A 115,350-nucleotide genomic window follows, 5' to 3' on the forward strand; every position below is an offset into this window, starting at 1 on the left:
TCCTGGCTTTGTTCACTGCTGTGGCTGATTTCACAATTGGAGGCTATAATTACGAAGCAAACACAGAGACACGTCCAAATGATTTCCTGCTCAAATGAGCATCGAGACATTGGTATTCATTTCCTGTTCACAGCCCTGATCCAGTGGTGAAAATTCCACAATCTCATGGCAGGGCTGAGTCTTTGCATAAGACTTCCCCACAACGCGGTGTTTATTTTATCATCCCCAAAGGGGTGATGGGCTGAATCAACCCCGTCTGACTGTGAGCCACTCGCTCCCGAACTGAGCCAGATATATTACGATGAGCCACCACTGCTTATTAAGTTCTCCAGCAATAACCTTGTGGATATTTCAAAATGTCCAACATGGCCACAATTTTTCAAGTGACTAATTATTGTGTGTGTGCTTAACGTTATTGAATTTATTACAAAATGAAATAAGTACGTGTAAAGCAAATAAATGTGTGTTTTTTTGTGTACGGTCCGTGGTGTGGTTTTATGGAATTTCCCATACTGGCTCAAGGCCATGAAAGGAGATTACGTTTAAAAGTTGTACATTGCATGCCCGTTGTTTCAACTGCCAAGCCACGAGATGTTCACGTCCATTGTACAAACGATGACACCACGACCGCATCCTCCCTGCACGCAGAGCCGCATTATCCAATTGGCCAAAGTAGACGTTGTGCCTAGGGCTTACGAAAACCAAAAGGTCCTATGACAAAAAAAATTACCATGTTTTTCGTTGTTGTTGTTGTTTGTATGATGAAAAAAATGTAACCAATATATATTCTCGAATAAATATGTATATATAGCAACGATTAGGCACAGTGTACAGTGAGGGAAAAAAGTATTTGATCCCCTGCTGATTTTGTACGTTTGCCCACTGACAAAGAAATGATCAGTCTATAATTATAATGGTAGGTTTATTTGAATAGTGAGAGACAGAATAACAACAACAAAATCCAGAAAAACGCATGTCAAAAAATGTTATAAATTGATTTGTATTTTAATGAGGGAATTAAGTATTTGACCCGCTCTTTTCTTTGTCAGTGGGCAAACGTACAAAATCAGCAGGGGATCAAATGCTTTTTTTCCCTCACTGTATATACAACGAGGCAGAGTCATGTCAATGTCAATCGTTTTTTTTTTTCACAAGGTGAGAGAAATGAACACCGGGTATGGACTTTTCGAGATTTGTTTTCATTGCAAAATTCGCAATAGCATCTTCAAATGGTGTTGTTTTTCGCACAACGTATCAGTAACGACATCTATCCAGTGGATGGACGAAGTACAACGTGAAGCAAGCGGAGTTGACAGCGGCGGTAGTAGATGTAGTAACATGGGGCAGCAGTACAAACTATAAAAAGTATCACTGAAGGCCTACGAAACAGAAGTGCCTAGGGCCTACAAGAACTTTCATCTGGCCCTGGTTGCACGACATAGCAACTCTCACAAACATTTGGTGGGGGGAAAACAACCGTAAACAGCACTGAAACCTTCTGATCAGTCCAAGAAAAATAACCACATTTGAGAATAGGTTTTCCCCTTTTTTCTGGCAACAAAACAGGTGTTAAGATGTTAAAACACCAAACTGAAACCTTTTACAAGGAATCATGTCTGCATTAACCGCAATATCGTGGTAACAATGCAAACAAAAAAACATACTCTGATAGTATATGCATTGTCTTTAAAACTGATTGGTCCACACCAGAGACAGCTTTCTTTTGAGCCTAGTCTCAAAACGGTGTTAGACCAGAGGACGCCAATGCATATATTATCAGAGTATGTTTTTTTTGCATTCTGACCACAAGTATTGTGGTTAATGCAGACATGATTCCTTGTAAAACGTTTCATTTTGGTGTTTTAACATCTTAACACCTGTTTTGTTGCTAGAAAAAAAGGAAAAAATCCTATTCTCATATTTTGGTACCGGCAAAGGAGGACCCATGATATGACCACATTTCTCCAGAATTTCACGTGAACTCCCAGCGCATCATCTTTCGAATGTGATGAGCATTCACAAGTCAGACCTGTTGATAATTCACCACAGCACGCAAGTATTAGTTTGTTGTTGTATTCCAACCTGTTGACATCAAGCCCCTGAGGCAAGCACACTCGCTAAAACAGTGTACAACTCGGGTAAGTGTATATATATAGATAAATAGTGTTTGCGAGGAGGCATTTTTGCACTTTTGTGTGTGTGTCAGGAAAGCTTAATTTTATCTGGCTTCCCTGCGTGACATATATTACACAGATTATAGCAATACATCATTGCATCCTTTGTACATAATCCTCTTATGGAGAAAAAAATTGGGAGTTAATTGTCAACGGTTTGCTGACAATTCGTCTCCTTCTGTGAATTGCGAGCGGGGTAATGCACACATTGTCTGCCAAAAGGTCACAATAATGTATTATTATATTTTGAAGACAACAATACAAAAAAATCAAGTTAATTTTGTCCCTCAAATAATTACATCGCGCATCAAAGTTTCCCCCCCCCAAATCATTGATCTGCTGTAGCAAACCGTTGACAATTAACTCCCAATTATGTTTTTTTCTAAATTGAAAATTCTCCAAAATCCTCATTGCTTGGCACGGAGAGCATTAATTACACTGTCACAATTTCTTTTGTTCCTGACCAGGACATTGATATTTTGAAATTTACCTATTTTCCAGAACATTCCAGATAGATTCAGTGCTGAGTAAAGTTGGAGTAATTTCTCGAACATTCTAGAATAATATAAATAGTAGTATATATACAGGGGCCTTAAGCCCACCAGTTCAGTTCAGTTCCAGCTGCCTGATTGAATACATATCTGCATTTTTCTGAGATGGCATCAAGAGGCTGCAAGCATCCGGCACACGCATTTTGCTATGTCTGCGGCAAATTTATCAAGATCAGAGCGAAAAAGTACTCTGTGGAAGCATCTGCGTGAGGCCTACAAGGCATATTTCGGCATGTCGGTATCAAGACAAACCCTGGGCACCTCATTTCACCTGTGAGCAATGCAAAAACAACTCTGGAAAGTAAGATGGACAATTGTTGCTCGGAATTTTATGTTATCAAATTTGTTTTTTTTATGTATTGGAAAACGTTTTAATTTTAAAATGTTTTACAAATTTAAATTTTATTGAAAAAATATACCATATATGAAAAATGTTGCGAGAATCTCTGACACATTAGTCATGGGTGAAATAAATGTATTTTTGTAGGATGGTACAGTGGGGACAAGAGAGCCATGAAGTTTGCTATCCCAAGAATTTGGCAGGAACCCACTGACCACTCAAGCAACTGCTACTTCTGCATGGTGGACCCTTCAAAACGTCAGGGTGGCAAGAATGCACCTGCTATCACCTTTCTTCATCCATCGCCCCGGTGCCACACTGCCATGAGCTCCCCGTACCCACTCCTCCGGAGAGAGAGCAGCCGTCTTTAGACGAGAGCAGCAAGTCAGAGAGCGAGGAAGACGTTGTAGATCCAGATGACAATTTCCGAGGTCGAGCTGAGGAGAGAAACCCATACTACCCCAACCAAAAAGACCTCAACGACTTGATCAGAGATCTTGGTCTCGCCAAGTCCAATGCCGAGCTTTTGACGTCTAGGCTCAAGCAGTGGCACTTATTGGATGAAAGTGTGCAAGTCGCAGATCAGAGGAAGCGTCACCAACCTTTTTGCAGCTTCTTCACCCGTCAAGATGGGCTCTGCTTCTACCACAATGTGACCAGTCTGTTCGAGGCAATCGGAATCGCCTATAACCAGAATGCGTGGCGCCTCTTCATTGACAGCTCATCCAGGAGCCTCAAAGCCGTGCTGCTCCATAATGGTAACAAGTACCCATCTCTACCCCTGGCCTCACTCGGTGCACCTCAAAGATGATTACAACAGCATCATGACCTTGCTGGACACCTTGAAGTATGATGAGTACGGCTGGGAGGTCATCGGAGACTTCAAAATGGTGGCATTCCTGATGGGTCTCCAAAGCGGTTTTACCAAGTTTCCCTGCTAGCTTTGCCTTTGGGATAGCAGGGACACCAAGGCGCACTACCACAGGCGGGACTGGCCACAGTGGACTGAGTTATCTGTGGGGAGTAACAACGTCAAGTGGGAGCCACTGGTAGACCCCTAGAAGGTGCTGATGCTACCACTGTACATCAAATTGGGCCTTATTAAACAATTTGTCAGAGCTGTAGATAAGGAGTCGGCAGCCTTCCTGTACCTTCAAGACTCCTTCCCTAAGCTGTCTGAGGCGTAGGCCAAAGCCGGTGTCTTCGTCAGAACACAGATAAAGAAGATCCTGGAGTGCAATTAATTCCCCAAGAAGCTCACTAGTAAGGAGAAAGCAGCTTGGGACAGCTTTGTCGTGAACTTATGGACGCAATTTCGCTCGTTTTCTCATTGAAAATCGGTAAATTTCCAAATATCACTGTCCTGGTCACAAAAGCAAAGTTTGTGGGGAATAAAAGCCTTTTTCTATACTTTTTAGACATAGGCAATTACGAAATAACACCTATTTCCCAGGAACAAAAATTGTGTTACATAGTATTATTTGCCATTATATCTGAATCGTACATCGGGCGCCGTGAAATTTCTCGCGTTATGTAAGTGCCATTTGCTTTGTTGTTTCAACAGCCTGGACGGTGCCGATGTGTCTGGGACGCAATTGGTCTGAGTGTTTTCTCTCTCTCTCTCCCATTACACTCATCATAACCGTGTTCGGCGCAAGAAGAAGCACACTTGATTTGTACACCATTGGAACCTCATTTGCCAGTAAAAATATGATAATTGGTTTATTACCCTTCTATCTGGCAACAAAACTGACACCTTTTACAAGGAGTCATGTTTGCATAGACCACAATACCTGCAGTCATAATGCAAGCAAAAAACATAACTCTGATAATGTATGCACTGTCCTTGAAGTTGATTGGTCCACACCCGAGACAGCTTTCCTTAGAGCCTAGTCTCACATGGGTTGGACCAGATGACGCCAAAAGGCGCGTGATTTGTACACTTGATCGGCAATAGCGATGGTATACCCCCAACCTTACTACAAACTTCCCTCTTGCCCCTCTCTTCAACCCAATCAACATTTTTGCATGAGTTTAGAGTTCATTCAATCTGGAAACGATCACATTTTACGCCAAAATGTGCGCGTCACTTCTCAGCGTGTGTGTGTTTTTAAATCCTTTATATTAAGTTCGCTTGCTTGCTTACGACCGTGCAAATCTTTCGGTCGTTTTTTAACCCACTTCCCGTGATCCAATCGAGCTGACATTTTCCACACAGACTCGTTGTGCGTGACAATTAATGTTCGTGAAAATTTTTTTCCAAAATTTTACACTTTTTAGGACAAAAATATTATATTAAACTACCAATTGCTTAATGGTGCAATGCAATCATTTGACCCATAGGTGGCAGCCATCTCAAGCCAGAGGACGAGAGGACTCTAGCCGCCACGCATATAAAGGATTTATAGTGAAAAACTTTGTTTTTACGGGTTATACTTTTTTAATTTACGAATGAACTCAACGCTTCAAGATACGCCAAACAATGGATGTTTTCACGTGACGCTGACACAAATGGGCCGTGCATTTGCGATGCATTTGGGACCGGCTGCTGTTGGTGCAGTCACGAGGCGACGATTTAACCCCCCCCCCCTCCCCCGGACACATCTGCACATTTGTTAAGATACGCACACGGGTAGGTGCACGCAATCGCCAAGCTAATGGTTGGCCTTTCATCTGTTGGACATTGGTCATTGTGAAAATGTCATACGAAAAAAAAGTAAACGCTTGCAATCGCGCCTCCGTGAGTCTGTCATTGTTCTTATCGCTACGAGCCCGTGTCTTGTGACTCGTCCACATGAGCACGTAATCGTCCGGTGGGAAAGTGGTGCATCGTGCGATGCGGACACTTTTTTTTTGTTGAGTAAAAGTTTCTGGTAAATTGCGTGACCGACCGGCGAGGTGGCTCCCGGCGCTGCAGGGACTAGCTCGCAATCGGAAAGTCGTGGGTTCAAATCCTATTCCTGGGTCTTGCGGTAAAGTCGCGTAGATAGGTTGTAAGAAAATACCAAAAAATAACAACAATTTTTGACCCAATAGTATGAATTCCTGCAGTCGCGAAAGCTTTAAGTCAGTTCAAATCCTGTTTTTTCTCAGCACCCCACCCCCTTCACCCCATGCCACCCTCCCCGATCATAGGAATTTGGACATTTAATTTGTCCCCGTATCCAAGGGCATTTTGTATGACGTTTAAAAAAATCAAAGTGCGCCCTTGCTCACACGAGTAATGAAGCGGACCGTGTCGTTATTGGTGACCCAAACTCGACGGAGGTAAAGTGACGCATTGCTTGTGGCAGAAGCCAACGTTTCAAAAGAGGACAACCGCCGTTCAGCTCCCCGATGCGTACATTTCAAGCGTGCTCTGTATGCCCTTTCTATTCAACGGTATATGTTTCGTGTTATCTTTATTTCTGACACACGTGCGTACACTGCTGATACAAGCAAAATTATATTTAAAGCTTTCGTGACCGCAGGGATTCATATCCATGGTTCCTTCGGTAAAGTCACGTAGAAGGGAAAAACAATAAAATAAAATAATAAAAATAAAACAACAGCAAGAACATTTTCTTGCTGTGGTTTTCCCACCTGATGATGATTGCTTGTGTTGCAATCGAAACGTCTTCTTGGTTCTTTCGGTAAAGTCACGTAGAAGGTAAATAATAAAATAATAAAAAATTTTACATAATAAAATACAATTCTCACGACGTTTCGGCATCTGAGAAAATCACGATCATTATTTTGTCAAAATTAATTGAGCGGACACGAAGTTGAATAGAGCATCATGAGACCTCCTTTGCTTTCAAGTTCAACCGTTCTGCACCTGTGTGTGTGTGTGAGGCATGTCGGGGGGATGTTCCAATTATCTCTTCCATGAGCTTGGGTTTCCCTCTGACTCGGAGGGCTCTAGCAGCTGGGCGCGTTCCCTTACCTGGGGTCACAAGGTGGAGGATGCCCAGTCAGGCGGATAAGTCACCAGGCGGATCTACAGCTGCACGAGGCAGGCAGATGGCAGACGATGCCCAAACATCAGTGGCTGTACACTGCAGCACAACGCCAGTGGAGCAATCCTCATACAGATTGGGTAATATCAAAATGTAAACGCCATTCGTTAATTTCGCTCTGACTTTCAAAGGGAATACATATAATAGGTAACGTTATGGACAAGGGCCCCTTCTTCAGAGCAAATATAACAGACTAGCCTTTTGCCCGTCCAAGGACAGGCAGTAAATTTGAAACTTGCAAGCGAAAAGCAGAGCGCGACGTGATATTCACTGCATCAATTCGTGTGTGATTTGTAAGGGCGCGGTGACACAGACCTATTTCATGTAAAGGTTATAATCCCTTGTTCGTCATGACGTCCTTTTTACATTGATGTCTCAACAGCGTTACGGAGATCGCGTGACGTGAGGGTTCTCTGCCTTTGTAGTGAGAGTTGTGAGTTGACGCCGAGGAGAAGGGAGTAGGCGCCTCACCCCCCCATGTGGAGTGACGTCAGCCACTAATTAATATTAATGGTGGGGGGGGGGGGGTCCATTTGGAAGATGTCACCTGTTCATTATTATTAATGAGGGGGGCTGTTCGATGTGGAGTGACGTCACCTGTTCATCGCGACAACTAAATGATGACCGGCCTCTTTAAGCCCACGGTCTAAACGACGCCAGAAAAGTGTTGTACCTCCTGAAGCCCACAGAATCTGAAGACAAAGAAGAAACAAACTATAAATCATCTATTCATATAATAAAATACTAACAAAAATAACCAGTATGCAACTATATAACAATTCAAGTTGATATCAGAGGTAGAAATTAATTATTGGCAAACGTTTTGGTAACCTTTGTAATAGTTACAGCTGCAACCAGCACTCCTATGGACTCATGGGCCGATGTACTTTGCAGTAAATGAATCAACCCATATTTACTATGGGAAAGATATGTTTCGATATACAATAGCGATGTATATGACTGTAATAGAACAGTAATATACAGGGTGTTTGAAAAAGATGGACCCGATCTGAAATCGCTATATCTCTGCAACCACGAACCGCCCATGAATGAAACTCTTACCACTTGAAAGGGCGGGGCATAGAGAGGGCGGGGCATAGAGAGGGCGGGGCATAGAGAGGGCGGGGCATAGAGAGGGCGGGGCATAGAGAGGGCGGGGCATAGAGAGGGCGGGCATAGAGGGGGCGGGGCATAGAGAGGGCGGGGCATAGAGAGGGCGGGGCATAGAGAGAGGGCGGGCATAGAGGGGGCGGGGCATAGAGGGGGCGGGGCATAAAGTTTCAAATGATTACTGCTCGATGCCTCTCCCAGCGCACAAACAGCTCCTAGCCTCAGTCATTCGCAAGACGGTGACCCCTCAACACAAGGGGCGTTTTGCGTTCGGCAGTTTAGCAAGACTGAATCCGTAATTGCGGCGCAGCGTGCGTTTCAACGGCGTTTTGGCATTGATCCGCCGATGTCAAAAAGCATTCGTCGTTGGTAGCGACAATTTGAGTAAACAGGCTGTTGATGTAAGGGGAAGAGCACAGGGCGACGACGCACCTCAGAGGAAAACGTGAGAAGAGAGGCGTTTGGGACGAATTCAACTATCGTATCGATGTTGTCCGTACAGCAGGTGGATGGCACACAGAGCATTTATAAAATGGTTAGTGAAACTTGACAACTCATTAAACCGTTTGGAACTTTTCGTGTAATTGTAACATGTTACCATCGTGAAATATACTGCTTCGAAATTGGGTCTATATTTTTCAAACACCCTGTACATTACAATTCGCCATATCGCAGGCAATGGCATGAGCATTCGCGTGTATTACATTCTCTTGCACGTGTCGTGACGGATACTGCAAGATCCACCCATGTCCGCCCAGAGCTCGCCGAGCTGTTTTGGCTTCCGGTTGACAAACACACGATAAGGTCGCACTCATTAACACACAAAGTGATTGCCACGAATACACCACAATACCTTGGGGGCCGTCCATAAATGACGTCACGCACCTAGGGGGGGAAGTCAGACTTTTGTGACGAGGGGGTGGGGGGCTTGAGAAATGTGACGTCACATCAAAACGCGCAACTTTAAATAAATATAGACAACACGTTCTACGTAATTAAATATACTTTTTAATAAATGTTTTCTCCTACAACATCAGTGCAGCGCCACATTAAATACGCACTACAATGACAATAGTTTAAAGCGATTTGAAGCATTTTTTTCTTTTAAAAATGGAAATATGGTTTTGGGGAGGGGGGGGCAGAGCTTTGTGACGTCATATTTGAGGGGGGGGGGGGGGGTCTGACTTTTTGTGACGCCGTGTGACGAAGGGGGGGGGGGGGGTACAAAAATGGTCCAAAATCGCGTGACGTCATTTATGGACGGCCCCTTGCTGAACCCAAGGAGCATGAACCACCACGCGAACTCCGCTAATCCTCGCAGCGGCTTTTTGACCAGCCATCAACATCGCACGCTTTGAGATGCGTTTCTGTGGCCATCTGAATGCTCTTCCTTCGGATTTTTAGGAAGCCACCGGAGCTAAGCACTCTTAAATCGAGACTGAAAACTCGAAATTTCCTAAGCATGAAAAACGAGAAGAGGTTTGACCATTTTTGGCAAAAAAAAACAGGTGTTAAGATGTTCAAACAACGAGTAGAAACCTTTTTCAAGGAATCTAACTCGCATTAACCGCACGGACTTGTGGTGAACATGCAACCAAGACATGCTCTGATAATATAGTGCATTGTCTTTGAAACTGATTGGCCGACACCAGAGACAGCTTTCTTCATGGCCTAGTCTCACTACCAGTGTCAGACCAGAGAACGTCAAAAAGCGAATAGTTTAAAAACAATGCACGTATCAGAGTGAAGAGCTCTGGGTAAGCAGCTGTATCTATCATGGGACCTTATTTTCCAGTATCAAAGTATGAAAAATAATCATAGGTGTTACCCTTTCTGGCAATAAAACAGTTAACATGTTCAAACACCAAATAGAGAGATGATCAGCAGGAAGGGCCAATGAGCTGCTAGGATCTAAATCATGGTTATTTCACAAATTGGATTTTAACTTGTAACCACCTTCTGACTTGATTCCATTGCTCGAACAATCACACCACCTGGCCATATACAATTAATATTTCGATATTGGTAAAACAAAATACTACCAAAAGTTAACATTTTATATCAATCCACTCACAATCGGTAACATTAAGAAAGTCAAGAAAGCGGATAACAATGACAAAGACATACCTAAGCATACCCGTTGTTAGTACAATATCTCAAAAACACGTGGAGTCCCACTCGAGCAAGGAGTGCAAATTATGGTCAATATGGGAGCATATACAATACAATGAATAACATTTGAGATCGTTCCATATTCAGTTTTTTTATGTTTCAGGCTACAAAGTTTGGACATATGGCAATCACAGCATCCGTTTCCACTTAAGTTGAACATGACAGGAAAGCCTCTCAAACTTCCAAATTATTCCATCCCACCCCAAAGACAGACACCCCATATAGCCTCAACAGACTGTTCGGGCAAGTGCTGTGAGCGAGCACCTATGAAGGACGGCACGGCACACGAGGGGGTGGGTGGCCAGCACCACGCCCGGCCGCCTTTGTCTCCCTAGTGGCAACGTTTACACACCACACAAGGTGGCTGAGTCGATCTAGGGAAGGACCAGGATCGGTGTTGACCGTGAGCGGGAATCGAACTCGGCTCGCCGGGTTTGTAGCGCAGCGCGCTAACCCCATCACACGTCTCTCGCGGCGAAGCAAAAAACCTGAAGACATGTCATACGTTGTGTCAACAGTGAAGGTTTAATAATGGCTTCAAGCCTGCAAACGGAATGCCCAAAGGCAATATCTGCAATTGAAGAGGTCACATTCATCCTTATCAGACGAAACTTTATTTTCAGTCTTTATATCTACAGAGAGAAAAAACATAAGATGCTAAATGAAGGTCATGTTCAATTAGTTCCTTACATCCTACACCGGGAAGATTCAGCCATTGCATGCAAGCCTACATTTAGATATGGCACGGAGTAGTTTTACAACATTACAGCTTCTTACATCCATACGTTGAGAAAGAAGATTGGGGGTGTACTTTCAATGGAATTGGAAATGCATTTGCTTTGTTTCCACATGGGAAGGTAGGGATGTGCATGGTGTACACAGCATCACACATCAATGAACGAGTAGCTGTTTTAATTGAATGATGAATCCAGCCAACGAAAGCAAATACACTTAAGGGGCCGAATTCTGCTTTCGATGCAACATTTCATGAGAACAAATAAACTTGGGCCAAATATTAATTTTACCCAGCAAAGTGACATTGACAAGCACACAAACTGTCCCTTCTTGAGCAAAGCCGGAAAGTTGCATGCAGCACTTGATGTATGTAGTATCCAACTAAAAACAGCATGACCACGCCGAATGAAAAAAAAACATAGGCTCCCGAAAATACAAGCAGATTGTTGAAAAGGTATTTTTTTTAAGTTGGGCTATTTCCAGTGGAGTTATTGGATGAGCAAAAATAACTAGAAAGTTTTACACTGAATGTGAAGACATAACACTTGTTTCGTAACATTAGCAGAACCTCGGCCTCCAACCCTACAACATCCAAGGGTTCGTGTTATTTTTCTTCAGAAATTATATTGACATAGAGTGATGAGGTCAATGTGTTGGCTAGGGTGTAAGGTTGTGAGCCAGTGAGATTTTTCTTTTACGGAGTATCACTGAAAGTTGGACGAAACAAGCAGTTGATGATACAGCACTTGTTTCAGCACAAAGTGTTTTTTTCCTGCTGAGAAACTGAAAAGAGAAAGCTTTAAAAAAGCAGCAATGCGTTTGCCTTCCACGAAAACTAAGAGGTTGTTTGGGTTAGATCGCGTAAATGTCGTTAAAACCCGCCACCACCCGACACGGCCAACTAGTAAGGGTTGTCACACAAAGATAATGTGGCCAATTCGTCACTAGTACAGCACACCGGTGTGTTGGAGAGCCAAGCCACAACATTAACAAAAAAAACTCTATTATGGATGATATTGGTCGTGAAAGCCTATGTGTTAAACTCAATATATAACTCCGGAAATTCTCAGTTATGCCATGAACTTGTCGTATTAACCATGTAAAGCACGAACCCCAAGCACATTTGTCAAGACACCATCACTTGGGAGAAAGTTTGAAGCAAGTGTTTATTGTAAAAGTTCTACGATTTCCAAAACAAAAGCTGACTTTTTATCCTGAAAACGTATCTATTATCATTTTAATTAAGTGGAAATAATAGAAAATTAATGCATGCACAACAAAGCACCATCAAATCTCAATACACCACTTTCAACCAATCACTTTCAGAGACCCAATCGTAAAAATAAAAAAAACTATATAAAACTCTACTCTTTCAATCACAAAGGTGTATGCGTGTTTAAGTTATGTTGCCTCATTTCTTTACAAATACATAATAAATAACCTCGTGTTACTATTCTAGTAATACTCGAATGCAACAGCAGAACCAAATAAAGCTAAACTTAATGTATACTCGCCGCCCATCCTCCAGCCTCTTCAGAGGAACACGTGACCTCAAGCAATTACAATGCAGCCAATCATACAATGACCAGTTGCGATTATGGAGGGGTAACCCCGAGATGACCGAGTGCATCACTTTAAAAATAAGGTTACCACTTGGGTCTTCTCAGGATGCGTATTCGGATTGGTACCCGCGCGTTGGCCGGGATGACGTCCGACGTTTCGCTCCACGTGCCAGGAGCTTCTCTCGCAATAGCATTACTTTTTGCCCTCTGCTATGTGCGTCGCGTTCATTCGGAAAAAAACTTGCGCGCTCACAAATCCCCCACCCCCGTGTGCAAAACAAACAAAAAAATCAACGGTCGGGCATAGAGCGACGGGGACATGGACAATCGTTACGTGGGGGCGGCACGTGATGACAAACGTGGCGGTGCGACGTTTAGTCCGACGCGTGGATTTTAAAATGGGACTCCCCCCCCCCCTCCCTCCCTTCTTGGGCGAGCGCGGCCTATGAAGAGGACGTGCCCGAACCAACAAGACGCCATATTCTGGTGCACGTGCCGTCTTCCTAGAAGAAGATCTGCTTGGCGTCGCTGGGAGCTTGCTCCATGGGGCAGTAAGGACATTTAAGCCTGTTGGAAGAAAAGGGGGGGAAAAACACGAAATGAGGTCAAATAACCATCAAATAAACATGAGCATCTGCATGGATTGTTTGTATCAAGGACACGGTAATACTTGTGGTTTTGCAAGTACAATGGTTGCATGAATGCTGTATAAAAAAAAAATTCATCCTACGTGATTTTAATATGAAAATAAATTTTTGTTCAGATTATTCGCATTGAGGCAGGGTAAATATGTGCTCCCTCTGTACCTTACAGCCATGTCTAAAACAAAACCAGCACATCCACACAAAAAAAATTACCTGAAAAGTTTCATTCACGAGCCGCATATACGACAGCCACAGCTTGACTATTAGGGAATGGATACGGCACAAATGATCACTGAAATAATGCTAAGGAGTATTCCCACCGCACTTCATTATTTCCCCCTTCATACAACTTCGCACCAGGTTATGCACGACTAGCTTTACTACCCGGCTCCGCCCGGGACTTGGTTTCACCACGCCCGGCCGCCTTTGTCTCCCCAGTGGCGATGTTTACACACCACACCAGTTACTCGTTTGAGGCTGAGTCGACCTAGGGAGGGGTGGGGCTGGGTGGGGAGGGGCTGGTCACCCCGTGGTGCCCTTATAAAACTCAACGTTTAACTTACTCACGCCGGCTTGTGCCCGCCCTCACAGTCGGGCATATTTGCGGAATACACCACGCCGCCGTTGACCCTGGCCATTGACCGAGCAACCCAACGTTCCTACCAGCTCCCTCCGCAGGAATGTGTTAGCCCTATCCTACTCAGAGGCATGCCCATGCACTGGCCACAGTCTCTCATGCAGAGGACCCACTCGCTGACCAGTACCTCTCCACCAGGCTCCCTGCTGACTTTCAAAGCCAGCCATTTCTATGGAAGCTGTTCCCTAGGCAACATGTTTGCAGGGTGACAATTGGTCCTAGTTAACACCAGCAATATTTTTTTTCTTTTGCAACGCACAAGTGCTTTAGGGTACGGGGTTTAAATGTTGCAGTTTACATCGGTGCAATGTCCATTGGTCAAAATGTAGATTTGTATAAACAGATTATTTGGCGATGCTGCACAGTGAACTGGTGCCACAAGCACAGTGAGACTTCCGAGATTTTGGGATTCGCGTAAGTTTGTTCAAATTGGCACACACACATACAAGGGAATACTGAAACACATGTAGAGATAACCCTAATTGCCAAGTTGAACTAAACTAAGTACCAAACCCATATTATTTGAACGGGTTTCCTTCATGCAGTTAATGGTCATTATATGCTGAAAAGGCCACGTAAACACTAGACTTGTGACAAGCCACTGATGAAGGAAAACCGTTTACGAACCCGACACAACATAGAGAGGTGGAGATCTTCGACTGTTCCACTCGATATAATCAGGTTCTCACTTGTGGCTATTTCGTACTCTGAGCACCGTCACCAATGGCTGCTCAAAAACCCCGTCGACTAATTTTGATTCCACCTCATTGAGACGTATTAGATTGTAAATGGCACAATTGTATAACTGCGCATTGCAAAGACAGACAGCAAAACCAACAGTCAATTTAAGGAGGAGAAAAAGCAGTTGAACTTCCAAAGCAATTCCGGGAAACGCGTTGCATAACTCGACTGCCTGGCTTAGGGAAAGCACATTTTGTTGAACTTTCGATTGGAACGCAATTGGCGATTTACCACATTAGCCATCTCCTTGCTAAATGAGAGGGTGCTTGTCTTGAAACACCACATCGCTAACGGTCAGGTGGCACGGCGGGGGGAGGGATTGGCTGATAACCCCCACACATCTCAATCCAATTACACATTACAACTTGTACCAGCCCCTGCCGGCATCACCATGGCTATACGCATCGCTACCCAAGCAACGGTGGTTGTAAACCGAGTTGCCTATCGTACGCTGTTATAATGGATGTAACCTATAAAAAATTTTCTTTTACCAGTGAAACCGCATTGGGCTATGTAGCTTTTTTCATAAGCGACCTGGCCACAAATGAAAACTCAATGAAGTGGCTTATCACGTGAGAATTTATAGCAGGAGACAAATCCTCTGAGTGCATGTTGATTCTCAATGTGGAGGGAGAAATCAAAGGACCCGGAGAAAAATTAACGCGACCACGGGGATAATATGAAAACTCCAATAATACAGCAGGGATCAGGGTCTGGATCGCACTCACGACCTCCTGTATACCAGGCGAGGTAGTTAACATCTCGCCACCACGGCGCCCCTTGTAGGTGATACAAGTTCCCCAGTTGCTAAGGCTGCTGTGACAATGCCATGGATCGTTGCGAACGCAGATCCTCCAGACTCCGATTACTTGTTCCCCGGCTCGAGCACACACTTGTTTCCGTTGACGAGCTTGTTGAGGGCGTCTCGCGAGATGACGTGGCCGCACACGAGGCGCATCGGGGGGTTCGATTCCGTCGTCTGCTGTCGGAGGATTGGGCAGGCGAACACCGAGTGGTACCAGCAGCCCTTGCCCAGATCGATTTCAATCTACAGACGAACACACACAAACACATAGACCCCCCGCTATAGCCTTAATAGACTGTTGGGGCATGTGCTGTTAAGCGAGCAGCACATATGAAGGCCAGCACATCACACAAGGGGGCGGGTGGCCAGCACCACGCCCGGCCGCCTTTTGTCTCCAGTGGCAACATTTACACATTGTATCAGGTACTCATTTAAGGCTAAGTGGACCTAGGGGAGGCCCAGAACCGGTTCAGATAATCGTCACTGGTGTTGACAGTGAGCATGAATCGAGCTCGGATCGCCGGGTTCATAGCGTAGCGCGCTCACCGTTGCACAACGGCCCCCCACACTACAAAGAACCACAAGTCAAAATTCTCCACCATATACACTTAAACTTGATGAGAACATATCACATTGATAGACTGCATTTTCTACATTCAAGACTATGATCATCACGAAAATTAACAAACGGATAGACCGTTGGGCCAAGGGGAGGTAAAACTAAGAGGCAATGGAGCTAATTGAGAGAACCGATAGGTAAAACAAATGCGTCGAGGCGTGGTTTTAACAACACTGGGCTAGGCACGCCACAGACGGGGAGCAGCACAACACTGGGCGAGGCACTCCAGAGGCAGGCAGCAGCAGCAGCACAACACTGGGGTAGGCACTGCACAGTTGGGGTAGAGCAGCACAAAAGATTGCATTAACACCATTATGTGGAGAAGCCACATCCAGTGGGTGACCTGTGCTGATAGGTGAGCACATGAGGCTGGCATGACACTTGACCTGGCGACGGTGTGACCAGCACCGTGTTCGGCCAGCTCACGGCATGTATACATCTTGCCAAGGACACATTTAAAACGGAGTGGTTTTAGGGGAAGGCTTTGGCCAGGTTTAAAAGCTACTCACCACTGATGTACCTGGCTGGGAATTGATACCAGGACACTGACATTTACAGCACAGTGCACCAACCACTGTGCCACAATTCCTTATACACAGACTATTTATATATTAAAAATATATATTGGTTTTGGCACAGATGGTGTTTAACGTGAAGCTTATAAAAAAAAAATCTGTAAATTAATGTTTATTAACCAGCATGGACAATAGTGTGTTATATGAAGAATGCCTGACTTAAATCAATGGTGACTTGAAGGACTTTTCAATTAAAGCTCCCAATGTATTACAAAGTGTTAGAGGATTGAAATACAGCATCTATTTTACAAGGCAGACATAACAACAAGATGAATGCAAGATTAACTTTTGCACTGTTAAACATTTTAACGGGTGATAAGAGTACGCAACGGTGTTACCGAATTACTTAATCTTGTAAATTACATACCAAGGGTGTTAACTTCTGCAACATATGTGTTAAGAAAATCATACAACACTGGCAGTCAGATATGACAGTTAATGTGTTGTCAATTGGCTTAGCGACAAGCATGCTAACTAACTGGAACATCTCACATACATTAAGAAGTATAGCAGAGTTCCAAACAACTCTGGAACTGGTCTCTTCACATTAACACCACTTAATGCTTTTCACTGCTTTGACATCACACAATTCACATACAATTCATAATACTGCTTGGACTGACATTAGAAGACCACCAGACCAGTAATGGTCAGGTTTCAATCAAATTTCACGTGCACTGCTGAAAACAATATCCTTATTGTGGGGCAGTAATGGAGGTGTCAAAAGTGTCAATGTATCGACGCTTTCTTAATCCAACCAGATTGTACAGTGGACTGGGTGAAGTCAGAAATTTTTGGCGAGTTTAAGCGCCCCCTGGCGAACACAGTGGACAAACACAGCATTTTAAAAAAATATTAATTAGACCGGGGGTGGCAAAACCTCAGCTTCGTGTCTCACGGCGGCGAGATGTTAACTACACCTCGCCACAGAATTCTAACTTCTCATTTAAAAACTCTACGGCCGACTGGCCGGCTAGCAAGCAAGCGTGAGCGGCGAACTGGCCGTGCTGGAGAACGCTGTTGTAAAGTCATCGTGCGTCTTGTGACTCAACGCCAAATAAAGATGCTGGCATACGGCTAATCGGGTCAGGAAGTTTGGTCACCCATCACTTTGACTCAGGGGGCTTTGACTAATATATTTTTAGCAAGGATCCAATTACACGAACAAATAATTGAGGGCAAAGTTAAAGTTTTTTTGGGAAAAAAAAATATATTTAATAATACCGATCAAAATGTAAGTGAATAAATGATCACTTGTGCTGATTAGATATTTAGTGATACCATATTCTCAGGATTATGGAACTTTTTTCCTTGTAGGTTAGATCAATAGTTGAAGGGCGTGTGTTATCTGGTGGGAGTGTGCGCGTGCGATCAGAATTCCATTAAAAAACATGTGGGGCGGGTAATGCATTTTACTTTCTGCAGTGTCACACGATGTAATGGGAAGTTAACAGGTTAGGGCAATTATAGCTTTGCAACAGAGTAAAAACCAAATGCATGTGCACAATGTAAGATGAAAAACCCTTACCTATTAAACTAAAACAGACTCCTAAAACAAGTATAACCCGTAAAAACAAAGTTTTTCACTAGAGTCCTCTCGTCATCTGGCTTGAGATGGCTGCCACCTATGGGTCAGATGATTGCATTGCACCATTAAGCAAATGGTAATTAAATATAATATTTTTGTCCTAAAGTGTAAAATTTTGGAAAAAAATTTCACGAACATTAATTGTCACGCACAACGAGTCTGTGTGGAAAATGTCAGCTCGATTGGATCACGGGAAGTGGGTTAAAAAACGACCGAAAGATTTGCACGGTCGTAAGCAAGCAAGCGAACTTAATATAAAGGATTTAAAAAGGGCAGTGCCTCTTTTTTTTTTAAATAGGCAAGGGGTTAGCAGCCCTGAATCAGCGGAGTAAATTTCCACATTCCGACGGTGGAAGCCCAAGTGTCTGCACAGGATGTGTACATTATCAGAACGGAATCGGAAGTAAAAGGTCATACGTGGGAGGGCGTGTGGCACAGTTTGGTGCCAGCTATCATAAAGTGCGGTCGTGTTGCCACAGTTCTCTGCAGTGAGTACAATGTATTCAAAAACAGCAGCGCTTTGCGTCTCTAAAGAAAATTAATAACTGCTTGCATGCTCCGAGATTCAGCGGCAAACAGGACCCACCCTGCAACTTGCAGACGTCTCAGAACGGGAAATGATTAATATGTTTCGATTTAAAGCTTTCGTGACTGCAGGGATTCATCTTCTTGGTTCTTTCGGTAAAGTCACGTAAGCAGCCGTCCTCAGGCGAAGAATTCGCCTGAGGACGGCTGCTTGCGTTGTGGCCGAAACGTCGTGAGAATTGTTTTATTATGTTTTATTTTTATTATTTTATTACTTCCCTTCTACGTGACTTTACCGAAAGAACCAAGAAGATTAATATGTTCTTACTGAAGTGTACTTCAATTAACATCAATCAAAGCCACCAGACTCTGACAACATTGAAACTGCAATCAAGCTTCTATCAAATCTGGCGCAGACTAATATTCGCACACAATCTGCACCAGCGTCACGAAACACCAAGATGAAAACTGAGAAATGATGATAGAGGTTGGATGAACTCCCTGCGAGTGGGTAAACCCTACTGTCCGCATGCCTGTGCAGTGAGAAACAACTGACCGACTCCTCGCACGTATGACGCACGCAGTCCTAACATGCCCCCTACCGGCAGTTCATCCTTTTGATTCCATACGCCCGTGCACTGCCTCTGCTCGATCACCGCCTTGATGTTGATGAGGGACGGCAGGGCAATGCAGCCAGCGGAAAAACTGCAAGGGAGCAAATAAACAACATTCAATGGTGGAAAGCAAAGCAATCTCCGTTAACACAATATTTATTGATATTTTATTTACCGACCGTCATTTCGGAGTTCCGTCACACGCATTTGCAAAAGGGACCCAAGGGAACTGTCGATACGGAAGAGTGTAGGTTGTTTATAATACAGCCATTGGTGATTTTCTAATTTTGAAATGTGGCCAAAGCTATTGTTGGCACAAAGAAGCCACTTTTTTCAAATGCTAGGACACTTTTAATTGGCACTGTATGTGCGGTGAACTTTTCGCACCGTATGTAGCCAACCGTGCTAATTGACAACGTTACTGCAGGGAGCACCATTGGCTAATATTTTGTAGACATTAAGATGCAGGCTGCAACAATGGAAAGGTTGATCCAGTTGTGGGTGCATAATCACAGTGCTATCCTATTTCATTTTTCATTTAATCTCACATTGTAATTCACCTGTTACATATTTCACTTAAATGAGCAATGGAGTGGTGCTGACCTCTGAAAAAATAAGAATAGGTTTTACCCTTTCTGGCAATAAAACAGGTGGGTAAGATGTTCAAACACCAAACAGAAACTTTTAACAAGGAATCAAGTTCGCATTAACCACACGCACTTGTGGTGAACATGCAAACCAACATGCTTTGATAATAAATGCATTGTCTTTGAAACTGATGGGCCTACACCAGATTACCTTCTTTAGGGCCTAGTCTCACCAGTGTCAGACCAGAGAACGCCAATAGGAGAAGTACAAAGACAATGCACTATCAGAGCATTTAAAACTCGGGGTGAGCAGCTACAAAATGGGACTTTTTTTCCAGTATCAAAGTATGAAAAAATAAGAAGAGTTTTACCCTTTCCGGCAAAGCACTGGATTTGTTACAAGTGCACCACTACACACCACTACGCGATGGCATTATAGTTAGTGCTTCACATGCAATCACAAGGTTGCATGTTCAATCCCAATAAGTGGATAACAGTGGAAGTTCCACCAACTAAGAACCGCCAATGGAGGAACACATTCAACGTTCATTTGACCGGACTATTCTTGTTCCAGAGCTAAATGCCAATGTCGAGGTCTGCTAGCTACGAGAGTGATTCAGGATAGGGTTTACAACAAACGTTCAGTTTCAGTTGCGTAGTCACAATCACACTCCTGATAAGACCATTATGAATTGCCAATGTCTATGCTAATAGACACAAACCACATTCTTCACGGGAGTAGTGCAACATTCAGGGGTGTTAACTGTACCTGACACTGAGCGGCGACTCAACAGATAGCCCGAGCAGAGCACAGGCATCGCGGGTGAACAGGTCGCAGATCTCCGCCCACTGATTTGTGTCCAGCAGGTGAGTGTAGGGCGAATGCTCGATGCCCTGGCGCAGGTACATGAGGCTGCCCATGAGCACCTGGATATCTGCAAGCAAATAGGAAGATGAAAGAACTTTCTCGAGACAATTCAACTTTGCTCTTAACACAACACCTTCAACAAATCAGTAACGCAAAGGGCACCGATACCAAAGCACAACGAGCCGCTGCGTATGGGTGGACCATTCCTTGCAATGCATTGAAACCGAGTACAGTATCTGATCCCCACCACAGCGATGTGGAATATGCAGCAATGGCTCATGAATGCCTACACAGATGTGTACAACCCTATTCACATGTTATATAGTCCAGCAGTCCCCAACCTTTTTGGCACCAGGGACCAGTTTCGTGAAAGACAATTTTTTTACGGACCGGGGGGGGGGGTTCATCATTGGGTCTTTCCCCCTTTTCAAAGAAGCTCTCCAGCGACGTTTGTTTTTTACTCATTTTAGCTACTAGGGGTTAGCAGCTTGTGGGCTTACCAACACCGTGACTGAGACGAGTGTGCAGTGCGGGAAAGAGGCGCGGACGGAAGTGGTGAATAATAAAATAATGGGGGCGGGCCACGCGCGGACTCACCACTCTCACCTCCTGCTGCTGTGCGGCCCGGTTCCTAATAGGCCACGGACCGGTACCGGTCCGCGGCCCAGGGGTTGGGGACCCCTGTTATATACAATACTATTTGAACTAATATAAAGATCAAGGCGCAGCCCTGGAATGTCTGCAGCCCTGAAATTACTACTCACACCCCTGCTGGTAGGCAGGTTTCCACTAGACAGAGATTTAGATTCGAACAAGAGAAGACCTAGAGCCAGTTCAGATATTCATCACTGATGTTGGTCATCGCCATGAATAGAATCGAGATTGCCAGGTTGAATACCGCAGTGAGTCTACTGCTACGCTATCACTCACCAACAACAACAACCGTCGTTCACCACGAAGTGTTGGTGATGTCACGACGGCGCTTGTGCACTTTGAGGCCACGTAAAGTGTCGAGGCTCGCTGGCAGGTCACGGAACAGACCCAGGTGCCATGGGTTGACCCAACTGAGATGACCGACAGATATACAAACTGTGCTCCCCCACTGTGCCAACACTCTGCGTTTTGGCTGCCCGGCGCTCCGCTCACCACATGTACACGCAAACACACATACCTTTTTGGTGCTGGCTGGCAAAGGGCTGAAAATTGCGTGCGTACTCCAATGCCTCCCGCTGCTTGGTTCCACCGCCCGACAGCAGTTGGATGAAGTAGAGACGATGTAGCTTGAACTCCAGAGAGCTGTTCTGCGCAAGCAAGCGCTCGCGGTTCGACACAGCCCATCTGGTGAAAAAATACTAAAGTTAACCCTTTCTCCCGTTCCAATAACGTATGTGTGTGTCATCAGTTGCTCTTCCCATTCCGTTCTGATGATGTATACGTACGTCACAAACCAGAAGAAAATAAAAAAATTACTTTATCGGTGCCGAGGCTCACACAAGGCCATGCGGGAGGGCGTGGCAGTTTGGTGCCAGCTATTGTAGATTGCGGTCGTGTCGCTACATTTTCTATGGTGAGTACAATGTCTTTAAAAACAACAGCGCTATGCATCTCTAAATAAAATTAACGCTGAACGCCTTGTGCGTTCCGAGATTCAGCGGTGAGCGGAACACCCACCTAGAAACTTGTAGTTGTCTCAGTATGGGAAAGGGTTAATAAGAACATATGAACGTCCTGAAATTTAAGTGAGGTGTGGCGAGTGATTCAGCAGATGGCCTGGGTTGGAGCACTAAGCCTCATTCAAAGCCTAGGTATATCCACGAGAGGTGTCGCAGGATATTTTGTATGCCAGGTTTTGATATGGCATCTGTTACCTATAATGGGACAAAGAAAGTCTATTTTTTATGCTGGACTGCATTCAGTTTATTCCAGCTCTTGTATTTCCCGTCTCAAGAAAGCAGTGGGGGGGTTTATGCTCATCTCTATTAGCGGTTCTAAAGGGTAAATTATATCTTTCCATGAAATGGATCTAACTTTTAAATTGGATGAAGACAAGATTTCAGTTGCGCTATTCAATGCTTATTTGTTGAGACGGAAGGCTTGGTTGGCCTCTTGTTCCATCACATTTATGGATTTTCTCTGGGCCTCTCCTGATAACGTGGGTTTTGGTGTCTGCAGCACTCGGGGATGAGTGTGGAGGTTATCATTTACCCCACCATCTGAGAGGTCTCCATTTTTTACGTCCGTCTTTTTCTCCCCATTTACATCACGGTTGTCACTTTGTCGTATAAGGCTCGTTAAAATTCCATGGCATTTAAGTGCTAATGACATACAAATTCTTACTGAAGATCCCATTAGTAACTTTAGCACATGAGGGTTATTTTATATCTATGCTCTGTGATATGTAAAAAAAGTTTATATCAACTTTTCCACATGTGCCTTTTTGGGGTAAATGGAAACTTTGAATTTATATTTTGATAAAAAGTATTCAAACCTTTCTCCAAATGCTCCTCCTGCTGATTATTTTTTTTAAGCCTAAAACTAAACTGGTAGTCAATCCACTCAGCATATTCACAAAACAATTGTTACAAGGACTTATTAGTATTTCATTTTTTTACGCAGCTTATAAGATAAAAAAAAATCTGAGTCTACTAAGCTCTTAGGTACAACACTGTAAAGCTTTAACAACCTTAAGTGTTTAGTTGGCATCGTCTCTTACATTATCTGCAAGCGATTCCTGTTACTCAAGATCCAGCCATTAATCTGTCTAAAGCCGGCATATAAATAGATATGTTATGCAAATATGTATTTAGAGTACTGTAGTTACCAATTCGGCCATGACATAAATTCACAATGGCCTACCACCACAAAGTGATCTCACATCTTCAGGAAACTTTTCTTACTGTTAAATAATCGGCCACAGAACATATACAACTCAACAAGGGCTATGAATAAGATCACTCAAACAACACGTAGCTCCTATGTTCTAGGTCCCTGCCTAGGCTGTGTGCCACTAGTTGTGTGATGGAAGTGACGCTTCTTGGAAAGAGAAAACATAACTTTTCAATGTGAAAATAGGCATTTCAGCCACACCACCATTGTGCTCTAGTGATATTACCAGGGTATGTATACATGTTGAATTTCTTTTGCACCATTCGTAGCCAACCGTGATAATTAATCAGAGGTGCAGGGAAGAACAAAAAAACTAAACACAAACAGCATATCTGAAATTAGTTTTCAATCTAGATTTAAAAATGCATAGCTACAGTACATGATAATATCGGAAGAGCATTCCAGCGCATCTGAAAGCGCGCGATGCAGTGGCCGTCCATGTTCGGGGGCTAGCACGAGTACGTTACCAATATTATTCGTGAAGGGGAAGGAGGGGGATGGACGTCCAAAGGGGCATCAGAGGCCACGCTTTATTCCAGACAAATCAATTTGCCATCACTGCACCCCACAACCATAGTGATGCGTACAAGTTGCCTCGAAAGTAACCCCGACATGCTGGAGTCCCCGTCATATCCCTTCACAGGGTAGGAGCTCGTTGCCTACAGCCAGCATGATTAGTTGATCAATGACTATAAATTATCATTGTCACGGATATTGTCAATACATACGCCAGGGCAGGTCGAAGGTCGTGCATCTTCAGGGCCTCCAGGATCCTATTGAGCTCAATAAATGGCTCCTTCTGGTTCTGGTCAAGAGGTAGCCCAGCTTCCTACTCACACACAAGCACACACAAGCATCCGCACATTGTTTACAAGTGCTTAATTTCGACGCGACGTCTCATAGGCAATATTGTCAAAACACGATTGTGCAATCACTGTACAAGAACACACATTCGACAATGTTTACTAAACTTTTATACATTGCTTATGAAATACCATGTTATTTATAACATACCACAATCCTGTATATACTCATTATCATGAGCCATGGTCAATACACTGCTGGATGAAGGTTGGAAATACTGCCCTGTCTCAAGTATGGTCAAAGGTGTAAGGTCAGCTCGTCACTGTTCCAAGGTTAATTAAAAAAAAAGAATACCGCTTTAGTATATTTCGGAGAATTGGTCATCCTGTCAAAAGACTGGCCAACACCCACAAGAATGTGAACTTCCCACCAGGGGCGACAGAAATTAGAGTCACTACATTGCTCACAATTAGGGAGACGCTTTGCCTGAAATAGAGCATTGTATTCCTATACGCCAAGTACACGTGAGCGCAATGTACAAATACGCATTCTTACAAACACATGAGGCAAGGGAATGAACGCCACAAAAATGCACACATGATCAAGTGATGCGCACGCAAGACTACGCTGGTGATTTTCGAGCCACGAGAGCTTTCATGTTAGCCATGAAGACTTGTACATAAGACTTACACATATACACAATGATGTGGAAAGGCAGTTGTTGCCATATGACAGGAAATCCCACATTCTCGTGGTGCGGGCCAGTCCACTGACAAGATGACCACTGCTGACCATACAGAGCGGCGCTCTTCACAGATTTCAGCAAAACGTCCCCAAGTCGTTGCAACATGTTGGCGGCATTGAGATGCATACGAAATGGCTTAATCAGAGCGACTCGTACATGCACTTGACACACTGCTCACATCTGAAGCCCTCTTGTTGTGGCAAGCAGCAGACCTTGACACTGGCATTCATCTCCTGAATGCCAATGAATTTGAACTGCTCACTTACCCAGTCTAGCTAGGGTGAATGTGCAGCCCTGAAAAACGGATTTCTCAGCATTCCCCGCCCCCAACATCCTCACCAACCCGCACCATAACCATCGTGGTGAAGTACAATTGAGTATCCCCCCACAGCCCCACAAGGTGGGTGTGGGGAGGCCCTCATCCTGCAGTGGACTGATAAGACAGGGTGAACATGTCCATGTTGGGTAACTGTTACACAAGTATATGGGCACACAGCTTGGGACTAACGTCTTGGGATTTGGGAGAAGAGAGAAAGAGAGAACACGACATGCCTTACCTGACAGAGCTGCTCGCCAACATCCAGCATGCCCTGCCTGAACAGGTGCTCCACGATCACATCGTTGAGGAGTTGCTGTCTCTCGGGCGTGCTGAACACCCCATCCACCGCCACGCTGCTGATGTCGGGTTCAAAATTCTACAAGGGCGGCATTGACCAGGAAATGTTCACGCTCCAATGACCCCCAAACGACCAAGGGACTAGCTAGGAGACGGCGTTCGAATGACGCGTCTCACAAAGCACTCAAAACTATTGAGTGCACACGGTGATCTAATTCTTGTATGCAACAGTCGTGTGTTCGGGCATTAATAGTTGAACACTTTTAGAAGGATATGAATACAGAGGTGGCTGTCTGAGCACTTTGAATATTAAAACGCAAAGAGTTAAAATGCAAACAGGTTAAAGAGGATTAGATATCATTGTTATCACCACTGTGCCACTGCTACAAGCCCGGGTACACAGTTTGCTTCCTGACCATGGCTAATATCACTAACGAGTTATATCGTCAGCGAGTGATATCCGAGCCAGTCCTGGGCATCCCCCTCAATTAAGTAACTCGCACTGATGAGCGTGGTGTATAGTCAAATAACCCCCACGGTTGTTATGGTATGGGGAAGGCCTTCATTCCACAGTGGACTGATAAAGGGCAGTACATAATAATTATACAAAGAAATGAGAGGCAATTAATACATGGATATTTCATGTTATTTTGAAGGCAAACTGTATAATTGACCTACAAAACTGGACCACAAGGAGTTTATTTTACAAATGTCTCATAGGGCGTTTAATGACCATTTGGAGCATATGACACATCTAGACAGTTCGTGGGTTTACTGAACATTTATAGGATTTGATGTATCAACTCCATGCAAAGCCGACTCACAGAAATATATATATCCACCATTACAGGATTCAGCCCATCGGACTTATTGTGTTCAACCACCATATTGCAGGTATGGGTCAAACACTTATATGTCCGCTTCTTTCCTCACACTGCTTGTCTTTGTAATTCCCTCCCATCTCTCCGTTCCCAAGTTAACTATTATCTATTACACGTGCTGGGCCTTTGGGCTTGTGCTCAGCAACTATGATTTAAAAAAAACACAGCATTACACGAGTAGACAAAACAAATTCTCGGAAAAGAAAAAGTCAACTAAACGTGCTGCGGTGTATTAAAGTAAACTTGACATGCCATTTCACAGCTTGCGCTGGACACGAATTAAACCCAATCATAAGCTTACCCTGTCAATGGCTTTCCCCACTTTGGAGACACTGCCGTGGATGTCCTTGTGATCGGACGCCAGCTTCTGCACCGTGTCACGGATCTTCTTGCAGCAGTGGGACAGCACCAGGGCATGGGTGGCACTCAGCTCCGCCTCATCGCCCACTTTCACAAAGAGGGGGAGAAACGTGGACAACCAGTCAGACCACTTTGCACATAGTGCTGTACAATGCTCGGGGAAAAAAAAGTCAATGTATGAACACAATTAAATATTCTTGGTCTAAGAAGCTCAAACGGACTGTGATGTCAGTATAACAGGCGGCAAATAAACCGAAAACCACTTGTCGCCACAGATCAACAACATACTTCAAGATTGTATATTATCATAATACTGTACTGACCAGTTTAACATATGAGGCTTCAGAAAAATGTATGTGATTAGTGATGGTGAAGTTAATTGGCGTCCTCTGGTCTAACACCATCTGAGACAAAGAAAGCTGTCTCTGGTGTAGACCAATCAGTTTCAAGGACAATGCATATATTCAGTGTTTTTTTTTGCACTTTGACCACAATCATTGTGGTTAATGCAGACATGATTCCTTGTGGAAGGTTTCAGTTTGGTGTTTTAACACGACTGCCACTTCAATAAGCTGATGCTGGCAATACCATCACTTTCAGTAAAAAGATACTTTCATAGGAGGTATGTATACTTGTGAACAAAAAAATTGCACAGGACTACATTTGAATCCACTGAACAAGATCAAGGTCCTCTCCATCACCACGTACCAGTTGCACCACAACACGCACAATCCCCAAAGAGAAGCAAAACCGCACTTGCCAAATACGTAACATATGCTCGTATACAAAAAGCACACACAGCTGTAACCTGTATGCAACGCATTACAGTAATAATGAACATTCCTTACACCAAGCACGTGCACAATAAGCGGCAGAAATATACGACTCCACTGCCTTTGTGCCAGGACCATGCTAAACAAAAAACCCTCCTCACTAATGCACTCCCTTGACATGTTTATAACTTATGGAAAATTTAAGAAAACCTACAATAGCTACAGTTGTCACTCGAATGGAAAGAACAATTATGGCTGACGTTGGATTATTTATTTGGCAATGAGTAAATATATTTTCCATTGTGACAAGTCACAATGTCTATTCGCTCCATGAAGCCAATGGTTTAAGTTTATCTTATTTGATGCATGTGTAGTGACTGTAATTGTCACTGTGTGGTGCCCGGGCTTACGAAACCACGGCGGATAATGTGTTGTCATTATGTGCCGCCCGGTTACGGGGTGTAGTACCAGTCCTAGTGGGGCTTGGGTGAGCGCTGGTCAGCGTGGAGGCACCGCGAGCAGTGTGCAGTGCGGGCTCCCGGTGTGGGAACGAGAGTGAGCGTCAGCCAGCCAGGGTTAAGTTGGGGCATGATATGCTGGTTGACCTGCCAACACGTGACCGGATGATATTGGAGGGGGGCCACTGACGGACGGGGGCCGCTGGGCGGTCACGTGGTCTAAAAGAGCTCTCGGGAACCTTCGAGAAAGAGCTCGAGAGATCCGGAAGGTGGGCGGGGTGAAGGGCGGAGCCAGCCCCAGCCCAGGGGGAAATAACAGGGGTCCCGTGAGGAGCACGAGGTTCGTCGTGTGCCGGTGTCAAGAAGATCCACGTTGGGGAGAAGAAGCCTCTAGCCACTTGGTCCGGGACCCAGCTTGTGGTCTGGGCCGGGATAGCGAACCGTGTCTAGTTCTGCCATAGCGTGGTTAGATGGGCATTCGAGACCCAAGTGGAGATTGTGTAATGTTGTGTTTAGTTGCAGAATAAATAGTGTTGCTCACAAGATAACGTCTGCGAGACAGTTGGACTCACTACACATGGATGACGCTTTATCCAGTTGTCCGGCTATGTTACAGGGGAGATCCATGATGTGCGAGCACAGCAACAACAAAACAAAAACAGTAAGATTGCAGAGAATGAGTATCGGGTCCTTTAGGAATACTGCACACTAAATAATATATTTAATTATCGTAAACGAAAGATATGAAAGTCAAAAACAGTGCAAGTGTAAAATCCAAAAGTTAGGGACTGGTGCAGGTAAGCTCTATATTATAGTCTAAGTGACAACCACATGCAAATCAAACATGTGGGAGCAAGAGGCGCCAGAAGAAGTGAGGTACAGGTGCAAGTATGCTCCGTTTTATTTTAATATGGAAGGAGGGAACCAAGCTGTAAAAGAGCGGCACGAGTATTCCAGAGACGTGGAGCAGCAACACGGAAATATTTTTTTAATCAAAGTTTTAGCACATTTAAATTTGTGGAAATAAGGAGGCACTTCTGAGGCTACAGGAGGGAGTTGGAAGAAACTGGTGGATTTGTTTAAGAGGACCCTTTAAGGGTGAAGCTAGCACAGTGATGGTCCGCATATCCAGGGGGGACAGATTTGAATTAATGTACGTATGTATGCTGAACTTCTTTTGGTTAATGGTATAATAGAATGAGACGTTTTAAGGCAAATTTAGGAGCTAGGTGGTAGATGGTGTCTGAATAATAAAATATTGCCAGGATGGTGCTATTTATACAAAATCGAGGTAGAATAAAGCATTTGTTATCTTGTTTAGCCATGTGGATAATGTGGATCTTAAAATACAGTTTCGAGTCCAGAATGTCTAGATCTTTAAATGTGTCAACTTGCTCAAAAGGGATCAAATCCCAAGCAACAAAATTAAGAGATTGGGAGATAGGTTTGGGGAAGCCAGATAATAACATAACTTTGGACGTTTTAGCGTTGAGGAACAATCTTATGGCTTATGGCTGTGTCCATCTCAGCTGGCAGCCTTGAGCCTGTGGTTGTTAATTCCACATGCGCATGGCCGGTGACCAATCGCTTCACACAACATCCACCGTTGCCATCCCTCAATGTATTACTTACTTTGATCGACTGTCTATTGATGACAAGCTCCGTAAACAACTGCCCATGAATTTGACAACAAAAAGTCTACATGACTCTTACGTTTCAACACCTGGGGCTAACAATGCCAAAACTGACATCCCTACACTTACTGTGTGCTTTTAAGAGTGAATGTTCAGTGCACACAAGCCCGTTTGAAAATTAAAAAAAAATATTCGGTGGTGCCGAGTTGGCAGTGGTGCACAAGCCCAATTAACAAAAAAAATCGTGCACTTTAATAACAATGCCTTAAAAGGAAAATTCATAATTAAGCGTAAAGTAATTTAGGGCAAAGGCACACAAAACGCCACAAAATGTATGTTTCTTTTTAAGGCAGTGTTATTGATTAAAGAGTTTCCCAACAAAAATACGCGTAGGGTCTGTAATTCAGTAACATATCTAAAAAAAGCCATTGTTTATTAAATAAAGTCAACATGGGTGGGGGGAATGTCTCGACGTGTCGGAGACGTGGATTGAAGCTTTGCAAATGAGTAGGGAGAAGAAAAAAAGCACCCTTTAAGACTACAGCGTGAGATGCTATCACATTACAGAAAAAACCCATATTGAAATTATTTGTATAGACATTTAAACACTGCGTATGGGATGGCATCGCCTTGTCGAAACAGCGATCACTGCTGTAGAATAGTAATTTACAATTGACCCCAGGTTTGGTTCTGATGCTACATTCTAGCACATTAATGACATTGCGGTGACGCCACTCCCATATGCAGTAATTCTAAAGGTGTGTACAATAAGTTAAATCTCGTTCTATGTCATAGCATCCCGCACGGCAATTTAGTTTTATCCTTCTCATTAGGTAAGCTTAAAACCGTCTCAAGACATTGACATGACGTCCCACCCACCCCAGCTGCGTGTCAACAATACTTTTTTTTTCTCCTGTGTTGACTCTTTCTTTAAGAATCAACAGCTTTTATTAGACGCGTTATTGAATTACAGACTCCACGCGCGTGTTTTGTTGAGGGGGGGGGGTACTTCTCGCGTGCCACGTGGTACCACACGAACACTTCAGACGGCGGGACAGTAGAGTGAGGGTAAACACTGGACACACGGGTTCAGACAAGACCGTCACAGCAAGGAAGTCTAAACAATAGTATACACGAGGAGAGATAGGAAAATGGGGACAGTGGGAAACGGACGCGACAATACAAATGGACGAGACAATACAAATGAGCGAGAGTACATAAAAGAGAGTACAGTACAGAAAACATGGTAAAGTAGAGGCACCAAATCAAACAAGACAGCACAAATTAGAGACAGAAAACAGTACAGAGACGACACAAACACCAGCCAATACAGACTTGTGAAGACCAGACATACTGTAGACCAGACAATCGACTACAGACAAGACACAACAGCCGAGATAATCTCTGTATAGACGACAAAGTTCTGGCAGTAAAATGAAAGAAAGCGAAGAGAACGGCGAGAACGACAAAACAATAGGGTACAAAGGTAGTGGGGGGGCGGGGGTAGAAAGTTGACTGTAAAAAAACAGGAGACATCGCAAACTAGAAAAGAATGGACAGCACAAACAATACAAACGAGCCAAACATATGATACTATCCTGAATATAATCGTTGTTGGGCAAGACGGAGAATAGTCGCAACGTTCTACTCAACGCTATTAGTAGCATCCTCGCTATTATTAGCATCAGCATTCTCATTTTGCTAGCAAGCACAACTTCATTATACATTATGTACGTGGTGGGTAGCAGAGAGGGCTGTGTAGCAAAAAAAACACGGGTTGTACTGTGTCGTCTATGCTCTTCGCTTTCAATCAACTGCTGGATGCCTTCATCCAGCAGTTGATTGAACAAGGACTGTACACCACACAGTCGTGAAAGCCGAGCCATCATCGTTACCCTCACCCTTCCAAGCACTTCACCAACTCGCGTGGTTCAAGTGTGGACAAGAAAACCGCCTCCATGACTAGCACGGCGTGGACACACACAGAGGCCTTTAATTCAACACTACTAGTCTGGGTCTGTACAACCCATCACAATACAAATCAAACAAACACACACACACTACACAGCAAACTAAAAAAACTACACAAAAACCACAGTCGCGCATGGCAAGACAATTATCAACAAGGGTACGAGGCCGGTGTGTGGTGGTGTTGGAGGGGGGGGGGGGGTGTTCGGCCTTGTCTGAAGCCTGCACATCTCCACTCACTTCCCGCAAGCTCCTGGCGAATGCCCGTCACGTACTGCGCCAGGTTCTCCAGCGTTCTCTCGCAGTGCTCGCCATAGGCGGAGAACTTCTGCAGCACGCGGTCCACCTCCCGCTCCACGTTCACGCACTGCTCCATGTTGTTGTTGTTCTTCTCCTCCACCGCCACCGCCGCCGCCACCACAGACGCTGCGGAGGCCGCCACCGCCGCTGTTGTTGTTCTTCACCCCGTCGACTTAGACCGCCGTCTTGTCGTGGCCGACAACGCTTTGTATTTCGCACAACGAATGCGCGTCGCCGTCGCCGCAGCCGCCACGCTGATTGGCTCGGCCGGTCGCGAGGGCGCCTCCCATTGGCTCGAGGCCGTTGCACGCGCCGTTGGCTGTGGCCCAATGGGGGGGGGGGGATAGCTCGAGTCGCGTATCGGTGTTAGGGTTTCTAAATGGTTGTGGAGGGTTTTTTGTGTTTTGGTGACGCTCAGGTGACGTAGGAGGACTGTACCATTAACACAATAGGGGGTTATTTGTGTGTAATGTTTTGTATTATTACGTTAAAAAGGAATGTTATCGAGACTAATTGTAATGTGTAGTTACTTTGACAATTAAGAATTAATAACCAACGTACTCTTTGTATTTTAATACTGTTGAAAAGCGTGTTCAGAATTAAAAATTATATTTTAAATACCCCCCTCCCTCCACCTCACATGGACTGCTCTTCCCCCCTATAAAACGTGTGGCGTTTAACACGAGTGACGTCACTGCCATTTTACTAATTAACCAAAGACACCAAAACAAATCCCCTATAGGGTCACGTCGCACCAACATCACCTAATCTTCTTTCTCGATTTTAACTCTCGCCTACCGAGCCCCCTAAACCGTCCCTGGAATCAAGCGCGCCGCCAATATCACAGCCATTTCCCGTCTCCCTCCATTCATTAATGATTCCTGTAGGGGGCTGCACACGTCACCATCAGCCAGTGTTGACAGAAGCCCTCAGGCTGCTGTCACTGACACGGCAGCAGCAGCCGCCGCCGCTGTTGCTGTTACTATTTCAGCACTCATCATAACCACCACCCTACCAACCACCATCATCTTCACCACCACTACCACCACCATCGTCACCACCACATTTACCTCCATTACCAACTATCACCACCATCACCACCACCACCACTCACGTCCATTACCATAGGCAGCATGTGGGCCAAGCTGCTGTTCCTGCTGCTCTACGTGTGCGTGCTGTTCCTGCTGGCGCGATTCTTCGAGGCGGTGTCGTGGTGCGAGACCGGCATCTTCGCCTCGCGTCTCGTCGACCCGGTGGCGCTCAGCCTCAGGAAGCTGCGCGGCCTCCTCGAGTCGCGCGGACTCAGCCACGCGGGGCTCCTCGAGAAGAGGGGCCTCGCTCGCCTCGTAGAGAACTCCGGTAACTAACTCACTCTCTACTACTAGTACTGTTGATTCTAGTACTGTGGTGGTGGTGGTGGGGACTGGTAACTACTCGTGTTGTCTCTAGTACTGTGATGATGGTGGTGGGGATTCAGGTAACCACTGCTACTCGTGCTGTCTCTAGTACTGTGATGGTGGTGGTGATGGTGGTGGTGGGGACTGGTAACTAACTACTACTCGTGTTGTCTCTAGTACTGTGATGGTGGTGGTGATGGTGGTGGTGGTGGTGGGGACTGGTAACTAACTAACTACTACTCGTGCTGTCTCTAGTACTGTGATGGTGGTGGGGATGGGGCTCAGGTAACTACTACAGTCTGGTGGTAGCGGTGTTAATGATTGGAACTCGCCCACCTATAGTCATAGATCCCTCTGACTAGTGGACTTCTGTAATGGTGATGGTGGTGGTGGTGATGATGGTCGTGGTGATTGGGACTTCGTTCACTACTACTTTTGTTGGATGCAACTACGGCTGGGTGATGGTTTTGACAGTAATGGTAGTGGCGACTCTACCGCCTATTAGAGGACTGCTTTATTATTGCTGTGCTGTGGTACTACTGGTGATGGTGGTGATGGTGGTGATGGTAGTGGTGGTGGTGATAGTAATGATAGGAACTCGCCCACCTAGTCATAGATGGCGGTAACTCCTGTGTATCCGTGGTGGTGGTGATGGTAGTGGTAATATAGACTCCTGTAACTACCATCGCTGGCCACGATGGTGGTGGTAATGATGGTGGTGGTGCAGATGGGGACTTGTCCACCTCCTCGTGGAATCCGGCAAACTTCTCTACAGTATTCTTAGGTTTTTTCGGTAAAGTTACGTAGGTAAAACATCAAAATTAATCAAAATAAAATAAAAAATAAAAAATCACGACGTTTCGGAGGCAACACAAGTCTCCGTCATCAGGTGGGACCTCTCGAGTACTGTGACTGTCGCTACCGTTGATGATGGTAGCGGTGATGGTGCTGATGAGGACTGTTGAATAGTACTGCCGATGATGGCGATGGGAATGCGCCCGCCTCGTCAAAGACTCGAGTGCAGAATCTACTGCTACGACGAGAGATGATGACAGCGATTGATGGATGGTGGTGGCGATAGGAATGATGATGGGGGGATTTTCCTTGCCATTGCATGCACACCACCATTAAATACCAGAATCAGAATATTTTTTTTACGAAGATCTTTTTAACATATGTCCAGTAGGGGCGGGTAAGAACGTTGAAACAACAAACGGTGCAAAACATGATAGGGGTGCACAGGACAAGAACGTAAAACAAATCACCCAAACACATACAAATTCAGCTGAACCATCCCCATCCTACCAGGCAAAGCCCACTGAGCTATGGAACTATTTTTCAGAAGCGACCTGCCCACAAATTATAGCTCAACAAAGTGACCTATCGTGTGGAAATGTACAGCAGCCAAATACTCTAAACAGCATGTTTCTAAATGTGGAGGGAAAAACCGGAGGACCCGGAGAAAATAAAAAAAATCCACGCAACCACGGGGAGAGCACGCAAACTCCAAATATACAGCGGGCGTCATGGTTTGGGATCAAACCCCTGACCTCATGCATACCAGGCGAGGAAGATCACGTCTCACCACCTTGGTGCATTGCCCTGCTCGAGATGATGGTGATCATGATGATGCAGATCTCCACATTTTTTACCAGGAAAGCCTAACTGGTCGGCATTAATGAGGCTGTTTGGCCATTAATTCCATTAATGAGTGTTTGGCTTCACGGTGTGTTGGAGGCTTTTGTATTTTCCTGGTTTTGTGTTTTGTAAGGAGCTTTGAGATGCTGCGGCATTTAACTTCTAACTAAAAACAAACTCGTATCCTTGCTTGGTTTTTGTGATGCACCATTAAAGTTGCAATTCATCTTGTTTTGTAGCTGCTCTAACAAGCTGAGGGTGATGATATTCTTCTCTCTAGAGGCTTAAGCCAACCGTGGAACTGGCGGTGTTGATGCTATTTTAGTGCATTGTCATAACAATATTGATCTAAGATTCTAAGGCAATACAAACAGTTCGAATCTACTTCTGGTAATAAAAACAAACTTCCGATTCACGTACAGTAGTAAATTACAGAGGCTTGTGTTGCTTCCGAAACGTCGTGATTTTTTATTTTGTTTTATTTTACTTTTATTAATTTAAAATGTTTTACCTACGTGACTATACCGAAAAAACCTAAGAATACAGCTCCTCACTTGAGCAATGTGTCACCATTAAGGTTTTTAAAATTCCCCCCTCCATGTGCCGAGTTCAATAGAATAACTTGGAGCTGATCCTCCTATTATCATGTAGTGACGGAGTCGAGGTCTCAGGGTTCTTCTCATCTTGTAAATATAGGCGAGGGAACCCCAGCATTGCTCTGGTGTTTGTGTTGAGGTTGCGGGTCCACGTGGCGGTTGTCCGTTCATGTTGAGAGCTTGGGTTTATGTTGAGGTTTATGGATTCGTGTTGAGGCTCTGGGTTCACGTTAAAGCCGTTGTTGTAAGTTGAGGCTGTGTGTTTCTTGATTCAAAATTAGGTTATTTTGGGTTAGGTCATGTAAATATGGCAATGTTTCAACTGTAACCCTCAACCACTCCACACAGCCGCTCAAATCAAGTTGTCACATGGGCAGATATGTGATTTTTATTTGGGTTTGCAGCAGACCGGAACGTTGCACAGCAAGCAACATTTTTGACAATTTTGCACGATGCTTAGAAGGAGATAAAACCAGTATCACCAGGTGTTAACAAAGCTCTGCTCTCGCATTAAAGAGCTTCCTGATCCGGGTTGTTAAGTAGAAATCCCATAGGTTCATGTTGAGGCTCTGGGTTCGTGTCGAGGCTGTGGATTAGTACTGAGGATTTGGGTTTGTGTAGAGGTTGTGGGTTCACGTTGAAGCTCTTGCTTAGTGTTGAGGATGCAGGGTGAAGGAGTTAAGGCTCTTGATTCGTGTGGAGTCTTTATTTGTATTATAGTATTGAGATGTGGGTTTGTGTTGAGACTGAGGCTGTGTGGGTTCACATTATGTTAGAGACGTATTGTTGAGGCTGCGTGTTTGTTTTGAAACGACATGGGTGACTTGCAGTTTAAGTGCATGTACACAAGTCGAGAGAGTGAAGTGTCAATGATATCCGCTTGGATGCTCCTTCATTTACATCTTTGGCATTAGATATAGGAGCCATCCATTTAGTACGTTCTCGTGGAGGGGGGGGGGGGGTTAACCCAAATGCGTACGCTTGCGTATGGGGGGTCTACTGATAATGTACGAACATTGTCAGTAGACCCCCTCCAAACGGGGGGGGGGGGGGGGGGGGTTTGAAGCCTTGATAATAATTTGTCTACATTGGCCTGGTGGACTATCTGTTTTCTTAAACACGTTAATATTATTAATCCTTGATCGTTTCTGCGTGGATTAAATATCGGCCGTTCTATAGGATTCGGGGGGGTGGGGCGTTAAGTGTACGTACGCAGGTGGGGGGGGGGGGGTAAAAGGTACGCGTGGGTACAGGGAGAGGGGGAGGGGTAAATTTTTTACAGATTTTTGCGTACCTACTAAATGGATGGCCCCATGCATTGCTGCAATGCACACGTGGTATGTTCACTTCAGGGCACAGTGGCGTCGAATCTAAAAGCCACGCTTTCATGCTTGACAACTACTTTTTGCCATTAATGGGGCTTCTGACACTGAATGCGAATGTAATTTTTTTGTTTGCTGCTTTAGGCAGCATGCATCAGTCAGCAATATAGTTCAGTACTATGTCAGCACCATTGTCTGCATGATCCATCCAGAATTGGAATGGGATTACAATGCTGACAAGATTATTAGAAAGCCACTGGAGCTATGCACATTAAAATCTAGATTGAAAACGAATTTCTTTAGCATCAATATGCTGAATTCCTCTGTTGATATGTAAACTCCTTTGTCAAGGCGCTCTGCTCCTCCCACCCAGCTTAAAATACGCTGCCAAGCTTAGCAGTGTTCATTAGAACGCTGTCTTTCCGACAGCTCTGTTCTTCACCTGAGGACGGCTGCTTGTGTTGTGGCCGAAACGTCGTGAGAATTGTTATTACGTCTTCTTTTTATTATTTTATTATTTCCCTTCTACGGGACTTTACCGAAATATCCAAGAATAGGAGAACATTTCTCAGTCACAACTCGTCTTTTCTGCCACAGCTGCGCAGGTCCACGAAATCTCTCCTGTTATCCAAGGCCAGCAACGTTTTGAAATTTATTTTCCCAATCATGCGATATATTTTCCCCACATATAAGTGTAGTGAAAGCACGGATAACCCCCGTGAGTCCTCTGATCCTCATTATTTCTCCGCTGCATCACAATGGATAAGAGGAGTTCTGGACAGCATAGGTTTTCCACATTGTCAGCAACAGGAGCAACATGATGCTGGAAAACTTACATTGTTGTTACGTGTTATTAGAATATATTTGGAGCAGCATTCAATTCTTATCATTAAGGGCAGAAATACCAGTTTGCCAGCAGTGATACGTCGTTTGTCTTAACAGTTTGCTGTATCAGTAACAGAATAATTTTGTTAGCCAGCCCTAAGTTTCAGTCATTAGAAATTGATCATGATCATCACCTTGAGATGTGGCCGCATTTGCACACTTCATGAATCCAATCGTCTTGCAATTGTTTTAGCAAAGCTCCGTTATCATCGGCATGATCATCAGAAGTAGCAATTTGATGTTGTTATCAACCCTAAGTCTGCATCGTGTTCATCATAATTATGTTGCTAGCGAATTATCATCGGCAGCAGATATTCCATGTTTTAGAAAACAATGTAACTCGTCAGTAGCAGTATTAGCCAGTAGCTACAGCAGAAGCCATCAAGAGTAGTAATATCAGCAAGAATATTTTATCATCAATTCCATCAGCAGGTGTCTAGTAGTTTAATTTTGATAGTAGACATAAATCACCATGATCAGAAATACTCTACACGTCTGCAGTACTGTATAACATTGCAAACAATATTTGTTTCAATTGGATATAGAACACATTCCTGCGGAGGGAGCTGGTAGGAACGTTGGGTTGCTCGGTCAATGGCCAGGGTCAACGGCGGCGTGGTGTATTCCGCAAATATGCCCGACTGTGAGGGCGGGCACAAGCCGGCATGAGTAGGTTAAACGTTGAGTTTTATAAGGGCACCACGGGGTGACCAGCCCCTCTCCACCCAGCCCCACCCCTCCCACCCCCCACCCAGCCCCACCCTCCCCATCCAGCCCCTCCCCACCCTCCCCACCCAGCTCCTCCCCACCCTCCCCTCCTCACCCAGCCCCTCCCTCCACACCCAGCCCTTCCTGTTCCTGCACGACAGACACAATAATCCCCTGTGGGCTGGTGTAACCAGGAGGTTCCTACCAGTATAAACAGACATCAATAGGCAGGCAAAGTGTCTCCCTGCTAAAAAATATATTATATTTTGTCGTGCTCATCAGCATTGACAGGCCTGTGACGATGTACAACATTTCACATTCACGTGGCAAGGAGCCAGTTATTCCATATGATGACCAATGTTGGCTGCTCACGAGGGTGGTACTAATTTTATTGAGCCAAAGGGATCCATTACCTGGAGTCACAAAAAACACAAATTGTATAATCCAGCATTGATTAACAGCCACCTCTCCGTCATGTCAGTCATTGGGGTTGTTTGACCATACTTTACTGGAGCGTAAATGAGACACCACTATCTTATTGCATTTCGCAGTATCGTCACTGAGCAGCAGAAATATTGCGTTGGCATAGGATTTAAGCCGTCATCTTCACGTGTTATTTTAAGTTATATGATGGGCGAAGACACCTCTATCAAGGGCTGTCTGTTTTTCACAGCTCTTTCCGCATCTCCAAACTACCACCAATTTACACTACTGTATGGCATTGTACTAAACGCTGTGCTGGTACATTGTAATTCTTATATATAACTCCCCTTATCCGATGCCCTGTTATCTGTAACGTCTCAAAAAGATCATCCGTGCCTTTTTTCTTTCTATTATCTGCGATTATGTTTCTTTCCTGCACTGTGGATTGACTTCGAATTATGCACATAATTGTTTTTTGCTGATAAGCGGAGTCACGTGGGAAAATGCATCCTATTATCTCCACTTTTTCGGATCTGTGATGTTTGTCCTCCACATCACAGCGGATGAGAGTTCTCCTGCAATGTACATTGTCCGTATGTATGGTGAACTTCTTTCACACCGTACCTAGCCGTACTAATCAGAGGTGCGGGGCAAGGACAACAAACTAAACACAAACTTCGATTTAAAGCTTTCGTGACTGCAGGGATTCATCTTCTTGGTTCTTTCGGTAAAGTCACGTAGAAGGGAAATAATAAAATAACAAGTAGTGACTAATCCCATATCTGCATTTCCCATAAATATGCTAAATTCCTCTTTATATGCAAATTCCTTTGTCAAGGCGCCCTTCCCCCTCCAAACCAGCTTAAATATACGCTGCCAAGCTTGGTGGTGCTCATTCAGACGCTGTCTTTCTGACAGACCTGTTCTTCACCTGAGGACGGCTGCTTGCGTTGTGGCCGAAACGTCGTGAGAATTATTTTATTATGTTTTATTTATATTATTTTATTATTTCCCTTCTACGTGACTTTACCGAAAGAACCAAGAAGATGAACACAAACTGTTTACACTGCAAAAGGGGTCGGTGCATATTTTTGTAAGGACTTTTTTATGTTGCAGCATTTTTATTGTTTCCCTTCCCAAACTGGGATTTGGTGTCATTTTAAACCAATCACATTCTGAAATCGTTCTTAAAAACCCATAAATCTGAAACTCGTCCTATAAAACGTAGAGAATTTCCCCTGGGTTGTGGATCACTGTTTCCAAAGCTGAGCTTATAAACAGCACGAAGTGCACCTTGAATATACTGCTGCAGAGGCATTTGCAATGCAGTGCAGCCTGCAATTTTGCTCGAGCCCATTTCACATTCCAGACGCGGGATTGTAATTACACAGCCTTACAATTAAACGCTAATTTTGCAAGTGGTATTGCTACGGAGTGGAAATGCATGCAGCAGCAGGTGCTTACATCGTGCAGATTGGTGCGATTTGAGGCTTCAACCACTCCATGTGCTGTACGTATCGTCACGCGCAAAGGATGTACATTATGGCGAAGGGCGTAATGTTGCTCAATTATTAAACACAGGGTGCAGTCCCTTCTCGTGCTGCCTTATGTTGAGCCTAACTTCTCATGTTGCTTCATGTTCAGCCTAACTTATCACAAGCGTAATAGAAAACGAAACATCGCTTTATCATAAACGCACTGATAACGTGTTCTCTTTTCATTCTATTTTCCATAATGCGTGTAAGGTGTTCAATTTCTACGTGTAAAAATTTGAATTGCAGTGCAAATATTTTCTACAGCAATGTGAGGTCAGTGTCAAATGTTGGTGGGGCACCAAAAAATATGCTGACATTTAGCTGAAACTTAATTCAGTATTGGGTATTGTGTCTTTACCTGTACTGAGCGGTGGTGGCGTAGCGGTTTGTGCACTTCCCTTTGAACCCAGCGACCCGAGTTCATTTTCCGCTCGCGGCCAACACCAGTGACAATTATCTCAACCAATCCTGGGCCTCCTCTAGGTCGAGTCAGCCTGAAATGCGTACCCGGTGTGGTGTGTAAACATCACCATTGGGGAGACGAAGGCGGCCGAGTGTGGTGTTGGCCACCTTGTGTGCTGTTCCGGCCTTCATAGGTGCTCGCTAACAGCACTTGCCCAACAGTCTGTGAAGGCTATACGGGGGATCTTTCGTTCTTTTTGTATCCACAGCATATCTATCCTGAAGAGTTTCTAGTTGTCTTGGAGGTTGGAATTTGAGTATGTGTTTTCAGGCTCCCACAAGAGCAGAAATACAACAATCAGCGAATCCCTGCAAATTCGCGGATTAGTGGCAGTTCGCGACTGCCCCCGTGATGCGCGGCACACCACGGCGGATTGATGGCGCTTTGCGGACCGTGATCCATAGAAGTGGGCAGCGTGAACGGCAGAGCTTCAGGAGTGGAGCTGCAGGGAATTGTAGAGATGAGATCTGTTGTTTTTTTTACATTTTTTATTATACCAGCACGGACTAAGCCATGGTGATGTGATTTGTTCAGCAGAAAAGGATTTTTTTTACTTTATTGGTAAGAAAAATGCAAAAAACATCCTTTAACATACACCAATACAGAAAATGTGTGCCAGAAAACCGTAACCGTATAATCCACAAGTTTTTCACGTATTAATTTAGCCACTAGTCACCTGCCGCACTTCCCCTGCAATTTTGTTACAGATTGACGAAATCACGCATCTAATTCCTCCCATAATTTGCCATACACCGTGTCGGCACGAACGTTTTTCTGCACATTAGAAGCCTAGCCTCTGCCGTAAGTACTGTAATTAAGTTTGCACACTTGTTATCATCCACTCATATTCGTCCAGTCCACCGTGAATGTGCACTGATCACACGTAGTAAGCTCTGTAGAATAACAACAACAATAACAACACTGTTTTAAGTGCTGTATGTTACAAAACTGGCTCGGACTCGAGGATGGATTCCCAAACATCTGCCGGTAACTAGTTCCAGGTCTTCGGGCTAGAGAACCCAAAACTGCGTTGGCCTCGCCGCAGCAGGGTTTTCGCCCGGGTACAGCAGCAGATCGGCATGGCCGATGATCGTAGATGGTGTCGATTGGGGTTCTGTTGAGGCTGGCACTGCACGCTGCTCAGCGGTGTGCCGTGGATTACAGGATCTGCAATTATGGTCCCGTCGATATCGGTGCTCATAATTGTGTTTCTGCTGTAATTGTGCTCTCTGGGGAACGATCTGAAATCGGCACTAATTTAAATAGGACATTTAAGGCATCCTTAACATTGCTCCCAATGAAACGTGCCCTTTGTATGAATGGCAAAATCTGTGAACTGTAATTATCTGCACAGAATCGTGCGTTTCATATTCCAGCATACGCTGGTCGTCGACTTATATTGTCTCGGCTAGCAGGGAGTCTTGTGTCTTAAGCTGCCCCAGGGCAATACTTGGCAAATTAACAGTGATAATGATCTTTTCCCCTTGTGAGTTTTAGATGCAGTGCACTGTTCCAGTCGTCGTTCATTGCTTAATATACTGCAGTACTGTGGAAAATTGTAGGGAGCTATTGCCAACATCTAGAGGAATTGTTTGCTTCTGTAATTGCTGCCTGCTATACCTACTGGGAGCATTTAGCGGCAATGTTAGTGTCATTATTATAGAAATATTGCTTTAATTAGCGGTAATTTGGTTTACACTTGAAGGGGACACCGGTCTGCCATGGGTCTATGGGGATATCACAAATGGTGAAGGATTCTCGTTTATTGAAGTATCATAGTTATTCCTCTGCAGTGCTACACTAAAGCATCCTGATGTGATATCCCGACAATATTGTCATCCATTTGCTCTACAGCACTGGTCCATCATTAGTGGCATGTTCTTGGCATCATTGGAGCGCACACACTTGATGATCTTTAACTTGTAGTGTATCCGAGATCCGATAATATAAGTTCCGCTTGTTGGGAAGTAAACGGTGTGTGGTTTTATTTTCCTCCTCCTGTGCGCATAGAAAAGCCCCTGCCATGGGAATGTGGAATGTATTTCGCCACTTAACGACCTTAAATTAGATGAGCTGCACCACATGATTGTTTGAGCACAAAGGCGGTTAATCATTTACACTTTAACTGTCTTGCTGATACAATAAAAAAATAAGAGCAAGGATAAGTTGTATGTGGAGGGCCAGTACGTTTTGATGAATGAAATGGGACAGACTGTCATGTACACACATTATATCTCTCTGCGTTTTTATTTCATCTCCGTGATATTAATACTTGTTTTGTCAAGATTGCGGGGTTTTTTCTTCATCTGCATTGACTCATTCACAATTGTAGCATTGTCATGAAGACTAGTTGTATGCGGTGAAGGATCATTCTGAGTTATTGAAAGAAATAACATAAATAAACCCTTCCTGTCTCCGTGTAAATATAAAATATATTCTCAGTCTATTAAACGTTGGGTCTCATGGAGTACATGTTAGACGGCAAGTATTTGTTTAACATGCAAACTCTGGAGTGGTTTGCCCCTTTTTTTGGTTATCCAGAATGTTCAAATACTGCTCATAAATTGTTGTCTTTTGTACTGGAAAGTCAACGTTATTTAGAGGGAGTTTTTGATCAACAGTAACAACCAGAAAGCGAGCTGAATTTGTTTAGCATGCTGATTTGAGACCCAGTGTTTGCACACTTAAATGCATTATGATGGTTAATGTACGTTTTGAAGGCCAATAACCAGACGGACTAAAACACATTTAACTTTTTACGCAAATATATGTAATATAATTTTTTTCATTAATTTATTTGATTCAATACGTGTGATTCGTGTGATAATTTTGACGGGCAGTTGTTCATATGGAGCCAAATGGAATTGCATGCCCAGACATGCCTGTTGTGTTGTTGCCACATTCCTATTTCATGGTATAACCTTTGGAGTTGAAATGCTGTCCTGTATACTGCATATTTTTGATTGTGTACTTGTTTTTACAATCATCAATGTACGTTTTTATACAAATAGGATATTCGAATGTAATTTTGTTTTGTGCTAAACAGTCTACATTCATAATTTTTCTGAGAGTACAGTGTAAACAAGCGAATTGCACCATTTTTAAATGCGGTGTCATCAATTGTTGCTGCGGTGTCAGTAACCAGAAGTATGTTCGCTATCGTGAAAAGCGGTGTCTGTGAGAGCCTCCCTGTTTCCGAGGGAAAATCGGATGGATTTTAACTTGGTTCAAGCTCAAGTCAGCTTGTCTCCATGTTCACTCAAGCATCTCAATTGGCAGAACAGAGTCGGCAGTGACATTTCCACATTTCCATGGCCAATTTAAGTCTCTGACTGCGATGCCTGTTCTTGGGTATGACACACAGTGGCACTTATATTGTAGACACCCCCAGAGGGATGATGGATTAAGTAAATTACCTTTACAACAAAATTACCTCTTCTTGGTTCTTTCGGTAAAGTCACGTAGAAGGGAAGTAATAAAATAATAATAAAAATAAAACATTATTTTATTACTTCCCTTCTACGTGACTTTACCGAAAGAACCAAGAAGATGAATCCCTGCAGTCACGAAAGCTTTAAATCGAAAAGTAAATTACCTGTTCTGTTTACGTGACAACCCTTACTAGTTGGCTGTGCAGGGTGGTGGCGGGTTTTCATGGCACATTTATATATTTACGCGATCTAACCCAAAAACCTCTATTATGGATACCTTTACAGGATTTAAAAAGTGCAACTTCCAATAGTGAGTCTGGCGTGCTAAATGCAGAGGCACCCAATTAACATGCAAGTTTAAAAGATTTTGAACTCCGCTTTTGAAGATTCCCCCAGTAGTGCGTGGAGAAAGCTTGAGAGAAGACATGCTTGAGACGCAAACCAGGAAAACCGCATTTGGAGAACAGAGGTGCTGATCCAGATATTTTAACCCTTTCCCATTCCGAAACGTCTGCAAGTTGCAGGAAGGGTCCCGTTCACCGCTGAATCTCGGAACGCGAAGCGGTTAGGGTTAATTTTATTTAGAGAGGCATCGCGATGTTGAATTTAAAGACATTGTACTCACCGCAGAGAACTGGAGCGACACCACTGCACTCTTTGATAGCTGGCGCCAAACCGTGCCGCATGTCCTCCCGCATGGCTTTGTGGGAGGCTCGGTACTGATTAAGTTTTTTATTTTAGTTTTTTTTCCGGTTCCATTCCAATTATGTACATGTACGTCATCGGAACAGGAAAGGGTTAATAACAACAAACATTTATGGCCCTTAATCAAACCACTGCCGGATGAAGGACTCCCATGTCAGTCGTGGGTATTGTTTGACCATACTTCACCACGCTGGTCAATGCAAGTTGATGGGAGGGAGGAGTGGGCATGATTCGTTGAGACGTCACTCACAACTGATATTAGCCGTGGCCGGGAATCAAACTCAGGTGTCTATACTTCCATACCATCCCACTGTGTTGAGGTTGGTGAGGAACTCTCCACAGGTATCAGCCATGGCTGGAATTCAAACGCAGCTCACTTGGCTGTGTTCATAGCGCAGTGCACCAAACAACACTGCACCACTTTGTGTAACCTCAGGCGGCATTACTCGCAGCTAAATTGTAAAATATAATAACTGGCCCAACACAGCTATGTTTATACATAATTTATTTTTAAAAGGGCAATAGAAATCTCAGGAGGCTTGTAAATGAATGGACTCGGAATACATTATATCAATACCGATTTACTCATAGGTCTGTTCAGGCACCCATTTCGTCCTCCACCTTCTCCCCCTGTAATTTGTTGAACTCTTAAAATTTGAGGTCATAATTTTATGCAGGAATCCTGATTAGTTTTGTCTAATTTATACTCTCGTTTGCATTTCCCTCCCACTGTTGTGCATTTAGCATTTTTACGTCTCGTTCATTGCATCAGCCTGAAGCGTACAGTTTGCGCAAGTCTCGCACAACCGATTCTTACACACACACAGTTAAATGCGTGCATGAGCTGGGGTATTAATGATGCATCAAGTCATTGATTGATATCGATTGTTAAGCGTGCTACACTTGCTTCAAATTGAATATTCAAGAATCTGATGTTTCTTTAGAGGTGGCTGGGTGAATCGGAGGTCATAACCGTGGAACCACTGAGATCCTCGTTTTTTAATCCGGGTTTCAGCCACTTCTGATTAAACCACTTTCTCGAGGGAATTAGCGAGTTCACGGTGTCGGCCCGTTCACCAATAATGACAAAAAAACGTGTTACATTTGCTTCTGCATTTTGGCTAATTTCCAGATCTGAGGATGGAACATTGGCTCAACTGACGTGTGATGATCATTGCTATCGGTGGCGTAGCGGATCGGAAAGAACAGTCTGTTCTGCTATAACGTGGTAGTTGCATTCCTGAAGAAAACCACATTATGGAAAAAAAATCACGTTGTAATAAATAATATATGATATAGGGTCAAGCACAGTCCGTGATAACACGTGAGATACGTACGCAGGCTGAGCAAAGACTGAGGAGCGTGGGTAGCATCTAGTAGCATCCAGCAGCATCCCGCCTTGTGCGATGCTACGCCTGATGAGGCTGGTTGTAATTACCGGCGAAACGTTGTACTCGAATTGTACATTTTATGGGTTTACTCTCCAACACACCAGTGTGCTGAACTAGTAACTAATTGGAATGTTTTGTTTACTGGACAAACCTTACTAATTGGCTGTGTCGGGTGGTGAAGGGTTTAACGACACATTTATATTTACACGATCTAACCTAAAGAAACCCTGAAGACGGAGGCTTGTGTTGCCTCCGAAACGTCGTGGTTTAATTTAATTTATTTAAATGTTTTACCTACGTGACTTTACCGAAAAAACCAAACAGTGTAAACAAACCCTCTTCTGGAGTTTTATTCTAGTTCAGTGTTGGCCAGGTTGATATGCGCGCGTCTGCGTTTTGGGCGGCACGTGCAGGCGATGTGAGCGAGGGAGAGCTCTACTCCACGCTGGCCGAGGGGGAGGCAGACGTGGACAACGCCAGCAGCAGCAGCGGCAGCGCGGACTTCACCAGCGAGATGCACTTCTACGAGCAGGTGGAGGACACCAAGGATGGCGTGTGGCTCGTGCAGGTAACGCTTTCTCTCTCGCTCTTTCCTCTCTCTCCTCTTCCGTCATCCATCACATTTCCCCCGCACCTTCGATTAGCGCGGTTGGCTACGAACGGTGTGAAATAAGTTCAACGTACATCAGTACATCCCAACAGGGCCAATAAAATAAGTGCTGCTTTGTGTGAAGTTCAAAGTGGTACTCCTTATGGGGAGACTGCTTCCTCCCCACCCCCAACAGAACATGAATGCAGCTTTGAATAAGGAGACACGTTCACTTTTGGGTAATAACAGTTCAACACACGCACGTGGCGGCTGCGTGAGGATGATGCTGAAGGAACGTTTCCCCTCGTGGTCGTGGCGTGTGCGAACTCAGTCTGCGTTGCTGTGGAGCGTTAGGTGTAAAATCACACGTAAGTGGAACTCTGTTCTGCGCCTCCACACGTGAGTCCAAATATGCTTTAGTCCATACCCTCGTGTTCACCATGGTCCATTTTGGTCAACAAATTAAGTAAGCAGGCAGTGCGCCTCTTTACATCTAAAAGTAGATAAATATTGCAAACGCATCCCATGAGCTGCTCACAGGGCTGTCCATAGGGGGGGCGCAGGGCCCGTAAATCCCAGTGTGTGCCCCCCCCCCCATGCCTTGAAACTAAACCGGAAGTATTACATCTGACGCCATGACGTCGAAGCAGGGGGGCTCGCCAGAGCACGGGACACTCGGCAATCGCTCCGATTCGCCGTACCCTAGGGGACTACTCTGCCACTCGGCCTTCTCGGAGTTCATTATTTCAGGAGCATCGGTTCTCTACACAAGCGATTTGTGGACCAGTTTCGACGTGCAGCGTCTCATCAGCAGAGCCAGGCTTGCTCAGACAGGTTGTATGGAAGGGAGCACTTATTCCTTGCCCCCACCACAGCTGGTCCACTGTTATAATTCACTGCACCAATATTTATTGCTGGACGAACAAGTATCAATTATATACGTGGGCTTTCACGATTCATTATTAGTTTCTTTTGTATTAGATGGTGGCAGTATAATGTCACAGACAGTTTTAATAAATGACATTGCTACACGATCCAACCCCAAAGAAACTAATTACGAATCATGTCTCAATTGTGGTTATCAGGGGACATTTATCGTGGTCATTATAATATGTGAAATGGTCGGCTTTGTGCCTTTGTGCCAGAACCACACTGGGTACTGTTGGGAATTGAGTGTTTTCATTTGTTTCGTCCTCTGTGGGGCACAGATCTCATGCAAGAAGAAACACTTCATGCTGGAGCCGAAGGAGTGGAAGGAGGTGGTCAAAAAAGTCTCCCGCTTCGGCATACGAACAGGGACCTTCCACTGCTCCCTGGATCCCAGGTGAAGATGATGCATTGCTGGCCAAACATTGCACACAGCAACGTATGTTGATCTTCTTTGGCGCACCATACGTAGCCAACCGTGCTCATCAGAGGAGCGGTTGGAAGGACAACAAACCTATATACCCATTTCAATCACAGCAGCTGTAGGTTTTTTTGCATTGGGGAAAAAACTTTTTTTTACAGTTAATACATAGCGTACAATACCATTGTTTTAATTATTATATAAAGGCAGTCCGTGAGATATGAACGTCCATGCTTACAAACAAACCGTCGTAAGATTTTCTAAATTTTAACCAGCCGAATTGCGTTGGATTGTAGTTACGAACCGAACCGCGGAACGATATTGTTGGGCGGAGCGATCCTCCGCGAGATGTAATGAGTCCCACCATCCCAATATTTCTTCTTATTTATGAGTTTAACAATGCTTCCCTGTTTTGTTTAACCATAACACATCCTATAACACTGACCGAATAAACAATAAAATATTGAGTTTCTGAAATACAAACAAATGTATCTACGAACGCATCTCAGGAATGTAACCTGTTCGTGTCTCTTGGATTTCCCTTCACTTGATACAGTAAATTTAGCTGTGACGGTCCCACCTGAAGACGGAGACTTGTGTTGCCTCCGAAACGTCGTGATTTAATTTAGTTATTTTCATTTATTATTATTATTTTATTATAATTATTTTACCTACGTGACTTTACCGATGTAGTTAACATCTCGCCAACGTTTCCTCCGTCATTAAAATTTATAGAGTGGTGTTTTTCTCCGTTTGTGACCCCTGAACCTGTGCTGGAAACTTGGTCTCGTGCCTCTGGCTGTGGCCAGTTTTCCATAATCACGAGTACCTATTGACTTCCCACAATGTTGGTACTCAATTTATTGACCCCACAAGGGTGACGTGTCCGAGTCAGTCCTTGAAATGGAATTTAAATCCATGACCTTGCAATTGTGAGGCAGGCGCTCTATCACTTCATCGGTACTTAGCAGAAGCTGCAGATATATCTAACAGGGCAGCTGTATTTCTGTACTAATATCCTAAGTAATGTGGAGTATCAGAAGTTTTCCTTCAACTTTCCCTCTCCATACTCTTTGGTTCTTTCGGTGAAGTCACGTAGGTGAAAATAAAATATAAAATAACTAAATCACGACGTTTCGGAGGCAACACAAGCTTCCATCATCAGGTGGAACAACCACAGCAAAAATGTTTTTACTGTAGTGGGCAGAGAGAGTTGTATGTGACGAGTGATTATATAGGGTAAGAGCAAGGGAGGAGGAATGAGGGGGGGGGGATTAAGCTGTTGTCGTTATTTACTGTTAACCCGAGGTAATTAGGATAGTATCATATTAATCACATCCTTGTGGATGCAGTGGGGAAGCTTGTGTTGCCTCCGAAACGTGATTTATTTGAGTTATTTTCATTTTTTTTCACCTATGTGACTTTACCGAAAGAACCAAAGAGTATGGATCCTTGCAGTCACGAAACCTTCAAATCTAGAATTTCCCTCCAGTGTAACATTAGCACGTGTTGCTTATACGATAACTGCGTTTATATTAGGTGTGTCTATATCCACCTTCCATTATTTTACATTACTACGATACAGTATTTTCTTTATTGTACAACATACGTTTTGATGTATATTTTGTACAAAAAAACATTTGAGACCTTTGGAATGTGTCTTACTTTTTATACGCTCTTTTTTCTACGAAGCTTATTTTTAAGAAAGATTGAATGTCTCCAAGACCCGTTCCCGCACTAAATAAATAGATCGATAATAATTTATACCGAGAAAACATTGCGGCACTCAGTTCAAGGTTGATTTTGCATAATGCTGCCGTGAGTTTGAGCACAAATTCGATACATTTTTAGGTGGCTTTATGTCACAATTTTAACAGTATTTTATCGGCATGCTCGCACTGCACAAATAGACGTTTACAATAGAGTCATAAATTTACCTCTCCCCTTCATCCATAAATTGAGTTTTCAGCACAGCCAGAATAAACAAATGCTAAATTCGTGAAGAAAGTTTCTAACAATCATAATAAAACGTATTAAATATAAACAGAACTACATGTTTTTATTGGCTTCACATATTAAAAACGTATAAGACCATCAACCTATTGTCTTTCTGGATAAATATTACCCAGCAGCAGTTGTCTAAGCAAGTATAGAGTGCTCATCAGCAGACTCATTGAACAAATGTTACCGGATTACCAGATGTTACCGACTAGGGCGCTCCATATGAAATATGTATCTAATTAATACATTCGGTTGTTAGAATTGTACCTCGGCTTACTCGCGGTGAGTAGAAACAATAACAATTGTAGCGTTAAACGGTTGTACGTCGCGTGAGAATTCAATTTGTTTCATTGGTTGTCGGGTGATGGAGGATTCTTAATGACACAAATTTGGTCGGATCGTTCGGTAGCGACCCAACCCAAAAATGAATTACGAATCGTAACATTGGCTGCAAAAGCCTGCTACGTGTTGCGTACATAAATTCATTCTGCATTGCCGTGGAGAATTATGGGTAAAATGTAAAAAAAAAATGTTTGTTTTACTTCCAAAATGAAGGGTAGTTATTGATGTTCCACTTTTGAGTGTCTCCGTGTGATTGGATGTCCGTGCATTTAGTCATTTATTTCATTTTGCGTGCACGGTAATTCAAAACAGTAGCAGCCGCCAAATGTTTATGTAGCAGGTGGCATATGTGTGATTACAAAATTGAGTTAGACTTCATTTTCCGACCAGATTTCAAGTCAATAAACTAAATTACGGTGTAACATAATAACATTTGGAACTTGTAAATTACCAGTGTGTACTCAGCGAGTGCCTTTGTTGTATATGCTTGTAAATAGCCTTACACATTTCTCAAGCTTCCTCATAAACAGGGTTATCGTCTTAACTGTTTTCTTCGGATTCTAAGACTTACTTGCCCCCCCCCCCACCCTGTATTTTGAAAGAAAAAGTTGTTGGCGCCTCATATAATCCGGTAGATGTGTGTCTTGCTGTGTGACCTGATTTATATAACTTTATTGACACGAGGCGCAAGAATGGGATGTCCTATTTTCCTAAGCGTCGTAGAATCCGGAGTGATTGGCATATATGAAACTCTGAAAATTCTTCTTGTTGCGATGTTTATTGCACAACCTGGAACAGCCTGATCAGCAAGAATACCTGAATGGAAGGGGAAAAACATCGTGACCAAACTGGATTGGCTTAACTCTAAACAGTCCTGGGATGCTCTGAATATCTTAACGCCAATGGGGGCAGTATTAATCCATCAATGTGCAGTGTACCATGCTGAATGTTCTGGATAATGTTATGGGTATCTGGCAGGGTGGCATTGTGGCCAGGGGGGGTGTTTGCGTCACACTCAGAAGGCTGCGAGCACAAATCTTGGTTCACAACACGTTCCTTCGGAGTGGGCAGGTAGGAACTTGGTTGGACAGCGCATTCGTAAGATCCGTGTCACGCGGCGCAAGCTGCGTGGGGCGGCACGTCACGTGGTGCTGAGCCTGCCCGAAGCGCTCTATGAAATACAAATCGAGGGCGTGGCTATGCACGACAGACAGACAAATAATCCCTGGTGGGCAGTGTGGAACTGTTGTTCCTACCTGTAATATATATTTCGACTGGAGGAATCCTATGAGCTATGAAGCTCTTTCTCACAGATGTCCGGTAGGGGGCGGGTCAGTGGGTTAGATCAACAAACAATACAAAAAACGATATGAGAGCTAGATAGAGGAAAGGTAAAGCACGTTGCAATAAATAAATAGTACAGAAGTACACATTGCACAAGTACATTGGGGGTCGACTCAACGCCATCGTCCTGTCCAGGTTCTGTAAATTTATCACCACTTTGTAGGAAGTAAAGAATGGTGTCACGTTGTGTGACGAGCCCCCTGCCATCAGAACGTGGAATTTCCCACCAAAAACATTGGGCTGGGTGTGGAGGCGGCGGCGGCGGTACAAATGGCATCGCAAACTCTAATATGAACCTGGCGAACAAAATTCTATTACCCCGTCCGTGGCTAACATCAGCCACAGGTTTTATCTGAACCGGTGCTGCCCTAATGCCAACCTGCACTGGCCGGTGTGGTAAACTATGGTCAAAACAACACAGCATCGCCACATGGGAAGGCCTTGATCCAGATGCGGATTGAGAAAGGGATGCTAATTATTATTTCTCGTTATTATTAGCTTGTCTTTAACCAATTCTCCCGGTATGGACCCATTGTTGTTATATCTCACGGTTGGCTACGTACGCTGCGAAATAAGTTCAACATACATACGTATATCTCAGAAGCTAAACCAGGGTTGAGCCTGCTTCGTGCTTTGATGGAGAATCGCTATGCAGAACACAGGCACTGCAGGCTGCTGCGGGGACCTATGTTGTCAGCGGAGGGCAAGCACGGCAACATCCACCACTAGGCTCCCACATCTCTGCTCCCCACTTTTACCAACCTACACTGACCAACCTTGGGGAAATATGGCCCCACGTTGGCGTAGGGAGGCCCTCAACCAGCAGGAGATTGATACAATGGCTGTAGATGCATACGTGACATTATGAAATCAGTGCTGTCATAGCGGATGAGCAATAGGCTGGATTTGGAAGCAGTCGCCCTCCAGCAACAATGGAGGGCAGAGGGGCGACGCACGCAACAATGAGCGGAGCGCCGGGCGGCTAAAACGCAGAGAGTCTGCACTGTGGGGAGCACAGTTGGTGCATCTGTTGGTCATCTCAGTCAGTGAACCCATGGCACCTGCTGTCTGTTCTGTGATCACCTGCCAACAAGCCTTCGACACTTCACGTGGCATTAAAGTGCACCTCGTATGTCACAACCTCCGTAGTGACGTCACCGCCACTTAGTGACGAACTGCGGTTGTTGTTGCGATGAGCTATTGATCCTTTAAGCATGAAGGCACTAAATTTCGATTTAAAGCTTTCGTGACTAAAGGGATTCATCTTCTTGGTTCTTTCGGTAAAGTCACGTAGAAGGGAAATAATAAAATAAAATAAATAAATGATAATAAAATACAATTCTCACGACGTTTCGGCTACAACGCAAGCAGCCATCCTCAGGTGAAGAACAGGTCTGTTGGAAAGACGCTGTCTTTCCTGTCTTTTTATTATGTTTTATTTGTATTATTTTATTATTTCCCTTCTACGTGACTTTACCGAAAGAACCAAAAACATGAAGGCACTCTTATTTTTGACTGTACGAAGTTCTCTACGCTGATGTCTTTCCTGAATGTGTGATGCGTCATTGTTGGCATTTGCCTTGCAAATTTGCTTACAGGTTCTGCATGAAGCGGGGATGGCTTGGACCAAGTCTCATTATGGCCGTGCCTCTCACGAACACCTCCAAGGGAAAGGTGGTCCTCAAAGGTAATTTAACTTTCATTCGAAACGTAATGGTGTTGCTCTGAACAACATAAAGGGGCATATTTCTATCCAATAACCTTAACACCATGTATAATCTTATGATCTATTTCAACCCATCGTCAAAAATTCTGATTATATCTATGTTTTTAAATATATACACGTACACCTTCAGTGCGTGCCAATTATGTTCATTGCGCTGTGGCTTGCTTTCATCGTCCAAATGCGGGGAAATTAATTACGTCTTTTTTTATGTGAAAATGCATTCCATTGAATTTAGTTTTTTTTCTCTGTGGCTTAATTTTTATTAAGTTCTCATAAGTCTGTCAAGGGCAATTCTGGCTGTGATTCTGCTTCTTTCCCAAGCAACACAAACATTTATCATTCATTGGAAATGTGGGGTCGATATTTAACGTGCTATAATTTGGCCATGACACACTATGACTTTTTTCATATTTCCATTGCCAGGAGGCCTTTACAAAGTCAAAGTACAGTATGTACATTCACCTAATAATTGGATCGCATTCCTCTCTCTCATCAGATATGAGCACATGGTGGAAATTCCTCATTCCCATGGCATTTGCCATTCTGTAGTATAACCACTGTTGACTTCCCATAATGAAGCACTGCATCAAGCCCTAACTGGGATTCGAACTCAGGTCTTCTACTCGTGAGTTGAGGACTCTTGTAAATGTACTGAGGAAGAGGAGGGAGCGATGCACATGATGAGTGCACGGTGTGGACTCGGGAAACTTACCGAGGCTGGAGAGCAATGGGAATACCCACAGCCGGATGGTGGAATACCGTAAGATCGGCAGATTGTGTATGGTGTGGTCAAGTGAAGGCACTCGCACCTCTTCCAAGACGTCTTGCCAAACATCAGAGTCGGCTAAATACCCTCTAGAGAGGCTCTCCAGTATTCCCTCCGCTGGAGGTCATTCTGTTAACAGCGGCATGAGCAGGCATTTGCAGGGCTGCACCTTTACCTGACGATGCATCCTAAATCTGCACGCTTCATTCCTCCTTTTGCCCTTCATTATTTGACATTAGAGTTCCACGGGAGGGTGAAGGGACTGCAGCACATCCTGGAGTGGGTGCACGCGAGCGTGGCGGCTCGCATCGCCGCCGTGCGCAAGCCGGCGGAATTCTGGGACGAGTGGCGCAGGCTGGGCACGAGCGACGACGACGCCAAGGCAGGAAGGGGCGGCGGTGATGGCAGTGGCGGTGGCAGCGGCGGTGGCGGCGGCAGAGGGAGCAACAAAGTGGGCGCCGGCAACAGCCGCGTCAAGGTTTTCCTGTTCGCCAACCTCGACCGGCCGCCCATGTTCCTGTCGGCCGTCAGCGTCAAGTTCACGGGACGTGTGCGCTTCATCTTCGTCGACATGCGCAGCTGGCGCAAGGAGGACTATGAGCGGCGCGGGGAACTGAACCTGCGCAAGCTGCCCGCGTACATCATCCAGACGCCCGAGGGCACGTACGAGTACGGCACACTGCGAGGCGAGCACTTCTCGCACCGCGCCCTCGACATCTTCCTGCGCTTCTTGCAGCCCGAGGTAAACGACTTGTTCGTGCTCAGCCTGGTGCTGGTGAATGCCGCCGCATGGATGGACCTCTTCATCACACAGGGTGCCACCATCAAGCGCTTCGTCGTGCTCATCAGCACCCTGGGCACCTACAACACGCTGCTCATCCTGTCCTGGCTGCCCATCGTCGGCCTCCTGCAGCTGCCCCACCTGGACACGTTTTACGAGTACAGCCTGAAGTTTCTGCGCTTCACCAACACGACAAAGATAGCGTCGTGGGTGCGCACGGACTGGATGTTCTATTCGTCCCACCCCGCGATATTGCTGGGCACGTACCTGGCGCACGGCCTGATCGTCGACCTCATCGAGAAGAAACGCAAGCTGTCCGACGAGGACGACGAGATCCTGATGGAAAACAATCTGGACTGGCTGTCGAGTCTCTGGGAATATTATTCTAATTATTTGTTCCGCCCCATAGGCTCCTTCCCCAGCTACCCCACCAGTTTTTACGACGGCGACTTGGAGGACGGCATCGACATCTTGCTGGAGAGACTCGCCGTGCCGGACCTTTGGCTGCGACCGTCAATTTCGACCGATTATATAAAGTATCTGCCGACGTGGGAATTTAAGTGCACCGAACGGATTAAAACGCCGGCCCGTGCTGCCGCTTGTACACGCGCGCCCGGAACGGGCGCGGACGAGGGGTGCCGCGGCTGCTCTGCCTTGCGCGCAGACGACGACGGCGCCGCCGCCGACGAACATTCGCGCGAAAGCGGAGCAAGCCGCGTGCCCCCCCACGGTGCCTGCCCTTCGTGTAAATCCGCCGGGGCACGCGACGGATGTGACGGCGACGCCGCGCGTTTCTCCCCCGTCTGTAGTAGAAACCCCGGACCGTGCGAAAGTGAATTTGGCCGCTGCGTTTGCGGACGAGCAGGAGGCGGTGAGCGCGGCGGGGCTTTCTCCGGCGGTTGGACTGAGTCGACGGGTCGCGTGGGGGCGGCTCTGGCGCAGGCTGGAGCGCCGTCTGGGCAGCCCGACGGGCCCCAGCATCTTCCCCCCACAGACCCTCACGTCGTGGTAAGCAGACATTCATTTGTTCGTTCGTCATGTAGCTTGAGCCCATCTAGTTTCAAGAGTGAGTTTACGCCCTTTTTTAAATAATGTGTCCAGATATTTTAGCTTCTTGCAGTCGAGCAAAATACATTTCAGCCTATTATAACCCAAAAGTTAATGTGTTTTCTTATTCGAAGGCACACTCATTTTCTGTTAGGGGTGGGGAGGAAGCAGTCTCGAGATAAGGACTACCACTTTCGACTTCCCACAAAGTGGTACTTAATTTTACGACCCTGCTGGGATCTATGTATGTAAGTTAAACTTATTTTGCACCATACGTAGACAACCGTGATAATCGGAAGTGTGGGATGATCGGCTGACTTAATCCACGATGTAGCTTAAAACGCATTATCTTTCAGAAAGTTGAATGCCAGACAGTATTCGAATCATTGGTCAGATTTAGAGTAAAAAATATGTTTTTATTAATTCCTCGTCTTATTTGTCTCAGTTATATTTTTGTTCTTATTTTTTAAAGAGCACATTCTTAAAGTAAATGCAATTCTTTGTTGTCATAGCGATAAGTCAAGAAACATCGAATATATCTCTGCTCTCTGGGTCCGGTTTCCTAGGTGAACAGTGGGCCACGGTCCCTGGCTCAATCCTGGCCAGCTCGGCTCCCAAACAAACCCCGCCAAAGGAGGCCACTGGAGGACCCGTGTCTAAACCGCCGTTTTGTTTCCGTGCCGCAGGCCGACAGCAGCGCCTCCGACTCGGAGGTCGAGCGGGAGGTGGAGGCCGACTGGTCGTGCTGGCCGCGGGGCTCGGTGCGCGGCTCCGAGTGCGTGGTGTGTCTCGAGGCCTACTCGCTGGGCTGCCTGCTCACGTGCCTGCCATGCGGCCACGCCTTCCACGCTCGCTGCATTGCCGTCTGGCTCGAAGGCGGCCGCCACTGCTGCCCCGTGTGCCGCTGGCTCGCGTTCCGCGCACGACCCCAGCAGGCCGCCCCCCCGGCTCCACCCGGCTCCAGCCAGCATGCCGATTAAGGCGGAAACGTCACTCGTAAAATCCACCCATCCATCTGACCCCTACCCACTCATCCACCCACCCCCGCTGCCCCTCAAAGCGGAGTGCACTTAGTGCACTACATGAAAGGTTGAATGAAATACCTCTTTTCCACGGTACAACTGAGCCGTGCTGGGCCCACGCCAATGCAGCCCAGTGCAGCTCAGGGAGGCGCCAGGTTGCTTTTCCACTGCAGAAGCCGGTATCATGCTGCTAAAGTCGCACGCGATGAACGAGTGGAGACGCATGCAGATGACGCTGCCTTCCGTCTATTGAGTGATGTCACGCTTACGGGCTCCTCGCGGTACAGGTGGTTTTCCACTGGCTTGTTTTCCGTGCTGAACGAGAACCAGGCCATGATGCCACTGGCCTCACAAGAAATCTGAATCCAGCTCGGGGCCAAGCAGGGCCAGAGGCATGGCTAACAACGCATTAGTTGCGTGTGACGTCAACCGGTACACAACCCAGACACATCACTGCAACATCTCCTTGTGTCTCAGGCCGGTCATTGCGTGTGATTCTGCAGTGGGGAAAAAATGTGACCCCTCCTGAGCTGTGCACCACCTTGGTTGTACATTGGAAAAGAGGAATAAGTGTATGTTTGTGCGGCAAAGGTGCATCTATCAGTTTTACATTAGTGTCATTGGCTAGGAAACGAACCTAGGTGACCGCGATAATAGTGCAGTACGCTCCCCCTACATCAGCTCAACCAACAGCACACTTGACTGCAGCCGTCTATAAAGCTTAACGAATATCTTCGTGTCTTCAATCACTCCTATAACAAATACAAGCTTGCCTTGTGGCACTGTAATTGAGGGCAGTTTCTCAAATGAAACATCGAACATTCATCATTGCCAAACGTAGATGAACGCAGCCCGACCATTTAACGTTAAGCGACAGGCATCGCAGAGCCTGTGCGCAAGCTGTGCTTTGCTTCCGGCGCACGTCAGGTGCGCTGATGAATAAAGCCGCATACCCCGAGTGGGAGGAAGAAGATCAGCAGATCAGTGTAAGGGCAAGTGGGATTTGGTGTTTGAATCGGCGTTGTCAGCAGTTCTTCTATTCGTGCAGTGAAACATAGTGAGCACATTCAAGAGCGTAACGCGAATTTAAGAGGTACTCAAGTTTGAACTACGGTGAAATTTAGGTGAAAAGGACACACTTATCCCCCACTCCATGTTAATGTAATCTTATAAATTATGCATGGAGCTGTCATGTCCTCATTGAGATACAAAGTGCGTTTCTGATGAGGGTTGATTTCCTTTCTAGTGCTCTGCTGAAATCTTGATTATTGCTACTTTTCACGTCTTACATCACCCAGAATCAGAAATCTGTATTTAGACATGGAGGAATCCAATGAGCTATGAAGTTTTCTTTTTACAGATGTCCAGTGATGGGCGGGTCAGCAAAACGAATACCCCAATTGACAGCCGGTAAAGGAGAAGCAGCAGAGGTCGCAAACGGGTTTTGATTCCTTACCCGTACCCGGCCGCACCAGGGTCGCAAACGGCTACCCGTACCCAACCGGGTACGGGTAGCCGTACCCGTACCCCGCCGGTGTATGGGTAGCCGGGTATCGGGTAGGGTACGGGTATCGGGTACCCGATTGCGACCTCTGGGGCGTAGCCTTGAATACAGATGGAGGAATACTGCAAGAGCAGAAATTGGAGGTCAGGCGTTGACTTTGCAACAGCTGTGAGTCCTGACACAACGGAGAAAGCAGCGGTGACATCCGGAGGCATCGGCAGTATTGACCTTGATGACCTCTGTACCTTGAAGTCGCAGAATAACGCAACTGTCAGGCCTATTTGTCGATTTTCTCCCAATCACGTGATGCATCTTAAGCTTTGACATGTTATTTCTTGTTCTTCTCTCCATTCTACACGTGTTGGTCTTCTCTGTTACATTTCGCTGGGGAAAAGAGTGATCTGAGCATCTGCATTATCTAATCATATAGTTTTTTGTTCAGAGACCCCCATCTCCCCACAGTTTAAGCCAGAAATAAATACCCGGATATTTCCTGTCTCTTTCATATAGGTTAGGCTCATATGATCTATGATTTTCTGTTACATTGCATAAACATGCACGCCTTCCGTGTGTGCCTTTCTACCACGTTCAATCAACTGCAACGGCATGCGGTGTGTGCGATTGATTGCGTTCGTCGAGTCTGACGGGAAGGTTTTTTGGCACATTAACACGAGTAAATTTAAACGTGTCGGTTGTGAGTCTTTCAATTCTAATTAAAACTCCGTGCAGCATGCCACTGGTGCGTAAAAATGTGCTGTCTGCAGAAGGCTTGCAATTTGACCGCAATGCGAGTGTTCTTGATCAGAAGGGTTTATAAATCAACTCTCAGAATGCTCCAGTGGGTAATATGCATTAGTTTATTTTTCCAGTACAGCTGATTTGGCCGTGTGAGAATCCATCAAGCCCATGGCTGAGAAGATGTGCTTAGTGGCTGATATTTTGCATCTTGCTGTTCAGCCCCATGCGATTTATTTTGCACTGAAATGGACCAACTTTATTGACACTGCTATAGCTGTTGGGGAAAGGCACTTGCACACGGTACTCGCTTAGAATAATCGAGCTCAGACCACTTCCACCTTGACAGATGGAGTGGATGGTAATGTGATCCTATTTTCCATGTCGGCAGGAAAAACCCATCCTTCCAAGGTTACAGGTTTATATATGGAAGGATAGCCATCTTGTGAAGAGACTTACAAAGGGTGTACTAAATCCAACCACTGTATTTCGTTCCCCAATCTATACAAATCAAAATAACTCAACCAATAATTATTGCCGGCATGTGCATCATTATCTAGCGTAGATACCTATTCTCGTTTGTCCTATCTCTGGGTAATCTGAATGTGTAGGTTGGTGAGAGATGGCAACTGTATACATTGGGCCGTTTGTTGAAATTTCTTCAGGCCTTGTTAGTTTAATATATTGGACTGCTATGATTGCATTATCATCCACATTGTATGGCAGTTTAAACGGCTGTGACAATGACCGGTAATAATCTACATTTTGCACAGCAGAGTTGAAACTCATATTTCAATGGCCAGTACGAAGAAGAACAGATAAAAGAAAAATTGACGGTGTAAAATGAACGTCTAGATTTATTTTCTAACTCAGGATTTTTACGTAGGTTTTGGTGTGACTAATGTAACTTGAACACTGTGCTTTTTGGTTTCCATTCCACGTGGAATGAGTGACGGGGAGGGAGGGGGGGGGGTCTGACAGGAGTGACAATATTTCTCGACATCCTGGCAAATCCCTTTTCCTCAAGGGAATCCATTCGTCAAGGACAGCTTGTCCAAGTGTTCCCTCTGCTTAAGCTATAAGCATTTAAATAGATTACGTTAAAAGAAAGTGTCACTCTGCATTTAAAATGTGCGAACGAGTTTAAAATGTGAGAAAGCATTAGTGGTCCGTGAACTGGAGGAGAGTATTTTACAGTTTCTGCAAAAGGCTAATGAAAGTTGATTGTGATAATGTTCTTATCAAACAAGGTTTGTGCCAAATTCACTTTTATTGGCGATTTAAATACGTTGGTAAAACTCTGTGTCTCCCATCTCAGGTACTACCAACAAGTCAAATATTTGGTCTGGGCTCTTGGACTATAAAGACATACATTTACCAAAAAAAATTATCTCTAATCTTTTACCGCCGTTGACCACCTAAATGACGTGTATCATCCATAATGCGAGATGTATGCTTTGCAATTGTCAGAGTCTGTGTACCATTACAAACGAGACCACCGCAACACGTTATCCCACCGTTCCGCATTGTGGCTGCAATGCTGTGAAGGGCACGTGAATCGGTGTCACCTTTTTGCAAAACGATGACGACGTGTTTTACGCCGGGTTTTTTTTCAGGGTCAAGGGCAGGTCAGTAGTGCCAGAATACGTGGATCGATTTCTAATTAGACCCAAGACCTTTATAATAAAATACTGCTTGTGGGAGCAATGGTCCAGTAGTGTGGGAGAGTTTGATGGGCTGGGGTTAAAACTGGGTCTAACGTGAAATGAGATTACTATTGCGAGACCATGAAATTTAAAATTTCGCATTGACGTCCTCGAAAATCAATTCCGCCCAAAGCTACCTCGGTCAGTTGATTGCAGGCCATCGGTATTCAGACCTAACAACAGAGCAGCGAGTTTGCCTGGGAGTGACCTGTGTGGGTTGAGAAATCACCTTCGTCAATGCAAAGTTAATAATGATAACAAGACGTGGCAGCAGGAAGCGACGAAGGTTCCGATTTTATTACCGTAACGAAGTTGCACACCGAGTAGAATTGGCATCCCTTCACGGAACAACATTGGAATGGCTTGTACAACGTTGGCTCACTCCGATTTTTTTGCACAGCGTAGGATATCCTCTCAGTTTATGTGTGCGAGTGCCTGAGAGTTGTGGTTGAAAAATATTGAAGGTATGTTGAACTTCTTTCGCACCTTACATAGCCAACCATGCTAATCGGAGGTGTGAGGGAAGGACACCAAACTAAACACAAAACAATAGCACCAGAGTGCACTGATTGCGTTTTCATTTTGTTCATTCACTTCACTCGAGTTCTTAAGTTGCCCCCCACCCCCCCTACTGCTTGTTATGGCGTGCCGATTTCCGCGGTGATTACTGGAACACTCACCAAGAATTAGAACAATGGAACTCTTGATTATGCTTTTATCATCGGGTACCAGGGAGAAGAAGAAACAAAAATTCCCATTCGAGTAATAAACAATGTTCTGAATTGCACGTCTCCACGTCGTTTATTTTCATGTTCTGTTAAAACCTGACACTTTTCGACAAAAAACTTGAGTTGGATTGTTTTTGCCCCGTTGGTCTTGTTATGAAACGTACACACATATTGCGTGTGTGGTGCATAAGAAGCTAGAACTTTGGACGATGTTCCTTTGTGAAACATTAAAAAAATACGTTTTAACGTTTCCTTCGACCTTTAATTGTGATCGGCAACAATCTCCTGATGCATGTCATCTTCTGATACTGTTATTGTTATACTCGGGCATTGCTCAGTCATTCCAACTTGAGCTTCAGACAAGCTGACTATGGGACATTGGCTTTATTGTCTAACGCGACGAATTGCAAGGCCCTTGGGAACGGACATGCAGTTTTATTAGTGCCGTGAGCTCGAATCCAGAGATAAAATTCATCACTGCTCGCTTACACACATTGGCCAAAGCATGTGTTAAACTGGTAGGAACCTCCTGGTTACACCAGCCCACAGGGGATTATTGTGTCCGTCGTGCAGGGAGAGGGAGGCTGGGTGGGGAGGGTGTAGAGGGGCTGGGTGGGGAGGGGCTGGTCACCCCGTGGTGCCCTTATAAAACTCAACGTTTAACCTACTCACGCCGGCTTGTGCCCGCCCTCAGTCGGGCATATTTGCGGAATACACCACGCCGCCATTGACCCTGGCCATTGACCGAGCAACCCAACGTTCCTACCAGCTCCCTCCGCAGGAATGTGTTTGCTGGCAGAAAGCCAATGGGACAAATGTGAATGCAGTGACATTTCTTGCCACCCAGACTTGCAAAGTGTACATAGTTTGAGCCCTTGGGGAATGTTCTGTGTAGCCAAGTGATCCATATATTGGCCTCGTTTTCATCGTTGCGTGGACATGGTCAATTATCTCGACTGTCATTTGACTGAAAAATCTCATTGGATCGTCTCAATTGACTCCGTTTAACAAATTTACAGTCTATTTGCAAGCAAAAAAACACATGCACGATTTTGTATAGCTATTGCATACAAAATGCAGTTTTATTTAATGATGTGTCACCGCAATTTTCTAAATATTCATCGACCAAACAGGAAGTGTCTTCGGGTACCATCCCCACCACATCGTTACCGTGTTTTCTTACTGTAACCGAAACTCCACATGCAGAAGACAGGACTGGCAAAAAAGAAAATGTTCCCCCAACAAAAATTGAACTCGTAATTTGTTATACACCATCTCAGCAGATTCACGTCATGTAAAGCGATCTTCTAAGTTTCATGCGCTGTTTATAACATTTACGTGACAGCACTTTATCAACCCACTGCTGGATGAAGGCCTCCCCATGATGTTTCGGTACCGGGGGTTCTTTGACCATACTTCACCACAACACTCAATGTGGGTTGGTGAAGGAGGGGTAGGAGCAGGACTGGTGAAGATATTGCTCGCCACCAATATTAGCTATGGTTGGGAATCGACCTCAAGTTGGCGGGTTCGCTATAATTGCTGAGTTACCTCTCACGCATATGCTGTTAACTCGTTATAAAATATGACTTGATGCGAAAGGTCTCTGCCACGATTGTGGCCTAAACATTGCTCTAAATTCTAAAGTGACAGTGTAAAAAAAAAATAACCCCACAATCTTCTTAGAAGCACGTTGGTTCATTCACTGACCCATGCAAGCTGATGTTAATGATGTTATGGAAACAATCAGAATTAGCAATTAAAATGTATTGAACAAATACCAGCACAATCAACTTGCATGAACTTTATTGAGTGTCATTTGTGTAGTGCTGGTTCCCATATTGGTCCTGTCATTTTGCATCGACACAAAAACACAATCCTCGCCTTATTAATCCCAACATGCCATGTTTCACCAACCACATTCCATTTACTCAACTAATGTTGGTTATTCTAGATCCCCTTTTACAGCCAAGCGACATCTCCTTGGTGAGAAAGTTAGACGCAACATATGATGTTGATTCCCTTTTCAGATCTATCTACGAGCCTGACCAGCACAGGGGTCCTGCCACTGTGACTGAAAGGCTTCTGCTACATCAATTGCAAATTCAGACGTGATTTTGTTTTATTGAATACAACATTGTTGACGAAGCTGAGACGATTAAAAAATCACAACCTCGGACAGCAATAAAAACCCAGGATGTTCGTGGCACAAATATTAGACAGCGCAGACAGCCAGTCATCTTCACTACAGTAATAACAAAATTCTTATGACAAAAAAAAGTTTCAACATTTTTCAAGCATGCTTCAAAGCAAAATGTTTTTGAATTGCAACTTCACATGTAAATGTGCAAGATATTTCGTTACAATAGCCACGTGGTAGCGAAGCAGATTTGTGATTGGCCAAAATAAATGTGGTGGTGATGTCAACACGTTACTCTTTGTATTAAAGGACATAAATACGGATACAAATTTACAAAGCGAAACGACAGGGATTCGACACAACCTATCATACCTCTGGGATCGATACCAAAAAAAAGTACACCACAGAAGTCAGCAATCGTCGTTATGGTGAGACTGGCCTACGTGATGGAAATGTTGACCACCAAGAGATGAGAGAGAGCCTTGTACGTCCAATGTTGCTCACACCTGAGTAGACGGAGGGAGACAATGCCCACCTCATGTCCATGCTGGCCAGATGAGTTGGAAGAGGTGATGTTACCTATTCGGCATGCGTTTCAGATTGAATTTTTTCAGAAGTCAGATTTTCTGATATTTTAGTTTTTTGGGCCAAAACTTGGTTGTCGTATTTTTTTTTATTTACTTTTGAATAGCATTTAATAAAGTTAATGTGTATGCATGGAATGTGATCTTTTTTTTATCATGAAATAACTTAATATTATTTTTACGTGAACAAGAATATACATTTGCCGATTAAAAGCAAAAGGAGGCATGAAGATGGCACTTTTGGCATAAAAATATGGACGTAACTTCAAAAGTAACTTCAAAAGTGAAGTTACTTAACATGACATCACATTACTGCGTAACTATGCCCGATATTTTGAAAATCGGATTAATAAAAGGTCAAACTTTCCCAAACAATCAAGCAACGTGCTCATAACTGTGGGCAGCTCCTTAGTGGGGGAAATTCCACACTCCCATGGCAGGGTCCACCCATAGGACAACTTTCCAAACCAGAAGTGATTCCCAATAACATTGACTGCAGTGTACCCTACTGCAGATGCATAGAAAAATTAACAGCCGCTCAAGTGTTTCAACAACACTGACGAAGAGTCAAACCCTGAACCCTCTGGGTGTGCAAATCTAACGAGCTTACCCTTCTGCATCACGGTAGCTTAAATATGTGCATCGAAAATAAACTACAGAATTACAGCAACACAATAAACCGTGCTTAATATGTCCTTATGGCAAAATTAGACAACACCTGCAACAAACATAAGTATATGCAGGAGTGTGCAAAGAGTGAAAGTGCCAAAAGTTAGGCATTCTATTGCAACATAGTTGATGAATACAAAATAGTTTGTTTTAACACGTTGTAATTCAAGTACATGTAACTTTCACAACGTATACCATATGTATTTCTTGACAATGCCACTGGCTAAAATGATATTACAAGCTCAATTTCCTACCTGGGTAGGCCCAACCCATCACCCCCCCCCCCCAAGGGTTGGTACATTGAGCATCAACTGGGGAGGCTGCACCACTTAGTGGGAAGTCGACAGCAGTTGTCCTCTCTACGATTCCAGACAGAGGAAAACGGAATTTCCACCACTGGCTCAGGTCAGTGGCGAGTGTTGTCCGATGCTTACATGAGCACTCACTTTTCTCGGGTGGTGAGGCTGCCGTTGTAAAGTGCAGTGAAGATAAAGGTACAGCCCTGCAATTACTTGCTGATCCCACTGTTAATGGAAAGAGCTCCACTAGAAGGAGCTCTAGAGAGTCCTTCTAGAGGGTATTTTGCCTAATCTTCCACGTCTTGAAAGAGGTGGAAGCACCCACACTTTAGCCCACCACACACTACCTGCTCATCGACTGCGGTTAACTCATTTACTGCTATTATTTTACCAGGTAAGGCCCACTGAGCTATATAGCACTTTTTTCAGAAGCGAGCTGGTCACAAATTATAGTTCAACGAAGTGGATTATCATTTGGAAATTTATAGCAGCCAAATACTCTAAAGCTATGTTTCTAAATGTGAAGGGAAAAACCGGTGGACCCGGAGAAAAATCCACGCGTCCACGGGGAGAGAGACACGCAAACTCCAAATATACAGGCATCAGGGTCGGGATCGAACCCACGATCTCCTACATACCAGATGAGGGAGATAACATCTCACCACCAGTAGGGAAATGGTAAGGGGGGGGTTTAAGAAACGTGTCCCATTGTTTCCACTGCTGTGCCGGGAGATCGAATCGAACCAGCTGCCTCTGGATTGCAAACGCAGTGTGCTTAGTATTACACCACTGGATTATCCATAAAGCACATTTCTAGTCACACACCTTTGATTTACAATGCCATTCCAGAAGGTATTTTACATTACTTACATGCTACCAGGTAAGTAGCCATTGAGAAAACAGGTTTCGTGGATGGGGCAAACAGTTTGCTTTGGGAACAAAGATTTGTAAAGTTAGCTATATTTTACATTCCTACACGACAATTGACTTGTGCAAACCATTTTAAAGACTTAAAATGTACCCCAATATTTAAAAACTGCCGTTTTACAGCCATAAAACTTCAGCCACAGCACAAGGTGAACAAACGTCCCGATCCTCCCGAGCCAAAAACCGAACTCTTCGTACGTCCGAGTCACAAGACACAAAAAACAAGGTGCTCTTGCCAAGCACGCTCAGAAGCTTCTCTGCAATGCAAGTCATGGACGGTAACCTGAGGGCGCACGTGCTCAGCATGGGTACCATGTGAATGGTCACGTGGGAGGTGGGGTAACAGGGCCAGTTCGCTCGCAATGGTTGGCGGTGGTACTTGAGGTTTTCGAAATACGCGGCAGCGCCCCTCCGGAGTACCCACGTCTGGCGCCGCTGGCAGATTTTTCCTGTTTCAAATGAAGTTACGGGTTTCCCTCCCTTCACGCGGTAGATGCGTTCCAAAAAAAAAAAGGCGCACAAAGCAAAAAACCGCGTCGCAACACGCCGCAGAATACAACTGGCGACCGAGTAGCCTACACAGTACATACAACGTGTTCCCACATCCTACCGCGTAGCCCAGGGGTGCCGCTACTGAAATAACAAGAAGAGTTTTTTTTTTCGAATTGGGTGTAAAAAAACCTCAATATTTAAAGAGGCCCGCCATGCACTCACGTGAACTCGAGACGGTCCTTAAAGAGCCGCACGCGGCTCCGGAGCTGCGTGCCGGCGAATTCAAACCGCATCCAGCAAATCTTTGGGTGGAAATCGGTTAGCCGCATGTGTGCAAAAAAAAAATCTCACAAACCGAACTGGCACAATAGCAGCAGAGGGAATAACGTGTGCGGTGAAAGTTGACACCTCAGCCGCGTCTCTGTTCAGCCACACGTGAAGCTGCCCAGGAGCCACATGCGGCTGACGGGCCACGTTCTACCCCCCCCCCCATCTTCCAGCAAGTATTAATAACAGTACCGCATCACTCAGAGACGTTGCCTGTCTCATTCACCACTGTGCGATCCGCTAAACAAGCAACATCCTGCACCTCAGTCGTAAAATTCATTGAGCATCGTTTCTAAACATACAGCATTGTTTACGATGTGCGTCCCCATTTCCTATAAAATGCCAAACAAACACAACCTAAGCAAAGCATAATTGCTGTAAACTTTTCAAGATTGCACCATTGGAACCTCATTTGCCAGTAAAAATATGATAATAGTTTTTTTTTACCCTTTTATCTGGCAACAAAACCAACACCTTTTTTTACGAGGAGTCATGTTTGCATAGACCACAATACCTGCAATCATAATGCAAACAAAAAACATAACTCTGATAATGTTATAAAAGGGTAAAAAAAAACAATTATCATATTTTTGATAATGTTATCAGAGTTATGTTTTTTTTTGCATTATGACTGCAGGTCTTGTGGTCTATGCAAACATGACTCCTCGTAAAAAAGCTATCAGTTTTGTTGCCAGATAAAAGGGTAAAAAAACTATTATCATATTTTCAAGATTGGTTTTAGTTTTCCCCACAAAAAAGATGATAAAATTGTAACAAAGCACTATTGAGAACGATCTCACCCTACTTCACTTTTGGAGCAGTGTAATAACATTACATTTGCATTCTACGCACCACATAAAAGCCCTCATGTACACCACTAAAAACAACAAAGTGGAGAGAGACCAATATATGCATTACAATTCAGCTCAACTGCACCGCGATCCATTTATAGATACCCCATTCAAATAACGAATAAAATCTACACGCCCTCATTGCATCGTTTAACGCTCCCCTCTGCAAGACGCGGTGCCAAGACTTTCACAACATTCACTTAGCTGTTGAGAACTACAAGGATCATTAGAAATCAATGGGGGGGGGGGGGGGGGGGGGGTAGCTACAAATAGACAAGCGTTGCCACCTGTCCTGGTTTTCCCAGAATTCTCCTCCCGCTTGGAGGCAGCAGCTGTGCTAGGAAATCTGTCCGCGCGAGACATTAACACCGTTTGTGTCCGGTGTATAAACATAATAGTAATACACCACACACTCAAGACAATACCTTTTACATGTAATCATCCAGTCTTCTGATATTGAGATATTCTTCTTCCTGTGTTATGTCCCAGCTTTATTGTACTATAGTGGATGGGGGGGCAACCCTGCCCTGTACAATGAAACCAGGGATAGTTAGTGTTTTACTGCAAACTGGTTTAACAAACTGATCAAAATTTTTACTAATAGTTTAACCAACCTGCTTTCCCTTCATTTTTCGTTTCATTTGGAATGTTTTCAAAGTTAGAAAGCTCCTGCCTAAGCGCGAGCGCACACACTCGTTCGTGCGTACCCTGCATCAGCTTCACCTTTCCTGCTCAAGGGCAGTCGTGTAAGGCACTCACCCAGGGGAGTACTTGAACAATCGCCCCTTATGTGCCAGCGACTCACTCAAGCGAAACGTCATTCACATCCCGCACGACAAACTCAAGGTTGAAGCAGTCAAATATTTCACGGAGACAGAGCTTTTACAATTGCACTGATGACAGATGCTAAGAGATTCTCATGATAGCTAGGCTGAAAGCACGATCCCATTGCTACAGTCGTACATAATTCCCCGCAGGATAGTGGCATCGGCAGGATAGTGGCAACGTAGAGAAGCCGGGCTTCACGGAGCCAGGGTGCGGCACGCATCGGCTCCGATGCCTCTGTCATGTTTAAATGGTAATTCTGGCTTATGCCACCCAGCTCGTATCAACCCAGGTTCCAGCCAGCCCATATTGATGATAATCGCCATTGAAACGTGCAGCTGAACAGCCTGTAGTTTCATATTTCACCATAATACTGTAAATGTCTTTATTATTGTTGGCCTTCATTAGTTTCTTCTTTATTCTCTCTATATTACGAGTGCAGTCATAATTATTAGCTTTTGCTGCATTTCCATTGAATTTGCTCTTTACTGAGAAGTTTCAATATAATAGGCGCTTTATAAAATATCGATTATTATTATGTAATGTTCAACTGCTTTAATGGTGATCGCGGTTGATGCAAGCAGGTTTGGTACTGGGGGAAACCGCTGGGATTACCGCCGAGACCAGAACTACCACCGGGACCTCTCACCATCGAGTCCCAATCGAGTCCCACTCGATCTTATTATACACCTCGAGTGGGACTCGAGCAAGTGCTGCCATCTTCCTTTAACTGAACGCGAGATTGTAGAGTCGGCATCGCCCATAGAAGAATCGCAGACATAACCCAGGGTGGAATTGTACGAATGGAATACGATTCCTGAAGGAATCGCCCAGCTCTAACTGACAGCCCGTTGAAGCAAATAAAAATGGGGTAGGTTTACATCCTGATGAAACCTACATCTCCCCCATTGTTGGTAATGGAGCTATCAGCAAATTGTTGTCAAAAACTTGATGTAAATTTACATCTGTCAATATGCAAATTAGATGTATAATGTGCAGGAGTACAGTATGTAGTATTTACATCTGCAGATCATCCAAGTCGTCTGTTAACATTTAGATGACTAAATATTTGTTTTAACTATATGATATGACATGATTAGAATGATATGTCATATTCAACTCACCTAAGGCATCACTACACGAACTACATTTACTTCCCAATTACATGATGTGTTTCCACTCCAATTAGCATATTGAGTCGTCGATTAAAGTCATTAAATGTTTTAAATAAAAGCAATCCTAAAAAGTAATCAACCGGTACATTACATATTCTTGGTTCTTTCGGTAAAGTCACATAGAAGGGAAAATAATAAAAATAAAACAATAACATTCTCATGACGTTTCGATTGCAACACGAGCAATCATCACCGAAAGAACCAAGAATATGAATTCCTGCAAGTCACGAAAGCTTTAAATCGGTACATTACAATTAACAGTAATCATTATCACAAGCTGAACATAAAATAATATGCAAATTATCTTTGGTAACCCCATTCGTGTAATATTCCTGAACTCTACGCACAAGTGTAAACTAAGTCATGCTTTTCAAATGTCGGGCTTGCCCAACACTGAAGTGAATTCTCAAGCCATTTGGGCCAAGCCAACACCGGAGCCTATACAGTAGGAGGTTTTTTTTCCCCACTGGATATTTACCATCTCTTGCTGGAACCAAACCGTGAAACCGTGGCCCACGTGACATCTGAATCTGGCTCGGGGCCAAGGAGAGCCAGGGAAAGGGGCTAACGATGGTTCCGTCAGTCAGTGCTCTGCGAGGACACAGCGTCACCGCGTCATCTATACGCGACTTGACCAGTTTATTGCGTCCAGTGGAAAACACAACTTGGTGCCTCTAGAGCTGCACTGGGCTGGCTCGGCACGACCCTGGCATGGCCCCAGCATGGCTCTCGGCTCAGCTGTACAGTGGAGCATCAGTTAATGGGGATGAGGGCTTTTGCGTCAATTCTTGACACAAGTTCTTTTTTGATATCTTCTCCTTCTACCTTGTGCCAGCAGAAGCTGGGCTCCTTTACCACTGGAAGCTCGTAGCCCCCGTCCGTTCCTGGCGTGTCCGCAGGGCAAGTGCTACCATCTTCATTCGCCTGCGTGAAGATTGCATGCATCATTTTCGAATCAAACTCACGGACATCCTCATCGTGCATTCGCAAAACAAATGAACGTCAGTGTTGTGGCATTTTCGTGCCATGAGATATGGCATTTGATAGACTCCACATTTTCGTGGCTAGGTCAAACTCAAGGTAGAAGACTGGAGAATGTGAAAGCCATTACGCTACCATGAATGAAACATAATCTGCACCTTGACCGCAAAAGCTGCAAAATATAAAAACTGTACCTAATTCACAATACAATAATAGGTGAAGGAGCAGCCCTGCAATTGCTGACAGAAGGGCCTCCCCGAGAGGGAGCTCTAGAGAGCCCTTCTGCAGGGTATCTTGGTCTACTACTCCACGCTGGCCAGACATCTTGGAAGAGGTGGAAGGACCCATACTTCACCCCACTACATGTAACCTGCCAATCGACTGTGCTGTATTCATTTATACTGCTGGGTGAACAGAGGCAAGGGGGGGGGGGGGGGTGGCGTGATTTGAGTAACTTGAACGAACAACTTCTGGACACCAAGTGTGCTAACTGTTGCAAAAACGACAGCATTCAAATGCATTCTATGTTAATACATGACCACCTGTAGCTCTCCGAGGAGTATAATGAACTCAAGTAAAACAAACTCACCAATGGCTTTGTGGGACTGATTGTGATCAGGATGTTGAAGCAGATCCCATCAGCACCACCGTCCACCCCACCTCCTGCCAAGTGCTGTATCCCCAGCAGCCCCAACATTCGGGCGTGAATCTTGGGGGGGCTGGGCCATACCTTCTGGAGCAGCCTGGTTAAGACACCACGGACACAGGCGGCATTTAACACGTTGAGCTCTCCGACGAATTCAGTGCCTGAGAAGCTCCCAGCGTGTGCAGCGAAACGTTGGACTTCACGGCGAACAACACGGGTTCGATTCCCTTCCCTCAGCGTCATCTCAGTGATTCCTCATCATCGCCACCATCATCATCATCATCATCAGCTATGGTCACTCCACTGCTGGATGAAAGCCTCCCCAAGCCTCCATCATCGTCAGGTATGGTCACTCGACTACTGGATGAAGGCCTTCTCCACCATCATCTGCCCCAACAGCCTGGTAAAGGCTACATGGGGGATCTTTGTGTCCTTGTTTCCTTCAGAGACGCTGCTACTCACGGTGCCACGGTGGCAAGATGTTAACTACCTCACCTGTTATACATGATGTCGTGGGTTCGATCGGTTGGCTATGTATGATAAGAAAGAAGTTCAAAATACATACATACACACGGTAGGACCTGAAAATACATGAGAGCTCTGAACGACAGAATGGCGCAAACCTCCAGGATAGTTATACCACGTGCTGTTCGCCAAGTGCTACTCACTCGCGTACTATCTGACCGAATCACATTGCTGGATGGGGCACTCGTCTCACCAAAAGAAGGACAGGGATTCAAATGTCAGCTGGAGGTTGATTAAGCCTACCAACTCTGTGGGGAGTTCGATAAAAACAGGCAATACTTCGTGGCAAACTGGTAGGGTAATGGCCCCTGCCATGTGAATGTGGAATGTCCGCCAATGGCTCAAGACCAATTGCTCATTTGAACACAGACGAAGTTTGATTCAATAATTAGAAAGTTAGAAGTTTCATACACTAATGATTCATTGTAAAGAAAGAAACTGCATGCCGACTGGTATTGCTGTAAAAGCCATCCAGGTAAATTACGATAATAATAAAGTGTAATGATTTGTGAGGTTATGCCACTTAGTCAAGTATCTGAATTTCAACCAAAGGCTCAGAACTTCCTATAGGGATATACACTAACATATGCTTATTTGTGATATACAATACAATGCAATTTTCATTTTAACATATAGAGCATCTAAATATGGTGGTGAGATTTTATCATCCTCGCCGAGTACGCAGGAGGTCGTGGGTTTGATTCCGACCCTACTCGCTCTGCCCGTGATCACGTGGATTTTTCTCCGGGTCCTCCATTTATGCGCTCCACATTTAGAAACATGCAATTACATTATTTGATGGCTACAAAAAAAAAGAGTTCATAGCTAAGTGGGCTTTACCTGCTAAATAAAATAGTTTAGTAGGCAACTGCATCACATGGGGACACATTTTGATATTGTCTTGCCTGGTAATTGCTGTCTGGATGCTGGAGGAGGCTTCTGCTTGTGATAACCCACAGACCGTCACGGGCAGGTGTGGATCTACTTCCTGGTCACCACATCCCAGTACATACACCATACCCTCTTCAATGCTGCAAAAACATACCGCACAGACAACAACAGGCATTATCCACTCAGCGACGGTGAACTTATCATGATGCTTGTGCTAGAGTATGTGCACGCAAAAACCACGTGAAATGGCAAGATATTGCTGGCAGAAGCGATCAGGACAGACCCAGGTGTTATAGATTAAAAGCATTGGGTAACTGGTTAAAACAAAACAAAGATCCTCCGTTAAGCCAAACAGGCTGCAGAAGTTGTGTTTGTCAACATCTATGACTGGCATTGAAGAAAAAGGGTTGATGTAGCTAGCACCCCATTCCTGACCAGCTTTGTCTCTCGAGTGCTGATGTTCGCGTAACCAAGGAAGTTCGCAAGACAGGTTCGGGCAACACTTCCCACTGATATTTCCTTGGCCGGGAAATCAAACATATGTCACCAAGTAGCATTCGTGTGTGTTTTTTGAGAATGTAACATTAACTTAAGTTAATTACTCAATTCAATGTTTAAGTATCCACAGTATTTTTAAGCGTTGTGTGTATAAAAGTTGTCCCGGAGCAGGAAGTGATAGTACCAACAGTGATTTTGTTTTCATACTCTAACTCTGGCATAAACTAGATGTGAACAAGTCTGTTTTTTTGAGTGAGAAAACATTGAGAATGCATAAGAATGCTTGGAATTGCTTCTGGTCCAATAGTAAAATATTAAATTATATCACACTGTGCCTGTAGGGCCATACGAGGTATTTGTCCGAAGACAAATCACAAACCAAGGTTGCTACAATTGCACACTGCACGAACAAACACACCAATGTCCCCCACTCCCTACTCACACACGAAGACAAGGGTCCCACGAATGTACAAAAAGACCGATGGGGCAAGTGCTGTTAACGAGCATCTATCAATGCCAGCGTGATGCATTGAGGGGATTGCCTTTGTAAAGTTTGTACACTGCATCGGATACACATTTAAAGCTGTGTCAACCAAGCGGAGGTCCAGAACCAGTTCAGGTATCACTCGCCATGGCAGGGAATCAAAAATTAAGTTTGCAGTTTTTTTTGTCGCAGTGCACCAACCACTGCACAACCATTCCCCGCACACACACACAAACACACAAACCCTTGCAAGGATCAGGCAAAACAGACAGCATTCAAACGACAGGCAGTTTCTCCCATTCCTGAAGCGACGACTTGAAACCCTTACCTAGGTGGCCACCACACCATGGTGGCGCGCAGGCACACAACTGGGCAAGGCAGCTCACTGGGTAGGGCGTGGGGGTGTCGTGGCAGCCTGGCATAGGCCACGGCGGCACCCACCAGTCCCAGCATGTCGCGCCCACGCAGGGGCAGCGGGCACACGCGGTCCCACCAACACGCCTGCAGAGACTCTTCGTCTGCCTCTGCCTCCGTTTTCAATTTGCCGCCTGCAATGCAACAGACGTATCTCGCGTGTCAGTCCATTGTTCGGAGGATATGAAGCCAATGTTGTACGTGTATGTATGTTTCACTTCTTTCGCAACGTACCTAGCCAACCGTGCTTATCGGAGATACAGAGGAAAGGACAATAAACTAAACACAGAAAGCGGTTATAAAGAAAAGAATTTTCAATCTAGATTCAAAAGTACATAGCTCCGGTGGCTTATTACATCTCAAGGAAGAGCATTCCAGATAGCCGCACAAGCGCATCTGAAAGCGCGCGATGCGGTAACCGTCTTTGTTCGATGGCTAGCAAAAATCTGTTGCGAGGACGACCGGAGTTTGCGTGATGGTTTATGCTCCTTGGCGAGATCAGCAGGGCCATGAAAGTTATTTTACCATACTTCACCATGTTGAGTTGGTTGAGCCAAATAATTGCGTCAGGAGTAGCAGCGTGTATCGCCGTGATGATGCCTCCTTCGTATTTTAGTGAATGTTCCATGGTCTGTTCTGGGTGAGCACACTCCTACACTGACCGGAGAGGGTTTAATTTTCCCATATGTGCATCAAGTATCAAGTAGAGTCTGCTCTCCTAGAACACGTGTTCTCATAACGCGATTTGGCTATAATGCGATTCAAGTATTCGGGAACAATGTTTTTATATTTCGATTTAAAGCTTTCGTGACTGCAGTGATTCATCTTCTTGGCTCTTTCGGTAAAGTCGCATAGAAGGGAAATAATAAAATAATAAACATAAAACATAATAAAATTCTCACGACGTTTCGGCCACAACGCAAGCAGCCGTCCTCAGGTGAAGAACAGGGTTGTCGGAAAGACAGCGTCTGACAGCCCTGTTCTTCACCTAAGGACGGCTGCTTGCGTTGTGGCCGAAACGTCGTGAGAATTAAATTTTATTATGTTTTATTTTTATTATTTTATTATTTCCCTTCTACATGACTTTACCGAAAGAACCAAGAAAATGTTTTTATAATGCGTAAGCGAACTGGATATAACGCAATTCAGTGAACATAACTACGTTGAGCGAGTAGGAATAAGCGGTGGTACGGCTGCCTTGGCGCAGCATTGCACAAGGCGGGATGCTGCTGGATGCTTCGAGATGCTACCCACATGCCTCAATCTTCGTGCAGCCTGCATACGCATCTCACGTGTTATCACGGACTAACGCTTTACCCTATATTATATATTACTAGCGGGAAGCACCCGGCGTTGTCCTGTGGGAAATATATTGAGAAACTTCTCAAAACTTAAAAACATAACATATACAAATGAAAAAAAAACTTTGATCATTACCTCATTAATAAGAATTAAAATAAACCCCAACGCACGGTGGAAAAAAAACTTAGGCTCGCGCGCCAAGATTCGAATCTTCAGATCGCGCAAATGAATCGAAGGTTGTAGATTTCTTTAGATTCGGCCTATTCCCGTTAAATCGATATCACAAACGCTGACCAGATATCGATTCTCGCCACACACTTCATGGTCATTTCCCCTCCCCAAAATACAAAAGTCTATTTTTTTACATTGTGTACAGTATGGGAGCTTCATTTATACCTGATGATGATTGCTTGTGTTGCAATCGAAACATCGTATGCTAGTATTTAATTATTATTTTATCTTCATACGTGACTTTACCGAAAGAAACAAAGAGTATGGGAGCTAGCCACATGGCAAATTAAAAGTTTGTTACCTATTTCTCCCCCCCCAGCCGCGCATTTGTGCGGAATACACGGCCTACGCAGAGGGTTGTGGGGGGATGCGTGACGTCGGCAGGCACACTGCGTCACGCTGCCGCATGCGGGTGACATGACAGAGATGTGACGTCACCGCTCACTTGCGTGCAAAATAAATGCATTATTGCGCCCCACCCCCTTAAAAAATACAAAAGTGTATTTGTATAATGTTTGCATGGTGTAAAGTCTGGAAAGTACCCACATGGCAAATTTCAAGTTTGTTGCATGTCGGGAAGTACGCAAAACATTTTGAACAGACACACACATTCACAAATTTCCCTTTTATATATATAGAACAACTAAATTTTTTCCTAACGTGGTGTTCTTCAGGAACGCAACAACCGCGTTACAGGAGAACAGGCCGGTCTTATAAGATGCCCTCAGTAAGACTGTGAACGGGGTGTCCGTGCGTACTCACCCGTGACCGTGGCCAGGAACACAAAGCGGACCCATCGCGGGCCGCTCTCCTCCACCGTGAGCAGGGTGTAGGGTTCGCACTCGAGTCCGGTCTCCTCACGCACCTCACGCTGCAAGCCTTGCACCAGGCTTTCCCTCCGCTCGAGGCGGCCTGCCGGGAGGTACCACCGGCCTCGACAGCTCGGCTTCGCCTCCTGGGTCAGCAGCACCTCGTTCTGAAATGAGGCGGGCACGTGATCATGGATCGAACGGACCTGGCTTGCAGCGCAGAAAATTGCACTGCTGTTCTGTACACCTCCCCCCCCCCTACTTCCCCAACCCACACTAACCAGCATGGTGAAGTATGGTGAAATAACTTTCATGGCCCTGCTGATCTCGTCAAGGAGCATAAACCATCACGCAAACTCCGGTCGTCCTCGCAACAGATTTTCGCAAGCCATCGGATAAAGACGGTTACCGCATCGCGCGCTTTCAGATGCGCTTGTGCGGCTGTCTGGAATGCTCTTCCTTCAGATATAATGAGCCACTGGAGCTATGTACTTTTGAATCTAGATTGAAAATTCATTTCTTTAGAACTGCTTTTCGTGTTAAGTTTGTTGTCCTTCCCCACACCTCCGATGAGCACGGTCGGCTACATACGGTGCGAAAGAAGTTCAACATCATACATACATGGCCCGCATGAGGATATCGTATTCTACCGATTGCATAACTTCTGCAACGTGGAAAAAAACCAGCTAAATTCTACAACTGTCCAGGTGTAACCCAGACATGTGGCAACATGAGTCAAGCTCACCCCACTCTCTGTCACTCGGCTCACATTCGAACATGAGAACACTTGTCACCATTGTTCAATGTCACCGTGCTCTTGGCAACGGTACGCCGTTGCGCACCTTGTCATTGAGGATAACGGCAGCAATGATGTAGCAGACGTTGGTGCGCAGGGCGACGGCGTCGGTAGGCGCGCCCTGGGGGGGCGACACGTCGCTCTGCGTGTAGGGGACCGCCTGGCCCCTCAGCAGCACGGACAGCTCCTGCTCCAACAGCGGAGAGACCCTCGCCATGCCGGCCCAGCCGGCGTGGTGCTTGGTGGTGGTGGTGGTGGCGGCACTACACAGCATCCATCATCTGCGCGTTTAAAGCACTATTAGTTATGGGCAATACTCTTCTTCTTCTTGGTTCTTTCGGTAAAGTCACGTAGAAGGGAAATAATAAAATAATAATAATAAAACATAATAAAATAATTCTCACGACGTTTCGGCCACAACGCAAGCAGCCGTCCTCCGGTGAAGAACAGGTCTTCAGACGCTGTCTTCCTGACAGACCTGTTCTTCACCTGAGGACGGCTGCTTGCGTTGTGGCCGAAACGTCGTGAGAATTATTTTATTATGTTGTATTTTTATTATTTCATTATTTCTCTTCTACGTGACTTTACTGAAAGAACCAAGAAGATGAATCCCTGCAGTCACGAAATCTTTAAATCGGCAATACTCTTTTAGCTCTCTCTCTCTCAGAGTGGTTGTGTCAAATGCATATAATCTATTTCTGATATGAATATGTAAATATATGTGTCACTGAATATTCAAATATATATATCAGCGATAACACCTATAATATTTAATTTCACCAACGATTATAGATGAACACTTTAATTTGCAATCGTTCACTATGGTGCTTAGTCTCGATAGCAAATTTTGAGCTTGCATAATAAGGTCAAGTATATGTATATGGATATAAATGAGAGTTACACCATGCACAAATAACAGAGGGCAAACTGATTTAAACACGGGCACATGCTTTGTAACTCTGCTTTAGAAGTAAGCAAATTGGGTCAATATTAATATTTTGCTGCACCTTTAAGGCACTGAAAATATTACATCAAATACATTTAAAACTTACATTCAGAACCTTTTATGCCGTTCAGAAAGATGAGCACGATAAGAATGTGAAGCATGCGGTGGCAGATGAATAAATTGGTCCAAATATAGCGGCAACTGGATCTCCGTTCTAAAAACGCATTGTCATGTACTAGCTATACAAGCGTTGCAAACGCTCTGACACTCAAAGGCATTAACAAAATAACTTGTAACGATGCACTGCCGCAATGACATACAGTATTAACCGTGTACATTAATGGTGCATGAAGGGGACGTCCATAAATGACGTCACGCGATTTTGGACGATTTTGGACGATTTTTGACCCCCCCCCCCATCGTCACACGGGGTCACAAAAAGTCAGACCCCCCCTCAAATATGACGTCATAAAGCTCTGCCCCCCCCCCCCCCCCCACAAATAAAACACGCTTCAAATCGCTTTAAACTATTGTCATTGTAGTGCGTATTTAATGTGGCGCTGCACTGTGATGTTGTAGGAGAAAACATTTATTAAAAAGTGTATTTAATTAAGCAGAACGTGTTGTCTATATTTATTTGAAATTGCGCATTTTGATGTGACGTCACATTTCTCACCCCCCCCCCCCCTCGTCACACATCGTCACAAATGTCTGACCCCCCCCCCCAGGTGCGTGACGTCATTTATGGACGGCCCCGAATGGCAATATTGACTGTTGGGCAGGAGCAACACATGTCCTTCATTGTGCACACATATGGCGTTGCTAGGACCCTTCAGCTACACACGTTTAAAAGCAGTATAAAGCTATAGAAATATAACGCCACTTTGTGATTTTTCACCTTAGTTCCAGAATGGGTTCGGGCCATGGTGAGGGGTACAAAGGTGGAATGAATCTGTGGAAATGTTTCAGCTCTGTAGACGAGGTGGTTATAATGGGGGAAATAATTAATTGAAGGGGGCAAGATTGGAGATAAAATCTGCAAGGGAAATACAATCGTTGAATGCTCAGCAGGGTCAAAAGTGTGAAATGAAAAGGTGAATGACAAGCAGGATGAACTATTTATTTTCAAAATATAACATTACAAACGAACAGCAACGTACCAATGTTTATACCGTACACAGTACCATGTTGGCATTTACATTTTCAAAGGCAGCCAGCCACGTCAAAAGCCATAAATAAGGTGAGGGCTATTTTTCAACCATCATTGCCCTGTTATCAGGCTCCATGCGTGAATTATTGCCATGATTCTTTGGTTCTTTCGGTAAAGTCACGTATAAAGATAAAATAATAAATTAAATTAAATACTAGCATACGACGTTTCGATTGCAACACAAGCAATCATCATCAGGTATAAATTAAATAGAAACACAAATCTAGTATACTTAGAAATGTAATGTAATACAACAGAGAGTCGGATAACATAACAGTCAACACCCTATCTGGTTGATTACGTTCTTCCTGAGAATGCTAAATTTGAGAGAGAGATTAAACACAGAACCAGAAACATAGACAGACATATAAGCATACAGCTTAGCAGACAGCTTATATGTCTGTCTATGTTTCTGGTTCTGTGTTTAATCTCTCTCTCAAATTTAGCATTCTCAGGAAGAACGTAATCAACCAGATAGGGTGTTGACTGTTATGTTATCCGACTCTCTGTTGTATTACATTACATTTCTAAGTATACTAGATTTGTGTTTCTATTTAATTTATACCTGATGATGATTGCTTGTGTTGCAATCGAAACGTCGTATGCTAGTATTTAATTGAATTTATTATTTTATCTTTATACGTGACTTTACCGAAAGAACCAAAGAATAATTCCTGCAGTCACGAAAGCTCCAAATTAAGTTTATTGCCATGAATTAACAGTGCCCAAATACAAATAGCCGCATTGTAAAATTACACATTCGCCGGTGCAATGTTCGCATTTGTTTAAAGACGATGATCAATCACCCAGTGTAATATAACCCCTCTGACGTATCGCATGTTATAGCCTGCTTGTAAACCACAACCGCTGGGAACAGTGCAATGAACCCGCCTTTGTTTAAATCCGCTGCTGGATATGAATCTCTCTCTGTGCCCCGTGTCAAGTTGTGGGGATAGCTTGAACACACTTCACCACAGGAACCCGACTTCACCACTGGAACCTGACTTCACCACTGGAACCTGACTTCACCACTGGAACCTGACTTCACCACAGGAACCTGACTTCACCACAGGAACCTGACTTCACCACTGGAACCTGACTTCACCACTGGAACCTGACTTCACCACTGGAACCTGACTTCACCACTGGAACCTGACTTCACCACTGGAACCTGACTTCACCACTGGAACCTGACTTCACCACTGGAACCTGACTTCACCACTGGAACCTGACTTCACCACAGGAACCTGACTTCACCACTGGAACCTGACTTCACCACAGGAACCACACTTCACCACAGGAACCTGACTTCACCACAGGAACCTGACTTCACCACAGGAACCTGACTTCACCACAGGAACCACACTTCACCACAGGAACCTGACTTCACCACAGGAACCTGACTTCACCACTAGAACCTGACTTCACCACAGGAACCTGACTTCACCACTGGAACCTGACTTCACCACTGGAACCTGACTTCACCACTGGAACCTGACTTCACCACTGGAACCTGACTTCACCACTAGAACCTGACTTCACCACTGGAACCTGACTTCACCACAGGAACCTGACTTCACCACAGGAACCTGACTTCACCACTGGAACCTGACTTCACCACTGGAACCTGACTTCACCACTGGAACCTGACTTCACCACAGGAACCTGACTTCACCACAGGAACCTGACTTCACCAATGGAACCTGACTTCACCACAGGAACCTGACATCAGCACTGGAACCTGACTTCACCACTAGAACCTGACATCAGCACTGGAACCTGACTTCACCACTAGAACCTGACTTCACCACAGGAACCTGACTTCACCACTGGAACCTGACTTCACCACAGGAACCTGACTTCACCACTAGAACCTGACTTCACCACTGGAACCTGACTTCACCACAGGAACCACACTTCACCACTGGAACCTGACTTCACCACTGGAACCTGACTTCACCACAGGAACCTGACTTCACCACTAGAACCTGACTTCACCACTGGAACCTGACTTCATCACAGGAACCTGACTTCATCACAGGAACCTGACTTCACCACTGGAACCTGACTTCACCACTGGAACCTGACTTCACCACAGGAACCTGACTTCACCACAGGAACCTGACTTCACCACTGGAACCTGACATCAGCACTGGAACCTGACTTCACCACTGGAACCTGACTTCACCACTGGAACCTGACTTCACCACTGGAACCTGACTTCACCACTGGAACCTGACTTCACCACAGGAACCTGACTTCACCACTGGAACCTGACTTCACCACTGGAACCTGACTTCACCACAGGAACCTGACTTCACCACTGGAACCTGACTTCACCACTGGAACCTGACTTCACCACAGGAACCTGACATCAGCACTGGAACCTGACTTCACCACAGGAACCTGACTTCACCACTGGAACCTGACTTCACCACTGGAACCTGACTTCACCACTAGAACCTGACTTCACCACTAGAACCTGACTTCACCACTGGAACCTGACTTCACCACAGGAACCTGACTTCACCACAGGAACCTGACTTCACCACTGGAACCTGACTTCACCACTGGAACCTGACTTCACCACTGGAACCTGACTTCACCACAGGAACCTGACTTCACCAATGGAACCTGACTTCACCACAGGAACCTGACATCAGCACTGGAACCTGACTTCACCACTAGAACCTGACATCAGCACTGGAACCTGACTTCACCACTAGAACCTGACTTCACCACAGGAACCTGACTTCACCACTGGAACCTGACTTCACCACAGGAACCTGACTTCACCACTAGAACCTGACTTCACCACTGGAACCTGACTTCACCACAGGAACCACACTTCACCACTGGAACCTGACTTCACCACTGGAACCTGACTTCACCACAGGAACCTGACTTCACCACTAGAACCTGACTTCACCACTGGAACCTGACTTCATCACAGGAACCTGACTTCATCACAGGAACCTGACTTCACCACTGGAACCTGACTTCACCACTGGAACCTGACTTCACCACTGGAACCTGACTTCACCACAGGAACCTGACTTCACCACTGGAACCTGACTTCACCACTAGAACCTGACTTCACCACTGGAACCTGACTTCACCACAGGAACCTGACTTCACCACTGGAACCTGACTTCACCACAGGAACCTGACTTCACCACTGGAACCTGACTTCACCACAGGAACCTGACTTCACCACAGGAACCTGACTTCACCACAGGAACCTGACTTCACCACTGGAACCTGACTTCACCACAGGAACCTGACTTCACCACAGGAACCTGACTTCACCACTGGAACCTGACTTCACCACAGGAACCTGACTTCACCACTGGAACCTGACTTCACCACAGGAACCTGACTTCACCACTGGAACCTGACTTCACCACTGGAACCTGACTTCACCACAGGAACCTGACTTCACCACTGGAACCTGACTTCACCACAGGAACCTGACTTCACCACAGGAACCTGACTTCACCACTGGAACCTGACTTCACCACAGGAACCACACTTCACCACAGGAACCTGACTTCACCACAGGAACCTGACTTCACCACTGGAACCTGACTTCACCACAGGAACCTGATTTCACCACTGGAACCTGACTTCACCACAGGAACCTGACTTCACCACAGGAACCTGACTTCACCAATGGAACCTGACTTCACCAATGGAACCTGACATCACCACAGGAACCTGACTTCACCACAAGAACCTGACTTCACCACAGGAACCTGACTTCACCACAGGAACCTGACTTCACCACAGGAACCTGACTTCACCACTGGAACCTGACTTCACCACAGGAACCTGACTTCACCACTAGAACCTGACTTCACCACAGGAACCTGACTTCACCACAGGAACCTGACTTCACCACTAGAACCTGACTTCACCACAGGAACCTGACATCAGCACTGGAACCTGACTTCACCACTGGAACCTGACTTCACCACTAGAACCTGACTTCACCACAGGAACCTGACTTCACCACAGGAACCTGACTTCATAACAGGAACCTGACTTCACCACTGGAACCTGACTTCACGACAGGAACCGGACTTCACCACAGGAACCGGACTTCACCACAGGAACCTGACTTCACCACTGGAACCTGACTTTCAATTAAAGTTTGGTGAAGCATTTAGGGGGTCAAAGTGTCCTGGCATCGACAGTCCAGTAAACTGGAATACTGGGATAGCAGTGAGCGTTATTGATTATACCATCGATTACCATGGCAGTGATCACAACCATTACAACCACTTGATCTGCTCCACATTGAGCAGCATTTACCACAACTGTTCTTGCTGTGGTTTTCACACCCGATGATGATGATTGCCTGTGTTGCAATCGACACGTCGTGAGCATTTTATTGTTTTATTCTTTAATTATTTCCCTTCTACGTGACCTTTACCGAAAGAACCAACAATATGAATACACCACTCGCAAAAAACACACGCGCGCGCACACTGACCGGGTCTTGACAATTCAACGTGAAAGCAGACTTGTTGCGATGTAGTAGAACACTTCGTCATGGTCTGTGTCTCCCTCAAAGTGTCGAATTGTTTAGCGACGCACGAAACGTCCGAGACGCGGAGCTAAACCACGCACTCTAATCACCTTTAATCACGCTAAACTACCACTATTATGCTCACTTCTAGAGCTTACACCTTGACAGCATTGCGTATGTCAATGTAGAAGAGACCATAGTTGTTGTACGTGTGTGTATATATATATAAAATGTTAGACTTACACAAGACGCAGCAGCAGCGGCGACGAATGTGGCAGATCGCCTCGCCGAGTTTGTTTACAAAGGGAGGAAGCCTCGGTCATTCGTGCCTCCGGATCAGAGGTTTTACCCTCCAGATCAGAGGTTTTACCCTCCAGATCAGAGGTTTTACCCTCCAGATCAGAGGTTTTACCCTCCAGATCAGGTTTTACCCTCCAGATCAGAGGCTTTACCCTCCAGATCAGAGGTTTTACCCTCCAGATCAGAGGTTTTACCCTCCAGACCTCGATGTTTTACCCTCCAGATCAGAGGTTTTATCCTCCAGATCTCGAGGTTTTACCCTCCAGATCAGAGGTTTTACCCTCCAGATCAGAGGTTTTACCCTCCAGATCAGAGGTTTTACCCTCCAGATTAGAGGTTTAACCCACCAGATCAGAAGTTTTACCCTCCAGATCAGAGGTTTTACACTCCAGATCAGAGGTTTTACCCTCCAGATCAGGTTTTACCCTCCAGATCAGAGGTTTTACCCTCCAGATCCGAGGTTTTACCCTCCAGACCTCGATGTTTTACCCTCCAGATCCGAGGTTTTACCCTCCAGATCTCGAGGTTTTACCCTCCAGATCAGAGGTTTTACCCTCCAGACCTCGAAGTTTTATCCTCCAGATCAGAGGTTTTACCCTCCAAATTAGAGGTTTTACCCTCCAGATCAGAGGTTTTACCCTCCAGATCAGAGGTTTAACCCTCGAAATCAGAGGTTTTACCCTCCAGATCAGAGGTTTTACCCACCAGATCAGAGGTTTTAACCCTCCAGACCTCGAGGTTTTACCTTCCAGATCAGAGGTTTTACCCTCCAGGTCAGAGGTTTTACCCTCCAGATCAGAGGTTTTCCCCTCCAGATCAGAGGTTTCACCCACCAGATCAGAGGTTTTACCCTCCAGATCAGAGGTTTAACCCTCCAGATCAGAGGTTTTACCCTCCAGATCAGAGGTTTCACCCTCCAGATCAGAGGCTTTACCCTCCAGACCTCGAGGTTTTACCCTCCAGATCAGAGGTTTTACCCTCCAAATCAGAGGTTTTACCCTCCAAATCAGAGGTTTTACCCTCCAGATCAGGTTTTACACTCCGGATCAGAGGTTTTACTCTCCAGATCAGAGGTTTTACCCTCCAAATCAGAGGTTTTATCCTCCAAATAAGAGGTTTTACCCTCCAGATCAGGTTTTACCCTCCAGATCAGAGGTTTTAGTCTCCAGATCAGAGGTTTTACCCTCCAGATGAGAGGTTTTACCCTCCAGACCTCGAGGTTGTTGCCCTCTTTCATCAATCCCTACTGACGACTTCATCAGAGGCCTGTCGATGCCATCGGAAAATTCCCCATAAATGTGGTAACAACCAACAATCAAGAACAACCATTTAGAAGAATAGATGACAGCTGTATTTTCCAATAAAATTTAATACGGTACTGTATTGTAACAAAATTCACAGTGTCCTGTTTTACATGGAGTTAAATCATAAACATACACATCTGTTTCAGCAAAAACATGTTTTTTCTTGCTGTGGTTTTCCCACCTGATGATTGCTTGTATTCTTGGTTCTTTCGGTAGTCACGTAAAAGGGAAATAATAAAATAATGAAAATAAAACAATACAATTCTCACGACGTTTAGACTTCAACACAAGCAATCATCATCAGGTTGGGAAAACCCACAGCAAGAGAAAAGTTTTGCTGAAATTTTTTTGCTGAATTTCTTTTTCTTACTGTGGTTTTCTCTCCTGATGACGATTGCTCGTGTTGCAGTCGAAACGTCGTGATTTATTTCATACCTACGTGACTTTACCGAAAGAACCAAAAGCTTTGTTCGTAAGTCGAGTTGTGTGTAAGTCGGAGTGTTGTAAGCAGAGGAGCCCTCCCGTGCGAGGCAGAGGTCGCAAACGGGTTTTTATTCCTTACCCGCACCCGTACCCGCCCCAGCCATTGCCTGCAGCGGGTACCCTTACCCGGTTACCTTCATGAAATCCTGTACCCGACCGACTACCCGGCACACGATCGAGCTTAAGCAGTGTCTGGCAGTCAATAATGGTCAAGAGTCCTTTTATTTTCGACTGTTTTGGGACGAATAGGCTCTAGTACAGGTCCGGGTTGGACTGAATGACCATGAAATTGTCCAATGCCGACGGCGAAAGCATTGTGCGTCGCTTGGAGAAGGTGTTGCTGACCGCGGACAAGTTGCACTCGCCTATGGAGCTGGAAGCAGGAATGCAGAGCAACGACCGTGCCACGCGAGCCATGATCGGCAGCTGAGCAGCAATCGTCGCGTGCAGAGACGTACCGCGCATTCGCCACCATGTCAAAATGCCGTCGTTCGTGTCGAGCAACTTCTTCTCCGCCTTGGCCAGCTTGATTTGGCGGTAGGCGGCCAGCTCCCGATCGACCTCATCCTCCAGACTCAACGCAGCGTCGTGGGCTTGAGCGCCCCGGTCCTCATCTTCGTCAGACTCCGACGAAGATGAGTAACGACTACAGCTCGACGCTTGGGACAGGTCGACGGCGCGTGAGGACCTAGGGCGCTTCGCCGGAAGCTCGTCCTCGTAGTCCGCGCGGTCAGCTTGTGATTTCCCAATAACAATCATCATGGCTCTCAGCTGTTTGATCGCCGCTTGTTCTTGGGCAGGGGTGACGCCGAACTTGTCCAGGCGCTTCTGCAAGCCGGGGTCCAGGAGGGCGCCGACAATGACCATGGGCTCCAAAGTCCACTTGGCGTCCTGCGTCTGATCCAGCAGCAGCATCTTGATGGCCGCAATGTCGTCCGAGTCGCTCTGCCGGACGGCAAGATGCTGCAACAAGACGTGCCTCTCGTAGACGACTGTGTGGATCGTGGGCGACTTGAACACCTCGAGCCTGAGCGCTGCAATGCGGAACGGTTCGATGAACTCCACCAGGTCCGCCAGGTTTTGCTTGTTGATGCGGCCGATCTTCTGAAGCTGTTTCCGCTCGAACAGCGTCGTCGCTACCTCGTCGTACGACTCCAGGACGCTGTTCAGACAGGTCAGCAGTGAATTCCAACTGGTGGCGTTCTCCTGCTTCAAGCTCTTGGTCAGCTTACACTGCAGCTTTGCCTGCTTGAAGAAGGCGACCAACGCCTTGCAGTCGTCGATGAGGTCGAATAGGTCCTTGGCGCAGTCGTAGTTCGGGTAGAACGGCAGAGATTGAACCCCGTTGACGGTCTCCGTGGTCTTCGACAGAACGGTGGTCAGCACGGAGGCCAGCTTGTGGTCAAGGCACGGCCCCCAGCCGTAACACGACGAGCGCACGCCGTTCTCGGCGGACATGTTAGAGGAACCATCGTCTGAAACGACGAAGCATTTCGCCGGGTCCAGGATCTGGTAGGATTCGAGACATTCAATTAGCGCCGTCTTGATCGCCACCGCCGTGTGCCGTTCCGCATAGAACGCTTTGCACTGCAGCGTCCGGGCGTGCAGCAGGAACGAGTCGTCGACGTAGTGGACGGTGACGGACATGAAGCATCGCTTCTTCAACGTGTCCGTCCACAGGTCGGTCGTGGCCGCCACGTGCAGGCCGTCATCCACGTGGGCCTGAACGATCTGGCGAATCGCAGCACGAACGCGCTCAGCTCCTTGCTCCACGTGAGTCTTGACTGTGTTCGCAGCAGGCAGCAGGTCATCCAAATCGGGAGGGCGCATCAGGCTGACGCCAATGTCGATCAGGTCGGCAACGAGTCCGCGGAAGCCGGCGTCCTCGACAACGCTGAACGGTTGAGTGTCCGTGGCGCAGAAGAACGCGAGTGACCTCTTGACTTTGGCCTTGTCTGCTAGGCGGGCAGGTGTCTTGTGCACGAAGGGACGGAGAAAACCCGCTTGACCGAATGCACTCGATGACGTTTCCGATCCGCACGTGTGCTTCTTGAGTGTTGTTGTTCCATTGCTTGTCTGGTACGCGTAGACCGCCAGACAGTCGAGACAGGCGGCGAAACTGTTGCGTTCGAAAACGATCCCATTGCCCGGCAACGGCGACGAATGCTGATGCCAATGTTTGCTGTCAGCATTCGCCGCGTCCGTCAGCCGAATGAAAGCGAACTTCTTCCAAACATCCGACGAAAACTTGCCCGAGGTTGTCTCAAAGCGGAACCTGCACAGACTGGGGTCGATACCCTCCGCCTTCTCCTTCCTGATGGCCTTCTGGAGACTGTTCTTGACCGACTCCAACGACGTCCAGTCAATTGGATCGACAGTGGGGTCGATCGGCGAAGAGGAGGAGAAAGATGAAGCCATGTTGTAGGGCGCGAGTGGAGAAAAGACTTCGGGGGAAATGAGTGACAAAAGGTTACTCACCAGTGACTCACGGGCCCTTCTCACTCATTGGTTGGGATGAGTCACGTGCGGCTACCCGTACCCGGCCGCACCAGGGTCGCAAACAGGTACCCGGGTACCCGGCCGGGTACCCGTCTCCCACCATCTCTCTCTCTCGTCTTCATCATCTCCCATCATCTCACACCATCTCTCTCGTCTTCATCATCTCCTCCCCGTCTCCCACCATCTCTCTCTCTCGTCTACGGGTAGCCGGGTATAGGGTCGGGTTCGGGTATCGGGTACCCGGTTGCGACCTCTGGTGCGAGGTAAAAAAAACCTCTGATCTGGCACTGCGGTCACGCCGCGATGGGTGGGACAGCGGTGGCGGCGTTACGCGTCGCCCTCTGATGGCGTCACCACCACGCCGCTCACTGCCGCCGCCGCTGCTGCTGCTGTCAAGAAGCCGTCGTCTCCTCTCGTTCCCTCCTCCTCCTCCGTCTCACTCTTAGTCCACGATCGGTGATTCGCTCGATCGATTTTGACTCCCAGCCGAGTTGCATTCATCTGGGGGCCATCGCTCAAACGGGCCCTCTCATCCCCATTTCTCGTCTCGTCAATCTCTCACATTCTCTTCCACGCCACTAGCCCCCCCCCACCCCCCGGGTCTTCCCATCATCTCCCATCATCTCTCTCTCGTCTTCATCATCTCTCACCATATCCCACCATCTGTCTCGTCTTCATCATCTCCTCCCCGTCTCCCACCATCTCTCTCTCGTCTTCATCATCTCCCACCATATCCCACCATCTCTATCGTCTTCATCATCTCCCACCATCTCTCTCATCATCATCTCCCACCATCTCTCTCTCGTCTTCATCTCCTCCCCGTCTCCCACCATCTCTATCTGGTCTTCATCATCTCCCACCATATCCCACCATCTCTATCGTCTTCATCATCTCCCACCATCTCTCTCATCATCATCTCCCACCATCTCTATCTCGTCTTCATCATCTCCTCCCCGTCTCCCTGTCCGACATCTCCCCCTGTTGTTGTACCACTCCAATCTCGGACCATCCCATCCCGCGTCAACCCCCCCAGCCCCCTCCCGGTGTATCAGCAGGTTGTCGTTTGTTGATCGTTGTGCTCGGGTCGTCGAAACCACGTGGAGGAAGATGTCCCGCGCGATCCAGCCTCTTTCGAAGCTGCTGGAGATCGTGGCTCGGTTAATGCAACAGGTGACGACCCCAAACTCCACGCGATTGTGTGCAACCCACGAATGTGTCACGGATTCTAGCGATTACCTTTGGATATCTGTGAAAAAGAGCTTCATAGATCATCAGATTCCTCCAGTGTAAATACGTGTTTTGATGTTTTCGCAGTGGGTGGGCGTGTGGGGGGGGGGGGTGGATATCAGCTGTGTATAATCCAAATTGAGTGAATCTGCGGGTGTTTTTCGCTCTCTCAATTCAAATTTAGACCGATGACGCATTTGAATGAAGTGGATGTGGAAGGTCAACCGTGAAGCAGTATATTGCGGTTAATAAACCCCGCAGTATTACTCTTTGGTTCTTTCGGTAAAGTCACGTATAAAGATAAAATAATAAATTATAGCATACGACGTTTCTATTGCAACACAAGCAATCATCATCAGGTATAAATGAAATAGCAACAAAAATCTAACCAGAAAACTATAGACAGACATATAAGCAGACAGATATCGCCAAGATACATAGAGAGAGCAGTCACGAAAGCTCCAAATTTAAGATCGAACCCGCAGTATTAATCGGGGCGGCCGCTGGATTCGAACCCGTGAAGCGAAACGCGTTTACAGCAGCAGCAGCAGGTCCCATGTCGCACACAGAGCCCCAGGGTGTTCAGAATCAGATCAGAAAGGGTTTTATTCGCCATGAAAGTTTGCACAAACAAGGAATTTATTATGGCAGGAAGGTGCATACATGCAACATATAGGAATCTTAAAACTTAAATAAGTGGTATACAGTCTAACTATACTAAAATTACAAAGTCTAACTAATACTCAGGGGCTAAAGTATGTAAAATTTTGAATAAGTATACAATATCAAATGTAAACTAGCCGTAATATAAAATACAAATAGGGTAACATGTAAATATGGCAAGGTGTAATTTTGTAGATAAAATGTTAAAGTAAGTGTAAACGTCATTTTAAGCCCTTGGCCTTGCTGAAGAGGCCCACAGCGGATGGGAAGAAACTGTTTTTATGACGTGAGGTTTTGGTCCTGATGGACTGCAGCCTTCTGCCGCGATGGATTAATTGTTATGTTTGGGTGTCAGCATCGGGGTGTGTTTAACTTGAGTGTGTGAAGTCAGGCTGGGTTTGTTTTGTTACAGTGATTGGGTCACAATTGGCAGGTTGGGATTACTGTAATTGCATTGGGTGCGTGAACTAGGTGTTGGTTTTATTTCATTGGGGCTTTAGAGTCAGTGGGTTTAATGTCACTGGGGTATCGGAGAGTATCTGCGAGATTTTAACTTAATCGCCTGTTTTGAGGTTCAGAAAAGTGGATTTAGTGCCCACATTCTGGCTTAGATGTGCATTATTTTTAAGATTTATATTTAGAGTTTTCTAAATATATATTTTGTATATATTTATGTGATGTCTGAAATGTGTTTGTTTAAAATTAATGAGTGGGTTGACCATTTTCATAATTTGTGTTTTATGTGAGTGGTGTTGGAAGTCAACCTTTTAATTCTATATGCATTGTTTATATTGAAAACATAGATCGTTTTTTGATCACCCAGAAATGGTATATTGAAATTTAATAATCGTTTGTGGTGGGGTAAAATGAAAGTACACCCACAATTTAGGTGGCTATTCCCTTTGGGAAAAGTAGGCCTTAGATTGCTATACACAGCAGTAGATAGGTAATGGATAATGCTGTAATATGGTACAGCATATGACATACTTCACTGCCGTGTGACTGACCTCTTACTATCTTCCATGTGTTACCTAGTGGCAAGTTGTATTAACAGAGGGCAGTCCAGGGTGCTCAAACTTCTATGCTCTCTGCGTTAACCAACCTGCACAGGCCGGCGTGGTGAAGTATTGTCAAATAGAGGCGCCCCACGGTGGCAAGATGTGAACTACCTCGCCTGGTATACAGGAGGTCGTGGATTCCACCCCTACCCTGACGCCTGTATATTTGGAGTTTGCATGTTCTCCCCGTGTTTGCATGGATTTTTCTCAACGTCCTTCGGTTTTTCTCTCCACATCTAGAATCAATGCGCATTCAGAGTATTTTGCTGCTGTAAATTTCCACGTGATAAGCCACTTCGTCGAGCTATCATTTGTGGCCAGGTCGTTTAAAAGAGCTACATAGGCAACATAGCTCAGTTTGGACGCCATTATCCAGCAACAGATTGACACAAGACCTGTGTACATGTACACACCAGCAAGCGACCAGTTGAAGGTGCGCTTTGCCTACGACAGTGGCTGTGACTGGTTGCAGCTAACCTGCCTGTTTTCTCCGCAGCTTGGATTAAGTGAGGATGCGGTGAAGCTCTGCATCAACTATGAGAAGCTTGGCGAGGGCTGTGGTCTGGACACGCTGTCCCAAGCTCTGCAAGTGCACATGGCAGCCCTGAATGTTTGTACAGAGAACGCTATGCAGAATACATAACATGCACCGTTTGTAAACACTTGTACAAAGCCAGACACCAAACACAGCTCCAACCGAGCATAACGCGCGTGTGTGGTCAAGGGGGGAGTGTGGTTAGCAACTCGCCAATGTGTATGTCAACAAAGGTGTTGTTGAAGCAAGCGGCTTCTGCATCATCTATGTGTAGCTTTTGCATTATCAAAGCAGTATCGTTCTTTATGCTGTTAAGGTTGAAGTGTAAATGCATGGAAGCTCCCAGTTTGTGGAGTGAAACGTTGGGACATAACGCTGAACAACCCGAAAACAGCGCTATGCAACACAGCTGCATAAGGCTACCTCATCGTTGTTTACCAGTACATTGTGGTACCTGGGTATAAGTCGTTAATTCGTTCCAGAAGGTAGGACTTTTACCGAAAATGACGTAGATACCAAACTAATTTTTCCCATAAGAAATAAAGGGAAAGGAAATAATTTGTTCCAGAGTATAAGAAATGATATTTTATATGGCATATTATACATTAATGGGGTTGTATAAAATAATTTAGACACTACTTATTACTAAAATGCATACATAAATTAAAATAAATGCATAAATAAATTAAAATAAATAGAAATAAAAAAAAGCGTAACATCACTTTACCTTGCTGAGAGGAGTTGAATGAATTCGAAAAAAATTCACGTTAAAATGACAAAGAACACGTGCAAATTCACAGTGAGTTCTAGCAATGGTTGTGCACTGAACGAGATCTACTGTACAGGCAGGCTGAGGAGCGGCGCTTTGTTTCAGTCGTGAACGGGGGTCTACGCGGGGTCTACGCGGTGACTCATCCCGACCCATACAAGTTCTAGCAAGCGCGTCGTATCCCAAGCCAGACGTCGTATCCCAAGACATTTTTTTATCGTCAAAACACGGCGTATACCAAATTCGACGTATTCCAAGAGCGGTCGTATACCGAGGTGTGACTAGTTGGAAATTGTTACCGTCTCGTTAACGGATTGATCAGTGCTTGAACGCAGCAACCCGAGTGAGTGCCTCTGCCTGCTGCCCCTTGTCACACTCAGGAGCTTCAGCAGAAGCTGGGAGAGGCAAACCCAGAGCCCATTGATGTTGACAGCCCAGAACCAAAACCCCGTGTGGGAAAACCTCCAGAAGCCTCGCCACCTACCGCTCGGCCCAAGACAGATGACCTTGAGCCTAAACTTGTGCAGATCCAAGCTAGAAAAGCAGAGGTACGTTCGCCCACAATTTACCTATCCCGAACTCTTTACATGAAGGACAATTTACTAATCCGGGGTGGTTTTTGAAGCTCATAATGAGTCTTAAACGGCTACGTGGTGTGTATTTTTTTACTTCACTTATCAGCTTATACAGATGTTGGCGGAGGGTCATTTAAGCATTTTTCCATTGCTCTGCTGGTTTTAAATGGCCGTCGGCTTTTACATGTGAATCGCACCCGTGTGTGTTTTATGAGCGCTATCTGTGCGCATTCCTGCTCGTGCGTTTTGTTGGTGTGCTCCTTGTAGATTGATAGAAGGATAATGGCCTTTATGGAAAGGAAACAGCTGGAGGTGAATGAAAACAACATCAGGGAGTTCTGTAACGTCATCAGCTCAAACCAAGGTCAGTTCCATCTCCTTTAGCTGTATTGTCACACTCTTAGGTTTTTTCGGTAAAGTCACGTAGGTAAAAAATAATAACAATAAAATAATAATAAATGAAAATAACTCAGTTTAACACGTAGGCTTTCGCGACCAATGTTATTCATAATCAACGTTTTTGGGTTTAGATCGCGTTATTTATAAATGTGTCGTAACCCTCCACCACCCGACATGGCCAATCAGTAAAAAATGTGTCACGTTGACAAAAGACAAATAGTTCACTGCTTTAGTCCACCGGTGTGTTGAAGCCACAACATTTACAATTTGAGTACGACGTTTCGCTGGTAATTGCATCCAGCATCATCGGGCAATTCGCCAGAATGGTGAGGCACTGCTGTTTCTCCCGTTCTTATATAGAGCAGCAGCAGGGTGACGTCATCATTAACTCATCAGGTGCAAAGATTCAAGGGGGGAGTGATTGTAATTATATACTAGATTAGTAATCAGGCTATTGTTACGATGCGAGTTGTAGATTAGTAATCATTTGGAATGTGTTTTATTGTGATTATGCTACATTAGTAATCAGTTAATGTTTGTTTCCCTTATAAGGAATTGTAATGTATCTTATTTAATAATACGCTTCCAGGCCGCACTAAGCCTGTAGCTGTCTGAGCGATTAAAGTTATTTCTGTTTCTCTCAATTTCAATCGATTCTCTAATTAGTCTTTGCCAGTAGTAACTAGTTTTACACAACACTTCCACGTTGTCAAAATCAATTGAGTGTCCCTGTTGGCATGCATGTTCTGCCACTGCCGACAGTTGTGTTTGTGATAGTTTAATATTTCTCCGGTGTTCTTTTAGTCTTACACTAACGTTGCGCCCTGTCTGTCCAATATAGCATCTGCCACATACACAATTAATCCGATATACACCTTCTGTTGATAATTTAGGCAATTCGTCTTTAGTGCACGTTACTAGTTGTTGAATTTTGTGTACTGTACCAAATCTTACTGTAATGATCTCATCCAGTGGATGAGATCATTGCTGAGGTAGAATCAGCAGTAAGACTCCTTCCACATAATGAGGCAGAGATGACTAGACACGAGGTTGCCAAAATTATTGAGAATAGTAAAGTACCTAAAGTAAATATCAGCTCGAACGAGGCAAAAGCCTTAAGAGAGCTTCGTCTAAACAAAGATATTCAAATCCTAGCAGCTGACAAGGGCCGCACTACAGTAGTGATGTCACGAGCCGATTATGATAATAAAATTAAAGATTTATTAGAGGAAAGTACCTACATTAAAATTAAACGAGATCCAACTAATACTTTGGAACGTAAGACTACTGCAATCATTGCAAATTCATTAATCCCAAAAAATGAGCAATTCCTAATTAAGCCAAGGGCTTCAAAACCACCTAGCCTGTATGGGCTACCAAAGATCCCTAAAGTCGGCATCCCTTTACGACCTATAGTCAGTACAATTGGCTCTGCCACATATAAATTAGCAAAATATGTAACTAAACAAATACAGCCTTACATCGGTAGGACATCATCATTCATAAGAAATTCAGAACATCTTGTGAATATGATCAAAGATATTAAACTTAACCCTAATGATATTTTGGTGAATTTTGATGTGGTTTCGCTATTCACTAAGGTTCCAGTGAGCGAGTCGCTTGAATTACTTGATACACTGGTAAAGAACACAGGTTTACCAAAAGATATTCCGAAACTCGCAGACCATTGTTTAAATAACACTTACTTCTTATGGAGAGGCGAATTCTTTAAACAAAGGGAGGGAGCAGCAATGGGCTCTCCTTTATCTCCTGTTATAGCAAATTTGTACATGGAAAACTTTGAAACCAGAGCACTTGCCTCGAGCACATTAAAACCATCCTTTTGGTTTAGATATGTGGATGACACTTTGGTGGTCTGGCCACATGGTAAAGATACACTTAACGATTTTCTAAATCATCTCAATGCACAAAACCCGGCCATTCAGTTCACCATGGAAATGGAGGTGAATAACACACTCCCGTTCCTGGATATTTTACTTGGGCATGGCATAAATGGTAAAATAACACACAGCGTTTACAGAAAGCAAACGCACACTGATGCCTATCTGAATGCAGATTCACATCATCACCCAGCTCAGAAATCCTCTCTTATCAAGACGCTCATACATCGGGCTAAAACAGTGTCAGATGGTGAAAGTCTAGTGAGAGAGATTAAACATGTTAAAGAAGCACTAAGACAGAATGGCTACAATAATGCTCAAATTAACAGAGCACTTAAAGCCAAATCACGATCGCAAAGCAACACTGCTGAAAGCGATCAGATTATTAAAACAATAAAAATACCATTTATCTCAGGAGTAACTGACAAATTAGCCCGTGTTTTGCAAAAGCAAAACATTACAGTAAGATTTGGTACAGTACACAAAATTCAACAACTAGTAACGTGCACTAAAGACGAATTGCCTAAATTATCAACAGAAGGTGTATATCGGATTAATTGTGTATGTGGCAGATGCTATATTGGACAGACAGGGCGCAACGTTAGTGTAAGACTAAAAGAACACCAGAGAAATATTAAACTATCACAAACACAACTGTCGGCAGTGGCAGAACATGCATGCCAACAGGGACACTCAATTGATTTTGACAACGTGGAAGTGTTGTGTAAAACTAGTTACTACTGGCAAAGACTAATTAGAGAATCGATTGAAATTGAGAGAAACAGAAATAACTTTAATCGCTCAGACAGCTACAGGCTTAGTGCGGTTTGGAAGCGTATTATTAAATAAGATACATTACAATTCCTTATAAGGGAAACAAACATTAACTGATTACTAATGTAGCATAATCACAATAAAACACATTCCAAATGATTACTAATCTACAACTCGCATCGTAACAATAGCCTGATTACTAATCTAGTATATAATTACAATCACTCCCCCCTTGAATCTTTGCACCTGATGAGTTAATGAGTTAATGATGACGTCACCCTGCTGCTGCTCTATATAAGAACGGGAGAAACAGCAGCGCCTCACCATTCTGGCGAATTGCCCGATGATGCTGGATGCAATTACCAGCGAAACGTCGTACTCAAATTGTAAATGTTGTGGCTTCAACACACCGGTGGGCTAAAGCAGTGAACTATTTGTCTTTTGTCAACGTGACACATTTTTTACTGATTGGCCGTGTCGGGTGGTGGAGGGTTACGACACATTTATAAATAACGCGATCTAAACCCAAAAACGTTGATTATGAAAATAACTCAATTAAATCACGACGTTTCGGAGGCAACACAAGTCTCCATCTTCAGGTGGGACCGTCACAGCCAAATTTACTGTATGATACATTTATTTTATTATTATTTTTTACCTACGTGACTGTACCGAAAAAACCTAAGAGTATGAATCCTTGCAGTCACGAAAGCTTCAAATCTAGAATGTATTGTCACACATAAATGTAAAATAATCCATGCCAAGTCTCACATAGTTTCTTTTTTTTATATTCTTAGGTTTTTTTCGGTAAAGTCACGTAGGTAAAACATCAAAATGAATGAAAATAAAATAAAAACAAAAATCACGACGTTCCGAAACGTCGTGATTTTTGTTTTTATTTTATTTTATTTTCATTAATTTTGATGTTTTACCTACGTGACTTTACCAGAAAAAACCTAAGAATATGATTCCTTGCAGTCACGAAAGCTTCAAATCTAGAATTTCTTTTTTTAGTTTAGGAAACCTGCTACCATGTGTACAAGGATATCATTCTCACGATGAACACATGAGAAACCCTACTTGCTCGACTCAATTTGTTATGTGCTGATTAGGAGGACGACAAGTAATAATACATTAACAGTTGTATGTTTCATAATTGCAATTTTATAAAGATGACAGGTCCATTAGCCCATGGGGTAAATATTGCTCAAGATGACCTTTCGGCTGGCAGAATGAAATGTATTTTGTTTGGGCATGTGTTACTTATTACTTTCTTTGTTAACTTCCACGGAAACCTCTTTGTCCTGCATGTTTGTGTTTCACTTGTGGTCCATCTCAGCGTGGTCCACTAACCCGTCCTCTGCTGTCTTTCCTGGCATTGGATTTCCACTGCATTTCCACCGACATGGACGAGCCTGCTCATTCTGGTGATGTAACGAATCAACATTTTGTTCCCGTTTAGAAAACAGCTGTGCCAGGACAGATGCTGTATTCACACCACGACCTGGAAGCATAAGCCACATTAAAGGTACCTTTACGGAAAGTTACATTCAAGGCACACTTATTCTGTCAGCAGCAGCAGCCACGGTCTATTCACTGCTGGATGAAAGCCTCTCCAAGCCATCACATTCCACACAGTCTTGCGATACCACAATCTATTTCACTGCTGCACAGAACTTGAAGTCTTCACTCTATCTCAACGGTAATCATCCTGCCACACTTGTTTTGTCTTAAATTTCGATTTAAAGCTTTCGTGACTACAGAGATTCATCTTGTTGGTTCTTTCGGTAAAGTCACGTAGAAGGGGAAATAATAAAATAATAAAAATAAAACATAATAAAATACAATTCTCACAATTGTGACTTTACCGAAAGAACCAAGAAGTTGTTCTGTCTTCCTCTCCTTAACTCCAATTAAGGTGGCCGACATTGCAATAAACATTGTCATACAAACCGCAGGCAAAATCCATAACCTTTAAGGCGATAACAGAGAAACTTCTTTCCCACTTGTGACATGCATAACACCACGTAAAATGTCAACATAACCACGGCTGCTGCAGGTCGTGCTCAAGCGACAACCCAAACGTGTGTTTGTGTTTTTTCCTCCGCTCCAGTGTCGCGCGTCGTGAACACGTACGGCCCCCAGACGCAGCAGGAGGTGGCGCAGTCCGGCCGAGTGAGGGGCGGCAGCGCCTCCGATGATTGTGGGAACTCGGCCGTGGAGGAGCGCCTTCAGAATCTCGAGGAGCACCTACGTCTCCGGCATGGTGCGTGCATTGGGTGTTTAGTGCCGTTCGCAACGCGTGAGGCTGTCGGGAAGATGCCGAGGTTCACAGACGAGATTCGCCTGCCAGTAAGGGGACAGTGTTGTCGTGTAGTTTTTCCCCATGTAAGTAATCTGTGGGTAATTTTTTCACATTTGACAGTTAACATTGATTGTAATGCTGATACTGCTACTTATGGAGTCAAGTACACAGAGGGTTGCTCTTGTGTAAAATGGTAATTGGCTGTGTGTGTTCGTGAAATAATTTAGTTCACTAATTGGATGACCTGATAAGATTTGGAGGAAGGACATTGTTTACTCTTTAACCCAACTGTTTAATAACCGAGTAGACAACGTTTTTTTAGAATCACAACAGAATAATATACAAAGACTTGTTTTAAATTGTACTGGTTTGCTGACTCACCCTGTGACGAGAACAACAACAACAATACCGACTAAATAAATTCTGGTGAAGAGGTATCACTTAATGTCGATTTGTGGTGTGGTGTTGGTGCAGCAGTCTGTATGTTGCCGATGGTTCTTCCTGTGTGTTTATCCAGGTGGTCCGGTGCCAGGTAGCGTGTACGCACGTCTGCAGGAGCTGGAGAATCGTATGCTCCAGCTGGAGGGCTCTTCCCCCGAGTACTTTGAATCAATAGTGAGTACCAGTTATTGTGTTCTCTCATAAACTGCAAGCTCAAGACCTCTTTTATTTCCTCGGCCTATCACCGAATGTGACTCCCGTTTGCCACAACAGAAATACGTCCACTCTTTCTGCATGGCGTCTTTAGATGCGGTGTCATTTACATGCCGAATTGTGTTGTAAAATCGGTAACTTTAATTACCTGGTTGATGCATTACGGAACACGTTTATGTTTAGTATTAAGTGAATGCATTTTTCTAATATTTTGCTCTCAAGAGATGTTTGACTATCTGTGATATTGTCCATATTTTTATAATCTAAACCTAGCTTTTATTTCTCATACATTTATTTTAAAGAATTCATTGGATACATTCATATTTGTTGTTGAAAATGTTGATTGCGTACTACGTGTCAATATTATATCACAAATTATTGTATTTAACTTAATTGAGCGATTGTTTTATCTCAGAATTCATTGAAAAAACGGAAGAAAGTTCACGATTTATCGCAAGTAAGTACTGAAAGTGATGCTAGAAGTGATGAATAAAAAAGATTTAAATGAAAGATATTATTTAAATTTAGTGTGGCGTTTATATAGCAAATGTGAGGAAGAACCTTTACGATAATATTGAGTACAAAGGAAGTCCATGGGATTTAAATTACTTATTAAATTTGATGTTGCTTTACTTTCAACTGGCCCATTGCTGTAACAAGCACTTTTTTCTTACTCAAGAAGTGTCTGCCAAAATAAATCATTTTGTACATTTATAGATGCTTTTGTTATGCATTTTGTTTTTACAACAAGGCAATGATCATTGCAGAAGTGGTGAAATGTTGCTTGTGCTATAGTGCCCCATCGCCATCGGTCATTCAATGTTTCTTTGAGACACATTTATAACCAGGAAAGTGAAAGAGGAAATGTTTAATGGCATGCATACAATGCGATCAATGTAAACCGTAGAGATTCGACTGTAATGCATACAAATTAACATTTTAAACATGATCCGTGCGTTAGTTTGAAATGTGTCCAAAACATTTACATGAACGCATTTTTAAATAAACCTTTGGAAATACTTCATTTTGATAGTCTGAGAGCTCGTTCTTTATTAGAACAGCGGCATGGATTTAAAAATCTAAGTTACATTGGTTTAAGTGAATGCTATTTTTGAATTTCAAATAACATTAAATATATTTACTATCTCTTATCAATAATATATCTATTATCCCAAAGTCTCTTATGAGTCCTAATTTACGTTTTTACGGAGAGTTCTGCCACGCATGTCATGCCAGTTGAGAATGTTTGCTGTGTGTAAGCTATGTGTAAGATTGTTTTTGTATGTTTTTGCCCTTTTTTTACCCACCCAACAGAAATATACTCTCTCCGATCTGGATGCCAAAATCAATGTGCTTAGGGCAATGCTGCTAAAGAAGAGCACCGATACATCAGCTCAGACTATGGACGTGGATTCTTCCAACCACGTCCCTTAGTGTCGCACTCCGTACGCTCACCGTTGTGCAATGTTCTTCGACTGCCGATCATTTACATTCTTTATTTGTATCCGTCGGAGCTTAATTATTGTTCGCTGTTTTTATTATTACGCTGAGCAAAAAATATATAGCGGTGTTTTAACATCACAGGCTGTAAGAGTAAAGCTTACACACGCGGGAGTGCTGTCCTGCAGTTTTGCACGCCCAAGGCTGCTTTTGTCTCTCCATTGCTAATATGCAACATGCCAGGTAATCATTTAAGGCTGAGTTGACCAAAGGGAGGCCCAGGGTACCTTCGGGGTTTTTCTTGGCAGTCATGTTAAAAGACATAATTCTTTCTGAGAAAAATATGTTTGCAGAAGACAATTTCAGGATATTTCTACACACAGGGATCTGTCAGGATGGACACTCATTGATCTATTTGGCAAGTTGGATGTGTTGTACTGGAGACCTTTGTGCCATGCCTCTGTCTCACGCTGTACACAATTAACAATCGCATAATTTCAATATGTTATTTAGCAGCAGTGGCCATGTAGCCTGACCCCAACAGAGGCCACACACCAATATCTTCATATGACCAAGAGCCAGAACCATGAGTGGCGAAATGTTAACTACCTTGCCTTGTATGGATTTTTCTCCGGGTCCTCCGGTTTTTCTCCTCTACATTCGTAAACATGCGTTTAGAGTATTTGGCTGCAATACATTTCCACGTAATAAGCCACTTCATTGGAGCTATACATTTTTGTGGTTTGAGTGGCCGTCACGTGTCCAGTTTGTTCGCGCTGGTTGGCTGGTGAAGCTTTGAATTTTCTAGGTCGGCATGAGTGCCCGGGCAGTATTCACGTCTGAATGTGCTGCCAGTGGGTGAGTGGCCCAGGCTGTTCACGCGTCTGCAGCTGTTTGTCGTTTCGTATGAAGTTATATCGACAATTTACAAATAAGGTCTTTGTGCAAGCCACACTTGGAAGTGTGTCCAGGAGGAACCCGCAGCTCATGAGCTGCGGGTTTGGCCACCCCGAGTTTCCAGCTCGTTTCTAGAGCTCCTTGGTGACAATCCGATGTTTATCGATTATCTACACAGACGCAATGCTGTTGGCTGCTCAATAGGTATCCAAAAACATCGAAATATTAAATTACTGCTCCGTTGATTTGTTATTATTGTATGTAGTTCAGGTTGATAAATCTACTTTTCACACCTTTTCCTGTAATCTGCCATGATGTTGCGCATGATGGCAGGGTTGGCTATGTATGGTGTGAAATACGTTCAACATACATGTTTGCCCATCTATTTAGACCGTTATATCAACCGCCTGTTTATGTAAGATTATATACTGTGTAAGTATGTTTAAACTATATGAAGGATAAGCTGGATTCACTTAATGTGTGCGTGCATTAAGGTGGAATGTTACCTCCAGTAGTTTTAGATTCTGGCTAACTACATGCTTTAAGTGGCATGTGTAAGAATTAATGTCTTTCATGTTGTATGTATGAGTTCACATCACTCTTGCTCGGTGCAGCAATATCTACTGCGGTAGCAACAAAAATGCTTAATCTGAATCACAAAACTGAAATTAAAATGAGGGTTAATCATTCTTACCGCTAATGTGCATATGTCAACTTTTTATCCATGAACAGTATTTTTATCTACAAACATTCCAAGTCTGGTACTTTTGAGTCGTTAACATATTCTGTACAAGTGTTTGTCTATTTTTTGCAATAAATGTGTAAAATGTTAGGTCGGTGAAAGTGTCTCTGGTGTGGACCAATCAGTTTCAAAGACAATGCATATATTATCAGAGTACGTTTTTTGTTTGCACTCTGACCACAAGTATTGTGGTTAATGCAGACATGATTCCTTGGTGTTTTAACATCTTCACACCTGTTTTGTTGCCAGAAAAAAGGGTAAAACCTATTCTCATGTGAAATCTATGTTTTGTCTATTTTGTAGTTCCTCAAGAAGTACCATAAATATTAGTATTTTAATTAAAAGTATAAAAGTATTGCTTGAACTGCAGTCAAGCGAACTTTAGCCAGGTGGCATGTTGGTGAGTGTGTGCCTGTTTCGGTCAGAAGGCTATTGGGTCCAAATTCCGGTAGGGGGACGACTCAGCCTATCATCCTTCTGGGGTCACTAAAACGAGTACCACTTTCTGGAAATCCAAATTGTCGAGCAGGCCTCGGGAATGGGGAATTTCCACCGCTGGGCTGCTCAAGGAGAGGGAACACCACCCATTTGCCCTATTGATCATTGATGCACTTTCAATGTTATTTGGGGTGTTTGTTTATGAGGAAACGGTATCCTTAAAAATCATCGCATAAATAAACTAAACTTGCATTTTCCAGATAAAGCCCTCTGAGCTATTATCTCAACCTGGCCAGAAATGATAGCTCATCGAAGTGGAGTATATATGATGCGAAAAGTGAAAATTGTGAAATAAACTCAACGTGTGTCTCTTAATGTGGAGGGCAAAATCAGAGGACCTGGAGAAAAATCCACGGGACCACCACGGGGAGAGAGAACCTGCGAACTCGGCATATACAGACAGGGATCGTCAGGGTCAGGATCGAACCCACGACCTCCTGCGTACCAGGCGAGAGAGATCACATTTCAGCCACCCCCCCCACCCGGATGCGCGTAAAGTGCTGCGGTTCATAACTGAGATGGCATGAAGATCTTAGGGCCGAATCTCCTGGCTTTACACTCCCTGCAGCAGTGGGTGATCACAACCCGCACCAGGGCATCCCACGGGCAATGTGGTCACGTGCGATGCACAAGTGGCGGCGATGACTCCGAGATGATCGGCGCTGCAGCTGCGCAGGTGGACTTCACGCGACGGATCGAACCGTGAACAGTCGCCCCTTAGAGTCACTCGTCGGCAGGATGACGACGTTTCACTCTCTCAGATGATGTTCTTGACTGGATATCAAACCTCGTTCGAGCATTGTTTCACGGGGATATTTCCACACGACAGAAGAAGACTACAAAAAAAACACGAAAGTGACTGATTATATTGTTAGCTGAAATATCCCGATGCACATTGCGTGAAAAAATATAAATTTCGATTTAAAGCTTTCGTGACTGCAGGGATTCATCTTCTTGGTTCTTTCGTTAAAGTCACGTAGAAGGGAAGTAATAAAATAATAAAAATAAAACATAATAAAATAATTCTCACTATGAGAATTATGAGAATTATTTTATTATGTTTTATTTTTATTATTTTATTACTTCCCTTCTACGTGACTTTACCGAAAGAACCAAGAAGATGAAAAAATATATATTCTGAATTGGGATCACACAGAGCACAATCGCCCCTTCTGCAAAAACTAGGCAGAACCCTCACAAAAAAAATATTCTTACATGACTCAGCGTGCCTTTCCTGGGTTAACGAGCAGAGTAACAAGAACAAGAACCTGCAATATGTAAATTCATACATCCGTACGTCCGATCGTGGCATACAGCACGTTGAGATGCTACCAGTGGGGGGTAGGGTGGGAATATCAGATTTTAATAGCGTGGATTTCTTTCCCCTTAGTTTGCTCGTTTCGACAAGTGGCTGCGGTCTTCCCACCAAAGCACTCGAGCCCCCCTCCCCCTCCCCGAGACGTACATGAGGTCACAGAGAGAATCCAGGGGCCACTTCAGTGTCTGGCCCCAGCCCTAAAGTTGTGGGAGAAAAATGCATCAAAGCGGCTTGGGCTGCTTGATCCTAACAGCCTCCGCCTCGCCGCAGCGGCGGCGGGCAGCAGCAGCAGTCAAATCTCTTGTTTGTTTAAAGCTGGATTACAGGCGAGCATTTAAAACCCATCGAGCTGTCCCTGCAGAAGTAGGCGCTGCATTTGGCATTGTTTGGACAATTAGGTTACGGCGGTCATGAATCACGAATGCGGGGGCCAGTGGGAAATCTGCGGAAGTGTTTCACTTAACATCAACAGCAGCGACGATGAGACGTCGCTATTTGGGGAGTGGATACGAGTCTCGGGGGATGATAATAATGGTTGACACACTCGACTTGCAATGTACAGGTCACCGGTTTGGTTCGATTTCCAGGCACGGCAGTTGAAAGTATGGGCGTTTTAAAAAAAAAATAGTTTTGCATAAAATTTCCACGTGATAAGCCACTTTGTTGAGCTGTCATTTGTGGGCAGGTCACCTCTGAAAATGTAGTCAATAGCTCAGCAGGCTTTACCTGGTGAGATAAAACTAGTTGTTGAGTTTTATTTTAAGTGATTTGTTTGCCTTTCCCATACTTTGCGCTCCTATCGTGTTTGTGTATCGTCTGTTTCATCATCATTATTATCATTGTGTGTTTTTTTGTTTGCATTTGACTGGAAGTAATGTGGTTATTGTAAAAAGGTTTCAGTTTTGTTGCCAGAAAAAAGGAGGAAAACCCTATTATTATTATATCGTCTGTTGTTTTAACGTTCTGAACCGCCCCGACTCGACATCTGTGAAAAGAGATTTGTAGCTCATCGGATTGTATAAATAATTATTCTACATGTGTGATGAACTTCTTTCGCACCGTACGTAGCCAACCGTGCCTCTTATTATAAAATAAATAAATACAATTCTTTTTTTATTATTTCCCTTCTACGTGACTTTACCGAAAGAACCAAGAATATGAATCCCTGCAGTCACGAAAGCTTTAAATCAAAATTTAACCGTGCCTCTGTTCACCCAAGCGGGATGTTTATATATATTAGCCAGTAAGTAGATCGACAGGTCGTTTGGGGTGGAGTCAAGTCTGGGTACTTGATCCCCCAACTGTTCAAAGGCATTTGGCTCACCGTGGAATAAGAGAGATGGGGGGAAAGAAATACAACCTCGAGAGAGTGAGAGAGCGTCTCGAAACCTCCCACTCGTGCGGGGACCTTCTGCCAGCCACATTGGCACGAGCCCAGAGCCGTTGCACGCCTGCTCCTTTACCTTTTCACGAGTGTAACTCACAGTGGATGTCCTATTGCGACGTAGGAATGTGTCACGTGTACTCCTGGCTCTGAGTCACTAATGGAGGTGGGCGCAATCCAATGCCCGTTTGATCATGGAGATGCTTAGCAAGTTAGCAGATCAATTCCATTGTTATCTTTAGTTCAAGCAAGCCTGACCCTGCTGATGAGACACTGTCGGTCGAAAATAGTCCAGAGTTTGTTTGTGTTGAACCGATCAATGTTGCTAGAATTATGGACTCTCCGTAAGGCCGTGTGGTTGATGTGATGCTTAAAACATATTTGTATTTGTTACGTGACGAGATAGATTTGTTAATGAAGCATACTGTCTGCTTATTTATTTTGTTAATGTCTTGACTTGGCAATTCCTTCCCTTTACCCACTGTTGAAGAGATAAGTTTATTTGCAAGCTGTAGGGGGCACACTTGTACTTTTACACCGAAATCCATGGCGGGATGGCGTACGATAGGAATGCAACGCGTGTCAAATAACCAGTCAATATACATTATTAAGCTGTGAAAAGTGAATCGGGAGCAGACTTGGCTCGGATGAATCATTGCCAGTGTCGTTGATTTTGTTGAACCAGGTTAGAAGGACACGAGTCTCATTCCCAAGAGCGACCAGGGGTGACCAAAATTACAACAACAACACAATAAAATACACACACACAAATAAAATGTCCATACAAAAAAGAATTTAGCTAGGTCATATCACTTCAAAGACGAACAACTACACCTGGTAAGCACTCAACGTTGACACAACGTTAACATGGAGTTGGAACCGCTGGCTCAACGTAGGAGCAACGTTTCCCGTTTGCTGGGTAATTGGCGGCCAAGGAAAAGAACCGAGAGAGGAGGACTGCCCATGGAGATGGAGTGACTAAAACGAGCTCGCGGGCAGCAGTCGCTTGGATCGTTACATTGCACCGCTGAGAGATGTGACGCCTTAGGCAGGCCTTCACTCAGCAGCGGATAGAGCATAGCTTTACGTGTAGGCTTTCGCGACCAATATTATCCATAATAGAGATTTTTGAGTTAGATCGCGTTAATATAAATGTGTCATATTCTTGGTTCTTTCGGTAAAGTCACGTAGAAGGGAAATAATAAAATAATAAATATTAAACAATAGAAATTATCACGACGTTTCGACTGCAACACAAGCAATCATCATCAGGTGTGAAATCCACAAATTTTCTTGCTGTGGAGTTCACACCTGATGATGATTGCTTGTGTTGCAGTCGAAACGTCGTGAGAATTTTTATTATTTTATATTAATATTATTTTATTATTTCCCTTCTACGTGACTTTACCGAAAGAACCAAGAATATGAATCCCTGCAGTCACGAAAGCTTTAAATCAAAATATAAATGTGTCGTTAAACCCGCCACAGATAATTCGTAAGGTTTGTCACGTAAACGAAACATGCCAATTCGTTACTAGTTCAGCACACAGCCAGAGTTTTGGAGAAATGCGATTGTGTACAGGTGGTGTGAATATGTGGTCGTTGTGTACGATGCAGTCCGCCTGATAATGCTAGTTGTAATTACTGGCGAAAAGTCGCACTACAATTGTACATGTTGTGGGTTTACTCTCCAACACACCGGTGTGCTGTACTAGTAACGAATTGGAATGTTTTGTTGACGTGACAAACCTTACTAATTAACTGTGGCGGGTTTAACGACACATTTAGATTCACGCGATCTTACCCAAAAACCTCCATTATGGATAGACCATAGCTATTGGTGATGATGAAGCGCACAATACAAGCACTGAGCCGTGCGTGTAACGTCAAGCTTGCTCCACTTTCATGGTTGATCATCAAAGCAAACCGCGAATTCAAACCGCGTGGGTTTCCTCCAGGCCCTCTGGTAAACTCCCACATGATTAGCTGGTAAACACCTTAATACTATTCTTAGGTTTTTTCGGTAAAGTCACGTAGGTAAAACATTAAAATTAATAAAAGTAAAATAAAATCAAAATAAAAATCACGACGTTTCGGAGGCAACACAAGCTTCCGTCTTCAGGTGGAACCGTCACAGCCAAGACAGCTGTATCAAGTAAATGAGAGATTGCAGGAGCTACCACTCCGTTTAATATAATAGATAGAGGACCGCATAGCTTGGGCAATTCTTGGCGCCGGTTCACCACGTGGCTGCCGTCTCTCCCACTTGTCCGTGATTCTCCCCGTGTCTCCGAGTCGTTTTTCGCTTTCTCTCGAGAGCGAGCGAATGCTGTGCGCATTTTTCATTTGCTTTGGGTCTTCCGTAAAATCACGTAGATAGGTTCAAAGAAAATAACAAAAACTACCGTGCCCATTTACAAGTTAAAATGATCATGCTATAGAGTACAAAAGAAAAGTTTTGCTGGCTGGCTGGCTGGCTTTCACGTCCAGAGGCAGGGACGGACGGTCACGTCCATAGGACTTGTAAGCTGCTAGTTATTATCAAAATTAAATCAGTAATGTGACAAATTGTTACGCATCTATTCATGTGCATATATCGTACACGATGACCACTTCTATGCACACCACCTGTACACTACCCGCAGGGTAAGTGGACACAAGCACAGTTAAGCCTACGCGTCAAACTAACCACAGTTAAGTTGGTCGGCGTGTCACGTCTGGTGGGGTCAAATGTGGGTACTTCCACGTGGCCCAATATATCTGACCAGCGTGGAGGAGTAGGACACATTTCCCAGAGATTGGGCGCTACAGAGGCCACTTTTATGCTGTTTTATGCCGCGCCGGTGGCACCGCCAATGCGTCCACATAACGGTGGGTGGGTGGGTAGTTGGGCTGGCTGGGTCGGATGGCGTAATCCGAAAAGTTACGTTTGTCCCGTCTGTCTCATTCGCCCCCCTACACAGCCACCACCACCACCACCACCCACCAACCACCATTAACCACCGACCCCCCCACCTCCCTCTACGTGAGCGATCAAGGCAAATTTGTCACGTGCAGAGAAAACACACTGAGCAAACAGCTGCCGCTGCTGCTGCCGCTGGAGGACGAGGAGGAGGAGGACGAGAGGCAGCGCGCTTCGGTGCCCTCGAGTTGCCGCAGCTTGACCACGCTTCGCTTGGACTCAATGCCAGCTCTCGTCTGAGCACTGGAGCAAGCGCATTCAGATGCAGACCCGTGGCTGTTTTCTCTCTTGGTCGTATCCCCCCACGCCTCCCCCACACCTCCCACTTTCTTGTTTGGCTACACCGAGTCGGACTTTACACGGATTAGAGAGACAGGGCGGTCAAGCCCGTACGGAAAACAAGAAGAAAAAAAGAGGGCAAACGAGGAACAATGAACACTTCGCTATCTGGGCGGCAGTAAATATTCTCTGGCAGCAAGCAGCGGGAGAATATGTTCTCAGATGGCTGTCTGGCACAGTGGGAAATCGTTTAAGTTGTTGTTGTAAAAGCTGAACAAATCACATCGGGCTGCAGGTTTGCCTTTGTAGAGATTAACGTGAGCAACTGAGACATCCGTTTAAGCTGGCAAATCCCACTTTTTCATTATCAACACATCCATTGCATGTTGTGACTGTAACATTAGAGCCTCTGGGTATTCTTGCTGATCTCGTCAAGGAGCATAAACCATCATCACGCAAACTCCGGTCATCCTCGTAGCAGCAGCTTTTGGTCAGCCATCGAACAGAGACGGCCACCGCACCGCGCGCTTTCAGATGCGCTTCCGCGGCCGTCTGGAACGCTCTTCTTCCTGATATGCACTTTTTATATCTAGGTTGAAAACAAATTTATTTGGAACTGCTTTCTGTGCTTAGGTAGTTGTCCTTTTCCTCCGCACCTCCGATTATAACTCTCTTAATTCCGATATTGCCGTCTGGAACGCTCTTCTTCCTGATATGCACTTCTCATATCTAGGTTGAAAACTAATTTATTTGAAACTGCGTTCTGTGCTTAGGTTGTTGTCCTTTCCCTCCGCACCTCCGATTATAACTCTCTTAATTCCGATATGGCCGTCTGGAACGCTCTTCTTCCTGATATGCACTTTTTATATCTAGGTTTTAAACTAATTTCTTTGGAACTGCGTTCTGTGCTTAGGTTGTTGTCCTTTCCCTCCGCACCTCCAATTATAACTCTCTTAATTCCGATATGGCCGTCTGGAACGCTCTTCTTCCTGATATGCACTTTTTATATCTAGGTTGAAAACTAATTTATTTGAAACTGCGTTCTGTGCTTAGGCTATTGTCATTTCCCTCCGCACCTCCGATTATAACTCTCTTAATTCCGATATGGCCGTCTGGAACGCTATTAATTCCGATATGAGGACGCCACTGGAGCTGAGCACTTTTAAATCTAGATTTAAAACGCATTTCTTTAGAACTGCTTTTGTGTTTAGTTTGCTGTCCTTCCTCGGCGCCTTCGATGAGCACGGTTGGCTATGTACGGTGCGAAAGAAGTTAAATTTGTTTTTTAATGTGATATCGACATGAACTATGAACTGTAAAAACTAAAAACTATTTTTATTTTACCAGGTAAGGCCTACTGAGCTATATAGCGCTTTTGCAGAAGCGACCTATAGCCACAAATGATAGCTCAGCGAATTGACTTATTATGTTGACATTTATAGCAACCAAATACTTTAAACGCGTGATGTTGATTCTAAATGTGGAGGGGAAAACCGGAGGGGGGGCAGAGAAAAACCCACGTCACCACAGAGAGAGACGTGCAAAACTCAAAATACAAATTGTATACAGCAGGCGTCAGGGTCGGGATCGAACCCACGGCCTCCTGCGTAGCAGTTGAGGTAGATGCCAAGAAAATGCAACGAAAAAAATATTTAAAAATACTTTTTTTAAACACGCTTTAATGCAATGTACCCTACTCGTAACGGTAGAACTCCACGACTGCAGGAAGTGGCCGCAAAGCTTGCCATAACGGAAGGGGCCGTGGTGATTTACAGCCAACGTGAGTTGAGCGTGGACAATTAGAGCTAAGCCAAAACATAACATATACAAATGCATGTTTATTTTTTTCTTTATAGAATATAGTATTGTCATCAGTATGACATAAGTATACCAAGTTTGCAGTGGGTAAAAATTTAGTTACAATATTTAAGGATACGACAACGACAACAACAACAGAGTGAGTTAAATGAAAGCGTGTAATAATAAAAAGATACTCATTGGAATCCCTACAGCTCAAGCTCGCACAAAGTTCAGGAGAAGCGTTCGGGGTTGGTGTTGTGAATCTCGATCCTCGCCGGCAAGCGCAGAAAGAAAGCCAAAACCGGGTACAGCGAGAGGAGCGAGCCGCAGCTAAAAACACGAAACTAAAACTAAACCCCGCGTGGAATACTTCCAAAGACAGACGCGTGTTGGGAAGAATTTGCGTAGCTCCAATGCTCACGCACAATTGGGACTTCCAAAGAAGAAGACGCAATTGAGCGTAGACTTTATTAAAACAACAAAGCATGCAGGCATTCAGGTCAATGGCGTAACATTATTGTTACGTAACATTAACCCTCATCAAGACGGAATGACACGACAATTAAACAAGGCACTGCCAGAAATGCTATTTTTTTGTTGTTGTTAATCTTTATTTGGCTTCAAATGCACAAGGTAATATAAAACACACACACACGCGCACACAAAGGCAATATCAATAACTAGTCACTGGCTGCAAGTACAGTGGATCATATGAGGTGAACACAGTAAAAATGCATACCAAGGCTCCTCGACTTAAAACACCAAATGTTAACAAGTTGTCAAGGTACACTTTTTGTGTTTTCGTAAACATGTCCACCGATAGAAACTTGCGCAATCAACAACGCCACTCCATTCAAAACACGTGTGCCCATAGGCACCCGTCTTGCACGTGTGTGTACCTTGTGCCCGGGATGTGTAATGTCAACATGCAATGGTTCTAATGAGCTGGTAGGGGTAGGGGGGAAACAATTCCATGGCTTTAATGTTCAGAAAAAAAGCTAAAATCCTTTGAAGCAATTGTAAGTTAAAACAAACACAGGTACATTTTTGTAACAAAAAAAATACAGCGCAGGAGTTTAACAGTTGTTATTGTTTTTCTTCTAGCAAAATCATGTCACACGCACACACATTGGTATACATTACCTCCATGCAAACTTCTAACCAGAGTAGGGCATACATAATACTGGTAGGAACCTCCTGGTTACACCAGCCCACAGGGGATTGTGTCCGTCGTGTAGGGTGGGGATGGAGGGGCTGGGTGGGGTGGGTAGGGTTTTGAGGGGCTGGGTGGGGAGGGTGGGGCTGGGTGGGGGGTGGGAGGGGTGGGGCTGGGTAGGGAGGGGCTGGTCACCCCGTGGTGCCCTTATAAAACTCAACGTTTAACCTACTCACGCTGGCTTGTGGCCGCCTTCACAGTCGGGCATATTTGCGGAATACACCACGCCGCCGTTGACCCTGGCCATTGACCGAGCAACCCAACGTTCCTACCAGCTCCCTCCGCAGGAATGTGTTGTAGGAGTTACAAGGATGGACCTGGGACTTGTACCATTCAGTGGACGAGGTGCGCAAAGGTATTTGAAAGAAAGACAAAAATACACTTTCTAAGGCGTAAAACACAAGGCTCGTGCACGAACACCGACAAGCAAAGTTTGTTGAAATGACTGAAAACGATCCACATTTTCTCTACGTTCTCACTCAATCCACACCGCACGACTTCAAGTGTTTCCAGTGAGAGCAGCGTGATGTGTTTGGTGATATTAAACAAAAAAATCAGTCGCGTGAAAGGCCTTCTCCCACCCCACACTCTGGAGTCGGGCAATTCTGGACCTCCAGCAGTGGGGCATGCAATCAACTACGAGTGAAAAAAAACCTTCCTTCACTTCAAATCGATCCTTAGACACGTCCTTAATTCAACTGTGAGGATTACGCTTCCGTGATTTACACCTACACATGACAGCCCAAGTGAGAAATGTGGAACACGATATTGAAATGAAACGCGAGTGAAAGACGAGCACTCAACAAACACACCGAGTGCACTAAAACCCGACGCGATTACGGAATAACAAAAAGTATTCGTATTTAGACATCGCCGAATGGCAAAGATTCGAGGACGACGGGGCAAGAATGTGGAAGCCTGACGGTACAGCAGCTCCACATTCAGCACTTGTCAAAACCCAGCACGAGCCAGATTTCCACGACTAACAGCAAGAAGCTACCTGCACAAGCAATGCAAAGTTTAAAATCAAATTTGCAAAAAAAACACGTTTTATTTGGCACGTCATAACAAATCCATGTGTATTTTTGTATATATTACTCATTAAAATTGTAAAACAAATTGTACACTTTTGCCACTCAGTAAATGTCACGCTCGGCGATGGCTCCCTTCCGAAGTGTTGCACACGAATCTGTTCTGCGGTTTGCACCGTCAATTATTCAGGATTGCAAATGTATCATTCGCCTTTCTTGGCAATCATTTACTTCGACACAACCATAAAACCGATGCTAATTGGCACTGTATCCACGTGGATAGCCTTTAAAACGTCAAGGTGAATGTTCAGCCGAGCCAGGAAATTGTAATTCCCTGTTGCAATACAGTCAATTTAATGGCCGTAGGTTCCTTCCCGTGTCACTCATCTATATCTGTCCAGTCTTTCCCGATTACCAAAAGTATTTCCCCAATAACCCCCTTCTCACCCCCAACGATCCTTGTACAACATCTTGAGATGCAGTGGCATTTAGAGATTTCCTAAATCGAGAATATTCCAATGACGATGCATAAACCTGGAGTATCTCTCACATGAGCCACTCTACGACGCTGGGAATGTAATACAATCTACCAAAGACAAAGATCCCCCGTATAGCCTAACAGACTTGGGGCAAGTCCTGTTGGCGATCACATATGAAGGCCGGCACGGCACACGAGGGGTGGGTGGCCAGCACTACGCCCGACCGCCTTGGTCTCCCCAATGGCGATGTTTTTACAAAGCGCACGAGGTATTCATTTGAGGCCGAGTCGATATAGGGCAGGCCCAGAACTGATTCAGGTAATCGTACTGGTGTTGGCCGTGAACAGGAATCGAACTCGGGTCATCAGGTTTGTTGCGCAGCACGCTAATCGCCACTCCCCACCAACCAATCGACCACCTGCACACTGACCAGCATGTTAAACTATGGTCAAAAAACACCCATGACCCACACGACATTCAGCTGTGGATTGACAAACGGTCGTAAATTATTTATTATTTTATCATTATTGTTATTAGCATGTGTCTTAAAAAAAGTACACTCGACAATGTGCAATCAATAATAACCAAATGCAAAATACTCCTGCAGGAGCCTGGCTAATCAAAAGGGTTTAACGACAAAACATTTTTATTTCAACGATTACATTGTCATCATCCACAGCTGGATGAAGGCTTCTCCCGAAGAGATCTCGCATGGTCCTGCAAGACACCATCTCGCAGAGTTCGCAGATCTTCACCCTGATGAAACACCATGACAAGGACGACTCTGGATTTGATCAAACATTTAGAAACAAACATCATCTGCGCTTTCGTTTGCATTAAAAATAAATACCGCACTGTTGTACCATGGCCCACACTAACGCAATAAAACACTTGTTTCCATC

At 44.8% G+C, this 115,350-nt stretch overlaps 5 protein-coding genes across 8 annotated transcripts; 2 read left to right on the plus strand and 3 right to left on the minus strand.

The window, feature by feature from the left end:
- Window positions 1-12,228: 12,228 nt before the first annotated feature.
- LOC144727257 (E3 ubiquitin-protein ligase RMND5A-like) lies at window positions 12,229-32,496 on the minus strand. Its single transcript, XM_078605954.1, has 9 exons — window positions 32,211-32,496; window positions 27,079-27,224; window positions 25,838-25,975; window positions 24,460-24,560; window positions 22,017-22,183; window positions 20,747-20,912; window positions 19,379-19,481; window positions 15,558-15,712; window positions 12,229-13,209 (listed from the first exon to the last, which is right to left on the minus strand). The coding sequence occupies exons 1-9, from the start codon at window positions 32,344-32,346 to the stop codon at window positions 13,146-13,148; spliced, it is 1,176 nt and encodes a 391-aa protein (XP_078462080.1). The 5' UTR covers window positions 32,347-32,496; the 3' UTR covers window positions 12,229-13,145.
- A 476-nt stretch (window positions 32,497-32,972) lies between these two features.
- On the plus strand, window positions 32,973-62,457 carry RNF103 (ring finger protein 103). Its single transcript, XM_078605955.1, has 6 exons — window positions 32,973-33,629; window positions 47,178-47,332; window positions 48,562-48,677; window positions 53,987-54,075; window positions 55,120-56,669; window positions 57,395-62,457. Exons 1-6 carry the CDS (start codon window positions 33,404-33,406, stop codon window positions 57,686-57,688), a joined length of 2,430 nt encoding a protein of 809 aa, XP_078462081.1. The 5' UTR covers window positions 32,973-33,403; the 3' UTR covers window positions 57,689-62,457.
- Window positions 62,458-64,192: 1,735 nt separating this feature from the next.
- NUDT18 (nudix hydrolase 18) lies at window positions 64,193-85,355 on the minus strand. Of its 2 annotated transcripts, none has more exons than XM_078605956.1 (7): window positions 85,200-85,355; window positions 78,316-78,550; window positions 77,427-77,640; window positions 75,046-75,265; window positions 73,750-73,875; window positions 72,263-72,416; window positions 64,193-71,616 (listed from the first exon to the last, which is right to left on the minus strand). In XM_078605956.1, the coding sequence occupies exons 2-7, from the start codon at window positions 78,541-78,543 to the stop codon at window positions 71,446-71,448; spliced, it is 1,113 nt and encodes a 370-aa protein (XP_078462082.1). In that variant the 5' UTR covers window positions 78,544-78,550; window positions 85,200-85,355; the 3' UTR covers window positions 64,193-71,445. The 2 variants fall into 2 exon arrangements, with proteins under 2 accessions (XP_078462082.1, XP_078462083.1); XM_078605957.1 differs by having other exon boundaries at window positions 84,921-85,355.
- Window positions 85,356-86,607: 1,252 nt separating this feature from the next.
- LOC144727260 (E3 SUMO-protein ligase ZBED1-like) lies at window positions 86,608-89,681 on the minus strand. Its single transcript, XM_078605958.1, has one exon. It carries the CDS (start codon window positions 89,459-89,461, stop codon window positions 87,296-87,298), a length of 2,166 nt encoding a protein of 721 aa, XP_078462084.1. The 5' UTR covers window positions 89,462-89,681; the 3' UTR covers window positions 86,608-87,295.
- MBIP (MAP3K12 binding inhibitory protein 1) lies at window positions 87,699-103,571 on the plus strand. Of its 3 annotated transcripts, none has more exons than XM_078605962.1 (10): window positions 87,699-89,607; window positions 90,576-90,712; window positions 92,987-93,100; window positions 94,175-94,342; window positions 94,637-94,733; window positions 98,906-98,971; window positions 99,557-99,709; window positions 100,266-100,363; window positions 100,818-100,859; window positions 101,717-103,571. In XM_078605962.1, exons 2-10 carry the CDS (start codon window positions 90,650-90,652, stop codon window positions 101,834-101,836), a joined length of 921 nt encoding a protein of 306 aa, XP_078462088.1. In that variant the 5' UTR covers window positions 87,699-89,607; window positions 90,576-90,649; the 3' UTR covers window positions 101,837-103,571. The 3 variants fall into 3 exon arrangements, with proteins under 3 accessions (XP_078462088.1, XP_078462087.1, XP_078462086.1); XM_078605961.1 differs by having other exon boundaries at window positions 89,132-89,998; XM_078605960.1 differs by lacking the exon at window positions 87,699-89,607 and having other exon boundaries at window positions 90,363-90,712.
- Window positions 103,572-115,350: the final 11,779 nt, after the last annotated feature.

The sequence above is a fragment of the Lampetra planeri genome, chromosome 25 (genome assembly GCF_965212315.1).
Source record: "Lampetra planeri chromosome 25, kcLamPlan1.2.h2, whole genome shotgun sequence".
Lineage (NCBI taxonomy): Eukaryota > Metazoa > Chordata > Hyperoartia > Petromyzontiformes > Petromyzontidae > Lampetra > Lampetra planeri.

Excerpts from the sequence above, each read along its gene's own strand:
- NUDT18 (XM_078605956.1), bottom strand. The coding sequence starts at position 78,543 with ATGCTGTGTAGTGCCGCCACCACCACCACCACCAAGCACCACGCCGGC. Across the intron at positions 73,876-75,045 it reads ATGGTGTGGTGGCCACCTAG|CATTGAAGAGGGTATGGTGT; the intron begins GTAAGGGTTTCA and ends ATGTTTTTGCAG. Across the intron at positions 71,617-72,262 it reads TCAGTCCCACAAAGCCATTG|GCGAATGAAGATGGTAGCAC; the intron begins GTGAGTTTGTTT and ends ATCTTCACGCAG.
- RNF103 (XM_078605955.1), top strand. The coding sequence starts at position 33,404 with ATGTGGGCCAAGCTGCTGTTCCTGCTGCTCTACGTGTGCGTGCTGTTC. Across the intron at positions 33,630-47,177 it reads TCGCCTCGTAGAGAACTCCG|GCGATGTGAGCGAGGGAGAG; the intron begins GTAACTAACTCA and ends CGGCACGTGCAG. Across the intron at positions 47,333-48,561 it reads ATGGCGTGTGGCTCGTGCAG|ATCTCATGCAAGAAGAAACA; the intron begins GTAACGCTTTCT and ends TGTGGGGCACAG.
- LOC144727260 (XM_078605958.1), bottom strand. The coding sequence starts at position 89,461 with ATGGCTTCATCTTTCTCCTCCTCTTCGCCGATCGACCCCACTGTCGAT.
- MBIP (XM_078605962.1), top strand. The coding sequence starts at position 90,650 with ATGTCCCGCGCGATCCAGCCTCTTTCGAAGCTGCTGGAGATCGTGGCT. Across the intron at positions 93,101-94,174 it reads TGCACATGGCAGCCCTGAAT|GAGCTTCAGCAGAAGCTGGG; the intron begins GTTTGTACAGAG and ends TGTCACACTCAG. Across the intron at positions 94,343-94,636 it reads TCCAAGCTAGAAAAGCAGAG|ATTGATAGAAGGATAATGGC; the intron begins GTACGTTCGCCC and ends TGCTCCTTGTAG.
- LOC144727257 (XM_078605954.1), bottom strand. The coding sequence starts at position 32,346 with ATGGAGCAGTGCGTGAACGTGGAGCGGGAGGTGGACCGCGTGCTGCAG. Across the intron at positions 25,976-27,078 it reads TGGGGAAAGCCATTGACAGG|AATTTTGAACCCGACATCAG; the intron begins GTAAGCTTATGA and ends CCGCCCTTGTAG. Across the intron at positions 24,561-25,837 it reads TTGGCGAGCAGCTCTGTCAG|GAAGCTGGGCTACCTCTTGA; the intron begins GTAAGGCATGTC and ends GTGTGTGAGTAG.